Source organism: Hyalella azteca, unplaced genomic scaffold (assembly GCF_000764305.2).
Source record: "Hyalella azteca isolate HAZT.00-mixed unplaced genomic scaffold, Hazt_2.0.2 contig9603, whole genome shotgun sequence".
Classification (NCBI taxonomy): Eukaryota; Metazoa; Arthropoda; class Malacostraca; order Amphipoda; family Hyalellidae; genus Hyalella; species Hyalella azteca.
This window is the reverse complement of record NW_025939671.1, coordinates 134-144,312: the sequence shown is the minus strand read 5'-3', so window position 1 is coordinate 144,312 and position 144,179 is coordinate 134. Positions and strand designations below refer to the sequence as shown.

The window sequence follows — 144,179 nt, the reverse complement described above, 5'->3', positions numbered from 1 at the left end:
GCCGCGCGCACCATCACTGCTAGTATGCGCGCACCATCACGGCATGTATGCGCCACGCGCACCATCACTTGTCAGGCGCAGGCGTATTAGTGTCAGCTTACCAAGTTACCGAATCAAAACTCACGTGATTCCCATTTCGGTGCGCCAGATGTCGTTTTCTTTAAAAAAAATTGCACCACCTTAATCTTTCTTATTTTCGCCTACAATTTAGTTTATTTTTCAGTGAAAATTTGCTTTGGAAAATTATAAAAGCTCAACGTCTAGAGTCTTGACTATATTGCGAGTTTTACGAAGAAGCTATTCGTTTATGTTTTGAATTATCTGAAAATATCCTGTTTTACGACATTTCATGACAATTTATTCTAAAAGTATACAAAAACTAGCCGTGCTACAGGACAAGGTCTTGCATCTCAATTTCAGAATAGCAAGTCGATAAAAAAAACCAGCAAGGATTTTCGCCAAATTCGCGGGAATTCTTATTATAGGGCAACCGGGCTATTGTTCTTTCAGCGAATAGTTTTCAGCAACTCGATAAGATTTGAGACACACTACCCGTCCCTCGCCTCCCACGCAAGTGATGAGAAGCATGGGCGACTACTGCTATATACGAACCCTGAACTCAGCCCACACGCTGCACTTCTGATGAATAAATATAATGTGTTTATAATAAAACTTTCTCTGCCCAACATAAATATGACATCATTCTGTGCCATAAGTACGGAATCCTTGATGCTTGTTGGATGTGTTGTCTGAAGTCTACTTTTTTTAAAAGTCTTGAAAAAATGCTGGACTTTTTATTAGACGAAATTAAGTTTTTTTTTGTGAGCTGGTATATCATCATTCTCGTGACAACATTAAACGAATTTAGATGGTATAACTTGACACTTGTAAGACTTGCAAGAAAAAAAAACCAAACACCTATTAGTGAAGGATATAACGCTCATTTCAACTGAAGTTCTCTGGAACTAACTCCTTTAATGAGATTGTAATGAGTATTTAGTGAGCTGAAAGACATACGTCAGGGTTTAATGAAGCCATCTAATTACGCTTTAAAACAGCTTTCCAATAAGACGAGTCGGAGAAACTTAGTCTGGGAAAGCTGCCTGCGAGGCGACTTCAGTTCTTGCTTGTAATCCATTAAATTCAGAGAAACCGAAGACATGGTGGGAGTTAGCGACAATATTTGCGCGGGACTCCCATGGCCTGAAACAGTTGAGCGTCCGGAGCGCCGGTGTGAGCACTCAATCAAGTGCACACCGCTTGATTGTGATGTATTTTGTGATGAGTGATGCGTTGTGTGGACGCAATGCGCTTTGCCGCCGGCGAAACGAATGTCCGTTCAGCGTAGAGCTCTTTTCAGTTGACAACGTATAATGAAGTGCGTGGTGGAAGGGCTTTTCATGATGAATGAGGTGAAAACTGACGAGTCATTTAATCATGCGGTGATGAAATGTTAGCTGCAGGGCGTACGGCATTACTGTGCGATTATTAAAATGCACGTGGAAATAAAACCAAGAATAATTTATAGCTTTACGGACCAGGCATAAAATTATCTATGGATAGGCAAACGTTTTCCACGGAGGGCTGTGTTAAAAACACGATTGTTATCAACGGGCGGAATTTATGTTATTTGTTTACGGAATTTGAAGTTATGTAATCAGTTATAATTAACATTGCATGAAAAGATTAATGACGATAACAAGGTTCCATGATTTTTTTAAACATTCTCATCACATTTTTGAAAACTAATAAAAACAGTTGTTACTATAATAATTAGATATTATTATTTATAATTATTTTTGTTAACGTTCATTCTTAACTGTAGTAATAAGTTCGAACTAAATTTGTATCTAGCTGACCGCAGGGTAGGTACAATAATAAAAATTTGAAGAACGTAATTGCTGAAAATTCTGGTTAATATTCTTAACTGTGGATCCAGTTGATAATAAAAAAAATTGAATTAAATATTGAGTAAATATACCAAAAAACTCACTAAGTTCAAGTGTATAATCATAAAAATAATATTCGCTCGCGGACCGTAATTTACCCACCCTGACCTAGGAGCTGTTAACTTTACTCACATGAAAAGCAGAAACACTCGATTCGCTGTGCATTTGTTTTACTTTTCTTTGTGCATTTCTTTCTCGGAACAAAAGTACAAGCTTTATAGCAATGATTTTCTAGGCGGAATATTTTGGCTATCGACATACTGCTTATACGTTGAAAACTTTTCATCCGTCTACCTCTGCCCATTTTTTGAAGTTTTAGCTTTTGTCTGAATTCCTCATAGCATATGTAATCTCCAAATTTATTGGAGATTAAAATTTATCTAGAAAGCATCTATGACCATACATGATCTCTTGCTAAAATAATAAGATTTCCTTAAGCTCCAATCAGTGGCCATGCATTCTGAGTATCTTTTGATGTCGCGGCTAGTTGCTGGAGTCGCAGGGTTGGTTGGTGGCACTGAGCCTGCATCACAAGCAGGTATGCTTGGCTGCACAATGCAGGTCGCAGCCTCTCATGCCCAGCGCCCGGTCGCATGACGTCACCTCTTGCGTGCCCATCTCGTGCGGGGTCGAGTGGTCGATACGAGCGCCTACAGCATCATGCTTCATGCTGCAGCTGCCTCGAGCCGCTGTCGGCAGTAGCTGCCTCATGCTGGTGTCATGCTGCAGCTGCCTCGAGCCGCTGCCTGCAGTAGCTGCCTCATGCTGGCTTCATGCTGCAGCTGCCTCGAGCCGCTGACGGCAGTAGCTGCCTCATGCTGGCTTCATGCTGCAGCTGCCTCGAGCCGCTGCCTGCAGTAGCTGCCTCATGCTGGCTTCATGCTGCAGCTGCCTCGAGCCGCTGACGGCAGTAGCTGCCTCATGCTGGCTTCATGCTGCAGCTGCCTCGAGCCGCTGTCGGCAGTAGCTGCCTCATGCTGGTGTCATGCTGCAGCTGCCTCGAGCCGCTGTCAGCAGTAGCTGCCTCATACTGCCTCGAGTTACATTAATCTGTTTTATGCTGTTCCCCTGTTAGAGCTGCCTCATGCTGCATCCTATTATGGCTTTCGTATGCTGAGTTAAGAAACAGCTGTCTCATGCTGCAACGAGCTACAGCATCGTCATGCTGCCTTGTGCTACTGTTGCTTCACGCTACCACTGCCTTGATATTAGTAATAATATCACTCGTTTGCTTGAATCGCAAATTCACTAAAAACTTAATAGCAAAGAAAACTCCACAAAAATTCATAGTATCTTTAAAGAAAATGTTTCGGAGTCCAGCTCCATCGTCAGTTCGAAAATTCTAGAACATAGAAACGTTTTCTTTAAGGATACTATGAATTTTTGTGGAGTTTTCTTTGCTATTAAGTTTTTAGTGCCTTGATATTGCATCGTGCTACACTGCTACAGCAGTCAGCTGTTACTGGACCATCGGTAACTACTGCTACGCGCTTATTCCAAATTCATGTTGCTTGCCGAGAACAAGAGCGTATATGTCACATAAAAACCGACCAATTTTAACTTCTTCGGCGATCATAGTAACATGTAATGACGTAATTTTTGCCCGTTTTTGTTGATTACGAGAGGTCCTCTGCACATGTGATTTGCGGTTTTCTCACTTTAGTTATGGGCAAGACCGAACTTATTGAGGTCACTTGCTGGTACTGTACGCTACTGTGGCTGCGGGGCATAATTACTAGACGTGCCCTTAGGTGGTGGCACTTCTAACCACCCCAACACCCCCGTCTCGTGTGGTGTCATTGTCGGTGTAATGTAACCATACTCGTGGCACCAATCATTATCGATGATGGATTGGCGTCGATTTTCAACCTCTTTGAACGCAAGTGGTGCGATCAGGAAGCTTTATCCACTATTTGGCTTCCTGAAGAAAAACACGATTATACGTACGCTGTTTCAAAAAATTATGCTATGATTAATTGAATCAAGCATTTCGTAAAAATTAATCCAGAAATATTTGTTGATGATCGGACGTTCCGATCCGTTAAGAAATTAAGTCAAAGATCACATTTTTAATTGAACAGTTCTCATTTATACCTGAAAAAATTTCAATATCCTAACCCATGTTTTATTATTTTAAATATCTTCCCTGCATGGACTTCCTTTTACAAATACACTCGAGTTTTAAAATATGTCGGCTTCAAAATAACACGTGTTAGGTGGCAAGTTTGGCAGGCTATGCGGTTGCTTTATGTTTTGTGGTTGCCGTCCTGACTCCCTGCTACTCGTCATGAAGATCAGCTATTTTGCGAGAATTCGTATCCCAAAGATACAAGCTGCATGCCTTTGATATTAATAAAAAATTTCCTTCTGAAAACCGCAGAAGTGGTTTCGCAATTTGTCCGCACGCGCGAAGTCTGTCTTGAATGGCCGTTCTCATGATTGTGAAGAAAAGAGGAACATTGAATAATGACGTTCAGATATAAAAATTGCTTGAATAATTGTCACGCTGCTATCAAAACCTAAAGTTATCGCCCTGTTCTTCCATTGTAAAATTAAATTATACATTCAGGATGTAATGAATGAAAAACTTTAGTTTCATGGATTACTTAGAGGCGCTTGCAAAAAAATTTTGACGACCCATTCCATCAGTACACTTGTTGAGGTTTTTGTGCGACAAAATAGTGATCGCCTGCCTCCAAGATCTGATATTTAACCATGATCGTATTCAGTCGAGTCTCGATGTTGTCAGTATAAAGTTTGTACTGTTCGATGAAGTGTTCGGTGTTTTGAAGTTCTTAGCGTTAATGTGACAGGAGGCCGCCAGGGTCGCGCCGACATCGTCAATCTTCGCCGACCATCGCCATGTGGGGAGCCTCAGCTGGGCCTTTCTTATCTCATGCTTCTCTTAATGAGCGCCTGCGGTGCCAACCATTTTTTTGATTAACGCAGTTGTTTTTTTAACAAATAGCCTGCTACTAATACTCTTGATTACCTGGGACCTTATTCGGCGCATGCTATCTGATCGAGGCTATATCGCATCGATGTCTCTTTTACACGAGATGCTGCATGGCTCCATTCATCTGCGATGAAAGCACTGCCAACGCTTGTCCTAAAATTTTATTCAAGATTGAACTTGAATACTCGATTGCAAATTTGCAAACCTAGCTTGAATTTTAAAGTGCACTCTAATAATGCACCGAGCTTTTACTTTTTATTTTTTTGTTAAATCATAAAATAGAATTTGTCTTTCGTAAAGTCTATGATTATGTCAAGCGCTATATGTGGGTGATGAGCTCATAGGTTTCCTGAGACTGGCTTTCTCTGGATCTAGGTACGTTCTCAAAAGAAGGGCATGGTGCTCGAGTCGATCACCTCTTATTCTTATCATTTTATTATTTTTGAAAGATAAATGAACCAGTTTCTTGATTTATAATAAATTCCTGTGAAGGATTTTGATGATTTCAATCTTATTAAGTGTTTTGTTTCTGCTATTTTTATCCTAAAAATGGTGAGTAGTACTTTGTCACCCATGCGGGGAAGATTTGTAAAGGAAAAAATAAAAATTTACCTCTGTGATAAAAACTTGAAATATCCTGCTAAAATCGCAATGTTTTGTCTCGTATGCATTCAAGTTCCTTATGATCTGAGTCATGTCTGACTTGGAATACAACCAACGTGTACTCGAGCGGTTTCCATCCACACTTAAACGGCAATGACTCTTGCCAAGATCTCCATCTCGCAGTTTATGGCAAATGAACGACTTATATCCCCATGAGTTCGTTCATTGCAGAGATTCGACGAATGTTTAAGCCCGACTCTTTGCATGTCGTTCCCGCAATACCATCTGTTTCGGGTCACTAGTCCGGTTCCGAAGAAGATTTCTTTATCGCTTGCGCAACGCGCTCCGTGGCGCAACTCTGCAAAGGTTGCTGCGCAGATTCTTCCGTGGGATCGATCTCTGATTAGAAGCCTTGCAAGAATGTCACCGCCTTGCATAGCAGCTATGCATAATTGATGATCTTGTTGAAAACAAATGTTGCTTCGAGCACTCGACATCAAGAGATTACAATTGCAAAAACTTGAAAAAATGACGTCCCGTTTTCAAATTAAAAGATGCAGCTGCTACGTTAAAATCGTAAAAACGGAACATTACTGCGTGAATTTGGCTCAATTTTTAAAACAAATTTTAACCCGATTTTGATTCCTAAAAGATTATGTTGAGGATGAATGGCTGCTTATTGACACGTTTTATGGCAGTGCCTATCTGCATTACCAGACACGGACGGTTGGTGGGTTGCCTGCTTGTCGTTCGTGCGTGATGACCGCTAGATAGCCAGAACGCATGCCACTTCGCAATGTAACCCTTTTGTATTGAGAAGCGCTAGAAATTGTTTGATCATCATTTAGTTGTACAGAAATGTTTACATTTTGTTTCTAGAATACTGATATAATCAAATAAAGACCACAGACTTATTTCGAAGACATACCGTAGGGATATGGAATTGATAAAATGAAATGGTTGTACAATTTTTTTAAACAACATTTCTTGCCACTGGTGGTTCAATCAAAGCTCAGATTTGAAATTTTTCACATGTCTCGCAGAGTTGAGATCGAGGTTAATGTAGTTTTGTATTCCTAAAAATGACCTGAATAGTAGCTCGCTTCTATCATTGTGTGACATCGAGTATCCCGACCAAACAATTGAGCTCGAGGCCTATTTTGTTGCCCAGTGTTCAGTGGCGCGTATCCGCTGCCCAGCTTCACGGAACAGCTGGTACATCGATCTCAATGTCGTACCTTCACCGAACGCAGCTGGCCTCTAGCTTAATTGCACCAAAATTTATCATTTTCGTTTCATCGCCGCCCTTTGTAATCAGTGCAGCCTCCCTCTTAAATGCCTGGTGTTTGTGCGAGTCCAAGGCCGACTGTCCGTGATACCCGTGTTTCTGACAGAGAATTTTTTGCTTTTTATTTCCGGTGTCGATGACATTTCCGATGGAGTTGATACGTCTTTGTTCGTCGGCAATAAATCAGATATGACGATTAAACGTACCGTACGGGCTTTATGGCTTTTAAAATTTGTTAGATAAAAGCAGCAATGAAAGACTGTCACTTTCAACATTATTACAACATATATTCCACCACAGCTGTTTCTTGGCGTGTTCAGGTTTAGGTCAGGTGAGATAATTTACTGATTGGGAGTGTGTTGTTGAAGTTTGAGTTGCTTGCAGATTTTTTTGGTAATTCGATCGAGTTAATGCCTGTTTTCAAATAGAATTCATGCAAGAAATTAAACCTTTTTCTCACTTAACAACTCGACCTATTTTTGCTGATCGAAAGTTGATCTATTAAATCCTCAGTCGTGAGGAATCCATATGTAAATTGGGGGTTTAAAATTTGTATTTATTTTAAAGAAGTTTTTCATGTTTCACATGATTTTCAATGTCATGGATTAAATTGAGTATAATGTACTGGCGTGTAGCGTTCATCTCTATTTAATTAAGCCTCGACGTATTTTACATTTCAAACGCTGGAACATGTATAATTTTATTAGTTTTAAAGACTTTCATATTATTTATGAACGGTGCCTGGTGTAATGATATAGTTTAATTATGTTACTGATTTGATACTTATTAGATGTGAGAACTATGCCCAAGTTTGATTCGCCAGACCCTTATTTAAATCCTACAATATAAAAAGAAAACCTAAGTGTAATCATAGTATAATTTGTATGATTTAAATGTATACTACTTGTATTTATACTATTTATAATTGACAAGTAACCAGCAGCCGGCTCTGACCTCTTATAGGAGGTCAATGGCCATTGTTCTCTCGATGAGTTTTGCACCTTCATGATAAGTTGAGGTGCTTTAAAAGTGAATTATTATAAACCAGGTCGAGGATTTAATATTTTTCCCAATTTACAAGTCGCCGAAAAATAAACGACAACCGAGTTCCAATTACACTATTACTCGCATTTATTGGATGACACTCAATTACTCCTGGCCTTTAAATCCTACGCACATTTAAAGCCGTGGGACGAAGTTCATTTTTGTGCATCAGTGAAAGGGCGACTGGCGTTAAGGCCAGCCTGCCTTGATGTGCTCTTGCAAAACTGGCCCTCAAATCCCGGCCACGCGCCCCCTTTTTCCTCAACTTCGGGCTTTTCTCATCTCGGGTGAGAATTACTTCTTCTTTATCACAACCTCGCTCAGACTTCACATAGTCACGACCAAAATATGTTTATATAAAATAGACGTTAAAAGTCATATGTAAATGCTTGAACACAAACGAGACGCTGGAATATTCCTATTTCATGAATGGATAATTCATCACCCATCCTACCTCGAGGTTTAAAAAATCAAATGGATATCGTTCTGTGGTATGTGTACTCCCTTATTGAGGGATGAATGTCCTTGGTATTGTTAAATAATGCATGCTTTTAACTTATAATTTTATAATTTCCTAAAAACGCGATTAGATACTCTTCGTTCTTCTGTTATTAAAAAATGGATTACTTGTTTGTCACTGCTACACCATTCTCATGAAAGGATATGTAAATAAACTTTTAGAGGGACGTCTTCTTCGTTTCCATTTTTGTTTTATTTTGAAAACTTATAAAACTATTAAGAATCTCAAGCAAATACACAAGTGTCAAAAAATCACTCGACGTGCCTTTAACCCTCGCACTTCACTGGATGGCAGACGGCAAGGCAACGACCGCCCGGGCCTCCTACGCCTAAGCTACCCACACTCTTGTCCCGGTGTATTGTGTCCTGTTAGTTCCTCGCACTCCATGACAAATTTCTGGTACAAATTATCGAAAATTTACATAATACTTTAATTCAATTCAATTAATTTTGAAATTATAGATTTGTATAACGTGTAGGTTTTCAAATTCGTTTCATTTGATGGCGACTGTACAAGTGTAAATAGATGAAATAATCAAGTCACTTAGTTGCGGTCATTCAGTTACAATGATACGGAAATATTTAATTACCGCTTTTAGAATGATTGGCAAGCCACATGGCGGTCTGGAATATTCTCAAAATATACCATCCACATATGATTAATGCACTCTTATTAAATATGAAGGATTACATTCTTCGAAATGAAGTAGAAAAATCTGAACCGCTGCTGAAGTTTCTGCCTCCGATATGATAACAAAATCAAAATATAAAATTGGAGCAGCCAGGCTATGAAAGTTCCTCAGCAAATGCAGGGATCTCAGTAAGTGTTATCAGGACTTCGCGGGTGTCGACGTAGGCGGTTAGTGGCTTCTATTACGCGTGGGAGTGTAGCTTGCAGTACGTGGGCCGCGCTACGTGTAGGCACGGAGTAAAGTAAAGCGAAGTGATCTGTCAGTCGACGTTGAGCAGTGACACCGACTGAAAGTGTGGAAATCTTGTCTGAAAAACTGGAGTACCTTAAGAGTTAATAATGAACACTTGAGAGCAGGTGTGTAAATTAAATTCAATGGTTGAACATTTGTAAAAGTGTCGCATTTTTCAACATGTAATGCGTGTGCCACTCGTTTAGCCTTCAGAAATACGTTATATCATTAGAAAAATTTTGAAGTTTTACCCCAACTTTTGAGGTAGAGATAAAGATTATACGTCAATTATTTTTTCGTAAATTACTTAATTTGATATGCTTAATATTCCCTTACGCTCACTTAAGTTTGAATTGCAATAGTTTTGGCTGTATACACGCGCATGTAGGTTGCCCATGTGCATTTGTGCAACGCACAGACACGGTCTAAACGCGACCCACTCTCGCTCCCAAGCCTAGGCATGAAATCTTGGAGACGACCTTGAGCGCATGTAAGCAATGTTTGCATCAGCGACCACCTGGCCGTTCCAGGCCCCATGTGACACGCAAAACATCAGCGTCGCTAATATCTTGATACTGCATGGCCCCTCACAATGTAATGCTCATGTTGCCTTTTTTTTAAACAACTGAACAGCCGTCGATGTCAGCAGGTGCGATGACGTGCAGCCGAGTCGCCATAAAAAGCAGTGGTGCTGCAGTACGTCCGCCTCGTCGAGAGGAAAACACACCTGCAAACGTGCGTCTCGCTACGGCCTGCCACTCGTCTCTTTTTGCTCCCTCCGCCACAATTAAGGGCAGCCGCCGATCCTTTGGTCAACTACTCAAAATTTTCTAGCCGTATTTTTCGTAACAGAAACCGGTTCCAACCTGCAAGCAACAGGGTATAAATTCGTTAAAATAGATGCAATTGGCTTATTCGATTATCGTGATTATTTTGCAAGATTTTCATAAGATTTGTTGTGCCGCATCAGGCTTCAACAACCGTGTTGAGGAATTTGTTTTTATGCGATTTTCGTCACTTAACCAGATTTTACATAGCGATTCTGCCGCTGCCTAGCCTAAGATTTGACAGCAGTTGGAACTTCAGTTGCTGCTGCAAACCCAAATAAAGCTGACTCAAAACGGTAGCATTCTGCCCTGTTATTTCAACTTGTTATGTTCTAAACACTTATTCATTTGAAATAATATAAAACATAGTAGTGGTTGCTGGAATTTCGAAAATTCGTAAAAGTTGCTTTGCTGTATTTGTTAGAATGGTTACATTTCAGGTTAGCTGTTCAAAGATGTTTAGTTAGCTGGCGCGTACTAATTACTGATTAATTCGTAGTAGGCGGAAATTAATTCGTTATATTTCGTAGGTATTAACTGTGCAGATGACTGGAATGGCTTTGATGTCCCCTTACAATGTTTAGAAGAACAAGAATTTAAGGAGACGTTTCTAAAAAAGTAACTAGGCTTAATGATTAACATGAGGCGTAGCATCTAATGCTGGAGTTCAAAAGTTTCTCTTTCAGCGATTAATTTCCAGTGTAAAGTAGAAAGTCTTCCTTCCAAAGGTGTCCTGTCATTCATTCCTCGCCGCTAAGGTGCACCCATTCATAAACTTTTTCCGCCCGTTTTGAACACGCTGAATGGTTTCGCAACAAATATATTTTGTTAACAAATCATCTAGACAAGACAAGTGTCTTGAGGAAGCGACCAAGCCCAGCATCTTTATTGACCAGTGACGGTTTTTGAAAAGAGGCGATGATGCGGTCCATTAAATATGAAGCTTGCGTATCTTCAGCAGGCATCGGCGGCACGAGGCGGTCGTCTTTTCTTGCCCAGGGCACCGTTACTCGCTCACGATCCTGGCTCAGTCCAGGAGAAAGCGTCCACCCCTCACTGCTCTGCAATCCCATGGTCTCGCTTCAGCAATTCATCTTGCCTCTTTAGCCTGTAACTTAAACAGCGTTTCCGACATGGACCACTGCTGATAGAAAATCCTGATGCTTTTGACTTGTATGGAAAACCCTAAATGTTTCAGTCGAACTTGGGGATTTATATTCGGGACTATCAATTTTGGGAATGGTGACGTTGATGGCGTAAAGTTAAGGTTTAATTTAGTAAAGACGTAGTTTTTGTGAGTAATCATGTGTCCATACTGCTTTTAGTTTCATTTTCATGTAAATGAAGTATTCCTGCACGTTCACTCAATCAAATTTTTGCATTAAGGATTCAACTAAGTTGATTAACGATTAAATCAGAGATCAAAACGTGAAGATGCAATGCGTTGAATAATTAGTTAAGCTCTGTTTGTCTCACTGCAACTGCGTCAATTGTTTCAACGCAACCATTTTGAAACGAGTCGCCAACAACATAACGTATCATGTGTTTAATATAATATAATAGTAACAAATTTAAATGATTTTTATACTCTTTAAAATCGAAGTTGTATCATACACTGTGTTTCATTAGTGAGATTAGAGAACTTTCCCTGAAAGAAAATCCTTCACAAATTGGCATTGGCCTGTAATGTTTTCCCGCTGCGTTTGAGGTATGTTTATCCGCTAGTTATGACAATATCAGCTGAATTACACATATAATGCGAAAACAATGAAGCGTTTTAATGTAGTTAGCGTAAAGCCAAGAGTGTATTATCTGAGAAAGTGATAGTTGTAATCGAGAGTTGTAATGTTGTGTGTTAATCACTGTGTGGGTACCTCGGTAATCGTCTGCTCAGCACGCCGTGCCAATTTGAGGTATGGTAGCGATAACTCCAACGACTTCCTTTTGTACCGAGGATGGAACGAAACAACTCCCAGTGGCCGAATTACTTCCTATACTTTCACTTCAAGCTAAACCGTGTTCTTCTTCCTACACACTAATTGCCGTTTCTGTAGGGTTGAATATTAACGCAGAGAAAAGTTAATGACCGTATAAAGGAATACATGCTGCTTAAAGGAATATAAATATGGATAAGCAATTTGTAATTAGCGAGTTCAACCTGCTTGGTGCTTGTTTATTCTCTAGTTTGTCGGTCGCATTGCCAATTATTTTTACTTTAGAGACTGCAACGCATTTCGAATACCAATCTTTAGCCCCTGCCTTTTAATAATGGAGTATTTACTGCAAAGTTGTTTGGTAATTCAGGCAACTTGTAAGGTATAATCCACTGAAAGTACTCCGATTAAATTTGGTTGCTGCAAAATTTCCTTTCTTCATGTCCAAGTTTTGTTTAAAAATTCGAAAGTGTCTCACGTATTTAAAAGTGTCTCGCGCAATGTTTTCTCTAGTTTTGTTTGAAACGACGCGCTGCCAATTCAAACGTTGAATTTTCCATCGCTTTTGACATGTAAACAATGGAATTTACATAATGCTTAATACATTGCTCTGTAACTTCGTTGTTACGGCATTTTACAGTACCTTTATATGATTTCAAGCCATCTTCTATAAAGTTTTAGGTTAGGTGCATCTCTAATATAAGCCAATGCTTTCGAATGGAAGCGTTCACATGGTTGAGATGATTGTTTTGATGCTATTGTTGGCCTGCGAACACGATTCCATCAACGGAGCGAATTGTATTGCATGAAGTTTGTATTTAATTCATGTCACACCTCTACTGGAGGCTCAAGTTGTTATAGCTGACCGTTGTTAGGGAGTCACCTTCTGCCGCCTGCTGCTCGTCTGCACGCTCTGATGGCTCTACAAAAGCACACTCCACCCCTGCAAAAACTTTTCATCCATGAGCCATTATGACTCCGTGCTCGCTCCTTACAAGAGACTCACGACATGTCGCTTTAGTGAACACGTTTGTCGTTTTAGAGCGTGGAGCTGGAAATTTCTTTCTTGCTTACTTGCATGAGCAATTCGTTTGCATTATTTCGAGTGAAAAGTTTTGTTCACCTGATGAAGTTCTCCAGCGTACTTGCGATTCTAATTTCTTTTCGCTACTGGTCGTTATTTATTTCAGAGAGGCAGTCTTGCAGAGATTGAGAGACAATTGGGAATTATCCAATTTATCGCTTTGATGTTTAACATAAACGGACCGTCTATCAAACTGCGTAGTTGAAGCCCACAGGAAATTGGGATCTCTTCACACATTCCTGGAGCCCTGGTGCGAATAATTCGATTTTTGTAGACGAAAGAAAAGAAAACCGTTGCACACTTAACTGCCTCTTAATTAGCAGAGCGTTCTTTCAAATTAATGTTGTTTTTCCCATTATTTTAACATCAAAAACGTAACATTTCTAGTCCTCCGGCCAACTAAACTTGAAACAATTTTCATAATGTTACTTCCATGGAAAAACGAAACTGAATGAAAGGAGAGAATGTTTTTTCCTAGTAAAGAAACACTCATGCGCTTGTTTCTTAATTCAAGCTGAAAATACGCAAATCTTAAAAAACATGGGTTCATGTTCAAGTCTACGTTATGATGGAAAGATGAAGTTAAAAACTTCACAATTAATGAAATATTATAATAATGGGGATAAAATGCTGCAATATTGGCGTAGTGGGAGCCTCAAGCAGAGAGCTGGCCGAGACCACTTAAAATTAGAAGCGGTCGACCTTGACGGCAGCAAGTCAAGTGACGTTGCAACTCAGCGTCTTCCAGAAGATCACATCATGCATCTGGGCATGATTAGTGCGATATTAGAACCCACAATAATTGACCGTTTTAATGTTGCAATATTTTGTTTTTATCTTTGATTTGTGATGATCAATTTATTTGTAAAATTTGTTATTAACGAGTGATGCGAGTAGGTAAAAGCGATGGATGCTGTGCGATACAAGCGAGGCCCGACCGAGCAGCTGTGCGATGCATGGTTGGTGTGGGTGCAGCGGTGCTCGCTGCACCTTCTTATCTCTTGCGACATTACTGACTAGCACAAGTATTCAAAGTTTTACACGCTCAAATATTGATTTAAGTTACTCCTTGAAACTCTCATTGAACAAGTCAAGGGACGAATGTAGCTAGTCTTGGAATCAATTCCATCTTATCATGTCTAAATCTATCATTGATTTATTGTTTGGCTTTATTTAACAACCTAATTTTAAAACTCATTGCGTTGGGCGTTGGTCGATTGTTACAGTATTCTTTGGAATAAAAGTTATGTAGGATGTATAGCTAGTCCTCGAAGTTATTTTGGTAACTGCACCAGAAAATTATTGATTAATTTATATCAGGGTTCACTTGTTTGCTTCAGAATGGTGCTTACTGATTTTCGGCGATCATTCGATTGTCTTGCTTGCATGCCGTGTATGCAGTTTTGCTTCAGCTCTGTTCCAAGAGCTGAACAGTTCTAAATTATCGAGGTGATTATAATCGAGGTTTTGCGATGGTCTTGAGTTAGTGTTCGACGTTTGCTGTTACCTACATTAGTTTGAAACAGTAACTGGTCGTTAGCTGATAAATATTTCTACTTATGGTAAATTTTAGTGTTTGACCGGAGATTGGGTATATGAGACAAGTGCTGTTCTGTTTTATACCTTGATCCTGACTCACTTGGCACCTCGGGAAATGTTATGCGTTTTACACGCAGTCATTCCAGGAAGCGCAGGCAGCTGACGCAAGCATGAAGTTAGCGTGACACTCGGGACCTTCATTGTTACTGTAATTGCGTGGGGGTATTCTGTATACGGTGTTCATGTTGCTCTCGTGCCTTACCAACTCAATTGTTCTCAAATCAAGTTCCGGAATGTATCGAGAATAAAGCGATTCTTTTAGTCATTGAAATATAAAAATTTATTCGTAAACTTGCTTTTTGTTAAGAAATATTGCAGTTTTCAGTTATGAATCTCTTAGGCTTTGTCATGGGCAGTATATTATCTTCGGTCGTGCATTTGTACGTCTTGCATTTTTGCCTCCAGCACATCGTATGGAGCAACTCCTTATTCAAACATTCATTTTGCTGTTTTGCATAACAATGCACTGTTCTGAAAGAATTTCTTAATCACAGTTTATGTATACCTGGTTTAGCATGCTCCTCACGCACACACATCGCCGTCGGATATCAGCACAGAGATAAATTAATGAGACTTCGTCCGAATAGTGATTCATTTTTCTCTTGTGTGGGTCATTTCGACCAAGTTTGGCCAGCTAAAGAGCGTATCCGTGCTACATACAGAAAGTGTCACTACTTAGACAACATGAGCCAGTCATTTTTCTTAGTGAACGCTCAGTGCGCGTAAAGTGCGCGCCTCGCAGGCTCGTTAATTTCGTCCCATGCACGTACGCCTTCCTCATCGCGTTCACGTGGATCTTGAATGGATTTACTGCCAGTCTTGCTTCGTTACTTAATTTTTGCAAAATATAATATTGTGTAGAACTTTAATATATCTATTCAAACGCATTGAATGCATATAACTTTATGGCAAGTTAGATATCCTAAAATCTCCATAATGTTTGTATGTGGTTACAACTTTTTTTTAACTTTTTAAAGATTTGTGAACCCAAATAAAAATGAATGATATAAAATTAATAAAAAGTACTAGTGCGTATATTTTTTCTCAAGAATCGTAGCAGATTTATCTGGTTTCTATATATGTAAACATGTATAAGAAGGTTCTCAAATTAACTAAATTAATTTAAACTTGAAATTTCAGTTATCTGTGTGTATTTGCTGAAGAGCTTTCTTAGCTTTAATCACCATTTGTAGATGCTACTATCACCCAAGCTTCAAATCTCGTGTACAAGGAAAAAGCGTTGAAGTAAACCTGCAGCATAGAACATTATTTGCAGATGTTGAGTAACTAGGCCCAATATCTCGGTAAAAAGCAATTCCGACCGAGCAATCGCGTAGCGGGACCTTTAGTGGGACGGCCTCAGGAGTAGAACACTCGTCACGTGCCTCGAGTCTTCTCACGCCGATCTCACGATTAAATGTTCAGTTTTGCACAGTGCACATTCTACGGTGTCGATTTAATATAGTTAACGGTCGTGTTCCTCGTCGGTGATTCAAGAGCAACTGTTAGGGTCGTCTTCGGAGTTTGAATTCCCGCCCTGCTCGTCTTGTGAGAATCCTAACGAATATTAGGGGAACTGCTATTTGGTCATATTATTCTGAAATAATTTATGGACCTTCATTATTGTGGAAACAAAATAGTTTCACTTGTAACAAATGAGTTTTAATTTTGTTTGCTGTTGTGCTTTGACGTATATCTCGGCCGGATATCTGTGTATAGTGTGTAAGTGTATAGAGGCTGGAGGAAGTGCAATACTCACTTAACTTGAGTCATCTTCGACTCTCAACTAGCTCCCGCTTCTTTCCTACTATTAACTAAATAATTCATTATACTTAAATCAATCGTGAATAATTTTCGGTCTAATAAGTTTACTTATCCGCTGCATCTTATGCATAGATTTATCTCGATATGTTTTTAAAATGAATTTAAAAGCAAAGAAAACACCAAGCAAATTCACCATATCGATATTGAATGTTTTTAGATTTGGACTTATTCGCAAATGTGCATTCGTAAACAAAATAAAAAACGAGTTAATTCATACGATATAACTGATTCGTTATTTGTTATCCCACCATCTGCTTCAAGTAATTTTTTGCGAGGTTATATTGTGATGGAGGTCACTAAGTGGTGCCAGACGAGCGAGAAGTGACAACATCCCCTCGTTTGTAATTGCGATCGGACTTCCGAAGTGGAGACTGGGCAAGACGCCCAGATGTTCTTCCGGGACCCCGCGGGAGATTGAGCTGGGCACTCGCTTGTAACTTCCTTGTTTTCATCGGCTTCCGTTTTCAACTCGCGAAACAAACTTTTTATTTGATATAAAATATATTTCGATTTTGTACAGTTGATCAAATTAAATGTCATATTTCTTTTGTGTTGACATTATATTTGCCAACAAAATCTCTATTTATTAAATTGAATGCACTCATTATTTTCATCCGTATTTTTCATTTTATTTTTCCCAGATATGAATATAAAGTGTTTCGAGTTTGTCTCCAAAACATTCATATAAATTTTGAACTTCATCAACTTTAGGTTTGGACTAAAAACATCTTGTTTTACTTTTGAACGTTTACTCTATTCTGTTTTGGGCTCAGTCGCTTACCGTCCAAATGTGTCGTCTATATTGTATGCTGCCAAAATTAATATGGCTGAGGCTAATTCTAAAAAATTGATGTTCCATTCGATTATGATAGCCTGTTTTTGTCTTCAGCCAAACCTGGACGCAAGTTTCTTATCGTGAACTTGATCTCTAGGACGGACCTGCTCTTCTCTAACCTCTTTCTGACCTCTTCCAATCTAGCGTCTTCTAAAATGCATCTAGATTAGAAGGCGCGAGAGAAAGCTCCTAAAATCGAAAAAAGACGCTCCCCAAGAATCATTTAAGCTTCAGGTGCCCTGGAGGGGTATAGAGCGTTTCTTTAACCTCTTGACCGCACTGTTTTTTTTTCTCGTTAGTATAGCACAAAAAAACGCTCTTGCTTGAAAGGTCGGTGCCCGGAAACTTTTTGAAACAAAATATAGAGGCACCCTTTCCATTCCATAAAATAATGCATAAGCTCACCAAAGCTGCGAAGAGCTATAAGTTTTCTTTGTTATTTATATCCGAATTTTCATCGGGATACGATGTGGCGATCTAGAGGCATGCAAATTTCGAGGAAGAACAACACATATGAAATACTATGCAATAAAAATAAAAAGAATGGAAAAATTAGCTATGAATTTTTCGACTTTTTAATATTTAAAATAGTAAATTTGCTCAATTTTATTCGCACATAAGCAGCTTCTGATAAGCAATATTTTCCATCGTTAAATGACGTGACCGAGTAAGAAACTTTTCGTTAGATTTACTTGCATCAGCACATGAATACAAACGTGTTCATTGTAAAGTTAAGTTGACATTGGGAGCAAGGTTGCAGTACAGAAATATTTTAAAATATTAGGACTTAGATATTAATGTAAATACCTTATGTTTATGTTATTTTATTGGATAAATATTCATGTACCTGTTTGAATTGAGTTCAAACAATAGTACTTACACCCGCAGTTGACGGCCTCACAGTTGCAAGACCTTGAATTTAAGTTTCTGTACGTCCTGCTATATGACTAATACATGTACAAATGCCGTGTAAAAGAACACAAATTAAGATCGGATTCCATCCTTACATGGATACATTTATGCGTCGTCTTTGCGTGGACCTTATCTGCTAACTCGAAAATGTACCGGCCGGTTAATGACTATTACTACAAGGAATTCTTTACTCAGTTGAGTTGACTAATACATATGTACGAAAAAGAATGGCCACTATGCGTATGTTCACTCGAATATTTATTTGCAGGAGGAGCGACCAAGTAGCTTTGTGGGTGGAATTAGCATATCCACGTGAGCTGCAGTTATTTATGTTCTGCTATGCAGAATACAAAATAGATTCTTAAAAGAATAGAATGTTGCGGTTAGGGTGGCACAAAGCTCCAACGCTGTAATTATTGAGATGATAAGCAGCTCATTTACTTATTTTTAAACTCTTCGGCTAGATTTATTTGTTTAAAAATGCTTTAGATGTCTTTTATGTATCGTACTGAGAAATAATTTAAAACAATTGTCGGGCATAGAAAAAAACATCGTTTTATATTTCTGGTCACTCTCCTAATAAATTTTTCTCTTCCATGCAGGTCCTGTGGTGCCACTGAGAGTCTTGCTAAAGTGAGCCAACTGCACACCTTATCGTGCATCACGTGTAAGTTTTCAACGAATAGTCTTAAAATTTTTTACGTCTACTCAGTATTTTTGATTCCAGCGAAACCAAATTGAAAATTAGCCCTATTTATGCAAATCCTATACTTCATTAGTTCATTGATTCTCAAACACAAACAAAATTTTGTTGGTACAATTTTTTATTTTACCCAACACCTGCCAATTGCAGTTTTGAGTCACAGGGCGAAACTAAACTTTGCCTTGTCGTATTCCTCCCGGAACTTATCCGTGTCTTAACTTATCAGCAAACATGTGTGTGTACGAATTTTAAAAGCGTTTGATTATAGCACGGATGTCCGGTTTTGTTTCCGTCATTGACGGATGTTTTCTGTCCAGATTGTGAACATCTGTTGCGCGCTAAATGTCAAGGACTCGATGAACTTGGATCCCAAGTGAACGTTGGCAAGCATCTTAAGGCGATGCGCTGACATAGATACTCACTCGGTTTCTTTAGACCATTTTTGGAGGGTCACCATTCCAAATTAATTTTATAGACACCAAATAAATGTCATTCAATTTCCGTTAAATTTTATGCCTTTAACTTTTAGAGGGAAAAATATTCTATTCATACGACTTGTTACAAGTAAATCTAAAAACACAGATTTGTTATTCTCTTGAAATAAATTTTATTTATTGTCAACTATTAAGTTTTGTAGTCATTGTTTGTGAATGTTTGAACTGTTAAAAATTTTTGGCAGAAATTCTCTGGTGATAATGATAAGGCACTAGCGCCTAAAATGTTTGCCATGTCAGTTCCATTTCTATCTCAGGAGATTATTACAATTGCAGTGGCTTTCATTTTTTCTGCCTACCGAACATTAATTTGTAATCTCAAGTTCGATGTATGGTTGCGTTACTTTTTTGAGTATATTTAATTTTCACATCTGTTGAGGTTAACACTAAACAGCCGCAGGTTTGATTACATTCTGTGGAGCCAACGTTCTATGGCATTCCTGAGAACGCCAGCGCCCGGCGTCGGCCTCGAGGCTGTGTACGTGTGTGTTTTTTGTCTTTGCGGTTGCCGCGCGAGCGGCCTTACCAAGAACGCCATTCATGGACCACGCAAAGTTCAGCGGTTCGATAACCTCGATCGATCACCCGGGCCTCAGCTAGATCATTTTTTATAAAGTGTTTGGGAGTTTTTCTCTGTCAATCATCTATGTTGCAGGAAGTTAAATATTGAAATATTTGTGAAACTTCGTTACTGTTGCCATGATAGAAATTATATGTATGATATTTATCGAATTTACAATTGTTTTCATACGATGGAACATCTATTTTTCATTGAAAATATTAACTAAATAACTATAATAGTTGCATTTTTCTCCACGCTATTACAACTTCAATGCCTGTGAACACTTTACTTCGTGCCGAGTTCCTGGAAGGGGAGCGAGCGCTTCCATGGGAGCTAACACACATGGTGCCATCCATCTGAGTCAAGCTATTGCCATTTTCCCTTGACTTTTACAAAAGAAGAAAAACACACAACCTTCCGTTCCAAAAATTGCGGTTCGTCGATGCCCACTAACCTGAATTCGGAGCAATTCACGTAGAAGTGAAAGGGAGTGCGTAGCCGAGGTTTGAATTTTCCAATAGATATTGTGGCAAACTCTATAATTTTGTCAACCTTATTTCTTTGCGACTCATCGCCTGAAGGTCGGAATCATTTCGTGACTCGGTCTGATTGTCTTCTCAATAAATGTCGTCAGTTTTACTTTTAAAAACTCGAATCGAAATTAATGCTTTTTCGGCTTCGTAACTATATTATCTCAGAAATTTTAATTTATTTGTTCATTCATAACAAATCATTAATAATTTATTCATAACATTATCTTAATAATAGAAACTACGTTCGCCTTTGGGTAGGATAAAGCTCTAATATATATTAATTCATCTTTATTAATTAATTTAATATTACAAGTTCAATTGAACTCGGAACCAATTTGGGCAGAACAATGGTTAAATATCCATTCTCAGCTACAAAGATTTTTCCAACGTCCTATGGTATTTTAACACGAATTTAGGTATTAACTAGTGAAAAGGGGCATAATATTTATACGGCGCCGCCAGTTTACTCTCCCTACATACAAGTCATTGAAGCCGGAAAGCTCTAAACTGTGTGCTGCTGAAATAAAATACAATTTTTTTGTTTTAAATTGAATTTGCTGGATGTGAAGCTATGACTTTAATTAGTGTATAAGTATTGACCTGCGCGTCTTGCAATCGACAGTGTACGGTGTTCCATTCGTTCGGGTCTCTTGGATCATCATTGCGGTCTTGAACTATGACGCCTTCATACTGTCAGTAATCGCGTCAAGTTGGCCAAGGCCAAAACAGACACGTGAACACATTTAGGAGCAAAATTGGCGTTATTGCAGCGTTATTGGGATGCTGTCATTGTTACATCGTACCGTTGTTATAGCGTTACTGTTATAGCGGTGTACCGTTGTTATAGCGTTCCTGTGGTGTTGCCAAGTTGTTACAGCGTTACTGCGGTTTTGCCGTTGTTACAGCGTTACTGCGGTTTTGCCGTTGTTACAGCGTTACTGCGGTTTTGCCGTTGTTACAGCGTTACTGCAGTGTTGCCGTTGTTACAGCGTTACTGCAGTGTTGCCGTTGTTACAGCGTTACTGCAGTGTTGCCGTTGTTACAGTGCGTTACTGCGGTTTTGCCGTTGTTACAGCGTTACTGCGGTTTTGCCGTTGTTACAGCGTTACTGCAGTGTTGCCGTTGTTACAGCGTTACTGCAGTGTTGCCGTTGTTACAGCGTTACTGCAGTGTTGCCGTTGTTACAGTGTTACTGCGGTTTTGCCGTTGTTACCGCGGTGTTGCTGTTGTTACAGCGTTACCGCGGTGTTGCCGTTGTTACAGCGTTACTGCGGTGTTGCCGTTGTTACAGCGTTACTGCGGTGTTGCCGTTGTTACAGCGTTACTGCAGTGTTGCCGTTGTTACAGCTTAACCCATGAAGCTACGGCGTAGTCATGAGGTGATTGTGATCTGTATGTTACCATTGCGGCAGGAAGGTTAAATTTCAAGTCAAATATTGATGAGATCATGACGCATCTTGGGCTCATATCTGGTGGTAGCAACTGATTGATCGTAGGTTAATGCAAGGTTCTTAATTCTCATTTTTTCGTATTTTTATTAAGAAATTTTGAAAGTGGCAAATTATTAATGAGTTCACTGTTGATTAGTTAAATCTAACTACCAGGAAATCTTTGGTCTTCCCAGTGAAAGCAATTATATGCTTTCACGCACAAGAGTTCTTGAAAAAATTATACTGGCATCGTGCACATCAGAACATTAACATAAAGTCCAAAATCTACGAAACTCGTTTTTTTCTCAAGGATTTGTATGACAATCGCTTTTTCTAGTTGAAAGATCCCAACTTTTTGATGCTTTTCCACTTTGGTTTGAGTTGATAAAGTGAATGCTTTAACCTATTGATTGTATTGGTATATTAATTTTATGAGCATGGGCTTTAATTAAATTGGTTGTAGGGCTAAAGAGCTGGATGAGAAGAAAAAATATTATTTTGAAAATTTATGCAAAATTCACTATTATGTGATTCATGATTTTGAATGTTTGTATAAAGAAAGTAAAAAATTAAAGGCATTCTCTCAAGCAGCGTGTAGCAGAGCCAAGAGCGAGGCGGAAGTGAGCTTTCAGATGAAATCAATATGATGAACGATGACGTAAAGATGACTGGGTAATATTGCTGGTAATTGTACAGCAGTTGATCAGACTGCCACGATTATGCCTAGAAATGCTCCGCGTCCTTTGGGAAATTGAGCGCAATTGAAAGAAACATTTTGATGCTTGATCTCCTCGCGCTCCATGACAGCATCGGTTAATTTAACTTGAGTATTAGTTATGTCTAAACTAATTATTGATTTGACGCTTATGAAGTGAGATCTTTAAATCCATTCTCCTCAGAGCGCATCTCTAGAAGCTGTCCTGCGCACCATCTGAACTCGCGCCCTGCACCTGCTGGCAACCATCTGATCTGCATGTCTCGCGCCCTGCGCCTGCTGGCAACCATCTGATCTGCATGTCTCGCGCCCTGCGCCTGCTGGCAACCNGATCTGCTTGTCATATGCGCCCTGCCTAAACTAAGTGTATATATTTCGGGTCCGATGACGTGGAGAGGGCTTCATGTTTCACCTTAACTTTGCCATGTGGCGTTGCAAACATGTGGTGAATGCTTCTAATGCGACTTCGCTGTATCAGCTCCCTAAATATCATTTGTGAAAGCAATATGTCTTAATTGCCAGCAATATATGTTGGATAGCTACAATCAATAGGCAGCATCTGTTCGAAAAAACAGCTTCGCTCAAGCGTGAGACGAACGCAGCTGCTGAAGCGTAGAGGACAACCACGTCACTTTCATTGAATGCCAGTGAGAGTGAAAATGCGTTTTTAAATTAACAAAGCATGGTTCTGTTTGCTGTATAACGGCTTAGTTTCTCGTCGTAATTGTGGAATGTGACAGTGCATTGTATGTCTGCTATTCTTGCGTCTTATGCCTGTAAATTAACAAAGTTGGAAAAGAGAATTGTAAAAGCGACAAAGCTCTGCTACAAGGCTGCAATATATAGCAGCTATTGCTGTGTTGATTTTTTTATTGTATTAAAAAGCCGTATTTGTAGATAAATTAATTAGAAATTCTTTGCGTTTCATGAGTTGAGTGCGCGGGTCGTATCAAGGCAATTCTCATTATGAAGAAGTAATGAACAATTTGTAACACGAGATTTTACTGAATTTGCCGTTCCGAAAACGTTATAGTGGATCATTTATTGTCTAACGTTTAAAAATATATTTTTTTTATGGACCTGCATGTTGATGAATTTTTCATGTTACAGACGCAATCAATCTTACTCGGCGTAAGACCTCCCGTATTGACGCGTTTTCCCAACAGAAAGCAAAATGTGCATTCACGTCTGCAGCGAATGCGAGTGCCTCTCGCTTTCGCGGCCGCTCTTACGTCGTTTTTCGCCCAGATGCCGCACACTGGAGCGCTGGGACGGACGCGCTTGCTTGAGCGTGACAAGATCGCGTCTACAGCGCCGCGCAGATGGCGATCGCTCTACCATCCAATCGCGCCATGAATTTTGTTTCGCGCCATTGGCGATTGGCAAGAGAATTATTCCACCTAAGGCTATCAATGGCGTCTGGCTTGACAAGAGATGGCAGAATACAAGAGGCTATCATTGGCGTATAGCTTGATGAGAGATGTCAAAATACAGGAGGCTATCCATGACGTCTAGGTTGACAAGAGTTGTCAGAAAACAGGGGGCCATTAATGACGGCTTATTTGACAATAAATGTCAAAAAACGGAAGGATATCAATGACGTCTAGATTTATCAGAGAAATCAAAATAAAGTATCAACGACATTTAGACCATTTTACCGGTTTATAACAATGAGTGAGAGACTGAGACTCCTATTCAAAATTCAACCCTCTTCATTGAAATTTTAATTGTTACGAAATTGAGAGTGCTAGCGTTTAATCATTCTTTACTGAAATCTTCACGGCTGCATAATGCTCGCGTGGAAAACTCAGGTGGCGTCAAACATAATCATATATCACCTCAATATATACTAAAATCAATGGAAATGATACGACAGTGACCATACTATACAGCTACGTTAATTAATACGTTGGCATGGTGGTAAAATCAACGCGCAACGAACCTACATAAATTTAATAGTCGTTCCATTTTTTTCAGGCAAACAAATGCACTACTCCGTAGTACATAGAAACTAATCAAATTAATGCGTATCGACTCTTCACTAACTGCGTATTGACACTTCACTAACTGCGCATCGATAACTCAGTGACTGCGTATCGACAATACGGTGACTGCGTATCAACAACACAGTTACTCCGTATCGATACTTCACTAAATTCGCACCAACAATTCAGCAAGTGAGCATCGACAAATCAGCGACTGCGTACGCGCGTGATTCATGTCATACTTTTTATTGAAGAACACAGACTTGCCGTCCAATTGACGATTTTAATTGCCTTTTTTGTTGGCTGGTTTCCTTCTGGCGTTCTTCACGTGCTGAGCTTCCGTTGCGAATGGTAGACTATTTTGTCCTCGTTTACATCTACTTATTTGCTCTCAGCTCTTGTGTGAAGTTATTTGTAGGTTTTCTCTTTATTCATCTGACGGTTAGCAACATATTTTATTCTTACGGTTGACTATGTGAATGTGCTGGAGTTCTCAATTTTTTTATGTCAGATTTCAGTTGTTTTCACACTATTGGCTGCTTTCATAAAGAAAATTATACAATTATAATATAAAATCTGAATGAGTGTTCTATTTCGTGTCAAATTGAGATGCGGTTTGATTGTGGTAGAGTTGCGCGTAAACAAAGAAGTTTTACTCATATTAGGACCAGAATTAAAAAAAATGCAAATAAACTTTCTAAATTGTCAGCGTTGTTATATTCCTAGAACTTCACTCTTTTCACTCTCATGATGCCTTTTTGGCTTTCGTTTGGGGACATTTCTTAACACGTCGGCATATCTAAACAGCTTACTTCTAGCTGGCTGGTTCAAATTACCGACCTGCGGGCATAAGCAGTACATATGAGGCAGCAGCGCCATCTGGCGACGAAGATTAAATGATTCTGCAAGTGTCTTACACGTTGGACTGGGCTCATCGGAATTCTTCCGTCGAATACTTGGCGTTAAATACACCTGTAGGAACTTTTTATCTGCTGCAACACTGAAACAAGCTAAGATCCGAGTGGGGATGTGGTCGAGATCCTAAAACTCTTGCCTACTTAGCATGTTTCATTTTTTCATTCTATGCTGAACTTGCGATGAACGCGGAAGTGAAGCGCCTCCGTTCGATCTCTTGGAATATTTCTATCGTAATTGAAGGCTTGAAACAACGCTGGAATGCCCTCCAGTTGGACACCGAATGCATGATGCCAGGAGCCCGGCATGCGAAAGGCGAAATGAGCGATCATCCCTCGTTAAAAAAAATTAGAATATCAAATTACATAAAGAGTGCCTAGTTTTCCTTATATTTTTCATTAACTGAGTGTGAGGTGAGTTAATTAGATACCATTATGAATTTTTCATATCACATGCTGGTTTGGTTAGGCCGAGGCTGCAGTTCAATGGAGTTGCTACACTTAACATTCAGCCCTATATTTGAAGCTAAGCACGTTGTTCGCATTACGATAGAAGCAAATGGTGACTCTTCTAATTGAGCAAGTAATCGATCGTGATGTGGTGTACGCGCAATGTAAGTGGGAAGTCCGACATGTAATTTTTTGCGATTTCTATTTAGCCATATTCAAAATTAAACTGCTTAAACTTCACGAATTAAACTGCTCCAGGTTTGAAATTTGTTCTACGAAGATTGGAACGAATTCTGCGCGCACTAAGGATCGTGGTTGAGCACATCTGCCCCACGGCAGTTGCAGCCAATTACCTATTCAAGTGCGCTGAGCCCCTGCTCTGTAATCATTGTCATTAAAGTAACCTCCTTCAGCTCGTGATATCACATTTTTTTCGAGATTGTTTCTCGATTTCGTGCCCCAGACGCTCCGTCGCGCAAGACGTATTCGAATATTACATATCTTCTCTGTAGGAATTCATACATTCAACTCGTGCTGAATTTCATATTTTTGAGGAATAATTCACGCTGATGAATCTTTTCTTTTTAAATTTATATATAATCTTATGATTTTGTATAGATATTGAATAATAACTTTTTATAATATTTTTTTTACGCGCGTTGACCTTTGTAATGGCGCCGAAGTTGCGTTAATGCGTTATAGATAAATTATCACTCGTATTTGAATCATTTAGTTTCAGAATAAAGTTTGCATATCATAATATATTCTCGTACAGCTAACCTCACAAAACGAATCTCCCTGTTAAACCCATTCCTAGTTGCACTTTCCCCCTACCTCAGGAATGTTTGATTGATATCAAAGGGATAGCTTCAAGAACGCTGCATAGCGTTTCGCGTTCTTGATCACAAGCGCGATTGTGACGCAAGAGGTGAAACCAACTAGCGCAGTTAGTCGCTTGTCCGCGACAAGCTCGCCTTGTACGAGGATGCCACTTTTTGCCCTATCTGGCAGTAAGAATTTACTGCCGCCTACATTTTTGTGGAACTTGAATTATGCCTACATCCTTGATAGTCATAAAAATATTAATAGTGGTAAATATAATAATAATAGATTAGTAGTATTGAGATGAATCAGAACTAGTGCTCGTATTATTGTCAGATGCAAGTCGCATATTGAAATTTGTAAACTTGGTCTAGTTAATAATTGCATTTTTAATTCCAACGAACAAACTTCAATGTCCATTACTTGACATTGATGTAGCTGACGTCGGCTCGCTCATCCATGCATGCATGATGCTTCCAATATCGAATTCGGTTCGCCGATGATGGAGCGCTAGCATATATTTGAATCTCTTTACAATTGTTTATTCCCTTAGGAACAATGGTTATCGAAATAATCGACTTTGAATAAAAGTTATAGCGTGCTTTAGATCTGTAATAAATTCATAAGAGTCATGAACTGTACAATCAAGTGTAGTTTTCGTTCCGCTAGGATACATGTGATGCAGATTTACAATTGTACATTTATACGTACCGTGAACTCTCGGTGATGTTACGACTTACGAGAATTCAAACCATTCTTAGGTACTATATACAATTGTTTTATTCGTGAACGTGCTAGTTCTCATCATAGTCACAATTTATTTTCATGGGGTTCAATGAATTTTTTTCTTGAACGTTGTAATATGTAATTTGATTTTCGTTTATCACGTTCCAGAGAGAGACTTTCGAGTTGGATCAGCCACTCCGGACGGGCTGTAGAAATGCATGGCCCCGTAGTGAATCGATGATGATTGCATATCCGTGCTTTGCACTTGCTATTGGCATTGTTAGCGCACAAACCGTTCGTGATTGCTTGGTGGATTAACGATAAAGCAATTGTTTATGTGAATTCGACTATAGTTCTCCAGACGCACGCTTTAATTAAAGCACGCTTATAGCTTCCCATTCTTTTGTCACTCCAGCTCGACTATTCAATTAGTGGTGGAACCGCACGGTCTCTGCAACACGATTACATCAAGAGCTGGCACGCGCGAACTCTATTGGCGTCTTGTGTACGTTTTCAAGTCATTTTTTTCGTATTGCAATATCCAGATAATGAAAGTGATCATTATTATTTTACGACTAATAATTCCTATTACTCTTTCTCGCGATTGATCATTACTAGTAACGATCGTTACTATTTTTCGAATGCCATAAAACAGGTACCTATAAGAGTTAAATTGCCAAGTGCAAATCGAATCTCGCATTAAATGCGATTGCAAAATAATTCGGCTATGCATATGCATTATGCATGACCAAATCAAGAACGATAAAAAGATTCACGTTCGAAAAAAATTAATTGCCCGGTGAGTTATTATTGGCGAGCTTCTTTAATTCATATTTCACAATTTAAACTCCTTCCACGAATATTTCTTCATTGATTGCCATTTTCACAACTAAATAATGAATACTTTTCTTGGATCCCTGTGGTGAAATGAATAAAAATTTTATTTCGTCTTGACTCTATTTTTGGCAGATCGCGTGAAAAACCGTCATCACTTTTCTCTGGCGGTCTTTCGCTTTCACCGCTTCTTTTTTAGCTGGTGGAATGGCCGTGTACATGTAGCGAGACATTCATTTTTCAGACCTACGTGCACGTTTAGCCAGACGTTAGATTTCTTTCTACTTCTTTCTCTTTCTTCTACTACATTATATTTCAATCTACTTACCATCTACGCACTCCATAAAATTTTCAGGATTTTTGAAGCGTCCTCGATTGTCACAGGTTTCTTTTAAAAAATTTGCCGCCTTTCAATTACAAGTGAAGCCGGCTATCAATTTACCTTGTAAAGTACGCTGGGCTAAGCCAGCGTGTTGATGCAACACATTTTTTCCTTCACTTTCTCTGGATGTTTCTTGTATTAGTTTTGTAGGGGTATATTTCCCGGAACGAACAGATATTTATAGCTGGTAAATTTTTTAGATGCATCTTGCTGTTGTATTATTTACACGACGAGCTCATCAAATTCTAGATTATTTTAAATCACAATGAATGCTTCTAATCCTGCACAGCGAAGATAATCCCTGTTATTTGCGCCGAACGTCTGCTTGCAATTTCTCATGCCTTATCTCCCAGCATCTCAATGTTGATTTGTACTCCTGCTCTTCTGCTCCCACGCTGAATTTGTATTGTTGTCTCGAGAGATACGATGTCGATAAAGCAGCAGTGTTCGAGCTATTTTAATTAATATTACTCATGATATGTCCCCAATACTTGCGCAAAATGCGCTGTTGCAGTTATTTATCATTCTTATTCGATATGAAGCAATTGATCAAAACTAGTTAAGAGATCAAAAGCTCAGAGTTACTCCTATTTAAGATCTGGGCCTCGGCAGATGAGTGACATCATCGCCTGCTGAGGTCATCTGAAGAAGAGAATCAATCTTTAATTCTGGCTACCGGAGCTTCTTCGAGTTATTTAATCGGAACCCGCTTTCTAACATTACTAAATGTCGGCAATTTCGAAGTTGGTGTGAAGTTCAGAACTAGAGTGATATTTACGTCGATTTTTCGCCTTTGCTCTCGCATAAAAGCAGGCTTATTTTTCTACTTGGGGCAGCACACATTTCCCGAAGTTGATGAGTATATTTCTGTGCCAAATTTAAATTTAAAGTAACACGCAGTTGGTGAACCAAATGAATGAGAAGAAGCAATGCGCCGGAGATTTGAAAAATTCAAATGGAGGAGGTGAAACTCTAGAAGCAATACAATCTCCTCCGTCTGCCGCTATCTCGACATTTTTAGCAACGGTTATGAGCCCTTTTCGATCTGTGCTTCCACTGTTGTGTAGAACAGGTTTTCCTGACTACAACGGTTACTATCTGATACAAATAACTTGCCTAAATAAGGAAGGCGTTCTTAAGGATCATGTGAGCTGTATATTTAGATGCGTCGAACTTGCTAAAAGACGCCTCGTGTCCAGTTACAGGCTCTGCTACGCCACGGCCGGCAGCGTTGAATCTTACATGGAAGGCGATCCGTTACTTATGAAAGGTCTGCTTGCTCGCTTCAGCCGCATGGAATAAGACCCCATGTTTTCACCTGTAAAACTTAGCTCTCCTCTTCATTATGTAAATTGACGGAACTCTTCAAAGACGCTCAGTGCCGTTTTCTAGAGCCTGCCAGGCTGCGCACGGTTCCTTGTTAGCTCGATCCTTCCTATTGGAGGAACGGATAACTTTTCTACACATGCTCTATGATATGAGGGCTCAGCTCGTCAGTCTTTCATTATAAGTGGTTCAGAAAAACCACGAACTAAAATGACCACTATTGTGAGCACGGAAATTTCTATGTGGTGCAATCTGCGCTTAAATGTGTAATATTTTTTCTTCGACGCTGAGAAAACATTTAAATAAAGATCCACAAGAATTCTTCACGTGGTGTAAGAGGCTTCGAACTTAAGATACATTATGCAACATCACTATAAGAATAGGGAACTTCGACGCTTTAAAGACAGTAAAAATTCCTATAATGTACGACAGAAATTGTAGATCGTTTAAGACAGCATGAATTGGTGATATTGGTCGATGTTTTTACATGCAAAACGACCGCTGTTGCCAAGGAGATTTCTTCACGCTGGGTAAACTACCGAGAATGCCCCATTGTTTCGGGCTTCGTTGGACGGATGCTGAAACTCCCCAGGGAACAAATTCTTGGAGAACCTGACGTCCCTTGGAGTTGAGCGTCTCGAACATTTTTTTTATTGCAGTAAAAAGCCTGTTTGATTCTGCGTCACGTTTCGTATCCTGAGAACTCTTGCTCATCACGGAGTCCAAATCAATTATGATAAATGCTTTGTGGAAAATTGCTTAATTGTTGCCTGCTTGTAAAACCTATAATTTTTCCTATTCGAATAAAAGTTTTGTGGCTGAAGGCAATGCTGCATAGCTACACTGGAAGGTAAGCATTAGCCACTGATAAAACTTACCTCGACCCGAGGTACTGCATTGCAGCATGCATGTGTTAGTCCAACACCAGTTAGATTTTACATCCTATAACACTGAATTTTGGCAGTAAAGAAGTCGCTGAACTGCCGGTAACTTTTCTCTTGAGACAAACCTGTATCATTCAGAAATTTCGTGATTTGCGTTCTCCGAAACGTAGGCACAACAACAAATTTTTTTTTCAGTAGGCGCAAGGTTTCAAGATTCCATTGCTCAGGTTCATCGAGATTCAATGACCGTTAAGCACTGAATTAATCAAGATTATTTCCCAGAACTTCAAAAAATAATGAAGAAGTGATGAATATTTAAAATAAATCTAGTCTTCAAAATTTTTTACCATCTGCGCCTAGAGTGAATTAAATGAAATGTTCTTGCAGTAATTGCGCTTCACCACCATCATCATTCTATGACTTCGTAATTCACTACTGACGTGGTACGTTGGTCTCCTGAGAGGCTTTTAGGACCCTAGATATTGCTTATCATGTTGCTGTGTAGTTGCTGGTGGAGGTGCAGGTCCGATAACCTTGGCGAAACTGCATTGATATGTCCCTGCAATGGTGACTGCCCAGTGAAACTGCTATTACTTTGGGTACATGACAGGAAAAATAATATTGGTTAAACAGAAGTAATTCCAATAATAATGAAATATTTTTATAGACCTTCAATATTGTCAATGGTACAGAAAGTTATCAAGCTTTTCTAAAATACTGTGAGGTGTCTAGCTCGGATTCATGATCAGCATTGTAGGAACGATCGTCGTTCATCCAATGAATGTAACCCACTTCCCAGCTATAGCCCATCAGACGTCAAGACTCCAACCGGTATTGATAGTATTTCAAGCATCCGTTGTGCATGATGGAGTAAAAGTTTAAATATACACGAGGATATTTTGATTATTAATCAAAATAAGTTTGAAATTTTTCAGTTACCTCGCCTATCACACGTGTCCAGTGTACACCTAAGGATGCGGATTGAGCGTAAGGCTTTAATAACTGATGATTTTTGTTGGCATGAATCTTGTGAGTAGCCAAAGTTCGTCAGAAGCTCAGCACGAACTTCACCTGTTTTCGGAATTTCTTTTAAAATGCATCAAATATGATGCTAAATTCGACACAAATTATCATAATTCTAATGATCATAATTACATGTCACTCACGTCAGACGCAAAGCTCAGTCTTTCCCAAAAAACATATGTGAAATACGACTTTAAATGCGACACAAATGATCGCAATTTAATAATAATGACCTCATCTCACTCACGTCAGATGCCCAGTCCAGTCTGTACCCGTCATACCCTTGTAAGGAGCCAGCGCTCACCGCCCGTACCAGGCATTTCCTTGAGACGCGTCGGTGACCGTTAAATTCAAGAGCCCGCCCTCTCCCGCATGACGACCGCATATGCCTTGAAGCCAACAAAAATTCATTGATTTTTGAGCTTCAGCCATTCAATATATTTTGCATGTGGAATCTTGTAGTGGGATGCTCAGCAGCTTGCATAATCAAAGACTGGAAAATTTTTATTAGGCTATTTTCGTGCTACAAAATTTGTTACTAACGTTAATAATTATTTTTGTTCCAATGAACTCCAATGTTCACAAAGCTTCAAAATGATGAAGTTACAAAAAGTTAAAAAAAATTCAGCACATTTTATTGATGGGGAAGAAACAAAAATTTAATAAGGCTTATCCAATCTTTTTCTGTCATCACTATACACTTCATTTAAGAAAGCTCTCAGTTCTCGTGCCTTAGTCGTGGATGTACATCAGTTCCTCCTACAGAAGTTGCTCGCACTGTGTGGGGTGTGCGCCCTGAGGTCATCTGTCCGAATAACAGGATTTTCCGGTCCTCTTCTCGCTCGCCCAACGACGTAATGCAAGCAACCAATGGCTATGAATCATAACACAATATCTTCTCAAAATGTAGCTTTCTCTATTGTTCCAATGCAGGCTAGCTTTGTTCCTGAAGGGAAACAGGTTGGGTTGAGAAAGCTTTTCCACACTCATCATAAATAACTAGAACATATTTCACATAAATTCCGCGCTTTTCCCCGAAACCACGCTTCTTAGTTTCTTGCTTATCCTACAGTTAGATGCCAAACTCTTCAATTCGGTCACACCAATTCTACAAAAAATTATTACTCAATCTAGATTCGCATGGATTTAATTTTCTATCGTGCAATATTTGTGAAATGTTTAATCTATTTTGTCTAATAATAATTTAACCTTCCGATCTAATTTTCATTGCGGCTGATCTGTGGCATTGGCCAGATACAATTATTTACAATTAGCTGACCACTAGACTTCCATGGCGAGCTAATGCCTGGTAAACTGCAGTGCCTGCTAGTGCCGCTACACGCTCCTCTGCACTGCCTGCTAGTGCCGCTACATGCTCCTCTGCAGTGCCTGCTAGTGCCGCTACACGCTCCTCTGCACTGCCTGCTAGTGCCGCTACACGCTCCTCTGCACTGCCTGCTAGTGCCGCTACACGCTCCTCTGCAGTGCCTGCTAGTGCCGCTACACGCTCCTCTGCAGTGCCTGCTCGTGCCACTACACGCTCCTCTGCAGTTGCCGCTACACGCTCCTCTGCAGTGCGAGCTCAACGGAAATCTAAGATTTTTTTGTTCGTGTAAATTTTTCGTAAAAAATGATTGAAACGTGAAATTCTTAGAAAACAGCAAAAAATGGGGAAAACGTGATATATACTCAAATTAAGAAATTCTTGTCTAAGCAATATGCTGAGATTGTTCCCGAGCGAAACGATAGGAATGGTGTTTATTGTGATCATGTCGCATACTTTACACCATCCCACACCATATCGCATAATTTGGAACTCTCGCTGTCATATTTTTGTCAGCATTTCTAAGATTTTAGCGTAGGGATTTGTTTGTATAACCGTTGATAGTACATGTATATTGGCGTTCGAGCGTGCTGTCAAGTTATTATTACCATTTCTAGGCTTTCGTTTAGAATAACCGCTATGAGGAATTATATAGCGGTTAGAATAACTGCCATATGATTTTAGAATAACCATTTCCATGTAGATTGTTTGCTGCTCTGAACTCTCACGAACATCATGATTACATTTGAACCTATTATTTTCAGAACTATCCAAACGGAAAAATAAAATTAATAATAATAATATCCTCTGGCAGACATATCCGGAATCAGCATTTTTACTCTGATGATCAAAGGAATATAGGTAATTAATGTAGAAGATTTTAATTTGTTCAATGCAATTCAATACTTGCCATGAAAGCTGCAAGAATTTCGTTGCCCGCATGAACAGGCAGAATTGCAGACGCGAGCGTCACGCTCCGGTGGCCGCCCCTGCGGGCGTAATTCTCGGTGCATGCAGTGTGGCTGTCCGGCAAGCTGTCTCCTCATCGAAATTTAAATTAATTTCTTCAAGTTTTTAATATCAAAACGCTGTTGAGCTTATTCCAGGGATACAACGTTTCTTTCCGAGATACTGCAGCATCGCCAAACAATGTTTTTCAAATACATTCTTGTCTTTTCCAACAATAAAGACAGTAATCACGAGGATGTTGCGGACGTCCGATAATTGCTATAGGCGCTTGCGCCCGCGTTGTGTTGCTTTGCACTGGACTGCACGAGAAGTTTTGCTTAAATGCCCCTGGCAATTCATTGCGTTTGCGGGTCAAAGGACCGACTTGTCATGTATGAACTGTGAGAAGCTCTTAAATTATTTTGCGTGGTAAAGAGACCAAGCGACCTTTCGTCTGAAATTGTTTCATATAAATGATAGTCACGTTTTGCTGTGAAATGATATTCCAGAGAATGAAATTGATCTCTGCAGTTATTTTCTTGCGAAAAAGCCGTTATTGCTCGCGGATTTTGTGAAGAAAATCGCTATTTTTCTCACTATATCTCGCTAACCAATCAGGGAAAAGTATCTCAAGGGGGAAGAAAATCCATTGAAAATAAAGATAATCCATTGCATATGAAAAAAAATATACTTAAGAGGAAGCAGGCGCATTGTCTGGCAGGTGTGGCCAGACAACAGCCATGTAAGGCATCGCGGGTTCTGTATGTGTTAGGTGGAGTGACGGACGATAAGTTGCCCCCACGTGCATACAGCGCACTGTTGTTACAGCAAAATGATTCGAATATGAACATAGGTTTAAAAATACTTAAATTACTAGTTTATGAGTGAAGCAAACCCACGTTCTCAGTCTCTTACTTAAAATGTTTGTTGACGTTGGAAAACCTAGAGGTAATGTTGCCAATGGTTCTACAGGAGTGCACTCTGCAAAATCCTCGTTTTTGTACGTTTTTCATGACTTGATCCGAAATGAATGACTTTAATTTTGAGAAATCGTACCTAAATTCTCAATGAAATTTATCCATGTGCAAGACGCTTGAGTTGCAGTGACAACTTTTGTTTTGAGTACCGTATTGTCCTTGTTTTCGTTAAATTTTGACTCCTCATGTATGCAAATGTAGATCTAACGGAACAGATAATGTGTTTACTGGACGTAAAAGTTTAATTCCTGATTTCGCTTGTTCTTTATGCTTAAGTTAGCTCCATTCTATAAGGTCTTGTTCCTTGTTTCCTAATTATCGCCTTATTTCAGATCGAGTGGCCGCATGGAGAGATCTCACAAGTTCAAGCTACGCAGCGAATATGTCAAATTTGCCGTAATGCAATAAAAAAGCGGCTCATCACCCGCACAAGATGCCCATTGCCTCCAGTCCTGCACCTTCGGACGGCAAGCACCTCCTCTCTGCCCCCCAGCAGCTCGATAACCGGCACTTGGCGGTTTCTAACCTCTCTCGCAACGACTCCCTGCGCTCTGAACGCTCCGATAAAAGAGTGTCGTTCAACAACGACGTAGGAATCAAACACATACCACGTGGAGCAAATAAAGCCCCTGCACCCCCAGTTCCTCAAAAGTCCCCTCCCACACCCGACGAGTGGGCTGGCTGTGCCCCTGTAAAACGTCAGCCCAATAATTTGACGCCCGAAGAACTTGAAAAAGAAGCGGCGCATTTGGTACAAATAGTAGACAGCATTAATTGCAAGGCATCGCCCTCAACGCCAAAAAAGAACAGAGAATTTAGCAGCCGTTCACTTGACCGAACACAAAACCGAAACAGAGAAGTAAACGGAATAAATTATACGCGAATTACCAATCCTATCATCAGGCATTTGAAAGCCGACGTTAATCGACGGGAGAGCCGCCGCAAAGAAGATTTTTCCGACTCGGACATTGACAAATATCGTGAAGCTCGGCACAAATCTGTCCCGAATCTACTTAGCCCAAACGCGTACGAGAAAACGTCAAGGTCTGACTACCGCTCTCCTAGCTTGGCTAAGTCTTCAGACAATTTGGTGGACACAGACGATGTGAATTTAAATACAAGAGGGCACGACCGCAGGCCTCCGCATATTTCTCATCTATCAGCCGACAATTTGCTTGACGTAGAGCCCAAGCACACGACCTTGAACGATTATAAATCTCTAGGGAATATCCAATACTGTGATTCTGATTCAACTGATTTGTCTCACACGTACAGGCCAAAGGTGAATCAGATTATCGGTAGGTTAAACGGGAATCCAGTACCTGCCCACAGGTACACTAACAGCGACGTGAGCACTAGTGAACGAGAGTCGTCTCCATCTCGGCGCCCAGTGGCCCCCACCAGACGTCTTCGTCATAACAACAACAAACCCTTCAGCTACGTTCAACCCAACAACAATCCTAAGAAGTTGCCTAATCCCCGTGAAGTAGAGTCGGACGAAATGTACGCACAAGTTAATAAGCACGGTTTGCGGCAGAAGCTCAGTATGGACTCGGATTATTCTGCAAAGATAATAATCACCGAAGATCGGCCAAAGAATCCGTATGAAGGTGATGACGAAGCGTACGAAACCTATCAAGTTCAAAATAACTCTTTTCGTGACAATAGATACTCTGACTATGGAGTAAATCTAACCAGATATGATATTGACGGGAAGAATAACACGTTGAACAACAACATCAATATGTCATCAGTTGCGGTGCAAACTGACATGTCAAAATCTCTCAACAAAGAAAGACGCCCTTTGAAAGGCATGGCGCCAGCTCCACCTACGAAAGAGGCTCATTCTGAGCCATATCGACATGATAGAAATTTGAAATCTGACTTGCCTTCGGCTGATCTGGTGCGTCAAATCAATCACGGATTTGGTAGATTCGATAGATCTCCTTCTCCTCCCCAACGACGGGCCTTTAGCAAGTCGAACACTCGGCACGTAGTGCCCCTTCTGTCCGACACTTCTGACTCGGAGCCCGAGTACCGCAGGCGATCGGACCCTCTCAAGAAAATACGTACCCAGGTTCTTAAAGAAGGACACTTGCAAGAAGATGAAGCGGAAGAATGGGAGGAGCGCGAGATGTTGAGGGAGCAGAGAGATAAGAGAATATTGGATTTCAATCCAAATGGCATGCGGCCTCTAACAATTGATGAGGTGGATGCAATGAGCTTGGAACTGGATCCACATGGCAGTCGAAGACTCGTAGTATCGCAAAAATCGAATGACGTGCGCTCTTCTAGCCTACAAACCACCCACCGAAACGACTTTTTCCAGTCTCAAGGAGAACGAGCTTACAGTGAGGAAAGAGCGAAAGCAAGTAGACCGCTGCGCGAGCGCAGTCTTTCTAGTAGAGATGTTTCGTCCCCTAGGGATAAAACTCTTGAACGTAACCAAAAGAATAATCTTGAAAAAGAAAAACTTGCGCAGGAAAAAGCGGCCAAATTGATCGAAAATGAAAATGAAAAGAAGTTAAAAGACACACTTAAGTTTAAAAACAAAGACAAGAAAGGCAAGGAACAAAAGGAAAAGAAGAAGAAAAAGATCAAAATTAAGTTTTTTTACGATCCAAGACCTCAAGATAAGCAAGAAGATCCTCTTACTAATTTTTCTGAATACAAAGGTAGTGACAGGAATGAAAACGGGAAAGTCACACTTTCTAAAACTCGATCACGGTCATATGATTCGCGTTCTCCATCCCGTGAACGTAAAACCGGCCCATCAACATCATCGAATCGTCGCTACATCGATGACTCTTCCAAAGATCGATCAGAGTCTCGTCCTGGAAGAGGACGTAATCCAATGACTTCAAACAATCGACACAGCGAATCTGGCAATGACAGATCGTCTCATGAAGACTTCCACGACGATCGGAGACGCGTTAAGAGTAGCGACTCGCTTGCTAGGAAAGACCGTTATGGAAGTCCCGACAGGGAAGGCCGCTGGAACAGATACGAGTACGAACGTCAGGATAATGGAAATCGCAGTGGTAACAATAGGAGCGATAATGTGTACGATAGGGAGCCAGAAAAACGAGATAACTATGATTACTACGAAGATTACAATGGACGTGAAGGCTACAGAAACGTTTTCTTACAGCGCCGTGAAACTTATGAACAGCTCGAAAACAGAAATGAACGCAAAGTGTTAAGTGATACACGGCGAGAAAGATCTCCGGAGCGTCAGAATGCTACACTCAAGAGGGACTCCAATGGTCCTCGTGATGAAGAAAACACGAAGCGATATGACGAAAAAAATGTTTCGAGTCCGGTGAGTGTCTCAATAGTTATCTATTTCTTTCGTAAGTCCTTCATACTAAAAAAAATGTATTTCTTGTTCTCATACAGTAATCTTTTAATATTTAATATTGATCTGTTTTGAGCTTACAATGGATTACTTTGATTTTAGTTTCTCACAAGATGATAAATAATACATTTTGTATGATCACAAAAGATACCTTTTCGTCAACAGGATGAGGACGGCAAACAAGAGCGCGTAATGCGCCAAAGGAAGAAGTTCCTCTCAGCTCTGATGGTAGACGGCAGGGCAAAGAGCAGCAACCCTCCTTCCTCGAACATCAAAACCATTCCTTCAAATGACTACAAGACCTCGAATCTGAAGAGGTCGCAGTCATCCGTGCATGACGCCATTGACAGACAATATGAAACGCGCGACGTTGACCAAGAGTCGGACCCACAACCTCCACCCTCGATCGCCTCGAGCCAGCCTAAGGTATTCTGGGTGTTGCGACTTGCTAGTACGGTAATGGGTGTCAGATGTACTATTCTCAATTCATCTTTAGGGATAAGTTTTATGGGTTGTTTTATCCCGAATCTATTCTGGACGATGATAACTAGTGTTGCATCCTACCTTGATGGAGGCTAGCTAGTTTACCCTCACTGGATGTCTCGTTTCGTGCGTGCATCAGGGAGATTGTGGTCTTTTTCGGAATGTACATTTGTGGCATGTAATGTGGAAAATTCTTGGAATGTAAATAAATGTGAAACGATGACCCCAAGTGTCTGTGGAACAACGGTTCAATTAGCTTGAAAAAGGTCGGTCCATGACCCCGGAATGCATGCAAGTTCATATAACTATTACCTTTATCATGCATGTTCATTCAGCATGGACATGCTGTTATTTGGTTGGAAAAAAATTCCATTTTTACTGTTGCACTCTCTCGATCTAGAAATAGTTTCCACTCAGCTTATCATGAACGAAAGCGCGAGATTGAATTACCAACTTTTCTTCTCACAGCCGTGTAACTTTATGTTACATGACTGGCAAATCCATGCGACTTGAGGTTAAATGGATTTAATTTTACAATCATAGTAAGTAGAAGCTACGAGTACTTCCTCCGTTTTGAATCCTGTATTTTTCCTTGCCCATTAATGCAACATTTTGGCTGTCTTTCAGACTTCCCGCCCCTTTTAAGGCAATAATCGAAATAAAAATTTAAAAGAATAATTAAACTTTCCTTGGCTGTCCTCGGCATTCCCTTCCCTGACCTTGTCCCTCCCTCTCCTTCACTACCCTCACATCAGGTGCCTTCCAAGAAAACCAGTGCTCCTAAAGCTAAGAAGAAAAAGAAGTCATGGTCGTGGGGATTTTTGGGCCTTCGTTCCAATAAAAGGAAGAAAGTGTCGCGGCCATCAAGTCGAATTGGAAGTGATGCCGGCGGCTCGAACTTGAAAAGTACACCTTTGAAGCGAACAAATAACCAACACCTGCTGAGCGATCGACCGACTTCCAGAGCATCTTCACACAGGAGCTCTTCACGCCCCCTTAGGCCTTCGGTGCGGGCGTCTAAAATACGTAAAGACGTGAGTCATACAACGTCTTGGGCTCCAGCGGCCATCGGCTCCTCCTTGGTCAAGTAGATCTAAAATAAGCACTCAGCTCAGCACGGGACACAATGAAAAATATCTGCACTCTTCTGGCTTATGGCTTCTCAAACGAGTGCTGTTAGGCAATAAGAAACTCCATTGTTAAATACATCGTATATGGGCCAGAAGAAAGTAACCTGGCTTTGCACTGTCGGGTTTTATGGTGGCATAATAATAACAACGGTACTTGATGTTATTGAAAGTATTCCAATGTCAGAACAAATACTAGCATGTCGCCCTCATTAGAACATTATTTTTTTCAACTGACTTCGTTTCATTAAGTAACACTAAGATTTATACCAGATAATAATACAGTCCAGACTTTTGTAATAGAGGCGGATTGAGAAGTTCGCATCTCACCAGATGGATTACGCTTCTTGGTGTGACGTGATTTATTGATGACGAAGTGAATAATTTACAGACGTTTACCGACAAATGGATACAAATTTTTACTTGTTGACCGGTCCAAACATTGACTGTAATTTCGTGGTGAAACTGAGCATGAACTTTACTACAGACTTTACTCCAAGAACTTTACTCCGAACCTAATTTTCCTGTCTCTAATCGCACGTTTACTTCAGCTTCACTACCTCGTGCAGATCTATCTTTAGTTGTAAGACCATCCTAATGTCGCATGTTAATTAATTTTTTTTAGAAAAACTTAAGAAGTTACTTTCGTTGCAACGGGGTACGGTTGCATGCATGATTAAAATTAACATTTTACATTAATGGTACTCACATTTGAATTAGACTAGAAAGTTCGTGATGTAACGACTCCTCACAAAATTTGTCCAATATAAAAGAAACGAGCGTTTAATCTTGCTCAGATCGAGATTCTTTTAAATCAAAGTTATTAAAGGCAATCCTCGCTGATAGTTTCATATGAATGTTGAATGCCTTCAAGATGTATGTGACGACGGCGATTTTAATCTCCTTTAAAAAGGCAGATAAAATTTGTCATATAAATCATCCAAATATTCGGTTTTTCAAGGTTATTTTGAGAGTGTTTTTAATTTCAAATCATGAAAATATTGACCAATAATTCAATTTTTATAGCATAGCGTTTGTATTTTATGAATCACATTACTTAGTGCAAGCCCCATTTATAAATAATAACCCCATTCCAGTTTCGGGAAATCATCAAGGCTCACTTGCTGCCGCTAACAAACCTTAATAAATTGTACGAGAGTGGTGAAATCTCCAATATCGCGCTAACGATTAATCCGAGGGCAAAATGAGAATAACTTGTAGGCCACGAATTAATGTACAAATACACTTAGCGCAGCAGTAATGCTTCATTTCAAATGTATGGTTCAAAGCTTTTAATTCACTCACCTTTAACTTATGTCAATTAACAATAACGAGTGTCGTAATTTACAGGTCGGAAGTCGAGGCTGGACCTCGCGAACGCAGGACCAGCGCGAGACACGGCAATGGGAAAGCACAACACTGCAACGTTCAAAGGCGCGCAACCCTCCCCGGGGATCAAAGGATTACTACCAGCGACCCACAAATTCCAGAGGCCCCAGACGTATTTCTGATGGCTCATCAGGCTCTAGTGCGTCACCACGTCAGGTAAAACCCGTTCAGGTTGGTCGAAATCCGAGTTTCAAGCAACGTTATTTCGGAGAGAGCGACCGCGAGATGACTCGAGACGGTCGGTCCAGCGGTCCAGGCGACTACAGGAGTTTGCCTGCGCGCTCATCGCGCTCGCCCAACAAGAGGCCGACGCGAGGAGGTTCGGCGGGAAGTTCGCTACAGAGCAGCGAAAGTGAGAACGACAGCCACCAGGGCTCAAGAGCCTCTCATGTTTCCACTGGAAGCAACCGCTCAGTCTACTTGCACGCCACGGCCGTTGCCGACATACCTGTTCAAAGAGACGGAGAATCTGATCGCTCGGGCGTGCAGCGCCAGGCCAAGAAGGTAACTCGGTCTTTCTCACTCCTTGCTCCGTGGAAGCCGAGGCATCCTCGGGAGCCGCACCACATCGAGTATGACAGCCGAGACACGCGTCACGCTAAGCCACCGCGCCCTCCACGCAAAACAGTCGACACCGTCGGTCGGTCTCAGACTCTCACAAACAAAGATTCGAAACTCTCAGGTTGGCTTAAGAAGAAGAAGACCAAGGAAGGCAAAGGTATATAAAGTATTTTAAGTACATGATTTTCCCGTCAATATCAAGTGTTTTGCCACAGTTGCCAGATGTAACAGGAGTTCATTGCAAAGTATATAGGATGTCACTGCTGGCAGTTGTTGCAGGAACATCTAGGTAAATAATGCGTGTCTAATAATAATAAAAAAAGTTACTCACTGTAGTGAAGTTTTTTTTCTTAGTCACGCAATTAAGTTTACTGCTGATATGTCATAACCTGTATATTATCTCGATTTTTGAAGCACTAAACCACAGTAACGTTATTCAAGGTTACTGAAAGTGAGATCTTAGAGAACCAGACTTAAATCTCGATCAGTAATGTGTACATAGGGTTATACTTACAAATTTATATGATGTTCAGATGTAATAATGTTATGACTATATTAAATCTTCTACGAGCTAGAGAAGTTTACTCCGTTATTGCTTCTATGTTTTATCATGCAGCAAGCATACGTTTACCTGCAGAGTGATCACATTAATGACCAGATTCATTTCATGAACCGTTATTCAATCAATTTTGATTAAACCTATGTTCGTTCAATGGTAGAATTGATGACATTGTAAATGATCACGGTATTCAATCCGTCTTGTAAGCACTAATTAGATGGAAAAAGATACATTAGTAGTAGGTTGTGCAAGCATTGTTTTCCGTAATAGTTCTCACATTTACGAAATGAATTTATTAGAGATTTACTTATCTTGAAACGCGTAAGAAAATTGCAGTGTGCTCCCGGGAAGATATACATACAGCACTGTTACTGGGTTAGTTGAAAATTAAACAGATTGTCAAATTTTAGAGCTAGTAAACAAATTTTCTACAATACCATATGAGAGCTGTCTATGTTTTAGCTTGGATCTTGATCTATTTTACAGCCTTATTAACTTTTCAGTCATTAATATTTACTGTAAGCATTGAAAAATGTTGTAAATAAAAATTTAACAATCGAAAAAAATTGCCTATCCTAAATTACGATAATTCAAATTCGCCTCAAAATGTTACGAATCATTGAAGTAAGGTTGTTATTCCAGTACAAATAATCATGACCTTTGAATGAAAATAGAGTATACATTTTTTTAAATCCATTGCACTCGCCAATGAATAGAGCGAGCTGAGCTTCATCTAGTCTCCCTGATCTTTGAATGCGCGGCTAAATAATCCTGCGTGGTATTGACCTGAAGTATCTTTGCTGCGTCAGGAATAGAGTAGAGTAAGTACTGGAAATTTGATTTGATTGTCTTTCCTCGCGAGGGATGAATGGCGTAGCTCAATCAATTTCGCTCTAAGTGGGTCACAGTTTGGTCCATCAAAGTGGGTCACCCATGGGTTGGTCGGGAGATTAAAGATCGAAGAGTTGTAAGTAAATTTGTAGGCTACACGGAGAGGCATTTGTCGAAACAGTTCACCAAGTAAAGACGTGACGACGGTATTACCATACGGAAAATATTTCAGTTGCCCTTGATGGCATTCCCGTACGGGAAAGATTTTTACCGCTATGTAGTGGTTATAAGCAGACCGCACATGAAGTAGATCAACCATAAAATGAATTTTGCGAGGGAAAAAAGCCGCAAAAATAAATCCAATTCACACAGTAACGTGAAAAAAACAGCCAGAACAACATTGGTCATGAATGCAAAATTTAAAGAAAACTTGGATATCAAGAATTTATGTTTATTACTGGAGTCAACTAAGATACAGCAGCATAGCTTTAATGGAGATTAACATGGAAGAGAGAATGCCACGCGTAATTATAGAAATTGTCATCAAAGCCCTGGCGCTGGATCACTGAGTGAGTTATTCCACAAAGGTCTTTCTCCTCGAAGATATCTGATAAAAAATGGTGCAAATAATCTCTCTCAGATACTTTTCGCTATTTGAAGTGATCAGAAAACTTTCATATCAGTATCATTGAAAAATTATGGAAAAATTGCTATGTTAATGGACTTGTCAGAATAAATAATAGTGTAAATGCTTAGAACACTTAAACAAACAATAAACTGATCGGAAATACATCAAGTTGCTGTGCCATGCAAATAAGTACAAGTACTCAGAGTTATTCGGTACTACTTCAGGGATGAGAAACTAACTAGCACAATTTAATATACGAAAAACAATCCTCGAAATGGTACAAGCTCAATTATCTACCGAAACTAAAAACTTACTCGCTTGTTAGTCACTCGATTTACTCTCACTTACGTAAATGAATCTTTTGTTGCAGTGAATCCTTTCATTTATCACGGAAAAGAACAATATCGACTAGTCTGTCCAATGGCAATTCTGGTGAGCATTCACGGGAGAGTTCCTTAGAGTTAGACGGGAAAGAATCGGATATTAAGAACACATTTCATGCAAAAGTATCGACAAAAATTAAAGGCCCGACCTGCACATCTAGGGCACCTCACATTGGCCCAGCAGCAGGAATCATTGTCCAGCGAGAGCTAGGAACTAATTTGCACAATAAACAAAACATAACGAGAAGTGATTAGTGTGATGCAAATCAAACTGCTCCTAGAGATCAATGAAACATCGCTCAATCAAAATCATTTCCATGTAAACGAAAATACAGGGTGCGGCGCGGGAACTTACTTATTTGAATTGCGCGCCACGTGGCGGCCATTAGTCCTAGGAAGGTGGCGCCATGCGCAATATGGTGCGCGGGCTATGAAGTTTTTCGTCCACTCAGTTCAGTTGCGACCATGCAGTGGTCGAGATGTAGGCCCATGGTTTTTTGAAGAGAACGATAGGGCAGTTACAGTCACTTCTGAACGGTACATTCAGATGATTCAAGAGTTTTTCCTTCCAAAACTTGATGAACTTGGTGTAAGAAATGTGTGGTTTCAACAAGATGGGGCCACGGCTCACACAGCACGCGCTTCAATGGCTCTCTTGCGCGAACACTTTCCACAACGCGTGATCTCCTTAAGGGGCGATCTCCAGTGGCCAGCGCGCTCGCCGGACTTAGCCCCCTGCGATTATTTTTTGTGGGGATACTTGAAATCCTTAGTGTACACCAATCGTCCGAGGACCCTAGCTGAACTGAAGAACAACATTCGCGTTGCTATTGCTGACATTGGTCCAGACATGCTTGAGAAGGTGGAGCGAAACTTCCGATCTCGTCTGACAAAATGTATTGAACAGCATGGAGGTCACCTACAAGATGTAATATTCAAGAATTAAACTTGTAAGTAAACCCAACGAAACTTTAAATGTAGCTCTTTGTAAAAAAGAAAGAATTAAAACGCTATCTTTAATACTTTTTACTTTGTGATTTTTTTAAAAGAGTAAGTTCCCACGCCGCACCCTGTACTAACGTCACGAGGAAGAGTCAAGTTATTGAACAATTTGCGCAGGAGAAACATAAAATAATTATCAGGAAAATTTACCAAGGATAAAAATTAACATTTTGCCAGTAAAATATTTCGCTCACATTTCAAACCGCAAAATCTAAACTATCCAGCAGATCAGCCGAAGATTAACAAAAATCAGTAAGATCTTCCGATTTAGTATTAAACTAATTCAGTACAAAACCATCGAAATGCGTGCATCCATAAATTTTAATTCAGCTAATAATGATGCTACTACTGGCAAATACACCTAGGTAGTTGATCAACGTTGTACAAATTTGAGTAGAATGAGCCTACAAAACCATCTCACACGCATGACGTGCGCTAGGAGGACTGGGCGTACGGCCTTTGAAGAAAGACGCAGTAACAAAACAGTCAACTGAACAGTTGGAGGTGTCGCAGGAAAGCGCGGAAGGCAGGACAATTCTGCTCCGACATTTTTTGGAATATAGTGGAGCAAAAGAAGCTTATATTCGTTGAGAAAAACTACATTTTCATAAATAATGGCGTTCTGGCCACTGTATTGATACTGAGAGCTCCCCTCAGTCTTGATCTCCTGACAGCACGGAAAATATTCTTCAAAATTTCATAAGACTTGATGGAGTAAAGCTTCGTAACTGCAAAGTAAACGTTTTAGCTCCACTCTATTGCAGAGCAAGTAGTTGAATACGATAGGCCTATATATCATGAGTGGAACATAAATTAGAAAAGGAAGTGATAATAGTAGTAGATTGGCCACAAGTTTACTAGTGCTTCGGGAAAAGTTCTCTAGAATTGAAAGAAAATATACAACACCAACAAGTGGCGTAAGGTCGTAAATATCCCAAGCGCTGAGGCTTGCATGAAGGAGAAGACATTATTGCGAAAAGACTAAAAAACGAAGAAGGGCTAGGCGAATGGCAATATGAACAAACACTTTGATAGAATTCGCACGAGATTGAAAGAGAAGGAAAATATAAGGAATTCTACCTCCCTGTCTACTCACTCGCTCACGTACCTATGAATATAATTCCATAATTGAGAACTCCCAGCAAATTTTCTTAGGACACACCTAGAAATTGCTTCTAAGTCTCAATTTCATCAGCTGGGACTACATCTAAATCAAATAAACGAAATATACGTCATCAGTTTTACATAAACATTCAAGATAGTTAGCATTCATCCGTATTTATAACAAAAATGAATGAATATTATAACGTGCTGGCAAAAGCTAAGCCAAAATAAATATAACGGGTTTTACAGCTAAGATTTTTGGCGATAGCTTTCAACTTAAGGCAAGTGCATACATGGGACGGCATGATGAGAAATCAAGACAGTAGCAGCAGCGACGCAGAGCTGTCCTCGCTACAACAAGCCTATACATTTAATAAATGCTTGGATATTTTAAGGAAAACTTTCTCAAAGTCGTCATGTGATTAGAAATAGTAATTGAGTTGAGGCATAAAGCAAAATTAAGACAGAACTGACAGTAAATAAACCGATGACTAGCTTGAAATGCGAACATATGAAGATACAATGCACGGCTTGGAATGATGATTTTGAAAGTGTTATACATGTATAATAGTGATTAATCATGAAAAGGAATATTTGACAGCAATAGGCCACAATTTTTTTGAAGCATGTTGATCACGATTATAGCTCAGACCAGAGGCTCAAGCACAAGGAAATTATTTCACACTGATTCACTTTTTTTTTTTAATTCCCATGTAAGCTCAAACAAGCCACAGCCATTAAAATAAGAACGTTACGCCAAAGAAGCTGTATTACGGATTGATAATTCGACGGCACATGTACACAAGCGTTCTTAGCTTCTAATGCTGATCACAATCAACAGTGATACAACCAGTAAATTTGACAGAAGAAGCGACCACAATCCGTCGATATAAATAGAACCAGTAAGAAATACTGTTATGTTTGGTATAGTACAAGAGCTCTATAAACGAGGGGTAAATTCAGTACATTCAGAATAATAACTCTGAGATCGGTGGAACCTAACCGCACTGTTCTTTAAAATGTATTCTATTCTAATCTATTAATTTAGGATTTAAACACCAAAAATAAACCAAAAATTACTTGAATCCTTCAGAGCACTTGACATCAAAATATAAGTGACATAAAGGCCTAATTGAAGCTCATTACAAGAAAAATGTATTCAATGGTAGTTATTCAAATGAATTTGATAATACTTTACACAATGAATTTTTACAATTACAGTTAAATTAGCACAGCAACGCTTAATTTGAAAAAAAATATACAAATCAAATTATTCTCCTAGCCCGTAGACATGGAGGCAGTGAGAGATGAAGACCCAGGACTTGCAGTCATCAACTGGCAGGGCTCCTTGCACTCCGCAGGCACAGGAGCAGCGCACTGCTTGTGATGGTTGTGTTCGTCGTCAGTGCCACTGCCGCTGCTGTTGCTTTTGCACAGAGACTCGTGACATGAGGAGGGTTGCCCATGGTCATCAATCAAGTCTCCATGAGTGTCAGCTGAAGACATGACCGCGTCAGGAGAGGAGCTGATGGGCTCAACATGCGGGTGTGGGGGACAAGTGTGGTAGCGGTGGCTTGGGGGCAACAGCAGCTTCACATAGTTGCTTTGCAGAGGTTTATGCAAAGCACTAACAGCAGCCTCCACAGTAAACCACTGCCGTTGACGACCTGAAATGAGTGTAGTTCATTATTTCAATCTAGTACATGACACACATAAGTAGCGATTCTTGTGAACTGTATTCCAGACATGATCACAAATAGAAATTTGTCAGAATTGCTGCGCTGATATCTTGCAATACAATCTCACCAAATGAACGAGATTCATCCCACTCTTCTAACTCTTCAGTGACTTCCATCACAAAGACACTAGTGCGATGCCTCCTTTCCTTGTTCTGCAGGAAAATGGAAAATTAATGGGAAAAAGGTAGTGTATAGAACATGCAATAAATAAATGAATGAATAAATATGACAAAGAGCTCAAAGTTTTTACTAATGGGCAGCTAAAGGAAAGATAAAAAAATTAATTTATTAATTCAAAATGAAAATTGTAAAATCATAAGACTTGATTGATTTATGGCTTCCAAATTGCAATGGAGGCTGAGAGCATAAAAGTCATTGCTTCTGGGTGAAATTGTTTAGTGACTTTGCAAAACAATTATATGGTATTATTGGGTGTCAATACCTTGATTGGTCTTCAATTTCAGATAAATAGAAATAGTATAAAATGTAAATTACTTCAAAAACCCCCAAGCATCGGCTCAGCTTGCCACAGACACCCGCTTCCTCCTTGACTTCTCTGACTGCAGCAATGGGAGCCAACTCGTCAGGCTCTACGCCTCCTCCCGGGACAATCCATAAGCTAGGATCCTTCCGTGATGTCACCAGCAGCACCTAGTGTATAGATTGGTCAACACTTTTTAGGGAAAAGAGGTCATAATTTAAACAAAATGCTACCAGCAGAATTTGATGGAGTTTTTGTTATGTGCAACAAATACTTTTATTTTATATCTACAAAATGACATGCGCAATTTTGAAAAAGGGACTTGAAAGATTTCACTCTTTGTCTATAGTCTATTTTATCTTTGTCAAATTTTCTATCTTTGTCACTTTCACTTTCTATTTTCACACAATGAAGATAGATGTTTTGTTGACTATTTGTAGATTATTTTATTAACTTCAAATCAATGAAATAAAATTAACAGAATATATGCATCAGAGCAGAATTTGAATCCATCAAGAAAGATAATTAGTAAATTTAATGTCTAAAAATTTCTATATTTGATTTTGGCAAAGAAGTGCTAAGCTTTTTTTACATACCTTAGTTTCATCTTCATTGACACACACACAGGAAGCTCGTTTCCTGAATCCATCTTGGTCATAGGTGCGAACAACCGAAGGTTCTTTCAATTTAACAAAGCTGTTCATTTTGAGATAGAAAATTGAATTAATTCCAAAACAAATATGGGGAGGTGATGAAAAAAAGAAAAGAAAGAGACTAATAACGATCAGTTATTGGAGGGTAATAGAGAAGGTTTTATAGATGAGTAACATAAGTTCCATCTTTTAATTGACCAAGAAGAATACATTCTTGAGAAAAATGACATTTCATTTGTCTGGAAAGATATAGACAATTAAATACGCATATTAAGATAATTTATAATGGATTGAAATATTGATATTATGCATAAGCAAAATTTTTTTGCCAATTTTTTTGATCATTCAATTACAATTGAAATGAAATTCCCTACTTTATAGTCTGGCAAAAGCAGGTATATATATAGTGTTGGACTTGCACAACAACCTTTACCCTCATAGTGTTGAGTGGTCAGCACACATTATTTGGCTCTTAGCCACAACAAATTTCCAATTAACTATACCTAAACATTAGACTTTGTAGATTTTAGTTGAAAAGAGTTTGGCATTGCAATAAATTTTGATGCTATCTGCATTAAAGTGGCCGACCATAAGGTTTTGACTTAGACACATGGGCCTCTTGTACTAATCTCTATGCTTAACCAACAGCTTAATTCACTCACTCCTGTTTGGAAACAAATTAATGAATTTTAATTATAACCATGCCACATTATGTATGATGATGATCACCACAACGTCACTTGACTGAGTGCCGCCCAGGCCCACCCCCCTCCGGAGCGCCGAGCCGGTCTTGCCACACCCTGACCAGTTGGGACACTTCCACTGGCTTATTCCATAGATCTTCAGGCTGCAGGCTGGTTGGAATTTCAGCACACCCAAACAGATGTTGTGTGTTGTGGGTGTGGTTTTGACACAGAGGGCATGATGGTGTTGGGTAATTAGCCTCATCAATCTTATTGAGGTATTCTCTAATCATTGGGCATTTCCCCGCCCTTAACTGCGCCAATGTGCGCCTCATGCCTCGGTTCAAAGTCCTCTCTATTTCGTTTACTTTAGGTGCAGGTGCATTTAGAATCTTGTTGGGTGTTCTCGATTCTAGGTATCTCTCGATTGCGGTGGTATGCACATAATGTATAAAAATTTTCTTCATGTTTACAGTTTCAGCTGCTTTCTGTGAGTATTGCAACAAAGCATATTAAAAGAAGTTGAATATTGTCTTTGGTCAGTAATGAAATATAAAAGATCAACAAGATACAAGACAATGGTTTTTTGCACAGGCTTTCAAAATTTTAGAGTACCGGTACTGTTCTGTAAGGAAGCATTGAGCATTTATCTAATGAGGGATGAAAAATAAAACAATTTCAAAGCTGTATCATGCCCAAATTGCTAGTCTGATTAACTCCCAATTAATTTTTAGTGATGCACACTTAGTAACCAATTTTTTTGTGCCAGTCTGATTAACTCCCAATTAATTAGTAGTAATGTACCTATACATAGGTAGTAACCATTTTTTTTAATTTATAATCTTGTTACCAGATTGTGCACTTTTGGTAACAGATAGAAAGACAATTCACTTGGCAAGAATCTCACAACTCCAAAAATGGCAGTCAAAAAACTCTCTGGTTGCAGCTTGAAAAGTAGATTATTTTCTATGCCTGCAATACAATATGTACCTATACTTGTTTATATTTTACCAATCCACCTCCTGCATCCACACTGGCTCCCTCCAATGACACTAAAGTTGTCACTTAGCAGACACTCACACACCTTGCTTTTTATCACTGAAATCCGTATCATACTGGGCAGCCAATTTGTAATGTTTGTTTGTAATGTGGAATTTCCAGCAATCATGGGTAAAACAATTGTTTCACTTTCATATATTTTCAAAAATTACAGGAACAACTAGGCCCATAGTGCAATTCTATAGGTTATATAAGAGAACATAGTATTTTGAATTTTTGAGATCATGGATCAATCAATGCTCCTTCACAGACTGCCCAACAGCACGCAAGCACCACTTCTCACAAGACGCAACCACGTACTAAGTAAACAAAAGACAGCGTTGGCCAGCAGCACAACAGTTCAATGGAAAAAATTGAATTAGTTTAAAATAAAAGGCCCTAATGAAATCAGGTATGGTCAATAAGTTACTATAAAATAATAAAAATCAATGTTTCTGCATAAATTTCAATGCTGTTAACATTGAGAAACTTCAAAGTATCTCTTTCATCGTATATACTTGTTGAACAAATTATAATTTGGCTATATATGTAGCTCAAAATTTCTTTGAGACCAATTGGTCCATTTGGTCCAATCAAATGTATGGTTTACAAAGGTTACTTGGCATTGATTGCTAGTGTAAATGACTAGATATATGTTTATGCTATATCCCCATATTTCCATTCCATGCTTCATCACAGTGCAAACCAGAGATTTTTTAGAATCAGTTCATTTTAAATTTCCTAATTCACTCAAGATTTTAACCAATTTATTAAATATGATAATGCTGGTATCCATGATACTTTCTGGTCTACTTATAGGACTCAAAAATGAACTTGAGGGAGAGTCTAAAAAAAATTCTGCTTTGCCACTATGTGCTTCATTACAAGTGAAATTAATCACCTGCAATGAAAATATTGAATTAAAATGTGAAAACTCATGTCATGAATTCTCGCATTACTAGTCTGTAACTAAGTCTATTGATGAAAAATTTTAAGCAAGTTACAGGCTTACAGCCATAAAAGAAACTTCATATCAAATAAAATTACTGTGCCACAATTTTATGTATTGGATAATAAGTAATAATTATCATATTTCATTATCTTTAATTGGAAATGAAGCATATTTTAAGTTTACAATGGCCCATGCAACATTTCTATAAATGTTATTTTTACTTAAATTTAAAAACCATCAAATGGGGTAATAAGGGATGGTTTTGAGCATTTTTGTTAACAACTTCTCCCATGAAACATTACAGAAAGAAGTTTGGGCTCATTTTTATTATCTTGCAAGGGCTATCATATGGCACCTCCAAAAATTCCACATACTATTTGTAAGGTACAAGATGCAAAATAAAAGCATCCCGAATTACCCCCGGGAACATGGTAATCCGAGACACTTGAAATAAAACTTAATTTTAAAACGTTTACAGCATGCAGGGTGTATTTCTTCATTACTAACAGTACTCTGAAGTTCTCTTACTTTGTAGATGATGTAGATGTACAATAAATGACATTTTCTGTGATTTTTACTTGTTTTTCCTTTATTGGTCTGAAATTACCATATCCATACATTACCATATTATTAATGTGATACTACCCTATCCATGAACATGCCATAGAGCATTTACAACAACCTTGTCCACTGCAAGCTTCACATCAGCAGGCATATAGCATTTCTGTAAGCTTTCAGGACAGCTTGTTATTTCACACCATTTAAATTGGTGTCAAAGTAAATTCACTTTAAGGGGACCGCCCTAGCTAAAATTTGAAAATTTTGAGTTTTTCTGTTTCTTATCTCATCTTAAAGGTTGTTTTCTTGCGCATCGAACGGTATAAGTATCGTCCCTGTACGTCGAAAAATGACTTTGTGACAGCTCCTCAAAGGGAGGTGGGTTTTAGGTCCCTTAACAAAACTCTACGAGGATAAATGACGCGCTTTTTTACATTTTACGTATGAAATGTGAAGTTTCATGACAATCGGATAATAACTGTAGAAGTTTTCGTATGCTAGGGCGGTCCCCTTAACAAAAAAAAAAAAAAAGACATAAAAAACATACAGGAAACAGAAATGAATATTTAATGACAACCTTCATATTTTTTGGAGAAATAAATAATAGTTTAGGTTAATTAATTTTCATTCTATGTTGCCCAGAGCACAATTCTATATATGACATTCCATGCACAATTTTGAAATGACCAATTATTCATTAATTTTTAGTTCAAGAAAAATTTTTTTTACCAAGCAGGGTAGATGTAATCGATATTTTTTTTGGCAATTGATTTTTTTTGTTAACTGGAGCCTTTGCTAATCGAGGTTCTACTGTAAATGCATTTTCAGGAGTGTCCCTTATTACCCTGGAGGGTGTCCCTTATTACCCTGTCTTTCAGAAATTGCCAGCATTTTTTCAATGAGATACACAAATTCTGTTAATCGCGTTTTTAAGCCAACATCTGTGTGCAATTTTATGCAAGCAAAATCTTTTTATACAGCAAATGTTTTTTTTTGCTACAGCATAGCAGAGGTACTTTTCCGAAGTCTCATTTTCACTTCTTTCATGGAATTTTCAGAGGTAGTAAATGTACAATTTCTTAACTTGCTTTATGCTACATAGATAGTAAAAATGTTGAACTTTATGCTACTATTTTTAGTTTTACATTATATATATTTGATAAGTTTAGCCGAGATAATATTTCTATGAAATGTGGGATGACTCTTCCTATTTACCCTGCCCATCTCTCATTACCCCATTTGATGGTATGTGACTTATCAAATAATTTTTACAATTTTCCAACCATTTCAAGTTTATAATGATTTTTTGTTTGCTTCTTGAAAATGATACTTATTTATACATAACTCAGTAAGCTGTGAATTCAGAAGTCACAAACATGTTCTCTCCAAAATGTAAAAACTGCTTAGTAGATAGGTTGGAATTTTGTGTAAAAGCATGTAATTATACAATATATATATATATATATACATAGGATACCATTCATGAGTCATGACCCCAAATTTACACTTGTGATTGTGGTACTAACACAGTCTGTTCCAACATACCTGCAACATATTTTCCATTGTTAATTATTTATATTTGTTTATATAAGCAAATAAATTCATGGTAAAAAATTCTTACTACACACCAAACTTGTTTATGGGACATTCATCATAGCAGCTTCATATATGAAGAATTTTCATTTCAGGGCCCAGCGGTTGAAGGTCTGAAGCTAGTTTTGACATTTTAGCAAAATTACTCTTTAGATCAACGTTGTTCTCCAGATAGAAATTAATCAAATAGGATAAATATAAAGGCTTATTTTCTAGGAATTCATAAGTTCTTAGCAAATTTTAGTTCTTCAGTGTAAAAAATCATTATCTAACCCCTTTATTAAAATATTCTAAAAACAGAGATGAATTGTTTACTATTTAGAATCATTCTGGTGTATCAGCAGGCATAAACTTATTCTTTTTTACATCCAGCTGTCAAATCTGAAAATAAAAAACATTATTCAACAGAAAGTTAATTATTGCTTGCAAAATTTATTGTTTTTTGACCTGAAAATAAATTTATAACAATTGATTTCTTAGTTGTATTCCTTTGGAGTAAAATTTTGGACATACAGATTGCTGGCTTGCAGTGAATGTCCCAGTTATTGTTATTTATGTTCAGCTGAGCCGAGAACTAAATCATCCTGTTGCCGGGTCTAAAATGTCTCGCGCCGCAGGTGAGATAAACCTGTTATCTGCTTCTAACTAACTGGCAACAACCCTACTCTGAATGAGGGAAAATGAAAGACTGGTTCTAATGCAAAATGAATTAAAATATGGGACAGTAAATAAACACACAACCTAATAAAATTGCAAATGAAATGGTTGTTTTAATTTGAAATTTGTAATGAAGATGTGCTAGTGAATTGAATGTAAGGATTGAATTAATTTAGAAAGTGTAATGAAAATGCACTGGTTAATTGAATGAAAGGAGCATGGACAGGTGGAGATGAGTAGATGTAACTGCAAACAAAAAGAACAGAATAAAAATGCAAATAATGAATGACTGATAACCTGATGGGATATAGAATGTAAACAAAGCAAGAACCATTAAACTCCATAAAACTAGTAAAAGCTCATCTCCATATTGTGACTTTATTTTTAAAACTAATTAGCACTCGCATGAGGATTGAATTGAAAAGAATCACAAGTGGACAGATAAATAAGGGGATGCTGCAAGATAAATTGTGAACATAAATAGCTGGAAATAATTATAATATAACCATAATGCAATATAATAAATTAACTTCTTCAAACAAAACCATATCAGTCAGAGATGAATACAACCAAAGTAAAATGCAAGGAAACACAAGAAATTAATATCAAAGAAATTAGCAAAATAACAAGGACAACTTAACCTAAATTATCAATGAATAAATGCTAGAAATTTCTATGCCACTCACCAGTGCAACTGAGTGCCCAGGCTGAGTAGAAATACTTCAAGAATGATACTTTACTTTGAGTCTGCAAATTGTACTTTAGTCATCTACACTGGAAGAATAAAAATATTGAATTTAATTTAAATAGAGTTGGATTGAGAACTAAATAAATATGATAATTAGTAAAGAAAGACATGAAGGTTGGGCTACACAGTAGCCTAATTAAACCTCCGGTAACAATCCTACTTGTGGAACATTCATTTGTTAGGAAGTAAAACAACACTGTAGACAATTTAATGAGTTATTGTTTTGAGTGATTTCAAGTTTTATGGTTATGCAAGAACAAAAGTGGTGGTGTCATACTATATGGTACAAACTTACAAATGCAATAATAGTGTGTCCTGCAGACTGCAATTCTTTGAGGAAAGGTTGTGCACGACCTTGTGTTTCTGGGCAAGATTTGGAGGTGATTGTAATAGACTGTCTTCTGAAGCCAATTGTTTGGTTCATTTTACTTGTAAATTATAGTATGTGCATAAGTATGTTTGAAGGTAATCAGGCATGAATTAAAAGTTATTTGTTATTGTTATAAGCAAGACATTATGTGATTGCATGCAGTAGGGATTAGGGAAACATAAGAAAAGAGCATAACACTTTTTCATTATATTGGTTGCAAATAGATAGAACTATGGCAGATCTAGTAGGACCCCAAGGTACCTCCAAACCCACTGTGCAGAGAGTGGATGAATATTGCAAAATCTTGATGATGAATACCGTAAAATGGGGTAACTTTGACCACTTTTTTTTCATAATGGTGCCATTTTTTTACTAGATAAGTTAAACTTAAATTGAAACATGCAAAATACAGGTCTATACTCTAGCTTTACTCACCATAAATTGCTGGCTCTTGCCTCTCATAGTTTTGATGTAATTTCAAAAAAAGTGATGGTCTTTGTTACCCCAGCTCTTGGGGTTTCTTTGACCGGGTGGTAAAATCAATTTTATTTTTTTGGTAAAATAACTCCGAATAACTCAAGGTTGTGGTGCATTGTAGTAGAACTCTTCTAGTTACATATGCAAAAGACAAATTTTAGGAAAGTGTCATAGTTTGCAAATGGGGGGCAATGGGCGAAATGTGACCACCTAATGGCAGCTGTGACGGGGTAACATTGACCGGTTTGGAAATTAAGTTAAAATTACCATATATAAGAGTCTGTAGAGTCTGAAACATAAAGAAAAAAGCATTAATAGGTGTATCAAACATAAAATATGTTATATAGGTACCTATGGCAATTTTAACTTAATTTCCAAGCCGGTCAATGTTACCCTGTCACGGCTGCCATTAGGTGGTCAAAGTTACCCCATTGGGGGGCGGCGCCCCCCATTTGTAAACTATGACACTTTTCTAAAATTTGACAAAATTTTTCTATGTCAAATAGTTTTTGAGTTTTGGGGGTTTTTGTTAAAAAAACGAAAAGTGGTCAAAGTTACCCCGCCGGTCAAAGTAACCCCATTTTACAGTATTGCAGAGAGTGGATGAATATTGCAAGATCACTTCTGTAGCAAAATTTACGCCTTCAGAAGATCTTGCCGACACATTTAGATTGAAATTCTTGCATTTAATATATTTGTAAGTCTTTGGCCTACTATTTAGAAAAAAATAAGGTTTCTGGTACGTTGGATGGATCAGGATGCAGTGAAGCTTGTCTGGAAATCAGTTGCGATGAGTTCCCGCCATAAAAATGTAAACAACAAGTTTACGATTGCGTAGTTGCGGTCACATTAGAGCGGTAAAACTGCATTATCACATGTTCAGTTGACACTTGCTGTACAATCGGACTGTTTTTATGGTAAAATTAGTTATAAGGGGTAACACGTGCATGCAACCTTGTAAATAGTTTTTCATTACTCAGCGTAAATGGCTTTTCATTAGAAAAAGCTTTTTAAAATATCAGCCAAATCATAAACTTGTGAAAAATATGATGGATAATTGACAATAATGTTTTCAAAAACCTATATGAACGTTGTGCAATCGAATCATAAGAATCTTAGTAGTTGGAATGTAGCCTGAAATAGTGAGTGGGTACAAAAAAGAAAAAGTATTAAATAAAGGGAGTTATCCTGTTCCAATATGTTGAAAATCATTTTTTCGGTATTGGTATGGATTATAGCAGTAGAAAAATAAGTATGTCATTCAAAAGTTGCCTAAGCTCACACAGAAACAGAATGGCACTGTAAAAAGCAAGATAAACAGTGATACGGATTCCGAGTACTAGTGGGCTTGCAATTGATAGTTACTTTTCTAGCTTTTCGTCTCACTTTAGCACCAACTAACTTCCCTTTTTTTGCAATTATGTTAAAGCAAGACTCAGATCAGTAGCTCGTCATGGCATGAAGTTTAGATCCTCAGCTTCAAATACTTCAGAGCTGGAATGCCAACATTTAAAATCATTGTGATCTGGTTATAGAAACATTTCTTCATGTGTCTGACCTATTACCAGTGAAAATACATTCAGTAATCTTCAACGACTTCAGCAATTCACATCAATTTTTACTAACTATAGAACTGATCACCAAGCACCCAGGCATTTGCTACAGTTTTCGCCAATAACTTGAACAGTTGTTGGTACCACTTCATGCTTTGCTTAGAGCAGTTTTGTAAGAAATCATCTAAATGAATTATAAACTTCCCATTTAGCAGCATTTTACCCCAGAATGATTTGTAGTTTGATTATTGCAGTCACAATCCAATTTCATTTGCACAGAAAATGTTTTTTTCAAGTGTTAGTACCCGTGTGATGCAAATTTTTTATTGTAGTTGAATAATAAATGCCAACTGCTGTGTACTGCATATGGCGCATGTTGCCTAGAAAGATGAAAGTTTCCATCCCAGGCGACATGCACCAATAGAGGCTCATGGTTTTTATGTCAGAAGCTTGTAGAACTCGCTCAGACAAGAGCAGCGCACTAGCCCTGATCTCGCTGCCTTGTCTGTAACCTTAGTTATTCAAGTTTGAATGAGTCGCACCACTGGAATACATGCTATTATGCGAGTCGCAGTCAAAGTGTTAAAAATTACCTGGCGACACATCTTGAAAATGGTTGGCGATGCTTTGGGCTTAAAAACCCATATATTGGCAACCATAGTGGCAAAGCAGAGAGTTTTTTTAGACTCTCCCTCAAGTTCATTTTCGAGTACTATAGTATAAGTAGACCAGTAAAGTAATTGGTTCAAGTCTTGAGTAAATAAAGAAATTAAAAATGAACCGATTCTAAAAAATCTCTGGTTTGTCACTATGTTGGCGACGCTGCATCCACCCTCTGCACCCTGGCTCCAAACTTAGAATTCCACCACGACTAGGCCCTTTTTATTACTTTTTAGTTTTTACTAAATAAATTAGGAAAATGCCACAGAAATAGTAGAATGCAATGGATTTCTATTCAAGCTTTTGCCCAATTTTTTAGTTAGGCAGGCCAGCAGTTCAGAACTTAGTGAGAACTATGGTACAATTTGAAATTATTTTTAGGATTCAACATCTATATAATAAGTAGGTACATAGAATTTTTTATTGCACTAGAAGTAGAAGAAAGATGCGGTTCAGTTTTGCTTATGAAGTTATGATATAGATTGTTTCTACTGAAGGCTAGTACCTACCTAGCCTAATTTGATGTGGTGTGGTTACATGGTCCCACTCCCATTATTGGCGTTGACAGAATACATCCTGATCCTATCTCCAACTTGAACTTATAAAAATGGGAAATTTTTGAACATACCTAAATCCTACTTTAAGCAAGTTCCAGTCAAATTTATACATATTAAATATACCAAATACAAATATAACATTCATATAATTCAGTTCTGATAGTATTAGTAGTTTCTTCATACTCAAGTTCATAGCTTGACGAATTTTAAATCTCAAGAAGAAACAATGGTATTATTGCAGATTAACTACATCCAAAAAAAAGGGTGGTTTTTTTTTTAATTATATGTTTTTTGGGGTGTAGATTACGAATCTGAAATCCATTTTTGGCGGTCGGCATCGGAAAACCGATTTTTTGCAATAATACCGATCACACGTAGCGCACGACATCTTGAATGAAACTTACCCGTTGCACTGCATCGGATAAAGAAGACGAAAATGTTACCCGTTGCACTGCAACGGGTAACATTTTCGTCTTCTTTGTCGTAACCCCCATGTTAGTAAGTCGCGAAAAAAATCGGTTTTCCGATGCCGACCGCCAAAAATGGATTTCAGATTCGTAATCTACACCCCAAAAAAAATATAATTAAAAAAAAAAACACCCTTTTTTTTGGATGTAGTTAATCTGCAATAATACCGAAACAATGTAGGCTAAACCCACTAAATTAAAAGTAAGTCAGTAAGGAAGTTTTTTTTTCAGTTCGGCAGTTTCCAGGACCAGGGGCAGGAGCCAGGAGGCCTTGGTCCTTGGACTTTCTAGGTAATTAAACCTCATTAAGCTTTGAATAGAAGTGTCGGCGTTGAAGAAATAGGCCCATGGCCTGTTGCAATTATTGTCTGCAAAAATGATTTCATAAATAAGTCGTTCATTTGTTAGAGAGATTTTACATTTACACCTTACTACGGAACAGATTTATTACAAAGTTACAAATTAATCTCACAGAATTCTATCGAGAACTGTGCTGCCTTATCGCAATCGCATGACTAATTCAGTAATTGAGGATTTTCCGGATACGCGGAAGTAGGACATTTGAACATTGAAAGTGGTAAACGCCAGAACCATGGTGCAAGTTCTGAATTTGAAATACCCCTAAATTATTTATATAATAGCCTTTACAGAGCTTAAATCTATAAAGTTATTTGATTCATAATAAATATGTGTCCAAAGTGTGAATGTGATATGCGAGTCGGATAAACAGCAGTGAGACTTTTGGAAGAAGCAGGGCTTTTAAAAGCAGCAGGGCCAAAGGTTTTATCACCTATATAGCGCGTGCTTTTTCTCTTACATATTTTGCTCATTAGGCAGAATACAATCAAATAAAATAGTGAAGCAAAAATTTTTCGCAGATGGCGACCCGCAAAAAAACAGAACCTTTTGATTCCAAGAACAACCATCGAAACCAACACTAAGACTCTAAGACATAAAATATAGAAGCTGCGATGAACTTACGTATCGTTGGTAATCGATTACACGAGTTCTTCAATAACAAAAATCGAAATATTGAACTGTAGATCATTGAGTTGAGAAGTTTCCTGACACAACACATTTTAAATGCTAGCATGAAAAAAAATTGTGACTTCGTTTGTACGATTGATCGGGTTTTAAATTAAGTTCGCTCTCTATCTTTGGACTCGCTCTCGCTGGACTTTGGACATTTCTCGATAGAATTCTGTGAGCTGTATGTTTACTGTGCAACGTGATTCTCAAGTATATGAAGTATATAAAAATAGAGAGCGAACGTCATTTAAAACCCGATCAATCGTACAAACGAAGTCACAAGTTTTTTTCTGATACCAGCTGCAGTTCATTTACATTTTCTGCCCGAACACTTTCTTTACTTTGCACTGACCCCCTTACTATAGAGGAATTGAGAAACATAGCATGGAAAAACCCAGTACGCTTCCGGCATTGCCCCTCAATGGAGAACCCATGTATTATTTCACGGAACTAAGAGCAATCAATAATAGCGCTCTGCTATGGGCCACGGCGCTCAGCGGTCTCCAGTCGGACGCCTGCAGTGTGAGTCGTAACAGAAACAGGTCCTGGGACATCATTACGGCTGTCACGAGGTCGGTTAGCGCGTAAGCAGAAGAAGAAAAACCTTTTGCTCGAAGTAAATATTTAGCGTAGGGATTTGCTCTCAATGTATGAGTGACAAATTTATAGTTCATAAATATGAATTACGTACATTTAGATAATTTAGATAGATTGCATTTAGATACATAGATTACAGAAATAAATTTAGTCAAGCCACGCATGAAAATAATAAATAAAAATACCCGAAAGCAATCAATTAAACCATCCATTACTATCATTATTATCAAATTCATTGTTTGTATTGTATTATATTGTGCTATCATTATTAAATTTATTTTATTGTTCTGAATTGTATTATATCATTATTAAATTGTTTCATTGTTTAAGTATACAAAATTTTAAGACACCTAATTTTACATTCATTGCTAAATAATGATCTAAATACATCAAGAAATTGGTTTGTGAAATCAAATTAAACATCATTTGCTTATGTTGCATGCTCATGTAAATTTAACGAAATAAAACACCGCATTCTGAAAATAAAATCCACATTAAGTGGCAAATAAACTAAGTATGCCAAAACCTCGATGTCAAAGTATCTACTATCGATAGCGTGCATATACATAGCCAAGTTTTTTTTTTCAATAGTGGGCGACCAGTTGACAGGCTTATACCATCGTTCGTCGATTCCGTGCTAAGAAGTTTGCTGAGGAGGAGGCAAGCTTCCACGCTCAACATACTGTATTAGCCAATAATCAATGTGCACTTAAAAAAATATTGCACTCCAATAAAACTTCTAAGCACGTGTCATATTCATAATTATTTTGGTCTCAATTTCAAGATGAGTTTCGTGTTGTATCTCAATAATATTGTAATAGAATTGTTATAGGAAATAGTACTGGGAGAATTTTCACCAGAAAAAACTGTTGAAATAAAAGTTGGTTTTCTGTTAATGAAAGCACTGGCTTTATAATTAGTGAAATGATATTAAAAATACTCAGACTATAACGGTAGCATATGCAACACATAGGTTAAACATAATCAGTGGTAATCTGTAAGCTTGGAATCTATGTTTTGCTTGACATCATTTAGATATTTTTTGAAACATATGCACAATTTAGGCAGTAGAATTTCTTTCACTGAAGCAGAATTTATTTATCGACAGCAAGACCATGCAGGATGTTGGTGAAGCAAGAGCGTTGTAGCTTGACCTTTAGATAGTAGTAATAAACTATTCCCTTATTGCCTCTCATGCCCTCGTGACAAATGTCATCAGTTCACGTTACAACGATTTCTCATCATGCAATAGTGCATCTGAAAATACAATCGAAGAAGCAATCTCTCACCATCTGTTCATAAATTGCAAATACGTGAAACACTGCGCACACAACGTAAAATTTAAAAATATTATAATCATTGAGCCATTCAAATACAAGGTAACTCTATTTGAAAATATTGAGAGTATTCACGTATCGTGCTTCTGAAGAACGTATTGTACCATTAAAACTGTCAAGAAACGAACAAGCTTTCAATGGCCGTTGTCAATACCAGAGAATAGATTGATTATTGATGCTGTCATCTTGAAGCTATCGAGAAAAAGCTACCACGGAAGCCTGAAAAGTTCACGATTCTCGTCTTCAAACGAGCATTGAATTCAGCTAGCTTCAATCGTCGATTGAACTATTGATGTTGAACCAGTACTGAGTAAGTAAATGCCGTTACATCTTGTAAGACATGCCAGCATGCCTTTAAAAAATTTGCCTAGACCGTATAACTAACAAAAACGAATGATTTAAACTGCAATGAAAATTTATTAAACTCATACAACTATGAACTATTTAAGATTAATTAGCTAATTCAATCAGATTCAAGCACAAATTTAATTTCATTCAGTGTAAGACGGAACACTTGAGGATGGCTGTATTTATAACAGACATTTTTTATTTGAATTAATTGTGAAGATTTTTTTACATATAAAGTTAAATGGTATCAGCTGCATTAGAGAGTACACACGCATATGTTCTACACGTTCTACAGTAACACGCATGTTCTTTGCTCGACAAGCATTAGATCTTAGTTTTTGGCTCAAAATAAAAAAAGAAAAAGGAGGTACAGCACCAATGTAGAAATGGATGAATTTTGTACTGCTTCCTAGTGTCATACCTGCTGAAGTAGTAATTGCATTAACATTGAAACTTAATCTTAGGTAACATTACACGTAACCTAAGAATAAACTGCAACTGTAAATAAAACTAACTGAAATTAACTGTATCTAGAAGTTTAAAATATTAATGCGTCGGTTGACATCACACGTGCTTAGCTCTTGTGAAAAGTTGATCTCATTGCGAATGCGTGCTCGTTTGTGGAGCTCAATAGAGCTGTTACCCCGCCATGAACAGAGTCCGTATTACATATTCCGGTACCTGACCGTTATATTCAGTCCTATTATATACAGAAAATAGTCAGTCATATATGGCTGAATACACGTTATATTTAATTTAATCGACGTTACGATTAAGTACAAATTGGGAAAGCACGACTACCCCTATGTAAATGTTTGACTTCGTCAATAAAAATCAGCCCATATAGAATTCTTTGCAAAGAATATATTTAATAAATATCAATTAACTTCTTTTATGTAAAGAATAAGCCAGCCTAAAAAGAAAGGAATGGGAGGTTACAGTAAATATTTATTTGATGTGTGAGACTTTTCTTCTTGCAAGTGCTCTAAGTTTTCTAAAGTGTCCGCTAAGACTTTCATCCTCACTCTTCTGACAGCACAAGCGCTGCGAGTTTTGTACAGCGAGTGCCCGCTGGAGTGCTGCAAGCGAGCTAAGACCATCATTCTTCCTACTCACGCGTCTGGCGGCGAAACATGGCTTCGATGATGCTGTTCGTCTTCTTGACGGGTGCGCATGTCTATCGATTATTATAATTTTCTCATCATTCATCTCGTAAAATGAAGGATAGTTGTGATATATTGGCTTTTCTAGCGTGTCTATATATTTCAATTGTAATAAAGGAATTAGGATATTTCAAGTGGGGAGAATAGTAATCGCTTTTATCTACACCGCAGCAGGCATAAAGGCAAATTAAAAAGCTTTAACAGCTTCAAAATTATCAATAAAAACGCAAGTAATGTCATAAGTGCTATTTTTTTTCTTTCGACTATTGTCATGACCGTATCAGTTGGCAGCCTCGTGAAATGGAGAAACGAGTTTACTTCACTGTATGGGCACTTCATTAATTTTTAAATCAGATAATTCAATAATTTAACCCCTACTACGAGCGGTATTTTATGCAGGAATCAATCAAAATGAACTTGACCTGATTAACTTGGCTCGTGCAATGCTCAATCTACTAACTTTCAGGTTTCATCACCAACATGCTTGTTGCGAGTGAGCTGTACACAACATACGCACCTCCCTCGGATCCTTCAACGCCGTTTTTCAGAGGGAACGTGACCTCAAGCACTGAGGATCGGTCCTTGCCTAATCCCCGGGGCATCACCGCGTGTGCACACTTCAGATTGCACTACTACAGAGTTCCTCTCACTGTCTTCATGCAGATATTTGATAGGAACACTTCAACTCACATCACTGTAGGTGGGTTCAATTTATCATTTGAAATAATGCATTGCATCTGAATTTGCTAAACATTATCGCTTTGACGAATTTTTCAAGTGGGGAAATTTCAACTCTTTTGGGATGAGGCCTTCTTGAAGTGTGAGTACTATTCACGGTTCTCTGGTCAAAATTTGTTCAAAAATACACCTTGCGTATTTTCTTTCTTCAGGTGTAACACCGCGCGGACAAGTTCTTGTTAGAGACGAAAACTTTACATTCAGGACGCAGGTGCCCGAATTGAATGTGGGTGTTTTGAATTGGACGCACGTGTGCTTGGTTGTAGCTTCAAACTTTTCACATGTCGTGGTTGGTGGCGTTGTTGCGCAAGAAAAGAACATTACTAGGAATTTATTGGACAATTTCATCATCAATATTGGCGCGGAGAGTGCGCGAAGAGGTGAAAATATCGAAACCAATGGCAGGTTTGTGGGAGACATTTCAATTCCTGAAGTGTGGCACGAAGTTCTAACGCATCAAGATATAAAAATTTTAATGTCTTGTCGCTCACTAAACATTCAACCCAAAAGGGTACACTGGGATCATCATGGGGAAATTTCAAAATCGCTGAGCCAAGATAGAAGCTTTCCATGTACCAGTACAAATTCTGAAATCATTGTAGTCGAGGTTGCCTTTACATTTTCGGAAGCTTATTCTTTCTGCGCATCACTAGATATTGATATGGTTGATATTCTTAATGAAAGAAACCTAGAATCAGTGAGAACTTGTTTAGCCGATTATTCAGGCCAGTGTTTTGAGAACGGACGAGGAAGCTGGATTGTCCAGCGGACTGATCAGACCAGCGCCTCAGCAGGAGCTTGCTATGCCATCACTGCAGCACTAGAGCGTTCAGTCTTTCCTTGCGCCTCACAGCATTGCGCCCTATGTAGTTTGAGGAAGACAAGGACGGTCTTCTACATGCGATGGGCCTACCTTGGAGATGAAACAGAGTTGGCTTTCATTGCTGCAGCCTCTGATAATAATTATTTTTATTTCCAAGGTGTCGAAGGGCACGTAATAGAACATAAAAAAGATAAATGGATTTTGAAAAGTTCTTTTAGAGGAACAACTTTGGCTGAACTGCAAAACAAGAAAATAATTGGGTCGAGAATGTGGACTGTCAAAGAAAATTGGGATGAAAAAGGTAAAGAAGTTGAACTATTAATATCATTTAACAGCTGCAGCAATACTCAGACGTGGTGCGCTTCAGGATCTTGCATTTTACCTGAAAAAATATGTGACCAAGTCAGAGACTGCGACGATGGCAGCGACGAAATATCTTGTACAACACATCAAATCACGGCTGCTCAGAAATCCTCTCAACCAACTGAAAAAATAAATTCGATAAATTCAAAACCTGCCGAAGTGGACTTTGATGTTGAAGTGCTGCGATTGATCAAAAAATCAGACGAACCATTGCAAGCTGTGATCAAGCTGAGCATGACATGGACCAACACTGAAACTGAGTTCCCCAGCATCAAGCATGGGCATTCCTCAAGGCTACCGGACTCTTTCGCTGCGTGGAAACCTTCGATCATTCCAGAGGGGCTTCCTCCTAAAGCAGATTCTTGCATAGGACAGGAGTGCGACAATCCTTCCTTGCTCACGGTCGTCACCTCACAGACAGCTTCATTCAGCGGAGTCGACTTATCAGGAGGTAATTTGGACATGTTTCTTAGTTGAAGTTCACCTTTCCAATTGCCTATCAAAATTTTTAATGGAACACAATTACACAATGAGGGTTTAGCATGAGTTTAGCTTTTGTCGATCAAGGCTTATCCAGGAAGTCTTATTATATTAATTCTTATTCATTTAGGAATTTCAAAAAATGAGATGAGTAATTCCGCGTTTATTAGATATTTTTCAAGTAATATCATTAATTATCCGAAATAAATTATAAGATATTGATTGCGATAAATTTTCATTTTCAGGTATTCTGGAAACCATTTTGCATGTATTTTCAAATACAAAAAGAGATTATATTGATATATTGTCAATTTACTCGTGTTCAGTAATCCATTTTTTTATGAATTTTCAAATAACAAGAAAAGTGACTGCAATAAATTTTAATTTTCTTGTGTTCAGGCAACCCTTTTGCATGCAGCTTCACTAGTAACGTTAATTGCTTTCATTAAAACAAATTTACGGGCCTTCCTTCACAGATAAACTTCTCAGGAACGTGACACTTCGTTTGACCAGACTGTCTGTTCACTCGTTGGACTGCGGCGGCGAGTATATGACATTCTTCCCGTTTGAGCAACACGTATGCGAAATAAACTTCAAGACGAAGTATGAAAATTATTCCCTTAAGTCACTTTCAGCAGCTCCGCCTCCTGGGTTCATTCCCCACTTCATTGTTCTTAAAGTGCTGATAAAAGGGTGGGGAAGCCAACAAGATTCCATTGGCTTCTCACAAGCAGTGTTAAAGATTCACGTCAAACGGCTTACCGGGTTCTACGTAGTCGTTGTCTTCATTCCCTCGTTTCTTTTACTTATGCTGAACAGCATCTTATTGTGGGTGAAAGATCCCCATGAATACCGTCTCTTATCGAGCACATTCACTGTTATATCCTTTTTAATCATGTGGATGATAATTGTTTCCAATAGCCCCAATAGCAGCTCCATCCGTGCCATCGATGTGTGGATGTGCTTCTGCCTCACACACTCGATCCTACACGTGATCGTGAACACAATCATCAGGGCGTTGCTGGTTGGCGACGACGAAACGCGTTCTCGGCGCTTGTCCACTTTGAGCTCGAGGCCATTATCCAGACTACGGCAAGTGAAGCCGCTTGAACTTAACAGTCTCTATGATGTGCTTCTCGCCAAGATGGCCATGGAAGAGAACGAAAACAAGTGGACTCATGCGTACTGGGTCATGTTCTGTGCTCGGATTGTGTCTCCCGTATTGACACTACTTTTTATGATATCATTTTGGCCTTTTGTTGTGTACTTCTCACAGGAAAATTTGTAAACTGCCTTTATTTAAATTTCACTGTGATAATGACAGTTCGGGAGCGCAGCCGTGCACCACCAATTTTGTACACCAATAAGCCCTGAATCGAACGCCTTGGATCTCTCCGGACCTACACCAATCAGCCGTGCACCACTCGGCTTTGTCCTCTTCCGGCCTTGACCACCACCTGCCGTGCACCACAAGGCCGCGGATCGAATATGACTTCCAGGCATCGTTAAATTACGTAATTTTTCGTTCACCGCATATGTGGTTAGGTTTCAGATAGCATAGTTCTATTCCAAAGTTTATCGTCCTTCGACAAGTGCCTGTTCGACCGAGGGCTGGTTTGACCCACGGCCTAGATACGGACGGCTTGAAGTGTTGAAGGCTACGTTCCGGAAGGCAGGAATCATGATGGTCCATTACATCCAGGGCAGTGCTTGTGTAATTGAATTTCTCAATTTGATGGCTGGCGTCGTAGAAAAGGGAAAATTTATTTTGACTTTTAAGTTCTATGGCTATGCAGCCAATCAATCAAGATGACCAGTCGAGACTCTAGCCATACAACCCCATTTTGAATGAAAGATAAATGCCCTAAAGTATTCGAAACTTACCTGATAATTTGGCTCCAGATGAGATGGTTCCTTGGCGAAACTACTTTAAAACGACTATATTGAATATATCTAATGTGATGTATTTTAAGCACTACACTCCGCGGCATCCTCTTTTTCCACACAAATGTTGCCAGATGATATAGGTTTGGCAATTAGCCCAAAACTATGTAGAGCTCTTAGAAAACCGGCAAAAAAGTTTTGAGCAGAATAAATTTGCGCGAACTTTCAGCAGAACTGTAGAACTATCAGCAGGACGCAGTATAAATGCATATATGACATTTGAACGCATTATTTGTCCTACCTCATATCTGGTGATGTTCCGTTCAAAGAAGGAACAAGGTTCTGCTTCTGGCAATCGGATTCTTATGATTTTCGCTAATTTATGAAGTATTTAAATGGCTTTAGCATTGAGGAAACTCAATTCGACTACCGTGATTTGCACCAAATTATTCTCTTTTCATCAGATTCAGAAATGTAAGAGTACCTGTGCAGAAGCTTTATCAGTCGCATCGATTACATACGCCAACTCGCAGATTAGGTTAAAGAGAGCATAGTTATTTTTTAATGCTACAAAATACTGAAACTTTACCTGACTAGGACCCAACCTACGAGGTGTACGTGAAGTTGGGTTTTCCGTATTAATAAAAACTAATTGATGTAAAAATCATAAATAAATACCTCCACAGCGCATTGATAATATCTACTTATTTTTTAAATTTGAATGAAATCCGTTCAGTATTGATGGATTTATGGCTGGGGGACATGAACATAAAGTTAGGTTTTCCGTATTAATAAAAAACTAATTAATATAAAAATCTGAAATAAATACTTCCACAGCGCATTGATAATATCTAGTTATTTTTCAAATTTGAATGAAATCCTTTCAGTATTGATGGATTTGTGGCTGGGCGAGTTTTATTGATGGATTTATGGCTGGAATAGTTGAAAATGAAGTTAGGTTTTCCGTATTAATAAAAAAGTAATTGATGTAAAAATCTGAAAGAAATCCGTCCACAAACTATTGATAATATCTACTTAATTTTCAAATTTGAATGAAATCCGTTCGGCATTTACGGATTTATGGCTGGAAGAGTTGAAAATGAAGTTAGGTTTTCCGTATTAATAAAAAAGTAACTGATGTAAAAATCTGAAATAAATCCGTCCACAAATGATTGATAATATCTACTTAATGTTCATATATGAATAAAATCCGTTCATTAATTATTGATGGATTTGTGACTGAAAGAGTTGAAAATGAAGTTAGGTTTACCGTATTAATAAAAAAGTAATTGATGGAAAAATCTGAAATAAATCCGTCCACAAATTATTGATAATATCTACTTAATTTAAAAATTTGAATGAAATCCGTTCGTTATTGATGGATTTATGGCTGGAAGAGTTGAAGAGTTAAACGTCAAGTTAGGTTTTGCATTCGAGTGCGCAGGCCAGTTCGCAGAAGTGTCTATATTCGGTTGGAGATGTTTAGGTAGCCGAATCGTATTTCATGTGTGGAGAGAATTTGTCTTATTTTCGTAGCATTGCTGTGACAAATAGCACAACGAACATCCGAGTTGAATATTATGAATCGCTAACAACTTTTAAAATTTAAAACAAAAAATTAGCCAAGGCAGTAAAAAAACGCGGGTTTTTAGTTGCTTATATATTGCTGGTAATAATATGTAACAAAATGATTGAATACAAAGTAATCAATAAAACTATACACAAGTTTGCATTTCGATTCCATTTGGCCTTTCAGATACGTATGCTATGGACAATCGTGCACAATATGTAATAGATAATATTCGAGCTATAAATTGTGCGTATTATTTATAAAAAAATATTTTCATGCTTATGTTTTCGAGTTCAAGACCAACTTGTCGAAGCCTCAAATTGCAGTCAATTTTTGCCGTGAGATAGGTCAGAGGTTTTATCGTCTGTATTCTTGACAGGATAATTATACAAGACGAGATTATACATGAAGCTACAGGCTACAAGAGCGATAGAATGCAATACATTAGCATGTAACTGTTTACTCTTCACCTTGACCACTGATATAGTGCAAGTCTAGAGACCGACGGTGGGCTGTAGGAGTGAAGTTACTAAATTATCTAAAACGCAGCCCAAATTCAGGCGCGGTAAATTGACTTGCAAGCACATTTGACGAATGAGATCAGATAAGGAAGAAAGCAAGGCGCGGAATTTGAAGCCCCTCTCACGTAATTTATCTCAATCCTTTAAATTAGCAGGTATCATTCAAATTTCATTTTTGCAACTCCAGACAAGGAAAAAATGTGCTCTTCGAGCAGCTTCGAAGGCCGAAGCTCATCAAACTATTTCATCGATACGAAGAGTTGATGTAAATTTCTCACAATATTTTATCAGATTTCTGATGCCTTTTTTCTTTAAATTATTAAATTATTTATTTTTAAATGCACATATTCACATAAATGATGTTTCCTCCCATCAAGTACGGCAAACTTAATCGTAATGACACATTAAGCCAGTTACGGCTCCGTGCTCCCAACCACTGCTCCAGGTACACAAGCGCTGACACACAAATGATGAATTATGAACAACAGGGAATGATCATTGCGATGAGTGAGTGATGATCATCTCACGCTCAAGATCAGAATAGTTAAGCAAAATATATATGACCTTCGAGTGAGACCTTAATTTCCCTTCTTGACGACACCGATTATGTACACTTCAAACACAAAAAAAGAGACTCTGTCAATTAGAGACGAAAGAAAACAAGCAGTTTTTCACTAGGTATAATATTTATACAAACAACAATGTTTACGGCCGCATGACTGAGTCTTGTTTATTCTTCAGCCTCTTCGACCAGCAGAAAAAGGCTAAGCTTTAAGTAATCCAATGGCGGTAAAAAAACAGAAAAATTAAACCAGACTGGGACATCATTGCAGGTCGTTCCTAGTCGCTGCAGGGGCGATTGCTTCACTTCAAGGTACCGTTTGTGGCCAAGTTGGTTATTTTCTGGATCATGTCGTTAAAAAACTCAGTGGCTTGGGTGTCTGTCATTTTATTGCCGCAGTAATCGATAGAGACGTATAAACGTTTTCTAAATGTGTGGCAGGTGTAGGTGAAAAGGTGACCAGCCTGCTCGCCGTTGACGGATCTATAAATGTCGCTAATATGTACTGGATCTTTGGCATCAGAAGTTCCCACTAATTCTGTCACATCGCCCATATTGGTTGTGATGTAGTGGCTGTCAGTGATGTTGCAGGCTCGCTTGCGGTTGCGGTAAATGTTGAAGGGGAAGATTATGGTAGCCCACTTAATTATTGGGATAACTTTGAGGCAAGTTTTCTGGGCGATGTCTTGATGAAGTTTTTCTTTAATTGTCTTAGCCGTCCCCCAAAAGTCCACCATTTTTGCTGCTGACACAGTCGCCTTTTGTTCGTACATCGTGATGTGACACCCGATGTGTTCTTTTTCTTGCTGAGGGTAGAAACGTCGAAGGTTGATGCAATCAGTATAGTACATGTTGACTTCCTCGACATTCTCTTTGGTCCTCTGCCGTGCCACGTCGTAGTAGGCAACGTTGGCAACAGTCACTAAGAAGGAATGTACTGTAACGCTGTTTTCTTTGCACTTTTTAATGAGGTTGCTTGTGACGTCTTCGGGGAACACGTGCTTTTTCACTCGCGTCTCTACTGCATAATTCTTGGGAAGCGGAACGAGACCCTTGAACGTCGTCTTTTTGTTGAAGTCAAAGACGATGACTTTGAAAAAGCGCTTCCAGAAGTACGCTAGTAGGTAGCTTTTCGTGGAGTCTACCAAGGGCTCCGCGTGAGGGGCGCTCAATGTATAGGACGGGGATGAAATGGGACGATTTTGCAGCAAGTCGTTGATGATATTGACAAGCTCCTTGCAGATGATGAGGTTTGTTGTGGCATCAGTGATGACGTGTAGAATCCCGAAAGCAATCATTGTCTGGTTTTCGTCGACCACTCCACGTGGACTTTCTTCGTCGGGACGCATGCGCACCATTCTTACTTTCCAAAGAGGTCCAGTGCTGAGGTTGTAAGAGGAAGCCTGGACATCGAAAAGAACTTTCGCGGTGTCTTCGTCACAAACTTCGAAGTCGATGACAGTTTGTGCCATCCGCTTGTACCAGAAGCGAGTGCCTCGACGGTCGATGCACGTGCTCAATACGGGGATGCGTCTGGGAGAAAATGATGACGTTTTAGTTAGGAAAATGGTTAATTGTTAAAGAACAAGGACTTATTCCAAGAAATTTCCACCATTGTGGCAAGATTACGCGTTAGACCAACAATTGCATCTTAAACATCCTTCAGCTCGTCAAATTGTCGTGATGTCATCAAGAATGGTTCGTTTTGATAGGATTATAATAAAAAACCCAGGATGACAGAAGTAGAAAAAAACGCATTAGTATGAACGAAAAGATATTCAATTGACCATGATGTTAATTCATTTTTAAGCAAAATCATACAATTCAGGTTTCAAAAGGCGAAAGCTTGTATAAGCTAAGAAAAATTCGGTGCGCTCTAACAAGCTTCAAGGCTCACAGGATAAAACTTTACACTTCACGCTACACCATTCAAACCCTACAACGAATACTATTATCACTATTAGAAACTCACAGCACCAGAAGATCAAGAGCCTGACGAACAAGCTGCCGTGTCAAGGGCTTCTCGGAGGTGACGTAGACAGCCTGGACGGTGTTGAGGCTTCTCAGCCACCCACCGATGGCGAACATCATCTCGACGCCTCCCAACGGCCTCATCCAGTCTCCCGGGCCCCATTGCTGCATTTTACCTGCACACACAAGAAAAATTCACGTATAATAAACGTATCACGCAATTAAAATCTCAGGTGAAAATACGTATCAGCTCGAGCAGCAACAGAAGGTCTCCTGCTCCCACTGTAGCATGTATTTAAGTTAATGACATTAAAATTATGCCCTTTAACTGGTATAGCTCAAATGATAAATTATAAATGCAATTTGAATACATTTTTGTTCATTTTTTTACATGGCAAAACTTGATAAATGTGTGATGAATACAAGCGTCTTATTCGGACAGCAAACGGAAGTGTAGTGTACATACAAAAGATTCACGACCGACCAGAACTCGGTTCATGTTGGTTGAAGTAGCCTCAAATGATATTTCGGACCCGTTAACGTATGTAGGATATGTGGTGTAATGCCATAAATTGAAGATAGTTCGAGCAAATGAAGATAGTTTGTGTAACTTGCATATAGTGGACTCATTCAGTAAATCATATAGTGGACTCAACATTTTCTCTATATCAAAACTTTTGAGCTAGCTGGTTCAACAACCAAACCTAAAATGCGATGGTTTATTAATCGTTATGTGAGATCAATGTTTTTTTTATCATTATTCAGTCATTTACTCAAACCAGCAAACAATGTATACAATTACAATTTTGACAATATTATCTTTTGATAACCAAAGCTAATTCTTTACTGAAAGAATCATCTTGTGGTTGATCGATCCAGGTCATAATCAGCGGTGGAGATAGCCATGGATTCAGCCGGGTAGAAGAATGAAGTGCTTTTAAATAATAATAGTATGACGATTTTAACAACGTTGTTTGGCTCCAAGCGCTGCCAGATTAGGTTTCCAAGTACTACGTCTACAGGCTGACATCATTGACATCGAGGCTATACACTGTACAGTTAGAAGCGTCTGTTGATCCACTTGCTGAGATACAGAGCGTTGGTCGACCGGACCCCGACCTAAATAAGATAACGTGGGTGCATATCAACGATCCAGAGCTCGCAGGTCACCACTTAGCCCTCAGTCGCCAAAAGGTCAGGCTGCGTGGCTGCCGCAATGCCCGAGCCGACGCTACTTTCGAACAGACCTGAGCCCAACCTTACGGCGAGGAGTACCTGCGAAAAGCTGGATCTCTTGTGTTATTAAATGTGATAGGAAATTGAAGAGAAAAGATGAAGTTCAATTTTATATAGGCATATTTATGACACAGAAATGTGATAGCAAGAAGTTGCATGGAAGATTATTGCCTCCTATTATTCAATTAAGAAAACCCGTCATGTTTTTAGACTCGCTTCTATGCACCCAAGTTGATACCTCGTGTCAAATTAATAGAATGAAAACTACGTACATGATATTAGTATTCTTTAATTGCATTCCCAAACTTTACCGTCATTTTCCCCTGAGATGAGGAAGTTGACGGGAGTAACAGGCGGCATCCCCTCGAGTTTGTTGGCAGGGTTGGGGGCGATGCGCCGACACTCCACTGCGGTCACCATCGCCTGTAGGTAAGGGCTCTTCAGCTAATATCCCAGAGAGTGGCTTTAAAACTGCATTATGGTTAAAGAATGTAAACTTTTCGAATAAAATAATTTGTCAACTTATGCATTGAATAGTTTCATCCGCAAAAATGATTGCCTATCTATATATAATTTATGTCTGCAGTTATTTCTGCTCAACAATTTTATAATTTTGCAAAGTATTTCCCGCGCTCAATGTTGCATAAAGTTGCATAGTACATTAGACAATACAGACTTGACATTACGAGGATAAACTAATTTTAAAACATAAATAAAAAATACCGAGACGTTTCAAGCTTTGCTGTTCGACGTAGAAGAAAAAAATCAAATTAACTCTCAATCTAAAAAAAACGTATGAATGCGAACGTGTGACTTACGAGTATTGCAATTTTGCCGATAACTACTGAAATGTAGAGTAGAACCAACACCCAAATGACAGTCTTGACAACGTGTAGCCAATGGAAGCTTCGTTCATCAGTAGTTGGGTTCTCTGAGGGCCTTTTCCAGTCAATGGAAGAGGGCTCAGATGTTGCGTTTAATAACTTTAGTTGCGAGGTGCTCGAATTACTCGAATATTCCGTGAGAGGTCTACGACCAAGAAAATCTGGGCTCCTGCCAGAGGAGTTGGTCGCTACGATAGCAGTGAGGATGTAGGTGATGGGAAGTGATGTCCAGATTGACTGGTTCCGTGGGACGCCCGCTGAAGTGTCGAAGTTGTGCTCAGGGGAGCGAAGTCCCGACGAGTTGTGGAGGACAGTTGGGGCGGGGCAACACGCAGGCTCAACCTGGAGGAAATATAATAAAAAACATGAATAAGCCTTAAAGAACACGCATGTTTTTGAATGAAAAATTACTGGAGCCTAACCCGCATGCATTATTTACATGTGGTGCGTTCAACGGATAAAACGTGCGACAGCTGATCGAGTCAAATGCTATCTCATGTAACAAAAAAAAAAGAAAAAAATGTAATTCACAATTCTTACAAGGTAAGCACGGCCTTTTTAACAAAATATTCAAGCGAGACAACAACATGGGATAGCAGATAGCTACCGCGTTTCATTGTAGTATTCCAAATAATGTAGAGCATCAAGTAGCACGCCCAATTAATGATACAGCTCTAGCTCCCTGTCAAGGTTTCTAACGAGAGAAGATGACCTTGTTGATCGCGATGGAACCCATACTAGGCTTTAGTTTAATCAGACTGTCTACAATGTTCATTGTTAAGTCAATGGCCTTGGCCTTCAGTCGGCGGTAACCACAGGCAAGAAAAGCGCCACGCTACGAGCGTTAATTTTTGGTCCAGCGTTCGCGACGTTCGGCATACCACAGCATAGAGAGTCCAGGAAACAGATTGAGAACAAAACATGAAGCAACAAAAAATTATACGAATTTTAAAATAAGGAAAATTAGGCAAGAGAAACGATAAAATTGAAAACCAGAGATGATCGCTGAACAAAAAGTTCTTGAAATGTTAGTAAAGACTTACAGAGATATGGTGCGCGTTAAAGTAGAATTTTTTCTTGGTTTCCTTTTTTTCTAATTAATTGGTTTGGAGCAGAACTGCAGTCCAGCACATAGATCACATTTTCTTAGTAACGCGTTTTGATGGAATATCTGGGAAATTGATAGTCATAGACAGAAGGGTATTAAAACTTTAGCAAGGGATTTAGCCCTATGTCAATTGAATGTTTATTGACATCAAACGGTAGGAAAATTAAACAAAACGTAATTTTTCGTTGAACTATGAAAAAACTTGCAACGAAGCTGACTTTTCTAGGACTTTGAAGCCAAAATTTGAATTTATATAATAAATATGTAAAAAAAATATGCAGACAAAGATTTCGTAAACGTACAAGAATTTCAAAGAACAATTATCGGGATTAAACAACTGCATTTCTCTCAATATAAAATATAATTAATTTATAAATCTCGAAACTCAAAGCCGTGAAACGAAAAGAAATCCGGAAGGCCATTATGCTTTGGCATTAAAGGCGACTTCTAAGGAGCGCTTAAAGCGAGCATGTTTAAAGCGGGCGCGTATACGATGAACACTTAAGAAGGCGGGTGCGTATATGGCGGGTGCGTATATGGCGAGCGCGTATACGGCGGATGCGTATATGGCGAGCGCGTATACGGCGGATGCGTATACGGCGGATGCGTATATGGCGAGCGCGTATACGGCGGGTGCGTATATGGCGAGCGCGTATACGGCGGGTGCGTATATGGCGAGCGCGTATACGGCGGATGCGTATATGGCGAACGCGTATACGGCGGGTGCGTATATGGCGAGCGCGTATACGGCGGGTGCGTATATAGCGGGTGCGTATATGGCGGATGCGTGTATAGCCCGAGCCTCTATAGAGCGCGTTTACATTAGCGGGAATATATTGCATACGTGTTGTACATGTGGTCATTGGTCTGTGTCCTTCTGTGTACACATTGTTTGGGTATCTAAAGTATATGTTATATGGTTTTGTTTATCCGCTTGATCCCATCCATCAATTGGAATGCTGTGCCACCTTATTTCAACGGTAAATAATAACACTTACTTGAGTTAAATACATATCTAAGATCATGAATTCACGAATTGATAATTTGAACATGCCTCAAAACTGAATATATGTTAGGATAGGTCAATTTAGTAAAATGAACAAATATGCATAACTGAGCAGCTAGTATTCCAATGAACTTTAGTTGTAAAGTTATAGCGTATATAAATAAATGAGTCACAGCTAATTACGACCCGTCATCCCACGCAGTCTTTGTCCCAACACGAATCAGAAACAATACAAGTAGTAATGATCGAGCCATTAATACGGTGAGCGGACCACTGTACTAATAGTATAAGAATTGGACTTCGTATATCAATATAAAACGCGGTACTCACGACGTGAATGTAATTTCCAGGAACTTTTCCTCACTCACTTCCACTTTTTTTCCTCACTCACTTCCGGTCTTCATGGTACGTTGGATGCAGTAACGTAAACTGAGGGTCAAACCAAATTGCTATAAGCGATTTCCGTTCGATATGAGTTACATGTCAATGATATCAGAAGCCGCCTATCTTACGCGGTCTTAGCGACTCGAGGCACGTTCTTAGTCTCAAGAGTGAATCAATAATGCATGCGGCAGATGCATGTATAATGCCCAAATTCATGTATAATACCCAAAGTCGGAAACAGTTCGAGCGATTGTTCAATGCGTGTACATTTGATCAACTGCTGAATCTAAACTTCTGCTCTACTAGTGTTCAAGTATTTGTTTACGAGTGTAAAAGCTTGTAAATGCTCGTACAGGCTTGTAATCGCTTGTAAACGCACAAGTGGCGGGCGCGGAGCGAAGTAAATATCTAGGCATATGCTATACTAGTGCAGAGCTCAGCATTGCCTTCTAAATATGGTTGCCTTCTAGAATGATTTAGATCGCCATCTAGACATCTGCTCTACTACTGCAAAGTTCAGAGTCGCCGTGTAGAAATTGGCTCTACTAGTACAAGTTCGGAGTCGCTATCTAGACATGTGCTAAGAGTCGCCATCTGTTCAAAACAGTTCCGAGTTGAATGGTGCGCTATATGAATGTTTCTACGTTGGACTGAAGAGTGATTAGTGACATCAATTTCATGAATTATTCTCTCTTGATAATTTTCTAACGCTCTACATTAAAATTTTGTTAGAAACTTGCATACGGTGCTATCCAGTATATATAAAAAAGCGAAAAGACCGTTCTTTTAACCAAACGATTGTCTTGACGTAGCGAAGTGACACCGAGTACCGGTAATTAGGATGAAAATTTGTCACCCGACATCGGTAATTAGGATGAAAATTTGTCACCCGTCATTGTGACAAGCAAGCGTCAACAAGGAACTGCCCGCCGCCGCTGCAGCAGCCCGGAGCGTTATTGCGGTTACAGAGAATTCAGGGAAAGTTGTTCAGTGGATTAGAAACCCAACGCAGACTATAACTGATTGAGTGGCTGGCCTTTTATATATTAGTACATGATTACCATCAGTGCGTCAAATCAATCTGGTACTGATTCATTATTCAAGGTCTTCCCATAATTCACTCATGATTGAACGTAATTGACTTAACAAATGCTCACCGTAGCTCATTTTAACAACTGGATACTGATGACTAATTTAGAGGCAAGTATAATATAAACGCAGCTCTCGTCAAAATTCTATCAGCTCTTAACATTTGAATTTTTAAACGTAACAACAGAAACAATGAAGTATCAAGTATATACAAGAAGAGAATTTTCTACCATCGACGATCATCGATCGGATCTCACGTAAATATAAATATAGATTCCTGAATTTCCGACACTAACTAAAGCTTCTATTTATGTAAGGTGTATTTAAAAGGAGAACATCGCTCAACCCCAATAAATTAGAAAAATCAATAGTATGGTAAGCTGCACGTTTGCTGCGTTGTTCGGCCTGACATTTTTGGATATTATGGTTATTACAGTACAGTAGTCGATTCAAGGGGTGGCAGAAAATGGGACACAGGCAGAAAGACTTAGCTGTCGCCAACAGTTAATTTAAATGTTTTCATTGTTGATCGAAAGAATTTCTTGAGCTTGACTCAACGATTGAACAAAATTAATGGTGTGCTAATACCACCGACAGATATGAACAAAGCCCGTAGACACTTCATATCCATGTGATATACACGCACGTAAGTTGCAAGGACACCAACTTCCTCCTGCGGTTTGTCAGGCTTCCGCTCGCGGTTTGCAGAAGCCTTTGAATAATTGAAGGAATTTACAAGCGAGTCCTAATCACGCCACGGGGACGGGAACACTGCTATATATTAAATCGAACAAAAATTCTAAAAATTGTCCTTGCCATCCTTCCTGAAGATTAATTAAGAGTTAATTAGTAATACCAAGAGCGCAGAATCACGACCAAGATTGCCTGCAATATTTTTAAGTCTTTTATATGGACCGTTAGGCCACGGATTGATCGACGGGTCTGCTAAACCCGATAAGTAAAGTATGACTCGTCAGATTTCCGGTTGAAACTAAAATTAGCTGTAGGGTATAACACGCTCAACCAATCACCAGCGTCGAGATAGCATTCGGAAACAGGGTCAACCAGTAATAAACTTCAGAACAATCTAAAGTTTCTTCAGAACGAGAAACTTCTGGGAATCGAAGGCCAAATACTTAATAATGGACAAGTTTTCGCATTATCGAAAGTATACCTAAGTACACGTAGCCACAAATTTAACTGTGATTGGTGGGCTTTGCATGAAAATCCGTCTGTTATTGACTGACAGAGATACGAACATGTAACCATTTTTGGAGCACGGCCCCTCAGATTAGGATGTTGAAATTAGTTAGTTTAAATAAGTATTTAAAACAAAACGTACGTATTCACGGATACTTTCCCCATCTGAATTAATCGATCTACATACTATATGCTCAACAGCTATATAACAACTTCAATGATCAAAAACAAAGCTATTAGATTCATGACACATACCTATGAAATCACATACCTAGATTTCATGACCTAATTTCACTTTAAACCTCTCCATTTAAACACTTAATCTTCCTGAGCAAAAGTCAAATATCGAACTAGTGCAGAACAAGGCTCTCATACTGAGCTTGAAGGCTAGGTACGCTAACTTGGCAAACTACAGCAAATCTCACTTCACGAACCTCCAACATCGCACTAGATCCAAACAGCAGTATTGACGCAGGTAAAAATTATGCACCCAGCACTGTCATACATTTAAAGTTCCTATTTTTCAGGACATTAGTGCCACATCTACCTTTTGCTCATATTAGTTTTAGGTAGCACGGCACCTGGGCACCATCACCCGCTTTCAAGGTCACTACCGAGAGATTCCTTTCAGATTCAGTGACCTAATCGAGGACTGGAGCAAGTTTATGACCTACCCCCTTCAATGGCTTACCAAGTAGTCGATGATGGCTTGTCAATAAGTCACTCTGTATACGGGTTTCCACTTTCCCAAGTGTTTTATTTTTCTGCAGTTATTGAATATTTTTGCACGTATCTCTGATGGAACTTTTCTTGATATTTGTACAATGTCACGCAAGCAATCAACATGACTAAATGGCCACCGCACCTCCTCCGAGCCAGGCACGTCCACAATGGCCGGAAAAAACGGATCACCGAAACGTGAATTGTCTGCAGTTTGTAATAAGTTTCTTGATTGCAAGCGTCAACTCACACAAATTTAATTTTTTCCATTGATTTTTAAAGTTGAGCTTTATTTGCGCTGCATGATCATACATTTTTCATTCTTTATGTGAGAGCGACTGTTAACAAATTATACATTGGATATTAGAATTTCTATATTCAGGAGACAAATAATAGTTTTTTCTTTAATAGATTTTCTTATAATTTTTAAAATTATTGGCCATTTAAAATAAGTAAGAATTTCGCTGAAAAAAGTTCGCAATACAATATAATATAAAAAAAAGTACCGTGCTTTGAGATCGCCAGGTTTAGGAGCGCAATGAGCGCGGCTTGTGTCCACTCGCCCAGTTGCGGTTGCTTGCGTTCTTTGCACCAATGAACTGGAGGCAATTTCACTTTAGCCTGACTGGTTCCTGGTTCGTCTCTCATGACAGTAGAGCGGTTTTTGCTCCTCGGTCGAATCTGAGTTCAAGTCTTGGCTAGCCGGTCGACATTTTTTTTAGTGATTTCGGTTAAAAGTCGAAGTTTAGAGGCTTATTGAGCAACAGCTGACGCAACGACAACCGAGCTTCACAGCTGCAGAACGAGACCGCTTACGCGTCGGTTGCAGTGAACTCTCCAAGAAAAATGTCTCACTTAGTTATTATCCAGACTCTATAACTATTTGAAGTGAAATCTTTTAATAAATTTAAAAGGGTTTGTTATTTTTGTTACAAACGCACGTAAAACATTGCAAACTTTTCGCCTCATGAAATAAAAAAATTCAATAATATACATGCATAGAATGTGTCAAAATGGCTTGAAATAAGTGACCACGTTTTACTCATGCTCAAACTAAGGCTGTTTCCAAGTTCCACGAATGTCGTAAAAACGCTCTTTGAAGGAAGCAAAGATGGTAATAAAGTGATTGGTTACCTTCTTTATGCAGGCGCGTCGAAGGTCGCTTGTATGGTCTCAGTCGCAAAAAACGAGCGGCGACTTAACATAAGAGGGACGAACGACCTACGTGACCAAGGAACCCTGGGCTCAACTCGACGGCCTTCACAACCTCGAAGGGATGCAGCCAAGGACGAGCAAGAATTCTGAAAATTAGTGATTATTTTCGCGAATTATAAATCCAAACTACGACAATATATTTATTAAATAAACCCTTCGATCATAATCGAATACGAACATGATCATCACTTACTTACTTACGAGCGACGTTATAATGTCTCATGAACAAAGTCTCGCATGGTGTAAGATGCTAAAATGTTTCGTTCGGTATTGTTTGATCTGGCACGCCTTTTTGCATATTTCTTTTGTAAATGACAGAATACTTGGTTTAAAAAGCCTCCAAGAAACTATGTCCAACAACTTCGCTCGGTAAATTTTGCTTCCATTTTATGCTCATTGTCAACCTCAGGCTTCCTGAATTGCCACATGACGATAATTTTGTGAGCGATAAATTCTAAAATTTCATCATCATAAATGTAAATTTTCAGAATCGAGATCTTGCCAAATGAAGACCAAGGAGTGTCTGGAAACTTTAAAGTCTAAGTTGCTGAGGACAAACTCATTGATCGGAGGATCTTCGGGGACATTTTTCTTCTATAAACGCTGGACTAGTGTGTGTCGGCACATAGGGTGAGGCTAGCTATAGGGCGTTGTAGGCACCCTACATGAGCGTGCCGAGTTCTTGTAGAGCTCGCTTGAAAGTTAAGCCAGCCCTGGCGACTGCGTCAGGTCACTGCACCTTAGCCATCTCGACTGATCAAATGAGGTCAGTTATGTAACACCCTCGGAGCATAACACCAAGTAACCGCGGTCAACTAGATTCAAGGCGGTTACCTTAGTACCTTTAATTAGTAGGTCTAATAGAACGTACTTGTAGGCGCAAATACAAAAATACGTAAGTTTTCCAATAAAGTTTGGTAGAAGCCATTAAGATGCAGCAATACAACGAGAGACTTGGACACAATATTACTCTGATGTGTCAGGATTCTATATAGTGCAAGATTCGTAAATTGAATCAAGATAGAGGCGTTCCTTATGAATGTAAAACGAATATAAACCGTTGTGCATTTATGCGCCAGTTGACACAAAATGAATTTGAGTAAGAGTGGCACGAATTGAGCGCATTAATTATCATTGAACGTGTACGGTAAACTTGATGAGAATTATGAACATTACATTGCGGCTAGTTTCACTTTTAAAAAAGATTCGGTGACTCACTCAAATGTTTATAAATTAAGTCACACATGACCTGAATGGCCTATTTAGTGCTGAAAGATTTGAAACGTTCCATAATAATGAACAATGAATCTGTTGTGCGAATTTTGATTTCTGTTTAGGACATTTCGAAACCTTGTCGAATTCATTATGTCTTATTTATTTATCTTATTGTTGTTTTGAAAAGACTCTAAAAAGGCAGTGACTGGAGATAATATTTCGCTTCAGAAGTTAATTGAAACGGGAAAGTTAAATTTATAGTACTCCTAAATGCAACACACTGCGGGGCATTTAAAATGTCTACTAAATAGTATACGAGATCAACAGTGTTGCGGGAGCGAGATTTCAAGAATTTTTGGACAAAGGATTAGAAGTGAACTGAAAAATATTGGCCTTACCTTCCACGAACCGTAGCCATACGGGCGAGAAATTTTACGACTCGGTCGACATACCAAGAAAACATAGGCCGTATTTTGCTTGAACTGCTGCGCTACGGGCGTAAATTTCTAAGAATATGTAGACGTAATATTAGCAGTGAACTGGAAAATATCAGCGGAACCTAGCACTAACCAGATGAAGGCATATGCGTAGTCGAGGCCAAGAGGAGGCAGGTGGACTTGGGCCGGCATTACAACAGCGCAGCGATTGCGTTCCAACTTAGGATCTTCCGCTCACTTTCACTGCCACTAACAGCGCACTGTTTTTTTGATCACTAAAAAAGCTGAGTAATGTGATAGTGCGCTTGTTGTACTCGGACAACGCCGCAGCTCGTAGTGGCATTCGTCATGGTATTAGGTGCAGGCTGTTAGAAGTAGGGATGAAATTTATCTAAATAAATTGAAACATTTTTTGCGTCAAAGACTTGAAATATGTGATTAATTTATCGAATATTTGATTAAAGTCATTAGTATTTCATCGTATGTGAACAAAGACGAGAATTTTGAGAAATGACCAAAATTAAATTTTAACTGTCGCACAGTGAAATAACATAATGAGGGGAGCATAATTTTTGGAACACCATCGAGAGTTTTCGAGTTTTACAAACAGATTTACTGATGATATTCAATCGTAATTTTTGCCTTCATTGCCCATGGGTCTCCTACGATCCAATTTCGCTTTATACTTAATTGAAATGTATCAGTTCAGCAACTGATAGCCGCGCTTGTAATCGCTGATTCAAAGACTGGGATGTTCTAGTTCTTCGTAGTCAAATAAAACATGTATAGATTGGTTAGGTGATGAAATACAAGACATACAGGCTAAGGAAAAAAAAGACACGATCTATACATCAATAAAATTCAATGATTGGACTTGCGGTGGAAAGACATATTGTCCGGTATTGAGGGGCAGTAAATGAAGAGCTATGAAAGAAATTGTATTAAAAAATATAATGGCTGGTCAGTGATAGAAAAAACAGTAAAACAGGACTCGCCATTGACAAAAAACATGTACTGAATGCTCGATATGAAGAAAATAATGATTGACAGGTAATTCATTAGCAATAATTGATTATTTCAAAAAATATATATACATAACAAGAATGTGGAAAAAGCTCATGAAGGGAGTTAACGGAAACTCGTGTTATCTTTGGCAGTAATAGAAAGAAACATTTAATGATTACCAGGGAAAGCTTGACAATAACTAGTCCATGAAAATTAGCATTTGGTATCTTCAATAATCACGGCAATTATATTTTAAATACTAGAATACCCTTTCACATAAAAATCTGCGCTTATGTAATTTTCACTCAATACGTGAGGTACACTTTCACTCATTCACTGATCCAGGGTGCAAGCTTTCCCTAGAGTGAGAATTTCACTCATCCCCGTGTTGCACCCATATGAAATTTCTGCTTATGTCCATCCAGAGCACTTGCTTTGCTATGAAAATGTACAATTTGTTTCAGTTAAGGATGTTTCTCTCATCAAGGGCACATAATTTTTATTCTCCAAGGTATACACTTATTTTCATCCAGAGTATATAATTTACCCAATCCCGGCCCGGGTACACTATCACCCTATCCAGAGTAACTCATTTCATTCTTCCAGATTGTCCACTATACATTCTAGAAGAGTACACATCTCCCCCTTTCCCCAGAACGTCCCATTTCACCGGTATGTGGCGCCCATTTTGTAGACGGGTTGCCAATTTTAAATCACCTGAGATAACAAGCTTCCCTTTTTGTGAGGTGACACCTTTCTCCCTTTTTCACTTGACGGAGAAATATTATTTCGGCGACTGTAAGTTATACTTTACGATGGCTGCAAACCTTTTTACCCGTCTAACAGGTAGTTTAAAGGTACAGTTCTTCATCCGAAGTTCACAGGTTCAAGCCAAATTCCGGAATTGTCAGCCTATATTTCAAGTTTGGAGTTGGCAGGTTCATCTGCGCAGGTGCAAACGATAACTTTATAACCAAGTCTGGAATTTATAGATTTGATTAAACTTCGGGAATTGATGTTTCAATTCCGCGTCTGGACTCCGTAGGTTCAGCACTTCGTCAGGAGTCGGCAGGCTCGACTCCAGGTTCAGCTCCACGTCAGGAGTCGGCAGGTTTAGTTCAGAGTCTGGAGTCAAGAGGTTCCGTTCCTGCAGGTTCGCTCGGTTCTTGGGCGCTGCACCAAATATGTTGCAATAATCGTCCGCTCCCTCATTACTAGGATTTTTGAAATTTGTATAGATGATCGTTCGAGCTGAAATAGCCCTTCCTTGAGGTCGTAAAACTTCAATTTACAAGATAAATTTAATACTTGAATTAATGGCGTCAATATAACCGATACAATGATGCGAACGCATGTTTAGTGAATGTAATTTCTGTGCTGATCGTCCATGATGATTCTCATGTAGCCGTAGTTTCAAAATGAGCGTACGTTCGAGCTACACAACAATTCCCAGCCGTCTTTGGTATTAGCAAAAATTGTTTGAAAATTTCAACGGTCTGGAGCAATATTGTCGTTTAATCAAATCACAATTTATCTGAAGACTCTGCGAAGCCTGACTATACTGAGAACGCGAAAGGTGAAGAAGTTTCCGCGAAAGGAGCTGGTTTTGTCAGTAATTTAATGAATAAATAGCACTCAAGCTGCTCAGTTACGAATTTTATTTGCAATAAACTGTTAGCAAACATTTTCGAGGTACAGATTATGCAGAGAAACGCATGAAGACGGCAAACACTTCACAGGCGCCAGAGTACTTAAAAAAGAGGAAGTTAAATACTCAACTTTAATCCTGGTAAAAAACATCATACATCAAAAAACAGGTCAAGAATACAGAAGCACGCTTGAAAGTTACTTTGGTGCATAGTGAAGGATTGTGGCTATAAGTGAATATAACTAATTCGAGGAAGATATCCTTTTGAAGGCCAATATGCAGAAATTAACCTAATCAAGGACGGCGGTTAATGCGCCTTCGCGTTTAGTCTTCGGCCACTAATAATTCAGCCTATTATTCAGAATAAATAATGTGAGGAGACAGCTAGTCTTCCTGCCATGCGACCCACACGAGCCTCACAAGTGCCGCCTTTCACCTCGAGTGCGAATCATGATTTGCAACAACGCCGACCGCACAAAAAATTTCCTCATCATATTTGATCAACGTTCCACGACACAAGCAATCAAATTGTTTGTCATTGTGATGTTAATGACGATTAATGGCTGAATATACGTACTCTTAAATATCAGCGATTTGTGTTACATAAAGAGCCCATAAGGTCTACAATAAAACGAATCTCCAATCAAAGAAGTTGGAAGATTTCACTGATTAGTCTGCTACCGTGCGTCCATCGTCTGCGACTGCGCGGCCATCGTCTGCAGCTGCGCGCCCATCGTCGGCTATTGCGTGCCCATCGTCTACGACTGCGCGGCCACAGTCTGCTGCTGCGCGCCCATCGTCTGCTAATGCGCGCCCATCGCCGGAAACTACGCGACCATCGTCGGCTACTGCGCGCCCATCGTCTGCTCCTGCGCGCCCATTGTCGGCTACTTTGCGCCCATCGTCTGCTACTGCGCGCCCATCGTCTGCGACTGCGCGGCCATAGTCTGCTGCTGCGCGCCCATCGTCAGCTACTGTGCGCCCATTGTCGGCTACCTTGCGCCCATCGTCTGCTACTGCGCGCCCATCGCCGGAAACTACGCGACCATCGTCGGCTACTGCGCACTCATCGTCAGCAACTGCGCGCCCGTCGTCGGCTACTGTGCGCCCATGGCTCCGTTCCCAATATTCGAGGATTCGATAAGGTAATCACAATGGGTTACGTCAACCCATGGTAAAGGCAAGGCTGGACTCAATAGCCCCCACTCTACCGCTTCCTACGGTACTCGGCCTGCAGTTCCTTTCACCGTCGTACGAAATGTGTTTCCTTCATATCCGATTGTTCCGTGGTCGAATATAGGCTTAGAGCTCAGGTCGCGCGACACTAAAAAGCTCAACTAGATTACAAAAGGTTGTTCTTTGTTGTCTCTTCGTAGTGGCATGTGTCTAGCTGAAACAGGTATACCTTACCTGAAATCCTTAGTAGAGGTATGTGTCTAGCTATCGGGCACGCATTCGCTTGGAAGGCTTAATTGGCGTATGTTTATTGTCATTTGGGCTCGTTTTTTGGTGAGTGTGCAGCATGAAGAAGTGAATGAAATATATTTACAATCGGAATATGTACAATTTAAGCATAATAGAAGAGTTAGCTAAATTGCCAACCAATCGTAAACGATTATATGAGCATAAGGAAATATATTTTCTATTTTAACTTATTTAAAGTTGCAACGGACACATATCCCGATTTAAGGCTCGTTATGTATCTTCTAAAGAATATTCGAATTTAAATAAGCTACGTAACTCATCATGAAGTGCATCCAGAGATCTCGCCACGCGCGTCGCCTGCAAACGCGGTGTCAAAGAGGGACGCTCGAAGGGCAAAGGCGCCTCACGTTTGATCCTTCCATGGATGGATGCTAAATAGCAAAGCTCAATGCGATGCACGCACTTTTGTCCTTCAATGCGCATTGCACTTTAATGTAAGGTTTGCTTGAAGAAATCCTAATAACTTTACATTTATATATCCAGTTACCAAAACGCTCTTCGTACTGTTTGGTCACTTTACAAAGTTGCAGCAGCATTACACCAAAATTGTTGCATATATGATGAATACGAGAAATATGATATTTTTGACATTTTTGACATTTTCACGGCACGCTTATCATCGGACATTATTAATGTTTCCCGCAAGGACAAAAAATATAAAATTCGGACTTTAATACAGGATGCGGGTGCTGCTGAAAGGAAGCTGACAACATTTTATCAGTCCACATTCCTAGTGATAACTGTAACGAGTCCGAGCGGGGTCCCGAAGCAAGTCTAAGTTTAACTTGTTATCATACCTGAATTCCATTAAGACTAACCCAAAAACGTTCATGCTATATTCAATGGGTATATAGACAAACCAGCAAAATTTCAGTGATTGAAATACAGAGCAATCATGCAAATTTGAATTATATTCGTTTTGGTACACGAGAAAAATCTAGCCAACGAATGAGAAAAAGTGAAGAAAATTGTTTTTTGGATAAACCAGGTTCGGACACACTTAAGTGCAAAAACGTTCTCAGAACTCAGCACTCGTGTCAGCAACCTCAAGTTGCAAGTTTATCTATTCTGAGCAGCTCAGATATGCCCTTGCTCCGACCTACGCCACTCCTTCATGCAGGGTTAAAGAACTCAATTAACAACCAGTTTCAAGTCTTTATCTACTTCTCCTTCAAGAGGGGTTGAAAAACTCAAGCAACCTCCCGCATCATATTTTTTCTTACAGGCTACACTACAACTCCATGTTGGATGCTGAACTTAAGTAATCCCCCGCATCATGTCTATTCCTCCACTACACCTCCATGTTGGATGTTGAACTTAAGTAATCCCCCGCATCATGTCTATTCCTACACTACACCTCCATGTTGGATGTTGAACTCAAGTAACCTCTCGGCCTGCATCATGTCTAACTTTGTGTTTTCAGGTTAGGACAAAAAATTGGTAGCTTTCCAAGCGTGATTATGATGGCACTTTTCATGCGTCATGATGATGATGCTTTTCTACATACGTGTTAGTACATCCTGAGTGATGATTGTGCTGGTGTGTAATGGTGCTTTGCATGCGCGATGGTGAGCCGGCCGGACCCGCATCCTTGGCACGTCCAGCCGACTTTCGGCGGACCAATCACGACCATCGATGCGAATCCGTAATTTTTGGCTCATATTTTTCCCGGCCAATGAGAATGCAAACCCTCGCCCTTTTCCTGCATCCTTGAGTCTGCAGCGTTTTTTAATTTTTTCAGTCACCTGCTGTCGATATTTTTGATTAATGCAAATCATCAATAGGATAAATATAAATTTCTGGTGTACGGAACGTGCAATGTTAATAGGACTTCATATTGCGGGATGGGGTTACCGAAAATTTACGCTCTTCCTGTCAATAGAATGGCCGCGCAAGTATACTATACATTCGTTACGTGGAGCTGTGAAGGATGAGTAGTGTGAATAATGTAGAATGTGAAAGTGGAAAATTTACGAGCTTGTTATTTAATGATTAGAATACACTGTCTAATAAAATCTATACAATTGCGATTCTCCTGCTATGTTATTATTCGTATTTTTAGGGAATCCTCAATTCTCAAGCCGGAAGTGTTCCAACCAAACGGAAGTTTTGCATCGGTAACACTAAACTAGTGAGAAATTTTGTCTATTCTAGGAAATCTTGGGTATGTGAGACTGTGGATTGAAAATATATAGTTAGACTCTGTATATCCTTGAAAAGCATGGAGACTCGGATGAGCATGGAGACTCGGGTCAAACAATTTCACGATGTCAAGACAACGCTGACCGCTCACGGTCAGTCAGCGGAGCTGGAAGACAAGTAAGAAGTCATGTCCATAGAACCAGGCCTGTAAATAATGTAAGAAATAAACGCATGTAGGCCATGGGCCTATTTCTTCAGCGCCGACACTTCTATTCTATTCTATTCTATATCCAGCAGCCTGACATGAATCTGATAGAGTGCTTGTGTGAAGCTATCACCCGAGGTGTGAGCAAACAGCAACTGACGCAAGCTCACCTCTACAAAAATATACATAAGAAAACTGCGGACATGTATTAGTCTGAGCACGCGCAATGCAACTTAATTCAGAAAAAAATATCGGTTTTAATGTGTTAAACATCAGCATCGTGCGTCATGCGGAGAGATTAAATAAAGTTGGTGTGGGGTGAGATGTTCTTAATTGTCAGCAAGAGCTACAGCTTTTCGGATAAATAAAACTCTCAGAATATGTATGATGACGAGCTATGTAATCATCAAGGCTTCGAAACGTAAAATTAAAAATTTTCTTAATTCAAATGAGGATTTCGTGAGGAAGAAATTCAAAGTAGAAATTATCAAGCGTTTCGGAATAATCACGCTATAGAGTGGTTCATGGTCGGTGCAGATGTACCAGTAGCTTTCAATAAAGTATTTCAAGTAAAAATCATGATACAAGAGAAAGCGTGAATATTAGGATGCGCTGAGCAAGCCCTTGAACTGTCCAGATGAACGGATGATGTTTATTGTGGGTGCGTACAGAACATGTGGTCGCTTCCATCAGTGACCTCGGATCTAAAATTTTGTCGATCAAAATATTCTAAGAATTTCCGTGCAAATGGAACGTTAACACAGAAATATCATCACGTAGTGTTTATTCAATTCAATATATGTTATGGAACGGTGAAATTATTTCGCTATGTACAGTATAACTCGTTTTCTGCGGCACGGCATTCTAAGGAAAATAATTCAATTCACAATAGCAACATCTTGGAAACTCTCGACTAAGTTTAAATTTTTATGATTATGAAGTGCCATGCATGGAGACGGGCGTTTTTCGATTCACGGTTCAGTGACCCGGGCAATGGCGTGCATTCTTTAAGTCAGAGATCAGCAAATGAGAGCTACGACCAATTTCAATTTATCAACGAGATCCTCTCATACGATTTCTCGGTCCGTCAGGGAGGCAGTAGGCTGGACGCTTAACCTTGACCATCAAACTTACGGAAATTTGCACATCCACGCTAGCCATGACAATAGTGCAGAGCATTGGACCTCTCTAAACGAAAACACCTTTATAAGGCAAGCATTGGACCTCTCTGAACGAAAACACTTTTATTGGACCTCTCTGAACGAAAACACCTTTGGAAGGCAAGCTGAAGATTAACGCTATGGGGCTTCACAAGTCATTTCTGTTGAAGGTTTCGGCGCCCTTGCGAGTGTGACGGAGAGATACGCGCCCTTACAAGGGCTCGGGAGTTTTCTCTTTTTATCGACTTGCAGCCTCGGCATACGAGTATGAATGACTTGACTAACAATGATCTTGCGTACTTGAACATAGAAGATAGTATGAAGTTGAATACCGAGTTGATCCAATTTGTACTTATTTAAAAGCCAAAAATGAACTCTGAAAGGGTCATCAGAGAGTGATTTATACGTAGAAAATCGATCTTTCCACCTTAAAAGGTTTGCTCAGCAGGAACCCAAAATGGAACATTTCATCAGAGCCAACAAAAATGGTTTTCTTTAAACTGGTCGATTACTGAAAATTTCGGGCATTAGTATTATTAGGAAACATGGTTGAAATCTCCTGCTCTGTTAAATTTAAACTTTTTGCTCCGACAAGACGAGTGTGAACCTTTAGTGCTCACTCACTTTGAACTTCTCCACTTTCCATGTGAAAGTTGCTGGAAGCCTTGACGACAGGAGAAATTCGGGCCGCACAGTGGCAGCATTTCGTCCGATTAAATTTGTAACCGCTGGTGGCCATGTAATTGATGGCCCGCAGATACTCAGTGGCAGCAGCGGCCAGCAGATATTCAGTGGCAGCAGCGGCCAGCAGATACTCAGTGGCAGCAGCGGCCAGCAAATATTCAGTGGCAGCAGCGGCCAGCAGATACTCAGTGGCCAGCGATGGCCAGCAGATACTCAGTGGCCAGCGATTGCCCGCAGATACTCAGTGGCCAGCGATAATCGTAGATACTATTTCCAAATGAGTCGCGTACAGCGTGCCTCACGATATCTATAGAATTAAGCCTTCCCAGTGTGTTATTATTCGGTTAGAAAAATGAGGTGCTAATGCATCTGAGCAAGAAAAACCTACACTTGATAATTCAGTTTTATGTTTCTTGACGAGGTATACTTGAAACCATGGCATTTGGAGTGAAATCACCTAACTCCACTATATCGCCTCCTATGACATTTAACGAAGCGGTCTATTTATATATAAAAATGCGCAAAAATGTGTAAAAAAACATATTCTCAGCCCCTCTCTCGTAAAAAATGGCCAGAAATTTTTCGTGTTTCAGCTAAATCTTGATCCAACTCGCAAAAACTGTGCGCCGATTTTTCGTTTAACAAATGTAGTACCTCAGCCAAACAAACAATGTGATAACATACAAGATCACTTGCAATCGCCACCATCGTGATCCTAATGACAGCTCTAACATTAGTACCGTTTTATTGTAAAGTTATTGCATCATTTTATCGTCTCAGATATGACATTGTCATGGCGCTAATTAGCGTTAGATCGACGTGTGAGCGTATGCAGTTTCGGGAAGATTTTGCAGGTACCGAGAACAAAAAGACCGTCGCAACGTCGAACCGAATTAAGTTTTTTGGACTCATAATATTTTATATATTTATTAACGCTCTAAAAGTTTCTGGTCAATGAGGAATGGAACCTCCCTACCTTAAATGTTGAACAGTTGAGGGCAAAATATCAAACTATTCGTGCAGCAAAAACTGAAGCTCTGATATAAGTGTTTCCATGACTGTTTCCGTGTCCTCTAAGGGCTTCAAGGACAAAACCTTTACTACTGTTTCCCACGTCGCGGCTTCCTGCTGCTTACAATGGCTGCCCTCAAGGCGAATGAAGGGCGTTTTTACGGCCTAAAAACTTCGATGCTGAATGAGCACCTGGAGTGCTTATAACCATGCCGGATTGCTTCCGTACTTATTTGTGAGTAGCACTTTCCGATAAGAATTCTCAATCATGTTTAAAATGCTAAAATTATAACCGCAAACTGTGCCTGCGCATTAAAAAAATTTCCTTAAAAAGAACATTGCAATAGTAGAAACGTGAAGAAAAAGTGAATTAAGCTGCTTTTATTATTATTATTTCTTTATTCTGGAGAGTCCATTACTTTTATGCATTATAATTGTGAGCTTAGAAATCGAACAAGTCTGTCGCGTATTATGTAAATTTATTTAAGCTTATTCGGAGGACTTTTATTTGTCATCCAGGCGTCCTTATACAACTGATACGTATACAGGATACACGCATGAGCATCAAACATTCATCGTAAGGGAAGTTCGTTCTCGTCACGTCATCTCTGGCAATACTAAAGGAAGACTCTGCATTATAGCGAGCAACGACGAGCGATTCTATAACAGATTTGGCGGGCGGTCCGCCGATATTATTAAGTATAAGGTACGGAGAGCGGGAATAAACTCCATCGCTAATCTCTGCTTTAGAAGGGATCTTATTTATAGTCTTTGTTTCCGTTCCGCCAAAGCCGAGTACACGAGTACGGACGAATTTCCAAAATACTGTCGGAAATTCTTCCTGCAATCTACATTCAACTTTCAACGTTCTTCTTGATTTCCGTCAAGAGACTGCATGTTACTTAAAACTATCGTAACAATAATTCAAAATTGAATTTCAGCGTGACCTTTTATTTTGATAGATTTAACAAATTAGTTGATTAATATTCCTGATTTATTTAATTATTTGCAAATTTATTGAATTATTTGAATTTTTCCTCACAAACCGCTTTACTGATTATCGGTGATAACTTACCGCGTGGTCGCACGGGTGTTCACGCTAAATACATATAACCTGGCATTGTTTCATTTCAGAAAAAAAAAACGGGAAAAAGCCACTTATTTCAAGCTGAAGTAAGGAATCTTAGGCAATCGACTTCTTCGGCGATGCCACGTTTCGAAAGAGCGATGCAATGAGCCTTTACGAAATCCTAGTGAAGAATACAAGCATGAACAATGACGGCTTATAGCATGCGTGCATTTTAAGAAAAAAAATCTTTAGCTAGAGATTTCATTTCATAGGTTAACTTGCTAGCTGTATATTTATAGCATGACAACATGACATGAATTACCCTAGTTAAGGTAGGGAATTTCAGAAAATCAAGCCAAGGTTAAATGCTATGTAAACTAATGATATATTGAGAGATTAGGAATTAAAAAAAATATAAGGTTAGAAGAGATAGTGGAAACACAAGAAGAATTCAGTTTCAAAACAATACTCCAGGCCAAATATATTTCACGGGAAAAATTTAAATTTAATAAAAAGAAAAAAAGATCAGCGCAGGTCACGGTGAAACGCTTTTCTCGTGCATACATCGGAGGTCATAGAAGAAGCTTGGCAGCGTGTTATCGATAGCGGTATCCGGTTAATAATTTACTCAATTTCTCGGATGATTCTCGGGTAGAAAAGGTAACTTTATTTTCAACCACAAATTATCATTTCAAGCATGAATATTATACCACGATTGAGAATCTTCTGGACTAATATGAGTCTTACGAAAGAAATTAATTCGCGGTACTGGCCACGTTACTCGACTCGTGACCTCGCTGCGCAGTCCGCGCTCTCACTTCTACCTGCTGCGCAGCCTCCTTTGAAAGACCAGCCAATTGAAGTCAACAGAAAAATTATTAATATTTAAATAATTACCGCGAGGTAATTATTCTGAAGCATATGCACAATTTGATGACACGAGTGTTTTTGCGTATCTTACGTACCTAATGGACATCACAGGTAACTTGATCAACTAAATTTAACACTTTAAAAGCGGCTATATATGTCGTATTCAGGGCGTATTTCATACCGGCGGCACGTCCCACCGGTGGGCGAAATTTGTTGTTATTCATTTAAATTCATTGAAGAAAACCGCATGGATAATTAGTAACGATATTCTGTTGACTCTGCGTACTATTCAAGTGTGAATCAAACTAGCATCAAGTTATTTGAAATCAGCAATAGCCGTCCGGCTCAAACACGTCTAATGTACATACTAAACCGCAGTAGCACCAAATTTGTAGGAATACCGTAATTTAAATTAAGTAAAATACCAACGCATTCAAGGCGTCCGCGCACGTAATTAGCCCTGTGTACTACTTAAGCTTATTGTACGTGAAATGCGTCGTAGGCGAATAAACCTAATGGCGAATAATTAATCCTCAGCGCAGTCAACGTCATGGACGTGTGACCGCAGGCTGAGGGAAAGCGGCAAGTTCTTAGCAGGGTTGTTCCCAGTTAATATTTGCATTGTTGTGGATGATATTTCCCCCACTTCACAGCAATAGTAAAAACACCCAATCTGTTAAATATTAAATAGATTATGAAGGATAATAAAAGTGGGTTGATAAAAAAGGTTCTACAGGAACTTTGAACCAATAACTTATTCAATTATTACGGTTAAAATACGTATCGTAAATTAATTTCAAGCCGGCAGCCATTCTAGTAAAGACTAGTTAGATAGGAATTTATATCTAGGTGAACTGCCATCAAGAGAGATGCTCCGTTGAGACTGTTAATTCTACAGCACAAGCACTAAGGACCATCAAGCAATTACTGCAACAATCAAGTTGCTCCATTAGCGGGGAAATGAAGCTAACCGTAAACGGCGGCAAACATTTCGCAAGCGAGGTCGAGAATACAGCTGAGTCACAAGCTTCTGTGCAAGCAATCATCAAGATCAACCATCACCTGGCGAAGGATGAGAAGCAGCACAGGCGCTGCGTCCTTTGAGGGTTCAACGAAAGTTCCAGCGGTGAGGCGGAAAAGACAGTGTGAGGTTCCTAATTGCAGTGCGAAGCTCAAAATTGCAGCTATAGGCACCTGAAAAGGTTCTATAGCAGTCCTAGGCTCGTAGTTGCAGTACTAGGATCTCACATGCAATGCTAAGTTTCCAAAAATGCAGTGCTAGGTACTCAATAGCAGAGCTAAGATCATAATAGACGTGTATAAAACCTTAAAACCAGTTCTTAATGTAAGATACTTTTCCAGAGCTTCCTAGTATTCAATATTTTCAACTAACGAATTCATTTCCTCCTATTAACGAATTCATTCCTTTTGATTTGAAGTTGACGGAAGCATGCGGGTCATTACATCGAAAAATAATCCGTCAATAATACATCAAAATATTTAAATCCGTCGAAGTGTCAACACATTTTCTGTGCACCAACTTGACGCCGTGATACCCAGTTAACAGCGATTATAGTAATAGTGGTTTCAGCCATTAGACCTGTCGCCGATTCCCAATATCCCAGAACATTCACAGTTTGTTGCGGTCTCAAACACGCAACTTACTGCTGCAATTTTGTTGTGCATAACCGTTCGGCTTTCTCGCCGACTTCGACCAGGAAATGTCGTATCAAACGCGCATCTCTCTGATCCAATCCTGGAACACTGAACTGTAACCACTGGGCCAGTAGTCAACCCTTTATCTACTATTAACCATTTTATCAAAATATTTTGACCATCATCAATGCTGTTCTTAAATAAATGTGTGCTGACGAGACTCACAATAGTTGCACAGAATCACCCGGCGCATGCCATAATTTTGACTAGGGTTGTATTTTTTAGGAAACCTCAATATTTATGGTAAATGCGCGAAAAAAATGCGACAGTCACAACTGAATTCAAATAGGAATGTAAGATATCAGGTTCATCTCATACAACATAACTGGGAGGATGCAGTGGCAGGGACTATATAGTACCGCATAATTCAATCTCTAGTTTCTGTCAACAAAATAATCATTAAATTTTGAGCATTAGATTAACAAACAGATATTTTTGATGCTCACCCATTTGTTACTGTTACGACAAATAAGAATCGTGGTATATAGTAGGACAGTCAAGCGTGTTCAGAGGAGTGCAACAAGGATAATTCCAGGCTCAAAGGGCAAGTCTCATGAAGAAAGATTAACGATTATGCAGCGTTCTTAGTTATCAACGTTTGCGTGGCGACCTCATTGATGTATACAAGTATACTCATGGTTTTTGCAAGACCATAGAAGGATTGCTAGAAAACGAATCGAGAACCAACAGAGTGGACACGGTGATAAACTAAAAAATTACGGCGCAACTCATCTATGCGGCAACACTTCGATCTTCTCGCTTGGAGTCACTGCCATATAAAAAGTAGAGCTAGGAGTAAAAATAGATTCAAGGACAGACAAGATAAAGATATGCGGAGGTACATATATGTTTCGTCTAGAAGTGCCTCCCACCTCACAAACTGATGGATTATCGCAGCTACTTGTATTTATCTTCAGCGTCAGTTCTGGCCAGGATAGATCTGGCCAAAAGGTCAGTTCTCAGTCTCCAGGAGACGACAAATCAGGAACATTACAGTACTGGGCGACGCTGAAAACTTGCCTATGATACGGACAGGTCGTGAGACGTTGAGACTCAAATGAGCTCATTTGAGATAAGAATTTATTTTAGAAAACAGTTCTCATAACATCAGATATGAAGATATTTTCAATCGTTCAAATGTCTTGCGTGTGTTATCTCAACAAGTGCTGAATGAAATAAAACGTATATTGTAATGCAGCATGATTTTTTGTACTTTTGTACTAACAGATCGCTGAAGGTACTTCTTGATAGTTTTAGCTTTTTTAATGTATAGCAAGTTACGGAGAAAATTTATGAAATCTCATGTGTATACTAGAGAAATAAATGGACACTGCATAAGAGTAAGACATGCATATGTTTACGGGGAAATAATTATAAGACTCGTTTATGTGAATAAGATCTCGTATGGGATTAATAGGAAATAAGGAGTGACCTGGGTCCCTTACACAAGCCTGCAGCGGTGATGGTTCTTATAAGAACATCTCCCATACCCCAGGAGTTAGCCCCCCCCCCCCAAATCCCTTGTTTCAGACCGACGCCGTATCGTGATAGTTATGTAACGGAATTTAAGCTCATTTAGCAGGCTAATCAATGAACATCTATTGCCGACTAGAATTTTTCAAATAGTAAGTCTCAAATTTAACCATTTATACCATGGTCAATACGTTATTGCCGACCTTATGGATCTAGTAAATATAAGTATGAAAACAAAAGAGGTTCATCAAGTGCCAAATGTTTCCATTGCAATTTACAAGAAATTTTACTTAGTGATATTTTGCTGAGGCCAGAGAAAAACAATATTTTCTCTGCTTGACACAGGCAAAGCAACTAATGAGGTATATAGCTTTGGTATGAGGAGGTAAAATCTACAAATCCATATTTAACATCCGCAAATAAAAATTTGTTAGCAGTTTTAGTACCGGAAATGTAGCTTTCTTCAGAGAAATTTTACACCAATAATAAGTTTGATGAGAATTTCACTATATTCTACGACCTAACGTCTGGATAGTGTTCCCATGATCTAGTCTTCAACTGATCAAGCTTAGGGCCGCGGGCCGGGAACAAAAATTAGCAAGAATTATTACTAAACTACTAAAATTTCAAATGTAATCGTAAATGATTCCTAGAAGATAAATGTTCAATATAAAAAAAAATTCTCAATAAATGATGAAGCCTTGATGTTGAACAGCGCGTGACGAGTCGGAAATGGTCTTAGTACTGGACAACATTCAATAGAGGTCTTGATTAATGTGTGACGGCCTTGTCGCTTTCCTGGCAAAATAACGTGACCATTGAATCTTGAATTGTTATGCAGAATCTACCCGACCTCAGTGCGCAATCCCGGTGTTCGCAACGAGTACCTACAGATTTTTCGCTTGATCTGACTCTATAAGATCTCGATGAAATAACTATTCAGTTGTCAAGGATACTAAACCGATTTACACTAATTATTTCCTTTATTGCGTCAATCTTTTCAAGAACCCCGAAAGTTGACCTTTTTTCACATTATTTTTATCAATTTATTAATTATTTTTCCATCTTTTGCCATTTTTTACCATCGTGAAAATCTGTTCTGAATCGCAAGAAGAGCTACTGGCGGTATACTAGCTACGAAAACACATTGGGCAAATAAATTTAGAGCTTACTAGGAAATTTTGATTGAACAAAACCCACACAAAATAGATCCTGCAGCTCCAAAATTGATAGTTTACGAAATCTTACAGCGAGAGTTGGCTGTTTTCTACAGTTAGCAAGAAACATAATAATGTTTAGGCTCACCTCATGTCCCACAGACGACGCAGGAAGTATTCAGCAGTAGTGAGCAGAGGCAGCTTCCAAATCGCTGGCCTAAAGACACACTTTCAAAGGTCAAACATAGGCAACTTTCTAGCGTCTGTACCGAGAAATGAAACTGGGACAAGAGGGGAAGCATTAAATTCTTTCATACTAAATGAGCAAAATGTTACCTTATAAACAGAGTCTATTAGTGTATGTTTTCTAATATGTAAATTGTATGAAACTTTAATAATATGTCTCTTTTTTCATGAGAATTAGACTTGAACGAAACTAGCAGAAGATTCTTTTCGCTGCCAGAGACGCGGCAAGGCCGATTGAGGGAGAGCTGTGTTGCACCCTCCCTCTCTCGGCAGCAGCCGGCGACTCAATAACCTCACTGCGACACTGCCTGTATCAGGAGGCAGCCCACATGCAAGCGGTCTTGCTTTAACTTTGGGAAGGTGAGGATCTACTATGCATTATTACATTACGATTTTTATTCCGCTCGTGGTAAGGCTCCTAACAGTTTAAGCTCACAGTGCTCCAGATTGAGTACAACGCGATAAGGCAATATTAATTCGATTAATTTCTGTTATATTTTTAATCTTGGTATTCTGAAAGCGATAAATAATGTCGGTTTGTCGAACTCTGATCGGGCAATACAAAATTTTATTATGTGATTATATTATAGGGCAACCTGATTCATCAACGGTGTTTCAAACAAACTCAAAGTAATCCGTAATCAGCAATCACGCTTATAAGCCGCACACTAATATTTCCTCCATCACATTGGAATTCTCGTTACTTCTCAAACTTACCTTCACTTCTAATGTAAGCCTTATGTGAGTGTGGAAGAATGTGTGAAAGATTATTTAATGCCTATTGATCGATATATTTCAATTGAAGTTGTTGAAATTAAAAATCACTACCATGGCAAACTGAAAAATCGAAGCTGTAATTGTTTCGAAACAAAATCATGCAGACCCCAAGCGAATTTACAATCGTATTAAATGATGTAATTTTAAATCAAGTGAGACATACTTAACATCAAAGCAATGTTTAAGTAAAAATAGCAGCGAAACCGTTTATCCCTCGATTATGCCGTATATGATAATTAATTTATTTCCAAATTTTAAACTAATTGCACTTCACGACGTCATTTCATGGGTTGAACTGAAGAAAAAATACGCAATATCGACTTTCACAAAAAGCCCACCCGTAAACTTTATGGGTACCGGGTTGCATACAGGGCAGCCCGGTACGAAAACCGAGTAAAATTTCAGAGTGCGAAAACCGAGAAGATTCGATGACGATTCTAAGTAAAAAAATATAACTCAGTACTCACTGCAGTGAGTGACAGAGAACGCATTTTCTCAGAATCGACGAAACAGTCACGGACAGACGGACGGACATGACGAGCACAGTAGGGCATTTTTTCCATAAATTAAAAAATATAACTCAGTACTCACTGCAGTGAGTGACAAAGAGCGCATTTTCTCGTCGACGAAAACTTGAGGTCACGGACAGACGGACAGACAGACAGACAGACGGACAGACGGACATGGCGAGCACAATAGTGCATTTATTCCATAAATGAGAAAATGCTCTAAAAATGCGCTAATAGATGATAACAACGGGGCGCACAAACAGCTTTGAGGAGTCCATGATCCTCACCGGGTTGTAGCATCAAGGCAATTTGGTAAGAAAAAAGCTATGAAAAAAATTAAAGCAAATTATTCCAAAGAATTGAAGTTTTTGAGTAATTTTAATCAAGTAGCGCTTAAAAATTTCATAATATCGATAAAACTCCACTGAATTTTTTAGAGCTCACACACAATTGCTACACAAATTTTAAAGTGCATATCAGGTTTCAGGGCCCAAAACCCTATGAAACTTGTTCGAAAAGCGAAGAGGAGTAAAAATGTTTTGTGAGCCTCGCGTTGCAGGAATTTGCATAAGTAGGAATGAAACAATAATGAATTTTATATTCTAAAGAAGCTCCAATATAAGGCAACGACTAAGACGAAAATTTATTGGAAGTATATCGATATGTCTTATCCAGGACACTGACCTAGCTGCACTATACGTGGATGTTATTTTACGAAATATGACGACGAAGTGATCAGTTCTCAGAGCCTCTCTTGAAAAATTTAGGTCCAGTAATAATGTGTCAATAGTTTCATTTGATTTTCAATTGATTCTCCACTAATATTCGGAAACAAGTAAACAACTTACTGGTGTTGTGCTATGATTATTATGTTAAAAGACGGTCGGTAATATTTAACGCGGAATAAACGAAGCCACCGTTCAACACGAAATATAAGAAGAAAGTTTTTGGGCAAATGCTTACCTGTATTAATGACGACATCTTTTATGTTTCTTTGATCATAGAAAATAGATAATATTAAATTTCATAATATTGATATTATTTTCCGAACCAATGTCTAAGCAAACTGACAACCATTAGTCACTAGCGATGAACTAATAAGCAGACAAAGAACGATTCATCACTGAACTGCTCGAATCACTAGGGATGAACTAAATTTACATCAGCCTTCTAGACAAACTAAAGTTTAATTCGGCTCTTTCGGCTTCACGTGAGCGATTGAGACCTTTGGTTCTCGAGACCAAAAGACCTGCAGATGCCCACACATCGGACCGACGGTTCCCAAGTTGGTACGTGACGGCGATCATACACTGGACGTCCTCAGCAAAAAATATCAAGGATGAAGCTATAGAGGCTTACGTGACACACCGGCGTAGCATCGATGAAGCGTGAGCCCGAAAAGAAATCAATTTTAAATCACCATTATTCCAGAGAAACTTATATATGCGCTATTTATTCAAATATAACGTAAAATGTTGCGATTTTACTGCTATAATATCTAATTTCATTTTTCATGGATGGAAAAAGGATCGCGAATATCCTTGTAAATAACAAAATGCTAGTAGCAACAAGACTCTTTTGCTCATACAGCGCGCCTGTGGCGATTGGGTGAGTTTTTGTCAGGGGTGTGTTCGGCAACTTCGGCAGACGCACGTGATATGAGCTGCCTCCTTAATAACAACATGCATGGCAGGCTGCAGGAAAAAAAATATTTTTGCCTGGATTTATGGAAGTCTTGCCTACAAGCCGAGTTTCGATGCCCTTGTTCAGAGCAGTGAGACGTCGGACTTACTGTGCCGGATCCTATGTTATTCCAGAACGAACACCAGGGATCACGGATATAAACTAAAACAACTACGGGGCAACTCATCAATGCAACAACATTTCTTTTCGATGCGAGTCTTCGACATGCAGGATAGACTCCCTGCTGATATCGTTGAGCCTCCTAGTATGAACGCGTTCAATAAGAGACTAGACAAAGCTATGCAGAAGCATGTTCGGACTTGAAATGCCTAGTACCTTACTAACCTAATAATAGGTCCAATAGCTATTTCAAACCAACGGCAGTGTTGAAAAGATCTGGTCAAATGGCCAGTTTTTAGATTTTTGAACAAGGCACAAAGAGTAGAAGGATAGGCAACCTGACATGGGCCTATTTCTTAAGCGCCGACACCTCTACTCTATTCTAAGCTGGTGTAGTTTGGCAGAAATTGTTCTTTATTAAAGGTTTCATTGGGGTCGCCTGCCGAAGACCACAACTGCCCTGGATGTAATGGACCATCATGATTCATTGATTCCTGCCTTCCAGAACGTAGCCTTCAACACTTCAAGCCATTCGTATCTAGGCCGTGGGTCGAACCAGCCCTCGGTCGAACGGCAACTTGTCGAAGGACGATAAATTTTGGAACAGAACTATGCTATCTGAAACCTAACCTCAGATTCGGTGAACGTAAAATTACGTAATTTAACGATGCCCGAAAGTCAGATTCGATCCGCGGCCTGGTGGTGCACGGCAGGTGGTGGTCAAGGCCGGAGGAGGACAAAGCCGAGTGGTGCACGGCTGATTGGTGTATATCCGGAGAGATCCAAGGCGTTCGATTCATGGCTTATTGGTGCACAAAATTAATGGTGCACGACTGCGCTCCCTTTCATTGAAGACGAAATATTTCAATTTGACGCGCATTAAGTCGCATTTCAAAGAGAGCGTTTAGCTGCAAAAACAATTACTAATGCACTTCAAATTGGTCTGGCATTGAACGAGAGTTTCAGAGTGATAGGGAAAATTGTTTCAGTATCAAATCAAAAAGTTGCACCTAAGATGGCAGCAGACATTCAAACTCAAATGTCTGTCAGTCTCAAATGTGACATTGTAAGTAAATTTAAGGACTAAATTAAGGACCACAAAATTGTAAAAATGATACATATGTAAAAATAAATTGCAATATGAGAATATTCATGGTTTAATTATATGAGTTTACCTTATGGTTTAACTAGTTCATAATATACTAGTTCAACTATGTGAACACATAATTTATTCTTCGAGGTCGCAACTCGCAACCGTAATCCGCAACATTGGCTCAGCTGTTCTGTTTTTTATTGAGGAGCAACTTCAGCGTTAACTTAAACTACCTACAATTTTACTGCATAGAGCATATAGCATCCCTTATCTCTAATCAAGTAAGGAATGGTATTGAAAAAGGGCGGATCACTCGCCATCTTTTACTTATTTTTAAAACATGCAATTTGTGCATCTATTATGTCTCTAAGCCCTAAGTCTATGAGACAACTAATATAACACGGTAACACCAGAGACTAACCAGCGTGACCAGACTGACAGCAGACAGAACTGACTGACTGAGTCAGACACCACTTTTGCATCTAGTTATAGTCTAGTACGGTAGTACCTATTAGTCTATTACCTAAGTCTACTATGTCCCTATGTCTGTCTATCATAATGAGACAAGTTCAGGCAAGAGGCAACTAATATGTAACACAAGTTACAGCACTTCCCTCTTATCTCTTAAACTTATGAATTTCATGGAATTCAGAATATTGAATTCAATCTTTATGTTATCCATGGTCAGGAAGGTGCAGCATGTATGCCGGAGGTTCGTTTTCGGATGTATGCCAGGGAAGAAAGTTGCCAATATGCTTGCTAAAAACGGAAGTGTAACCCTCGTCCCTCGCCAATGCTGCATGATCGACACAGGCTGACAGGCACACATACTTTACGATTGATGCCTGGCGATTGTCACAAACACACGTGCTTTACGACATAGTGGCAAACATAGTGGCAAAGCAGAGAGTTTTTTAGACTCTCCCTCAAGTTCATTTTTGACTCCCATAAGTAGACCAGTAAAGTATCCTGGATACCAGCCTTATCATACATAAGAAATTTGTTTAAATCTTGGGTAAATGAGGAAGTTAAAAATGAACTGATTCTAAAAAATCTCTGGTTTGTCAGTCTATGGTGGCAAAGCAGAGAGTTTTTTAGACTCTCCCTCAAGTTCATTTCTGAGTCCCATAGTGGCAAAGCAGAGAGTTTTTTAGACTCTTCCTCAAGTTCATTTTTGAGTCCTATAAGTAGACCAGTAAAGTATCTTGGATACCAAAATTTTCATACATAAGAAATCTGTTAAAATCTGGAGTAAATGAGGAAATTAAAAATGAGCTGATTCTAAAAAATCACTGGTTTGCCACTATGCTGAGCATAGTGACAAACCAGAGATTTTTTAGAATCAGTTCATTTTAATTTCCTCATTTACTCAAGATTTTAACCAATTTCTCAAGTATGATAATGCTGGTATCCATGATACTTTACTGGTCTACTTATAGGACTCAAAAATGAACTTGAGACAAAGTCTAAAAAACTCTCTGCTTTGCCACTATGATGCTGAGTCCTATAAGTAGACCAGTAAAGTATCCTGAATACCAGCATTATCATACTTAAAAAATTGGTTTAAATCTTGAATAAATGAGGAAATTAAAAATGAACTGATTCTAAAAAAGCTCTTGTTTGCCACTATGCTTTACGACCTATATAGCTGATGCCCAATGATCAACACTGATGCGCATGGTGCAATTCTATAGGTTATTGATTATTCAAAAGAACCTGGTCTTATGTCATTTTGAACCGATCAATGCTTCTTTACAGACTGATCATGTAACACAACCTTCCCCGGCAAAAGCTTTCTTACTTCTGAACTTCTGAAGAAAGGGGCGGTTCGCTGCGTCAGCTGACACTGGCCATGGGCGGGCCTTATTTGAATTTGAACACATGCATCCATTTGAAATCCTATACACATAGTATACAAGTCAAAGAGCCTAAATTTTTAATATCTATATAAAAAATGTACGTTTCTGCATGGATTATAATGCTGTTAACATTAACAAACTTTGAATTATCTCTAATGCAAGATTGCAGCAAGAAATACTCAGAGCTGGGCAGCGCTACTTGGAAATGTAGTGGCGCTACCGCTACCGCTACATGCTCTAAATGTAGCGGGCGCTACCGCTACCGCTACATGCTCTAAATGTAGCGGGCGCTACCGCTACCGCTACATGCTCTAAATGTAGCGGGCGCTACCGCTACCGCTACACCCACTAGATTGTAACGGGCGCTACCGCTACAGTAAAATGTAGCGCGCTACATTAGCCGCTACAATGGCCAAAATTATTGGTGGCCAAAATTATTGGAAATCTCTAAATATTTATTGTTCTGCCATTGGGATTTTCTCATTAACTTGAATGATAATAAAACATTTTTAAAACATATCAATGCAACTTTATTGCAATTAACCTAACCGAACTAGTATGGGTTACCCCAGGGTTAGATACAGTAAATAGAAGTTATAGTTATTTTTATGTTTTACCTTCCCTACATGGATGTGAACTTTAATCTACCAATCTAATAAATTATCCACATATACATATAAAAATCAGTCTTTTTTGTATATAGGTATATGTGGATTATTTTTGAGATTGGTAGATTGAAGTAGACATCCATATAGGGAAGGTGAAACATAAAAATAACTGTGTAAAAATAACTGTAAGCAAACTGAGAGATGAAAAAACCTGTAAGTGGTAACTGGTAACAACTTAACAAGTAACAACTAACATGTTGACACTAGTAACAGGCTGAGGTTGACAACATTACAACGAAATCTTTCGTACAGTTTTATTCTGTAATTTATATTATGTATGTATCATGCTGGTTTTTAAATAATATTTAATACTATTAAGGGGACCGGCTACCCTAAAAATCGGAAATTTTGGCTTTACCGTTTTCTTCACTCATTTTGTAGCTGCTGAAAAGGCGCGTCTAACACAGTTTACCGCATGTCTGTGCGTGCTATAATTTTTGCGTAAGACAATTTTAAAAATATATATATATATATGAAAATTTTTAACAATATTTACAGAGATTTATTTGAATTAAATCTGTATATATAGATTATTGCTCTCGTTAATTACAAAGTGTTTGCACTCGTTTGAAAGCTACAAACGAGATGCGTTCAACAAAGCTACTACCAAGAGGTACATGCAATATTTTTTTGTGTAATGCAGTCTTGAACTTTTATAAAATGATCATTTTATATCATTATTTACAAATAAATGGTATTTATGTCATTATTTAGGTTAATTGCAGTGTTTGCACTCGTTTGAAAGCTACAAACAAGACGCGTTCAACAAAGGTACTACCATGAATGTTCATGCAATAGTCTTTGCGTAATGCAGTTGTAAAGTTATGTAAAATGAATATTTTATATATATATATGTATTTATATATAAAAAGTCCCATTTATAGCCTATTATTCACGTTAAATTGAACATAAATAGGTCTAAAGACGCGTGCTGGTACCTTGAATGCAAATAATTGGCAATGGGAAAGCTTGGGCTGCAATATCAAGACTTTTTGGGGCATATTCTTCTGTTTTCAATGAATTTTACTTTATTTGGCTCCGCTGAACAATTTAACAATCCAAAAAACGCCATCTTAAAAAAATTATAACTCCAACAGTTTGGGGGGGGGGGGATAAAAATGTGAAAAAAATGGGTAGAACGCGAAAAAAAGCGATGGGAAAAATAAAAAATCAGGGCTCTACAGTCGCTAGATATTGCTGTTATAAATCGAATGATAATGTGTCTCGACATTGTAGCATGTGATTTGCAAAAGTTATAAACTTTTTTAGAGTACCCCTTATTTGCCGTTTTCTATTAATTCCACGTTTTCTTTCATTTTTTTTATATTTACATGAACAAAAAGGTCTTAGATTTCTGTTTTACATATGTGTACCAAGTTTCAAATGATCCGTTTGTAAACAAAAAAGTTTTGTTGGAGGGTAGCTGGTCCCCTTAAGTAAAATCTAAAGGCTTTATCTATAAATGTAGCGGTAGGGCTGTAGCGGCAAAACCTCGTATCGCTACTTAAATATGTAGCGGGCACTACCGCTACCGCTACATTGCCTTAAATGTAGAGCCGCTACCGCTACTGAAAATGTAGTGGCCGCTACATGTAGCGCGCTACTGCCCACCTCTGGAAATACTTGCTTAAACAATTTTATTTTCAATATAAGCGACTGGATGCAAAAATTGGTTCGCAAGAACCAACATAGGCTGGAACAACAGTAATTTCAATTGATGTTAATTTCTAAATTAAAATGTATTTAGCCAGTATTACTTGCATCAGAGATAGTTTCAAGTATTTAAATGCTAACAGCATCAAAATCCACGCAGAAACGTAAACTTTTAATAGGTTTTAGACTAAAATTTACGCTCCTAGTCCAAAGAACTGAAAGCGATTTGAAATAAAAAATGACAAATGAATCGATTGCGCTTTCTGGCACCTTCTGTCACAGCTGTTTGCAGTTTCAGTGCATTTTTTTAGCATAAGTTGCCAATACGTATTTAATGTAGTCTTCCCTTGTTACAAAACTTACAAAATAACCTTGAATTATTGATTGCTAATTTCTTGCCTTAGGTAAATGTTTATGATTCAAATTGATCATAGAAGTTGTACCCATAGAAGTAAAATTACCCATAGAAGCTTCAGATGCCAGTGCTAGCAGCGGTAATCAAATGAACTACTTTATTGTTAGTATCTTCACTAATAATATAATAATATTGTATTCTGTTTGGGTCCAGTCTCTTGAAGTGTTCCAGCAACATATTTTCCATTACTAATTATTTAAATGTATTAACTTGTGGTTTAGTGAGATATTGAATTGTTCAAATTCTAAACAAAGGTGGCATGCCCGCATTCAGATGCCAGCGCTAGCAGCGACAATCAAATGAACTACCTTTATTGTTAGTAGCTTCACTAATAATAGAATATTGTATTCTGCTTAGGCACAGTCTCTCAAAATGTTCCAGCAACATATTTTCCATAACTAATTATTTACATTTATTTATTTGTGGTGCAGCAAAAATGCGAAATATTGCATTGTTTGATGTCTTGTTGTGTGACGTGTTCTTGTGTTGTTGTGTGATGTCACCGCAGGGCCGCCCTGCAAGCCGTATGTAAACAAAGGCCCACAGCGACAGCAGTGATCCCAGTGAATATGGAAAGTGGAAACAGTTCAGCATTGCGATCGATGTTATTTGTGAATAAATAATATTTTCGATTGTGATATTATAACATATTTCTGATTGTGAAATAATTTTGATTGTGATATTGACACTTGACAGTAGTGTCAACATTTGAACATCGAAGTTCCAACATCATGAGTTACGAGGTAAATGGTAAAAGTGAAAGGACTGAGTAGAGCTGGAAACATGGCTGAGGCTTAACCGATGTCATTATCATTTTATATGTCATTGATATCATTCTGGAACCAAAATAATTAACTAAGGAATTTCCCAGCTCAAGTATTTATTGATTTATTTATATCAATTTCAAAACTCCACATATTTCTAGAGGGAGTTGTGATGAGACCATGGGGTCGAACTGTTGATTTTAGACCATTGCAACTTGCAAGAGGGGCCCAAGGGCCAAGGGCATGGCGCCTTGCAAAGGGTTAAGACCGCCGCACGGCGGTGGACCGCCATAAGTACCTCTCTTCATAGAATTCCGCTATGCTGATGCGCGCTCTTTGCGATCAAAGTGGCCGATGTCTAATGATCGACACAAGCGCACGCGATTTACGATCGTTTTAGCCGATGCCCAATGATCAATACGTACTGATGCGCGCTCTTTGCGATCAAAGTGGAAGATGCCTAATGATCGACACAAGCGCACGCGATTTACGATTGGCTTAGCCGATGCCCAATGATCAACACAGAAGCGCGCTCTCTGCGATCAAAGTGGCCGATGCCTAATGATCGACACAAGCGCACACGATTTACGATCGGTTTAGCCGATGCCAATGATCAACACTGATGCGTGCTCTTTGCAATCTAAGTGGCCGATGCCTAATGATCGACACAAGCGCACGGGATTTACGGTCGGTTTAGCTGATGCCCAATGATCAACACTTATGAGCGCTCTCTGCGATCAAAGTGCCCGATGCTTAATGATCGATACAAGCGAATAACACAAAATATGGTAACACTAACAATATGGTATTAACAACACAACACATTGCAACACAAAATATCACTGCACAACAGCACTGCACTCATCACAACATATCACTATACAACACATTATAACACACCCTAACATGACATTACATTATAACATAACATATTATAACAAACAATATCATAGCACAACATATTACAACACAACATAATGTCACAACATTACATAACTCATTGCCCTGTAACACAACATAACATAAATAACATAGCATGACACATTGTAATGACATGACACAATACATTATAACATAACTAATCATGATATAACACTATACATCTCGCACTAGATCGTAATAGAACGCACTAGATCGCATTAGAAGGCCCTAAATCGCCTTAAAACGCATTAGTATGCACTAAAATGCTCAAAACCAGATGAGGACGTACGTCGGGACAAGCCAGATCACCCAGATGCGGACGTACGCCAACACAAGCCAGATGCGGACGTACGGTACGCCGGGACAAGCCAGATCACCCAGATGCAGACGTACGCCGAGACAAGCCAGATGCGGACGTACGCCAAGACAAGCCAGATGCGGACGTACAGTACGTCAGGACAAGCCAGATCACCCAGATGCAGACGTATGTCGAGACAAGCCAGATGCGGATGTACGCCGGGCGTGTGCGCCAATAACGTTATTTTAGCTCTTTGTACGCCGCATTGTACGCCAGTAGAAGGGCTTGGAGCCTTGTTTACGCCGGAGTAATCCGCGGAAAATGGCACCATCCTGGGTATGGTAATGTTATCAATATCAGTAGCATTAAGCATATCCCATTAAAAATGATAACTTAGTCATTAACCTTTGTCATATATTGCTTATTTTGTTATTGTAGGTTTTTATAATAATATATTATAGATTGCTTTAGAATGCAATAGATTGCATTGGAATGCAATAGATTGTGTTAGAATTCAGTAAATAGCGCTTTAATGCAATAGGCTGCGTTGGAACGCAATAGATAGCATTGGAACGCAATAGATAGCGTTGGAACGCAATAGATTGCGTTGAAACGCAATAGATTGCGTTGAAACGCAATAGATTGCGTTGGAACGCAATAGATTGCGTTGAAACGCAATAGATTGCGTTGAAACGCAATTGATTGTGTTAGAATGCAATAGATTGCGTCAGAATGCAATAAATAGCGTTGGAATGCAATAAATTGCATTGGAATGCAATAGATTGCATTGGAATGCAATAGATTGCATTGGAATGCAATAGATCACGCTGGAATGCAATAGATTGCGTTGGAATGCATTGGATTGCATTGGAATGCAATAGATCACAAAGGAATGCAATAGATCACGTTGGAATGCATTAGATTGCATTGGAATGCAATAGATCATGTTGGAATGCAATAGATCACGTTGGAATGCAATAGATTGCCTTAGAACACAATAAGTACAATCTGTACATATATAGATCATTATTCTCAGTAATTGCCAAGTGTTTGCACTCATTTGAAAGCTACAAACAAGACTCGTTCAACAAAGCTAATACGTAACATAGATGTGTTTGTAATAGTTTTTGTGCAAGGCTGTTTTGAATTTTTATAAAATGACCATTTTATAACTATTTATAAATTTACAATTAAAAATGGTATTTATGGATCATTATTCTTGTTAATTGCAAAGTGTTTGCACTCGTTTAAAAGCTACAAACAAGATGCATTCAACACAGCTGATGCCATGGATGTACATGCAATAATTTTTGCATAAGGACATTTGGAACATGTATGAAACGAACATTTTCTATATAAATATATATATATATAAATATCACATTTATAGCTTATTATTTTTGCTAAACTGGACAAGATTAAGTCCAAAGATGCGTGCTGGTACCTTGAGGGGACCGGCTACCCTCCGGAAAAACTTCTACAGTTAGTATCCTATCATCATGAAACTTTACATACATATGTAAAATGTAAAAACAATAACATTTTGCTCCTATGAATTTTACAAAAAAATTTATAGAAAACATGAAATTCATAGAAAACGGCTAAAAAAGGGTAACTTAGACCACTTTTTTTTTTATAAATGATGCCATTTTTTTACTAGCTAAATTAAACTTGAATTGAAACATGCAAAATACAGGTCTATACTCTAGCTTCACTCACCATAAATTGCTGGCTCCTGCCTCTGATAGTCTTTATGTAATTTCAAAAAAAGTGATGGTCTTTGTTACCCCAGCTCTTGGGATATCTTAGACTGGGTGGTAAAATCAATTATATTTTTTTGGTAAAATCACACCAAATAACTCCAGGTTTTGGTGCATTGTAGTAGAACTCTTCTAGTTGCAAATGACAAACTTGAGGAAAGTGTCATAGTTTGCAAATGGGGGGCACTTCCCCCATTAATGGGGGAAATGTGACTACCTAATGGCAGCCCTGATGGGGTAAATATTGACTGGCTTGGAAATTAAGTTAAAATTACCATATATAAGACTCTGTAGAGGCTGAAACATAAAGAAAAAACATAAATAGGCTGTCAAACATAAAATATGTTATATATGGTAATTTTATATGAACTTTCAAGCCGGTCTATGTTACCCCGTCAGGGCTGACATTAGGTGGTCTAAGTTCCCCCATTTGGAGGTGGTGCCCCCCATTTGCAAACTATGACACTTTCCTAAAATTTGTCATTTGCATATGTAACTAGAAGAGTTCTACTACAATGCATCAAAACCTGGAGTTATTTAACCAAAAAATAAAAAAATTAGAGGGGTAATCTGACAGGCTAGGCTTTAAATAATAGCTTTTTTTCATGGGTTACATTTTTAATTTTTTAACCTATTAGATATGCAAACTTTTTAAATCTTTCTATTGTGTTATGTAGCCTCAGTATTAGGCCTTTAATGCCCATTGACAACATTGTTCTATGTCAAATAGTTTTTGAGTTTTGGGGGTTTTTGTTAAAAAAACGAAAAGTGGTCTAAGTTACCCCGCTGGTCTAAGTTACCCTATTTTACGGTACTTTAGAAAATCTATCTCCTCCTACAAATATCATCCTACAACATCGAGACATGTATCATTCGATTTGTAAAGACCATACCTATCAACTCTATGATCATTTTTCTCATTTTCCTCATAGTTTTTTTATGCACGTTTTTTCCCATTTTTCTCATTTTTTCTCATTTTTCCCCCCTTAAGTTCTCATTAAGCTGGTCCCCTTAAGTACAATGGCAATGGGGAAAACTTGGGCTAAAATATCATGCAATTTTTGGCATAATCTCCTTTTTTAAAATAAATTTTACTTATTTGGCTTCCCTGAACAAATAAAATTTCCAAAATGCACCATCTTGAAAATCTATCTCCTCCTATTATTTTTCAAGCTACTACAGCATTGAGAGATATACCATTCAATTTATAAAAAAGATTTAAAGAATGGTTGTAGCTCTTTTGTAATTTTTTTATAGTTTGGACTACGCATATTTTGTAAAAAAGGGGGTAATAGGAAAATTGACTAAAAATCCACCCCCCCACCCACCAAAATGAGAATTTAAAAAAACTACAACCAATCCCTAGATATGTTCTTTTATATGTTCTTTCACATTTTCTTCCATTTTTCTGAAAAATTTATAGGAACTAAGAAGTTTTAGATTTCTGTTTTACACATGTGTGCCAAGTTTCTAAGTGATCAGTCCATAAATAAAAAAAAGTTGGTTTTAATCAGAAAAAAATTAGATGCTCCCCTTAAACTCAGCCAGACCAACCCCTGTCTGCCAAACCAAGGTCATGAAAAAATGTAAGATAGCAACTTGCATATCAGCTTAACAAAATAAAAAACTTGAAATTTTATTTACAAATTTTTTTTTAAATACCCATAGAAGAATTTTGTCCTAAGAGCAAACAATCTCAGACCAGCATTTTTAGGTCACCAAAAATTTTTTTTTTTGGTCTAACTAATCAATCAAAACTAAGGCCTTATTAGGTTCTCATAATCAGGAAGGTAGATTGGTAAGGACCTGGGTTTTGGCCACCACCAAGCTTTTTTTAGGAGTCTTGGCTTATGTTGGCTATGAACCAAAATGCGAGTTGGCAATTAAGTTGCCAAGATCAGGTTTTTAGATCCAAAATGTTGCCAGTTTCCAGGGAAATAATAAGATAAAAGCTAGAATTTTAATTGGAAGAAGAATAATAAATTTTTCTTTGTTTTGCAATTGGAAGAAAATGAAATATGAAACATGAAATTGAATAGTTTTTCCTTTATCAGTAGGTATTATTTTCTTATTGATGGGATTTGATTTATGAGATTTTTGATTGCAAATTGCCTGAATTATTGATCTATGGTCATGCTGGGCTAACCAGGTTACTCAAGGGCTGATCAGGCACTGCAGCACATTTCTTCAAGACTTATGATAGTATTAAGATATTACCATGACCTGAAATTTTATTGGTAAATGTAGAATAGAAAGGCATTGCAAAACTTGGTGGGAAAGCATTTGATCAAAAATTGAAATTTAAATTTAAATGGTTGAAAATGAATTATAACATAAAATTTCTGATGTTTTTTTCTATTATTTTGAAATAGATTTTAATTGGAGTTCTATGTAAAGAGTGAGTTTGAAAAAGTATTTTTTTAAATCATATAACATGCATGAAATTGATTAATTTTGGTATTCTGGATAACAGTTTTTGAAAATTATTAAGCCCAGGCAATGCTGGGCTAAATTCTTATTGTTCCAAATTGTTCTCCAATGGCTTGGTAGCAGCAAATTTTGTGGCTCTGGAAATAAACTTGTGACTAGAAAATAGGATCAATTTGCTAATAGTTGAAGCACCTTCTTTCTATATTATTTGAACAAGTTCTGATTGGAGCTTGTATGCAAAATTAACACAGAAATTGTGATTTTAGAAATATATATTCATAACTTTCTGTACATCCAGGAGTATATATACGAGTGTGTTTATATACATGCAATTAATGACCAGAGAATTTAAAATGCTCTTAGAACCATTCTTCAGATGATGTTGGTAGATCAAAAGGCATATTTCAGAAAGTTTATTAACAATGTTTTGAATGCAACAAACATTCAGTTTCATTTTCAAGTTACAAGAAGCATTAAATAATAAAATTTTGGTTGAGAAGACAGCCATTGAATAGCCGTTTTGCCTGGCGCCTGAGACAAGCTCACAATCAGATCAGGTCTCAAAGTATTACAATTAACTCCATCTCAAGATCATCCATGAGTTCAACAGGTTTTGTGACACCTACGACAATAACGTCAAACCCCCAGAATATATGCAGCATTGGCCCTGGAGATAAAGCAAGAGTTCTTCAAGAGACTGGTGTATTCTATAAATTTTACTTCAAAGGTTTTAAACGTCTTCATGTTTTAGATTGCATTGGAGTTCTTTGAGTAAAAACTGTGACACTGAACAGCCATTTCTCCTACCTACCACCTGAGATAAGCTCATAATCAGACCAGGTTTCAAAGCATTACAAACAAGCAATTTCATCTCAAGAATGTTGATTTCAACAGGCTTCATGACACCCTTGACAACAACTTCAAACTCCTAACTAAATGCAATAATAGCCCCTGCAAAAATGTGGGTGTTATTGAAGAGGCTGATTTAGTCTATAAATTTTGCTTCAAAGAAGGTGGTAGACTTCCTCATGATTTAGACTGCATCAGAAAAATTAAACTAACAACCAGGACACTGAGCTGGAGAGCAAGGACACTGAGCTCATTAGCAAACTGGAGAGCAAGTGAACCACATGAGACAAGCTCACAGATAGACCATCACTGGCATTGTGCTGGAAGAACTCTCCAGCATCATCATCAAGCAGTGGCCCCATATCAGCCATTCAACAATAGCTGAACCCCTCATCTCGTCAAATTGGACTCCGGCTATCTATTCCCTAACTACCAGATTTGTCTGGAATTTGAGATCGTTTTCAGAGTGATTTTTCTGGTTCAAAATTTTGCTGTTGGATCCTATTAAGTTATATCATGTACTTATCTCCACCAAAAATTCAATATTTAATGCTTCTTGTAACTTAAAAATGATTGTTCATTGCATTTGAAACATCGCTAATAAACTAAAACTTCTTCCTGAGACATGTCTTTTGATCTGCCAATGTCGTCTAAAGAATTGTTTGACTCTCTCATGATTTAATCCAACAAATTCTAAATTTACTAAATATGCTATGCAATAAATTTCTTACTTGCAAATTTTCAAATGGTTTATATTGCCTCAATGTAAACCTCTATATGACCTGAATCATTAATTTCTTATATTGTAATGCAGTTAAAAATGCATTTTTTGCAGGTATGGATCCTGAGTCTCATGGTGTTGATGAAGATGATGATAGCTTATCAGGGAATGCTGATCTTTTATCATGTTCTGCTCCACAATGTTCTTCCCTCCACTCATCTGGAAAGCGTTCTCTGAGCTTGGATGCTTCACTTGGCTCTTCTATTCAAAGTCTTGAGTCTGCTCATGTAGAAGATTTACCAAAATATGATGATGTCCTTCATACTAATACCCCATGTGATCCTCGTCCTTTTCCCAATCTACCCTCTGGTACCGCTAGTGCCAGCGCTTCACCGAAGAGTCTTTTTTCTCGGCTGAGCAAAACCTTGGAAGACAGAATAGGTAAAATCAGATCTGAGAGGGGGAGAAATACAAACCTTTCTTCTCATGAAAGTGACTTGGCTCACATTGGCCTTTTGGAGGATGAATGCATATCATTTTCTCACTTGGCCTCAGAGTCTAAAAATGATGAGCTTTACTCAAAGGTCTCAGATGATTCTCCATCCGATTGTTTCAAGCCACTGCCTCCAACAAAGCTTCAAGTTAATGAGGCAAATTCTACTAATGATTCTCAACATCGATTGACTGCAGAAAAGAAGCACACATCTCCCAGTGTATTTGATATTCGGTTCAGAAATCGGAAAGATGGCCGAGGCATTAAAGGAATATCATTGAGCTCCAGCCTCAGTAACAGGGCACTGGCACTGGATTTTGCTTCTCCACCCAAGATACCAAGTTCTCCTGTGTTGGATGTCTCCATAGAAGATGCAGTTGAAGCTGAAGAAGACCCATCTCTTTCTATATTGGATGAAAAATCTGTGCATTTTTCCAATATCCATGAGAAAAATTTCCAAGGCAAAAATAGAATATCAACATTCAATTCTTCAGTTATTGATAACTTGAACTTGACAGGGAAGTTGAGCCAGTCTGATGTTGATGATGATGATGATTTAGGGATTATGAACCTTACAACATATCTCCCTGTTAAATTACGCTATTACTGGAAAATGATCATTGTATCTACTATTTTCATAACATGTTTTGTTTTACCAATGCCAAGATTTTTGGCTGGTTTGATTTTTGGTCTCAGTATCTCTATCAGTTCCTTATACGTTCTAGCAACCAAGTTCCTCTTACCTCAATCTGCCAAAGCAGTTTCTGAGGACAAGTGTGTGCAGCAAGAGCAGATAACTTTAACATCACCTTCTGAAGAAGATAATTTGTGCTTCAAGGTACGTGCTTGGCTATTGGAATTTAGAGCTGTTTTAGGTAATTTGAACAGTGAATCAAGACTACAACACAATGCAATCACGCTTTAACTTGCTCGATTATCCCAGTTAGCTAAACCTCATTTCCCATAGATTAAGGGTCTCATATATACCTAGTATTGATGTCTGTAAAATATCTTGTATTATAATATTCTGAGGAATTAAATAGTTGCATTCAACATGAGTTTGTTTTCTCTACTCACACTGATCTGTTCCGTCAGGGATGGCTCAACAAATTAGATGGTGAATACCACCCAGAAGAACATCATGTTTCGAAAATTCACTGCATTTTCGTGCGCCTGCATGGCACCCTGCTGATGGTCGATCATCCCCGCAAGAAGGTGCACAAGCACGCTCACTTCGAGGAAAAGTTGGACAGCGGGGGCTTCGTGCATCACCGCGATTACGACTTGAGTGGCGCTAGCGTGACGCTCGAGCCTGACTACCTGCCGCGACGGTGGCTGTGGAGTCGCAAGTATCCAGTGTGTGTACGTCTCAGGAGGACAGCTCGGCTCATCACTTCAAGTATTCCAGCTGACCTTCTTGCTCCACTTCCTGATGGTACTTCAACATTTATTATATTCATTATTCCTTACATTCTCATCTATGTATAGAATTCACATTTGTATGATGGAGTTTTTTTAATATTTCATTTGTAAAACCAAATCAATAAGTTTGAATATTGGTTCATAGTGAATATTTTTTTATTTTTCTTCAAAGACGAAGAGAATGAGAAAAAGTCAACAATTTCTGAAGAAGATGAGAGCGCGGGAGGCATCGATGCCACTTTGGGCGCGGCAGAGCTGGACTCGTTCGAGCATGTGACTGAAGATATGTGCTTTGAGGAACAGCTCTATTTCTTCGCCAGATCTGACAGGGATAAGGAAATCTGGTACATTTCCTCTCTATTCTAGACAAATTGCCATGTTTGAAATATTTAAAAAATTAAACTTGATGTTAATTAGTTACATAGGTCATTAAATTTTAATTAAATCATGATGAATAACCATGTTAATTACTTACAAGGGTCAATAAATACTCTGGGATCGAGTTATTATATTTAAAGTTGCGTTGTCACTTAGCAACATATCTGACCAGCCATTTGTTGCATAGAAGGTCCCTTCATGTGGCACCTACTGTTACTTTTAAGAATGCACTGAACTAGTCATTGACATAATTTTTTAATGAATGAGATTCTGTATTTTCCGTCCAGGTTCCGTCGCTTCGTCGCAGCAGCGCAACTGAAGGGCGAGTCAACATGGGAGAGTGACGCCGTCTTCAGATGCTACATGGACCGCTTGCTGCACCCGTGGCAGCCTGTCACGCCTGAGGTCTCTTGGATCAACATCCTGGCCGGCAGACTCTTGTATGACTTCCTGCACAATCCTTACTGGGCTAATAAAGTGAGTGTTGCTTTTAATATCGATGAGGACATATTTTGTTTCTTCTAGCAACTTAAAATGTGTCTAAGGTGATCATGATGGCTGTAACGGTCAATAGTCAGTTGATAGATAATTTTTATTTCATAGGTAATGAACATTAATGTTATGTCAGTTGATAGCGAAAGCAGTAAAGCTATAATCGCATGGATTATTTTTTGGCTTGTAGATACAAGAGCGCATCCAACGTAAGCTGAGCAAAGTGCACCTGCCGCCGCTGGTTGGGGAGCTCGTGGTGTGCGGGGTGACTGCAGGCAAGGCCATCCCTCAGCTGCATTCTGTGGACCCGCCCGTGCAAGATAACTGTGGATTGTGGTGCGATTTGTCTGTACAATACGACGGAAATTTTACCATGACCATCGAGACTAAGATCGACCTCATGAAATTGAAACGAGGGGACAGTGTGCAGGGAGGGTTAGGTAATTCCTCAGGCCCCGTGCAAGAAGCTGGGGCGCGGGTGAAGCGATCATCTGCACGCTTCGCTCCTCACGGCGCTCAGTTCCGTGAACTTCACTTCGACACTGACACGGACGACAGCGTCGAGTCGAGCAGCGATGACGAGGACGTCACGAGTAGTGAAGTGACGAGCCAATCCTCTGAAGGTGTGTCACCCCCTGGGGGAGGACGACGTCTTATGAAACTCGTGGACACGCTTACTGGCTCACGCTATTTCCAGCAAGCCACTGACTGGGGCATCCTCCGCAAAGCAATGAAGGGAGTTAGTAATACTAGAATAGTTCTGTCAGTGAGGGTAGAGAAGCTCTGTGGAGTGCTGGCTGTGAACATTCCACCCCAGCCGTCAGACCGCATCTGGTACGGTTTCAGGACGCGACCAAAGCTCGTCATGAAAGCTGAACCAAAGCTTGGGGATCAGCCGCTGTCTTTACCTTTCCTCTCCAACTTCATTGAGCGACAGCTGCGTAAAGTCTTCGAGAAAATATTCGTGCTGCCCAACATGGACGATCTGGTAGTGCCCATAATGTCGCCGCTGCTGCCTGGACAAGCTTCTTTGCCCAAGCCGCCCTGGGAGATCGCCGAGTCACCGACAGCCCCTCTGCTCCCTTCACCAGGATTTGAAGCCACCACCACCCCATTTTGAGGAGCTGGGGAAGCCTTTGTTGGGTCATCCAGCAGCTCCTTTTGCTTTGATGTAATTGGTCTTCCTTTGAGTTGTTTTTGTTGGGTTTCGTTTATTAGTTGATCCGACTTTCTAGTTGTATGTTTTTTTGCTTTATGATTTGTGCTTAAGATTTTGTCAGTTGTGCCCATAATTTCACCACGTGTAATTGTGGTATCTATGATTGTTGTCATTAAATTCAATGTTTAAAAAATCTTTTGGCAAATATTCAATTTTCTAAATTTATCTGTCTAGTTTTAGTTAGATTTGATCAATTTTTGTTTAGTTTGCACTTGCAAACACACCCTAGAGCTGCACAATTTTCTTGGCCATTTTGCCACACTTCGGTACCATGCAGTATTCTTTTATAAGTATTTTCTTTTTCCTTCAATCCTTTCAAACATTCCTTGTTTCCTATCGTGTTGTGTAGTTTGAATTATGATCTGCTGAAACGTTGTGCTATTATTAATAGTGATATTACAGTAATTCTGAGAACAGTATACTCTTCATCATCGCAGCATATTATATTGTTCGTGTTGAAGAACGTCGCAAATTTACTGACATCTTCAATAACAAATGTAAGTAAATTATAGTTTGTGAGAAAACCTGACGTGAAGCTCTCTCCTAAAAGCTATTTGCGAGTCACTAAACTTACGTGTATTATGGTAGTTTCTGCACTTCTTTTTCATCGAAGCTGTAAATTCCTTTCTATTGAATATAAGAGTTGATCGATATCATGTACTCTCGAACCAGTGAGTCATGATCTCTTTCTTGCTCTTGTAGATTTTTAGCTTTAGCAACGAATAAAATAAATAATTTATTTTAATATAAATAGTTGTACTGCAAAGCCTGGAGAATGCACTCTGACTATCGCCTTCCATTCCGTTTCTACCAATATTTTTCTGTTAATTTTAAACCTTGTCTTCCTTCGTCACTTTACTTTGCAAAGTTGGAATCTTTTTAGGTATTCCGAGGAGCTTGTTTCGCGTCGGCATTACTGTGAAAATGTTAATCAAATCCGTAAAACTAATTCACACAAGAATATAATTTTCTGTTGTCTTTCTGGTAGCGAGAAAATTTCATTCTATACACATACTGGAATTTTCATGAAAAATTTTCCACTACATACAATTTTTTATTTGACAGGAAAGTGTCGTTTTCCTCGACAATAATTTTCTCAGTAATATTTATCAGGATTATCTAGCCTAGAAGATGAATGCAGCGTTTTTTCAGTACGCGTAATTTTTCTGGGCATCTAGATTGAAATCTATTTTTTTATTACCTAGCTGGAGAGTTCTAGAGAATACGTGCTCGCTCAGTATCATTAGCAGTGTCCTCAAGTCTTTCAGGTGGTTCTCATTGTACTGAAATTTTGATCTCGTGAACAATACATTTTATTTTACTCCAAGTCACACAGAAATGATCGCTCATGAAGTTTCGTATCTTGCTAAAATACGTCATTTAGCGGGATATAAATGTAGGAGCATTTGTTCCGAAGAATGCTACTGATGAAATCCCAATCTAAATAAATTAATACCTAGTTTTATAGCCAATGGTGTTAGCTATTAATTGTAGGCTTCTAAGTTGATTTAAATACCTTACTTGTTCTGCTGTTGAACTGCGCTTCAAATTATATGGGAAAGTACGAATGTGTTCGTGATGTATGTTTCAAATTATAAGTTGCGTGAAGGGACTGATTGTACCCTTCTGATGTGACGCTAGAGTATATACCTTTTCATTTTTTAATGTAACTGTGAAGTTACAAACAAGCATTTATAAGGCATTTATTAATGGCTCGTTGGACTCGGTAGCCATGTGTCCAGACGATGGTTGGAAGTTGTTGTCTAGATTTAGAATTGCGGCTCTCGGCATCATTCCTGAGCACGCTTAGGTATTCGTTCTAGTCTATGTGCGGAGTATTGAATACAAACGCTGAAGCATCTTTCAGGAGTATTTTAATTAAAAATTTCTGCGAGTGATTTTTCCACATCCGCTGGTATTCGGATTTAAGTTTCCTTTGCAGGCCTAATGATGAATGTGTGACTGGCGAATCATTAGAAGTTCACAAAATGCCCGTTTGGCCAGACGTGAATCTGTAGGAGTTGCACTCCATGCAAAGATTCTACATCGTACACCGTTGTTTAGTTCAGTCAGTCGAATTTTTAGTATTGTTTCTATATAACATTTTGATTAACATATGTTTTGAATTGCTGATTTCGGCACTTTTGTACCATGCAAATGAGTAGTAAAATGTTAGCAATTATTTTGAAATCTCAAATGAAATTTTTGTACCAAGATGTACCATAAGCCTAAGATAAGTATCTCAACGTTAGTACTTTCGTGAAATTTATCAGAAAAATTGAGTTTGAAAATTATTAATTCAACTTGCCGTACCATTACCTTTCTCATTTACAAATAATCTACAATTTATATCAAAATAGTTATTTATAAATTAGTTCAATGCTGTCAATAAAGGATTTTTAGCCTTGCAAGCTTCCCTGAGCGTGGTAAGTTTTTATACGTTGGCCGACTCCTTGAATATGGCCAGTTTTTATGATATAAGTTAGCTCACAAAATGTTGGATGAATTTATTGAGCAGATGAAACCCATTTGTAATGTTCAAGTAAATTCTTTTCTATGGAATAGGCGATTGAATGAAGATGTATGAATATTCAATCAATATTAGGCTGAATTTTTATTGCGTTATTTATTATATAAATATGAATGACTGCAACCTTTAATTGAAAATTATCGATTTTACAAAGAGATGTGTACCTAAAAGAATTATTCCATAATCGAATTATAATACAACTATAGAAATTAGGACTTCTAAAAATTAGTATATTTATGAAGATGTTCCCATCTCTTCACTTTGGTAACCACAGAAAGATGCGTTATCAATTTCACATGAATTAATTGTCCTCGAGTATATATATATATATATATTGCAGCGACCAAGCAAGAGTCCTTATTTATAAAGCAGTTATAATTTTGAAATGAAATATATGTCGGTGTTTGCCTTTGCCTTTAAAGTCCTTACATCATTATTGGATAGAGAAAGATGAATTATGAAGACTAGAAACTATAAAGTTGAAAAAGATAAATACACAAAAACATATTTTAAATAGTTATGTTTCTAATTTATGCTAAAGACGTTATTTGCTAGCGCAGAGTGATCCAAAACATGGAATAGATAAAACTAATTTCTGATTAATCACAGATGATAGGCACTGCCTCAGAGTTCGACCAGCTTGGCGGTGCTGTCGCTCTTCTTGTTCTTGTCCGCCTGGACCTCCTTGACCATGATGAAGTGGTTGTACAGGGAACGCGTGTAGTCCATCATGAGGTCAGGCGTGGCTTCAGGGAGGTCGGCAACGTGGTAAGCTGGAGACCCCGACATGATTGCAAAGGGCGGCACTACAGTCTCCGGGGGCAGCACGGTGTTGTCAGCAATGTGGCAGCAGTCCTTCAGAACGCAGCGTCTCCCCTGTTAAATAATATCATGCTTTACTTCTATGCCTGGCTAAAGGCACAAAGTGTAAACAACAGTCTAAAGCTCAGAAATTTAAATTGTAGGTGGCAAATATATCACGCTCTGTGATCAATATTAAGACGATTATCTAATATAAAAATTTTATTAAACTGGATAATAATATAACCCTCCTGTGTAGTAAATGCTTTAAGATGAAAAATTTTAAATTTGGATGCAGGATTTACATAGGAAAACTCACTATGACGCAGTTCTTGCCTATGTGTACGTAAGATCCGATGGCAGCAGCATTCACAACAGAGCCCTCACCAATGTAGACATGGTCACCGATGTGAAGTGGGAAGAATGCCACCCTATTTTAGAAAAGTTACCAAGATCTTTGAGGTTTGGGGCCACTAAAAAGTATCATAATTATGAAATGAAAAAAGCATATTCTGTTAAAATCTGTTATCATGTTTGTACTACTATTGATTGTAGATAAAATTTCACTCACCCTTTACTAAATTTCTTGAATGGCGGTCTGATGACAGCTTTGGTCGCAATGAAACAGTGACGACCAACACGCACGTTAGCCAAGTCTCCCCTGATGATGGCTCCAGACAAGACGATCACCTTACCGCTCAGAACGATGTGTTGGGAGCCACACAAGATACTTGCGCGGCTCACGCGATTGCCTGTGGCCTGTAATATTTTGCTTGATCACAAAAAAATCCATTGCATTGGACTATATTATGCATGCATGAGAAAATGTTATTGGCAATAACTGTATAAAGATTTTGTATGTTTTCATTCTCTGAAAATATCCATATGATTGCCTTCATCAGGAATGAAGTCAGGAAACCAATACAATGATTTAATTTGAGGCTCTTATATATTGCACATCAATTTCAGTGATAGTTTGCTATGCTGGAGCAGAGTAGACAAAAAAAAATGAAAAAAAATGAAATATATGGGGAGACAACAGAAGACTTTTCAGCTCAACACAATTAAAGATGACAGGAATATCAACAATAAATAGGTACGTACATTTGATACATGAATCTATGGTGAGTTAAGTCAAAGTTTCCAAATAAATGAGCAACCCCTCAATAGAAATAAGGTTTTAAGTGAGAACTTAGCTACATTTTACTTACAGTTTCAATATATTGGGCTTTGGGATACAGAATATCTTGCACCTCCATTTTGCATCAAATAACTTTTGGAAAAATAGGAATCATGAATTGAGAAAACAGAGCTGAATACTTTAGAAGTATTTGATAAGCTTGAATAATATTTAATTGCATTTGGTCAGATCATACTATGTGTATTAGTTTATGTAATCATTTAATGAAAAACTTGGTTAAAATTTTTAAAGACAATTAATCTCTGTAAAAATAGAAATGAATAGATTATGTTGGAATGGACAACCCTTCAACTTAATTGATAATTCCATAGTAATAACTCAATGAAAAGCCTCTTCATAGTTATCAGTTGAAAGCAACTAGCATGTGCATTTATATTTATTCAAAAAATAAAGCTACCACCACAATGACTCCCATGCCAAAAAATTAAACCTGGAGTGTCTTGGAAAAGAGAAGCATGTTAAAAGCCAGCATTGCCCAATACCTCCATCAATTTCATTTTCTTTCCCATGCGCAAGAATGCTACAGGGTAGAGAGCCATAGCACTGTAAGTATGAATAATCTTGATGAGGGCTAGTTTTCTACCTACTTCTAGATAGCTACTTTTCTAGCTACTCTTGCCATTTTTTCTAGCTACTTCAAGGGTAAAATTAGAGATTTGATGAAATACATGTGCATGACTTGGCAAATTGGCTTGCAGTTAAGAAAATGATATGGCAGCTCAAAAATTACTTTCCACAGCCTGGAAAAAGAATTCCTGGCCTGGAAATAATGAATCACAGCCCAAATATCCAACAACTTGGCACCAGTAATCCAGTCCCCACTTGGAGAGCAGATGTTTTCAGGCTTAACATCAATGACACAGAAGTTGCCAATTAGCAATTATAGTCAGATGGGGTAAGACAGGACCAAAATCACTAACAAGCCTGTAGCATCTATACCATGAATAACTAAAAACCCTAAACCTATCACAAGGTGTAGTTATGCAATGGGCTTTTAAGCTACAACTCAGACGTTTTGCATCTAACATAGTTTTCTGTACAGATTTAAAAAAGTGAGCCAGTCCCATCTTACCCCATTGGGGTAAGATGGGACCAGGCTGGGGTAAGAAAGGACCAACAGGTAATTCTTATGTTGCAAGGTTTTCAATAAAAGTACAAACCTGATATTCAATATTGTACATCTAGAAACACATTATTTGATAAAACAATCACTTGTTACTGTTTTATGTTGTGGGAAGTCAACTCTAATATCAGTCACATTGGGTTTTTTTCACGAGAAAACTTTGTTAAGCATAGTAATAGTGGGTTGGCTTTGGTTCATTGTAGAGCACTGTTAGATGCTTCATGTATATTCCATTAGTGTCATTATCTTAAAAATTTATCAAATTGGTACTAATAAAAATAAAGTATCAGATGTCAGTAAAAAAGTGTCAGTAAAAAAGTGTCAGTAATAAAAAGTGTCAGATGTCAGTAATAAAGTGTCAGTAATAAAAAGTGTCAGATGTCATGTGTTTTCTTGCTAACTGCATTTGTGGTGCACTTCTTCAAACATAGCTCATGCCCTGTCACAGAGTTGTGATCATAATTATTTTTCATGTTTCATACAATGATATTTCCCCCAGCCAATCTTGCACATAGGTTTGCAGCTCACTAATGGGAATAGACATCCCTATTTTCTATATCCCTCTGATGCAATTTAAAATAGTGCACTAAATTTCTCTAATTAAAAAAGCTAACAAGTTTTTAGCAGAAGAGGGTTGCCACAAACACAGAAATGACAGGCAATGATTGTACTAACATATTCTTTTGTCAAATTGAATTCAGTGCAATTAGAATGCACGCCATGGGCTGGTCCTTTCTTACCCCATGAAGGCTGCGATCCTGTCTTACCCCATTTGACTATACTGCACTTACCTTACTACTTGTCACCACTCACCAGAAACCATAAAATACTAGTCAGACCTACAATTTGTAGTGTTTGATAACCACATGATGACTACAAAGCTGCTTTGATTGCACTAGAAAAATGTGGTACAATTTTATTTACCTAATAGATTGTTTCTATTGAAGGCTGGTGACTTGAAATGCTGTAGCATTGGCAATGTTATTAGCATATAGTGTACCTTTAATAAGAGTACCTATGGTAGTTTAAAAACTTACCTTACTGCAGTGTCGAAAAACTGCAGAGTAGTTTATAAAGTGAGGTTCTGTATTCTGTGTCAGCCAGGTTTCACTCAAACAAGCAACATGAGGTTTGGTTGAGTATAAGTGCAGTTTGAAGTTGCTAAGTTGGTCCCGTAAGCTATGGCAATTCCATTGTTCAATTTTTACTTCCTTTTGGGGAGGCATTTGGGACTTTCATCCTGCACTGCTGAGCCTTTACATGTTCCATCACCATCTTTGTTGGAATCAAAATCAGTTTTACCTTTACAAGAAGGTGTTGGCTCTGGTTTCTTCACAGCTTTGTGCTTGCCATGCACACCTTGACCCCCAATGATAGGGGATGGCTGCATATTCTGAGTGTTGGCATCCAGAGATGAGGCCAGGGATGCAATCTTAAAGCTGGGACTACTACCAAGATGTGAAGTTGGTTGCTTAGTTATCTTTCCACCCAGAGTAGGAGGAGGTTGTGTTTTGCTTGAATGTTTAGCTTTGTTCAGCAGGTACAGGCCACCAATGATTGGTGATGGTTCTATTTCAGTTTCCATCATTACCAGTTCTGTCTCAATGGGTTCACTTTCATGCAATGAAGCAGCATGTGGCTTTGGTGATGGTTGGACTGGAAGCTGTGCATTGTCAGTAGAGATGGTGGGCTGCTCAGGAGCTTTGAATATCTATTCTGCAATTTTAGTAGCTGTCTCAATGATATTGATGTTTGCCGTGTTGCCACAAAGGCACAAAACACTTAAGAGTAACTCAAGCAGTTAGGTAACAGATACACTGCCCATATCAGAAGAGGATTCATTGCTGCTACAGGTTTGGGCGGAAACTGATTTTGCCATGGTGTTTTGGCTTTTTGCAAACATATTATGGTTTTGAGAACTGTACTCATTGGTGGGCTGCTGTGCTACCCAGGAATATTGAGGAGGCTGGAAAGTTAGTTCCTGGTGGGTCACAGCTGATATTTCTGGCTGAGACCTCTCCAGGATGCAGAGGGTGCAAGCAGCATTGCCAAGATATGGATTTTTAGCCCAAAGCTTTGCCAGCCATTTTCAATGAATGAATGAATGTGCAAAAATTATAACTATCATATGAAAATTGTTACGTAGGTTATCAATACACGAATCGCCATAGAGTATCAACTTCAAGATTGCAGTTCTGCTACCACCCTTCATTAAATTATCCCACCTTTTTTCTAAACTTAATAATCTCACTTCCAGCAAAGTTTGCGAAATTCATTAGCTGCATAAAATACTCTCTGCTGTGGTGTTAGAGTTCTGGTTGACATGACATCCGTTTGCTTGTTTGACGCTAATTTTGTAAAGGTTGCTTCAGATAAATTAATCATTGCCATTCCCATGTTTCACCCCTAATTTAATGTAGCTAACGATATTGAATGGCATTATTCATACAAATCTGTATCTTTTAAACTTTTACTTTACATTTTAAGATCTGATGGAAGCAGCGAGCGTCCCTAACAATACGAGGATGTATATAAAAACATTAATGATCTAGAAGCAGGCTTCAAAAAAAAAAAACATTCCAACATGGCTTTAATTAAATACAGATTATTACTTGTAGTTTAATAAACACGAAGTCTCCCTATTAAAAAGTTATATTTTGTTGGTCATCAAAGATGAAAGATCAAAGTTTATATCAACTATGCGAGTCAAACTAACAATAATAAAATGTAAGACATGTCTGGGTTACTTCCGACTCTTCCGCTCGTTGGATACGGAACGTACAGTAATCGTAAACTGCGGCTATTATACATACGAAATGTAAACAAACGGTGTTCAGTGTTGCCATATGACTTTGCAGAAGATTTCTTCTAAAATAAAGTTTTAGATTTCTCATTCACCAAATTTCCGTACCGGTATCAAGAAAAATCATATATTATTGAAGGATAATTAAAGGCATACTGTTGTAGCCGGGTGGTTATTTCAGTATTTTTCATCGCAAACCAAATCTGTTATTCATTTGTTCACTCATTGTATATGTTCTAATTCAAAACAAAACATTTCTCTTTATTTTTTCAGGCAGGGGGAAAAATTCCAATTATATTATTCATGCATGTGCTTGATCAGTGACATTGTAAAGTTCTAATAGAAGCAGGCAGATTGATGTCCAATGCTCTGACGACTGCAATTGCCTTGGTGAGTGCTTGTTAGATGGCTACATTGATGTTTGCCGTGTTACCACAGAGGCACAAAACTCTTGAGAGGAGCTCAACCAGTTTAATAACAGATACACTGCCCATAACAGAAGAGGATTCATTGCTGCCACAGGTTTGGGTGGCAACTGATTTTGTCATGATGTTCTGGCTTTTTGCAAATCCATTATGGTTTTGAGAACTGTACCCATGGGTGGGCTGCTGTGCTATCCTGGAATACTGAGGAGGCTGGAAAGTTTGTTCTCGGTAGGTCACAGCTGATCTTTCTGGCTGAGACCACTTTAACTGCATTCCTGTAAGAAATTCTTTTTTCTGTCCATGTTTTCTCAACATGGGATTCAAACTTCCATGCGTGGGCACCCTCCGTAGCTTGCTGTGTGGGGACCTCCACAGTTACAGCACTTAGGAGCTGAGTGACCAGAGGTAGGGCAATCTTTCATAATGTGGGGGCCGCTACATCCTACGCATCGAGGTGGACCTTTGCAATCCTTAGCATTATGGCCAAAATCCTGACACCGAAAACACTGCCATGGCTTGCTCACAAAGCTGGGAACCCTGGAGCGCTGATAGCCCAGATGCACATAGATTGGCAGGACGCCCAATGGAAAACTGATCTTAAACATTGAGGTTTTGATTTTATCTTTTCCCTTAAGTATCCTCTCAGCTGAGGTATCGGGATAGCCAGACCGTGCCAGCTCCTCACCTAGTGAGGATAGCTGGCTCACCTCACCAAAATCTTCACCTAGTGGTCCAATCACCCCAACAGAGCGAGTCAGATTTAGAGGAAGGCGGCACCTCACGTTCCAAGAGCCTATTTTTCTGATGGACAGAAATTCAGGCATACATGCTACAGGGCGGTCAAGAATCACAATGAGGATATTCCTGGCAATGTTCTTCCTGATTTGCTTAATACCTGCTGAGCCAAAAGGAGATGTTGCCAAGGACTTACTGAGTGAAAGGTTATTGCCAAAGAACTTTGAGGTGGGGCTTTCATCAGCTAGTGGCTCTACCAGAATTACCACATTGTCTTGACTTTCAGTAATCTGAGTTTGGCTTGAATCATAGTTTTTTTGACTTGCAACTATTTTTTGTCCAGAAACAATTTCAAACTCGCATCTGAGACCTCCTCTAAGGAGAGCTTGGTTTGGGAGATCTAAGGAGATCTTGGCTAAGTTGGTTTGATTGAAATCCTTCAAAGTTAGTCCATGTTTTTCCTTTTAACTGTCTACCTGAATCAATAGCAACATTGCCCGATATGCCTTCAATCTCAGGAGAACATCCCCCACTTCTCCAGCCTGGTGCTGTGCTGCTGGCATAGGAGGCAGAGAAAGTATACTATCTACCAATCCACAAATAAGTCCATCTTTATAAGTCTCAGAAGTGGAAGCTGAAAGTTTTGAATTACTGACTGGCGATAGGGCAGAGTGCGATCGTTTGATTCGTTGTTTTGGTGGTGGTGGGGCTGATGCATTTTCAGATTCAACATCTGATGAGCTTAGAGACCACGCACCTGTCGGAGGGTCTTTCTTCTTTCGCTTACCTAATGATCGTTTCATGAGGATGGTTGTTGTTTAGCAGTCACCGTAAGCACTGGAATCAAAGATCGCGGAAAAGAAAAAGTATAAATTCACTATTGAGGTCACACTAGAGCTAACTTCCTTACGTCCGTCGCACACCGCAGCTCAAACCGCTTTAGTACAGTTGAAACTCACTTCAAGCGCTTAATGAGCCGTTTCATAAGTGAAAACTTTTTCAGTTAGTCAATAAATTGATTACTATCACTTTCTCATTTTGGTTCTTCTAATATATCCCAAACGCTAGGTATATCACATAATATCCAACTCTTGGTTAATTAAATATATCGCCGCAGGGTTAGTGAGCGCGGTGTACCCTCCTGACCAGCTCGTCAACGAGGCCGTCAAATTGGGAGAGAAAATTGCTTCCAAGTCTAAAGTAGCTGTCCAGTTATGCAAAGAAGCCATCAACAAATGTGAGTTTCGCACACGTGCCTTGCTTTATGCTTGAATTATTGACAAACATGTTGAATACGTTCCATATTGATGTTGAACTAATGGCGAGTCGTTGCCAAATTTTATTAGTGAGAAATTATTGATGTCATTTTATCAGTGAAGCTTGGCAACCAGCGCCGCAGATAGGAGATTTTTAGCCAATATACAGTATATTGCCATAACGATGGGGGTTTGGGGTTTTGTGCTTCTGTGTGGTCTATATATATGCTGATGTAGTTTATGTATGGTCTGAGCTGCTGTGTATATGTCTATATCTCAAGCAGCTGAGCTTCTTTGTTCCAATTTTGTCTGGATTCGATTTACTCGATTATGGGCGTCATTGTTGAAGCATAAAGGTAATAGTTTTGTAGTGCAGATTATTTATTGCTAACATCGGAAAATTTAATGTTTCTCAGACTTATTTGACTATGAATTCAATGTGTAAACAAGATTTTTATAAACCGTATAAGCTGAACGTGAACGCTGCAAAACTGCCTGCATTGTCTTTACGCAGTGTATTTATTTTTTGTTACATTTGAAGACATCACGACTGAACAGTTATCAGTATCAGAATATTCATTCATTTGAGAGAACGTGGCTATTTCACATATAAATGTATATGATATTTGCTTCAAATTTGACGGCCGTACTGAAATACATGGATTTTTTTGTTGCAGCGTACGATCTGTCGTTGACTGAAGGCCTGAGAGTCGAGAAGCAACTTTTCTACTCCACCTTCGCTACCATGAGTATTCAAGACGTGGCTGAATGTGAAACTATGATTTCGTTACTTGTAATAGAGGACCTTTAGGAAAGTTACAGCCACATTTCGTTGTAGGACATGACATGTGATGTTTATGCTCAAATTTCACCAGGAAAATCAGGCACATTTTTAACATCTACAATGATTGAATGATTGGATTGCGTCCAAGAATATTAAATGCCTAAAAAACATAAGAAATGCATTCATGTTTTAGGTAACTACCGTATTTTTTGTCTGATTCATGTCTTTTGAGTATATCGTAACATATTATTGTTGCCAGTGACTGCTGTTCCTACCAGTGAATTATATTCATTATTGTAAATGTGCCTCGTTGAGAATCTGCGATTGTCATTTTATAGAGGGATTCGAGAGAGCTTTAGACTTGGGTCATTATTCAATGTTGGCATTTATTTGAATTCTATTTTTTTACGCAGATATTTTACTGGAAGAACCGTTAAACTGATTTAAGTATTTATTGCGCTACTTCTACACTAGATCAGGTGTGATTTTACTTTATCAGTAATAAATACATTGCCTTTATTACAGTTTTAAACCTTGTTAAAAACCGTGATGATGAACATATTTTAGTAGGTCAAAGGCAGACCAATGCTAGAATGCATTTTATACAATTGAATCAAATCTAAATTGATGGCCTACCTACTCTCGCCAAGTCACCCGAGGTAAGGCAACTAAGATTTATGCTATAATCCTCTCCACTTGTCATGATTAGAAAATATTATCTAATCGTTTGAGGCAAAATTCTCTCTCACATTTCGCTAAGTTCTGATTTATTGTTATGCCGCCGCAGAACGACGTTCAGGAGGGAATGACAGCGTTCGTGGAGAAGCGGGAGCCGCGGTTCACGGACAGCTAAACCTCTTCTGGTCTTGGCTATTTGTGAAGTAATTCTTTGTGTACGTCTGCGATCTTCCATCTAGAAAAACTGTCGGGAATTTTGTTTTGAATTTTTGTAGTATCGCACCACCTGTGATACAGGATCGCGGTTCTATTGAGAATTCATTATTATATTTTGACTTTTATATCGCGCTGTTTTCTATATTGTATCACTGCAAGTCATATCTTTTCATAGTTGTTTTCATATGTAATTGTCTTCTGCTGATATTTTTTCGAAATTTGTTCTTTTTTACTTGGTGTTTTGGCACAAATCCCAAGTTTATTAATCAATATTATCATGACTCATTATTAAAAATCTGTTTGTACGTTAAGCAAAACTTGTTAACTGTAGGCTGGTTTGTAGCCTAGTGCAGATTTTTTGTAAATGGGATGAATTATTTTGAAACAATAGATAAGCGATTATGACTTAGTGCAAAAGTTATTTCTGAACAAAATATGGAAGTTATAATATTTTCTTTGGATTCTGGTCACTTGACGGTAAACAATATGGTCACTTGACGGTAATTTTCTGCATTTTTCTTAAACTTGAATCAGCGCTATTAGTGTAGGTAATATGCATCGCTTTATTTCTTGATAGTTACATACATACATAGCTAAGCTAAATGCGCGTCCACAAATACAAGCTCTGCTTACCTGTTCGTGTAAGTCGAAATCATTGAAAAACGTTGCTCCGAGAGTTGATCGTTGTGCCCGTGTGTGACGTTGAATTGTCAGCGAAAAACATTACTTTAATATTACTTTCAAATTGGTAGCGTATTCGAAGTGTCTGTTACCGTGGGAATAGAAAATATGTATAATGACCCTGTAATGATGTAGTCGGTACTAACATATCCTTCATCGGCGAAATGCAATTAAAAAGCAGAATTTTGTTTTCTTCTTCTTGATTCATTGCATCGAATTTTTTAGTTGCACTTAGATGGTATGCTTATGTATAGAACTTACTTCTTTAACGTCGAGACTAACCTTCAAAAATTGAAAGAAATTAATTTTCATTATGGTTCACTTCAGACTTGAGGTTCATTCAGTCATCCCGCCGACGAAAGGCGCTCAGCCAGTCTGAAAACGTCAAACTTTAATGAGGGATTGCTAAGGGATATAATCATTTTCGATCATAAATGGGAGCAGTATGTGTGATCATGTTAATTAAATTATATCTTATTTCATTGTGACTCCGATTATGGCAATATTTGTTAATAAATGCTTCCTGTAACTTTTTTTTGCCCTTTTCTATAACTTTTTCGGGTTGCATGGTAATGTGGTCGATCTTTCGTCATTCTCGGCCTCGGCACTCCAGGTTCTTCGTAGATTCTGCTGAAGCCTCATCCACAACCCCTTGCGGCTCAGTCTATCGTGCCCAAGTACGAAAGACTGAGCCGCCTTTCGCGCGGGTTCTCCTGCGTACGCACTGGGGCCCCAACGGTTCCCTTCCGCAGTCGGATGGTAACTGCCAGGTTAACGGCAGGTTAGGTATATGACAGCAGGATATTTTAATGAATGCTGAGACAATTCTAAAAAAATTATAATCCACAAAAATTGTGTTCCGTCACACTCGCTACTCATTTATATAGGTGGCGAAAGTTTGTCAACTATTTATCGTTTGTTTTTTTCCGTATGGTATATTTACGTTCATATTGTACGTTCTCGATGAACGTAAAATAGTCATTGTATGAAGAAATAATTGAAGCAATAATCTATACTTATTCGGTCATGTCGACAGTACCAGACATCAATTCTGTTTTAAATTCTCTTTTTCAATAGCACTTCATAGGGCTTTGGAAAGTTGAAGACCATCTGCGAGGGATCAGTCTCCGTCGAGAGCGTGACGCCTTTTGGTGGCTCTATTGTGAAGCGCTGCAAGATGGCCGTCGAGAAGAGGTAGAGCTCCATGCGAGCCAGAGACTCCCCGAGACACTGGCGACGTCCTGAGACAAGAAACAAACATAGTAAATCAAAGAACAAACTATGGTATATACGTATATAGTAACTATAGTAACAAACACGAAACTATGAAGCACATGATTGTGGATAACTTTTACTTCACATGAGCGTGAATAATTAAATTGGATATTTGTTCTGATCATTGGTAATTAAGTATTCGGAAAATTTGACATAAGTAGCTTCCTACGTATCATTTACCGAGAGAGAAAGGTAGAAATCCTTCTTTTTTCCCATCAAGTTTCCCTTCGTCGTCGAGGAAGTGTTCCGGATAGAACTTGTCAGGATGCTTCCAATAAACCGGATCACGATGACACATTTCGGCACACGCGAGAACCGAAGTGCCCTGGGAAAAGAATTAGTGTTACAACGGAAACGAACTTCGTTTTTCTGTGAACATTAAGCTTCTAAGATTGCGGCAATGGTGTAACAAAACCATCTGCTGGTGTCGAAGAAAATTAGAAAAGAAAACAAACAATTGTATTGGGTTTACTTTCGGTATGTCAAAGCCCTCGAAGGTGACTTCAGCGGTGGTTGAGTGCATCAAACCGATGGGCGCGAGGGAGCTCAGCCTCATGACCTCCAGCAACATGGCGTCAACGTACTGCAGTCTGTGGAAATATTCAATTATTTTAGACCTGTACCTTCTCCTTTTCTCCGTCGAATTATTATATCAGAGTTGTAAAGGCCCGTTCACACTAAGGGCAGCACACGGGCGTCAAGCGCCTCACCGCCCCTCTACGTGCGCTTCTTGTGGGCAACGAAGCGATTGACGAGCTAGCGATTCACAGGCGCCCTGCCTCATGCAACACAAGCGCTGCACTCAGTGGACGGCTGTCCGTGGTTGAGCGAGGTTACTGTTTACGTTGGTCCTTCACTACAGCAACTAACGCCACACTTGTTTGGACTCGCGCTCTAGTAGAGAGGCTAATTGATCTTTGTAGAGAGCTTGGATGGCTGTAGAGAGCTCAGTCAAAGGAGTATAAAAGTCGAAATGCAAAAGAACAAGCTCAGGTGAAAATAGTTTAAGTTTTAAAAAACTTTTGTGTACAAGTCACCATTGACGAGTTTCGCAAGAAAATTCATACGTTGCATTCGCAATTCCATCGTGTTAATGAATTTTATTGCAAATGAATTCCATTGCATGTAATTTCACATCAATTCCAACATCCTGCTTCTGGATGAGTGGCATTATTTTCTTTAGAAGACTGTCAAACAAGTCCACTGGCAGTCTAGTATGATTTTGAAAGTGTGATGCATTCGCAACTGATAATTATTTGAAAATGTAATTGTGTAAATCTTGTTTGTGTAAATCTTAACAGCAGCACACCCGAGAACAATGGCCCAGAGCTCAAATTCAGTTATGTCCATCTCCACTGACGTCTTATTAACTGGCAACTAATCTTCAAAGCGCGCGGTCTGGAGCTACCGCGTACAAAAATAAGTGTGAACGGTTGTGCTCGGTGAGGCGCTGCAGCAAGCGCCTCACCGCCCATGTCGTTGCCCCTAGTGTAAACGGGCCTTAAGAATTACAAATAAGATAGTTTGGGGCCTAACTGGATATAAAAAATAACTCATCTAAACTGAATATAACAATTAACTCACCTAACTGAATATAACAATTTAATTATTGATCATGCTCATGATGGTAAATCTCAGCAGTTCATCTCCACTCACTGATTTCTGTCGGTGAGTGATGGCAGACGATCAGTGGGAACCACGGCGTCCAAATGTTCATGAACTTTGGCTTGGATCTGTGAAAAATAAAGAATAACTTTATCCATAAAAAGGAAAATCTAACGATTGCCAAGAACTCATATATATCGTTTATTTTGTTCTACACGCTTCGAAGATAGTTTGTTAATATGTTAAATGCTACGCATGAAATCTTTTCTTTGTTCTATCATATTATATGACGTAGGAATAATCATAACGATATTCAACGTACAATGGTGAGCAGACGATTTCATACTAAAGAAGGCTGTAATAAAAATGGGAACATAGAAGAAGCACAAAAGCTCTTTTTTTTGCCCCACCTCGAACAACGGAGCTCAGAAGTGAGGTTAATATAAGCTCTTATCAACTAGAATTACTAGATTAACTAGTTATCACATGCCATAAAACCTTTATCGCTTTCACTACGCGGGTTAAACCCATTCTATATAATTATATGTGTTAATCCAACGGGACTTGATAACATTTTATATATTTTGGGTCAACGTTTAATTACAGAAAATACATAACAGGAGCAGCTTGAAACAATCCAGTGAAGGTTTCAATAATGGAGTTTATATAGGGGAACCACCCTAAAAATTGTAGGAATTCCACTGAAATCAACCAAGCAGATCGCAGAAGCTAATCAAGCTATGGCAGCTAGGCACAGGTATTAACTTCTGCTTCAAACTTAATATCAGGAATGTTCACCTCAGGATTGATGGCCATGTAAAGTATCATCCAACGCAGAGTTGATGAGGTGGTCTCAGAGCCAGCAACGAACATGTCGCCCATTATGCTCGTGAAGTCTAGTTCTGCGTGCAGACAGAAAACAGGTACATCAACGACTTCAAATCGCTGTATTGAACGGAAACTTGAGTGTGCATCAGAATTTATTTTTTTTCATTATTATATATACTTCTTCAAACTACTCTCACTTTGGCAACAAAAAAAATTCGCAAATAAAATTCCTGTATAATTCTGCCAGAAATGATATCAATAGATTCAGGCTTTGCACAAATTCCTTAGATCATATAAACTCAGTGCAATTATCGATGGACAAGCTAGTACCTAATAAGCACATAAATTTCTATTCACTCTCCGTCCTATTGAGTTAACAAACATATATTCAATTTATGATCGTCCGAAGCATTAACGTAGTTATCATCTTGAAATCGTTACTAATTTCGCAAATAACTATTATTATTACAGTCTTCATTAGATAAAAATTACACCCGTTACCATCTTCAGGAGTGAGGTAGTCAGAGGCGCCTCTATGGGCGCGCTCCAGCAGTAGCTGGTCGATGACGTCACGAGGGTTGTTAGGGTCAAGGGTCGCCATGTGATCGTCAATAACTTCCTATAACAAAAGTTAAATCACACGAGCCGATCGTATAGGGAATAAGAGCAAGTATACGTATATGGTTGATACGTTAACGAATGCTCAGTCGTTCGGTATAGATTCACGCAGCATAAAAGAAGAACTCGTAAAATTTCTTATCGAGATATGTTTATATCGTTTTAACTTTTACATGTTTGTTCAGTTAACTATTATACTAGTAACATAACATGATCCTAAATGTGTTTATAATAACGAGGACTCAGGAAGTATAGTATAGTCAGAATCAGATTTCACTTCCTTGGTATTTTTTCTTGTAGTCCATTTTTGAACTCGAGTTTGATTTCATGGTTAACCTAATCTGCTGGCAGATGAAAAAATACAGGTTTGAATATTTGTTTTCAACGTTTATTCTCTAAAATTCAATGCCGAAATGTCCAAGCATATTATCATATATACTAGATAAGTCACTTAAAAGTTGACGATTTCTAGGGTCACACTGCAGACACATAAGAACACACCTAAAATAGACATAAATACTAATAGAAAAATCTACACATGAAATAATTTTTTCTTTGAGTCAATCGTCATTTATTATGATAACAATCTATGTACATGGGAACAACCAAGGGAGATTAGATAAGATATGCGCCACAGACATTAACACTCACCTTGAACATCGACTGGATCTCGTCTCGATTCCTGCAGAGAACATCAACTTTGAAAAATTTATTCAGGATAAAAGAGGGCAGAATTGTGGCCAGCCAAGGGAACACGTCGATAAGAAACACACGCCCCTGCATGATGGCAATATCTTCTTCAATCATGCCACTGTACCGCAGCATCAACTTGTCATCAATGTCATATCGCTTGCCTAGAATAAAAGTCCTTGTCAGTGATACAGACACTCACAAAAAATCACCAACGTCAAATGAATAAGTCTAATACATCTCCATTCATATGTTGGAAAAAGTAAGATTTACCTTAACACATAAAAAAATCATTGAAAATAGATAATTATATTAATTTACACCGTCATGGTTTCTTGCTCGGGAATATTCTTTCCAACTGCTATTTCATCAGCTATTGCACGTATAATTTACTTCTCTTGATGAAATTATCACACAAATGAAAAATAGTCAAATTCCCCCAGCATACAAATTAGAAAAAGAGCCTCGGGTGATCATGCAATCTTCATATTATTTTGATATTTAATTTCTAGCGTCCAAACAATCGAATAATCGAAATTTCCCAAAATTCTTTTTACTCGCGAGCATTTGCCAGATGACGTTGACCACAGCACAGTTGATGAAATGATCCATGACGGCAGGCTTGCCGACGCAGGTTTTATCCAAGTGATCCACCAGCATCTCGGCCTCTTGTTGAATGGAGCCCTCGAGCGCTGTTTTGCCCATACCGAGATCACGCAAGTGGCGTAACATGAACCGTCGGTTCTCGGCCCACACTGAACCATGGCTTCTCACTATACCTGTACAGAATAATAAATGAAAAGTGCAAAAAGCCTTCAATTAAACGTAATAGTTATTGAATAACTCAACTTTAAATAATCCATTTTTTACTGAATATAAAATGTAAAGTAAACCGTAGATCAAGGCCTGTAAATAATGTAGGAAGTAACCGCATACATCAAAGTGAAAGTGGACAAAAAGTTTTAAAATGTTTTTACACGAACTCGGATTCCGTTTTGAACAAGAAAAGTGAACTGTTGGCTGTGTGAGGGCTGAAAATACGCTGAAAAGTAATTAAAAAGAATGACAAGAAATCTTATGAGTTATTTGTATTTTTTTTTTCAATTAAAAGTTTGTTCTTCGTAAAAATTACGTTTGAGTACTTATTTTTAATATCATAGTTCAACCCACGTGAAAATGTCCCCTCGCTTTTTCTTGAGGTTCGCCAAATGTTCGGTGATGGGAATTGAACGTGGCGGCAACTCCCCCAAAACTGGCCACCCGAAAGTACCTGTTGGATACACAGGCGATCATTGAGCCAATGGACTAGTCTTTGCGTTTGTAAGAAGTAATTTAAAACTTATACCACTAGAAACGTAGTTTCTTGGAATATCATTAACTTCAAATAAGTTCGGACAGATAATTATTTACATTACTCAGCATTATAAAATTTGCTTATTTAGGGTCGAATTTTCTTCAAATTCCACCTCCCTTACGTTTCTAAATTGTATTTTTAGAACTTGCGTATATTCTCAGTTTTGCCAAACCGAAATATTTATTAATTTTTCTATTGAAAAATTACTGTAAACGTGACCTTGAACTAACAATTTCATTTATTGCTCTATAATACGTACAGGAATATTGGAGAAAAATTTTTCCGATGAATTTCCAGCGGAAACGGGAAAAAACCCTTGATCTCAAGTTTGTGGTAGTAAAAAATCGTGGTGGTCGTCCATTTGAATGATCTCAGTGACATGGGACATAACTGGAGAAAAGGTTTGTATTTATCATGGGGTTTAAGGGAGAGGTACGAGTAGTATGCTTACCTGGTGGCATACGCGCAGGTTTCCTGAATGATAATGACAGTAAAGCCACAAGCGCCAGAAGAAGTATGAGCTCCACGAACATTTTGATGAATTTAAACGAAAGTCGCAGATAATTCCTGCCACTTCTATCTTAATATCGAGGTGTCTTTTGGAGAAAAAAAAAACATTAGCGTTTTGGAACTAGTCATTTTAATTATTTTACAGTCTCCAATCTCACTTCCTTTTCGGCGAGCAAGCATTGAACTATCGAAAAATTAAAATTTCAGAAACCAGTTCAAGAAAGTAAAAAGTATTATAAGAAATATTTAGTCGCATGTATTTTTAAAATTTTGCCTTTTTTAGCTTTATATCGCACTTGGAGAATTTATTAAATGCGGTCACTGCACGAAATATTTTCTTTATAATTAAAATTTGGTTAACGCAAATGAAAAGTTAATAATATTAAAAATTGAATTTAATTAAATTCAATCATGTTACATTAAATAAATAAATATATATAGATACTTTCGCTTTTAAAAAATGTGGAAAGAGCGTCAATTTCATCGCCCGATTCAAAACTTTCATTTAAATGCTCATATTATAATTTGTGGGCATGGCACGCGGTGATGCTATGAATGGAACGATGGTCAGATAATTAGTGATTGACTGAGGCATGATAAGAAAGCCTCAAACACAAGCAGGAAGCCCATGGTGGGTTTTTTGTGAGGTATTTTCAATTGATTATATATAGTAACTTGTCCGTGATAGAGAAGCGAAAGCAAATTTTTGTGTGCTTGAACAATGGAGCCTATTGCTCGTGATTGAGCCAGGAACTGAGGAAGCCAATCTATCTCCATATTGTATTCGTAATAGGAATATTATTTAAGACTAGCAACAAATTTTTCGTACTGGATGTCAAACATATAATTTTTGTTTTGGATTTCAAATTCCTTAACATGTTAGTCTTACGGACATCATCATCGCAGAACTTGAGGGGCTAAACTTATACTAGGACTTAAATCCGAAAAGGATAGGCTCGTTGCGTTCCGAAAAGAATTGCTCGAAAGCAATTAACAAAGAGTATAATACATGCGCATTAATGGAAAACGAAGCCAGGCTGATTATTATCATTAGCCGTTTAACGAATGAACACACAATAATCCCTCAATAGAAGATATTTACAATAATTATTTTAAACCATAACAATTTGAACCATGGAGTAGTTGAGGAATATGACTTACCAACTAAACCAACATTCAACGAAATCAACACAAATAAATGCTGGTGCAAGAAAACTTCACTCTGTGGTAATCGGTGGTATAGCCTCTGGCCTTCACTTGAATCAGTTGTGAAACCCGAGTCTTAATTAAATATTGATGCATAATTTATATATGACCTAATCAGCTTGGATGACGACAATAACGTCAGTAGCCCAAGAAGGCAATTTGATGAACTGCTTCGTCTTGACGCAACAGCGTTACTCGAAATTATTGTTGACAGATGTGTGAACGAAACAGCGCCATTACATTGCCTCGATATTTTAAACATCACCTGCGAGAACATATCACNGGGAACTCGTCAGCTAACATAATGTAGTGTTCGTTCGCTCTATGCCCAGGGGGCGGGGCTGCGGCAGAAAAGCTGGCGCTGCAAGCGGAGTAGAGGCAACAATATTGCTACAATTCTTGACTTGTACCAAGGATACTAAACCTGCACTGCTCTTTCACTTAGTTTGCTAATACATTATAGATCTTTTTATTGCTATCAGTACCGGAGCTGTTAATGCTCATACAGAATCAGTTATTAATGGACACCCAAGGCTGTATTCGTTATAGCTCATAACAGATAGTTTGACTTTTATTTCTTGCTCTTTCTTAATCGGTAGTTGTTAATTTTACTAGCTTATCTCTTGGTATAAATCGATGTGCAAACTGTTGATTTTGTCGGTGCAGTTGTTGCAGGGAGTTAGAATTGCTCAGTTTAGGATACAACTTCTAAATGTTATTGCGGTGTTCAGTAATTTTTCACGAGTTACGACTGACGCTCGAAACGTATCAGAAAGAGGCGTAAAAATATTCATTGCGACTTACAATGCTCGAGGAGCTTGCACAATTGCAAATTATTTGTTGTAGATTCCAGGTTCAGCGCTACCGTCTCTCCGTGTGCACGCGAGGAAAGTAAGGGGCATTTTTCTGCCTCAACTTTTAAGCGTCTTCCAGGCATCTGCTGTGCCAGTAGCCTATGGGTTGGAGGTGGAAAATATCTGGCTGATTAGTTACTGTAACACCTGTCGAAGCAGGTCTGCCTGGTTTGAAGTATTGGCACTAGTTGTTGGCACCTTCAGAAGTAGATGGTAGAGATTAGAGTGAGGCCCGGAGGGTTGCTGGATGCCATGAGGATGAAATAAATGGTAATGCAATGGGGCATGAGGCTTCTAACTCCAACAGAGATAAAAGCTTACTCCCTGGCCTTTGCAAAATTCTTGACATTACTTTCATCGTGTCGCCAGTTCCCGGGTCACACTTAAAAGCTGAAGACGCTGAAGTGCAGAACACGTGGCGAACAATGGATCGATCGAATGTGGCGGAGAATCGGGCGATTCCGTGATTTTAAAAGCTGACGCTGTAATAGAATAGTGCGGAGTGATACTATTATGACGAGATGCTTATTTCGTGGTATATTTTTTTTGTTTACTTGTACGTTCTATTAATCCTGTGCTAGGTTAGTGACTAGTCAATTGTTGGTAACATTTATTTTGTGACTGTAACAAGGATTCTCATAAAACTGTGATATTATTTTGTTAACTCAAAGGTTTAATTTATTTATGACTAAGTAATGCGTAAATAAATATTATTTCGTGTCCGTAATATGGAATCTCGTCTAGCTGTGGTGTTTGTAGGATTTAGTTAGTGTCTTAGGACGAGACAAGGTGTAGCTCCAACGTGATTGGTTGAGCTGCTCCTAACCTCGTTATAACGCGCGCTGATAGTCGTGAACGATGGAGAGTTTGGTCTCTTTGGAATTTGTTTAAGATTATCAGATTTTTAACTGTGATTAGTTTGCCAAATGATTAAAAATATGTTGACTTTATTGTATTATATTATCTATTTTTTGCACTTAGGAAGTGTTTACAGTCTGGTTTATGCATTGTAAACGAGGTGTTGAGGTAAGCTCATTTTGGCTGAGTTACCCCCTCGTTGTGTGCGTTCGGAAGTTGTGTGTGCTCAGTGTTGCTGGGTTGGGGTGACACGGTTTCGACCCGAATAAAGCAGAGCCAAATTTTGGCTTCCAAGANGTTTTGCTTTAAGCACTTGTAAGACGTGGGAATGCTAGCGGCGCGGTATTGAGTCTCTTAAGGTCTATGCCTCGTGCCAAACGTTTGGTTGTACCAAACGTCCTATGGTTCGGCTAAGGCGTGTAAGTCAGAGACCAGACTGCGCTAGTGTCTTACAATTGTGATTCGAATTGGGGCCTGGGGGAATGAAACACACAATGAATGCTCCTAATTTACTGGGTCAAGGTCCGGAGGCCAGATTAAGAACGGTATTACAGATATGCAAATGATTACGACAACTGGAGTTACTTGACGTTGTAATCCCCTAGGTCGGTGCTAATAATATGCATATGTAGCTAAATCATATTCAACAGAATATCAACTGCAGTTGCTAATTGATAATGATGCTTAAGGCAATAACATGGATAATAATGTTGAGTTAGAATTGATGGGTAACTCTGCTAGAATTCACTAGGCTAGCAACGTTCCTAGAAAATGAGTTGCGGGGGTAACTGGAGGAAATATATATACATGGCCGCTACACACTATTGACAAGTGCTGAATGTTATTGTCGAGTGCGGAGTGTTGATTTACATTGAATAAGTGATTGATTAAAGACATTTCATCACTCTGCACTCTCTGGGTTGAATATATTTA

General features: G+C 38.7%; 8 protein-coding genes across 9 annotated transcripts in view; 4 read left to right on the top strand and 4 right to left on the bottom strand.

The window, feature by feature from the left end:
- Window positions 1–43,366, top strand: part of LOC108682090 (histone-lysine N-methyltransferase, H3 lysine-79 specific) — a 50,294-nt gene extending 6,928 nt beyond the window's left edge. The window contains exons 2-6 of one of the 2 annotated variants that reach the window (XM_018171201.2): window positions 18,900–18,964; window positions 35,662–38,651; window positions 38,853–39,113; window positions 39,926–40,204; window positions 41,648–43,366. In XM_018171201.2, coding sequence (XP_018026690.1) covers window positions 35,763–38,651; window positions 38,853–39,113; window positions 39,926–40,204; window positions 41,648–42,412 — 4,194 coding nt within the window. In that variant the 5' untranslated portion in view covers window positions 18,900–18,964; window positions 35,662–35,762 and the 3' untranslated portion in view covers window positions 42,413–43,366. The remainder of the gene's footprint in view (window positions 1–18,899; window positions 18,965–35,661; window positions 38,652–38,852; window positions 39,114–39,925; window positions 40,205–41,647) is intronic. The other variant, XM_018171202.2, reaches the window with a different exon arrangement.
- A 2,345-nt stretch (window positions 43,367–45,711) lies between these two features.
- On the bottom strand, window positions 45,712–49,867 carry LOC108682095 (diphosphoinositol polyphosphate phosphohydrolase 1). Its single transcript, XM_018171207.2, has 4 exons — window positions 49,571–49,867; window positions 48,989–49,144; window positions 48,561–48,645; window positions 45,712–48,421 (listed from the first exon to the last, which is right to left on the bottom strand). Exons 1-4 carry the CDS (start codon window positions 49,676–49,678, stop codon window positions 48,033–48,035), a joined length of 738 nt encoding a protein of 245 aa, XP_018026696.1. The 5' UTR covers window positions 49,679–49,867; the 3' UTR covers window positions 45,712–48,032.
- A 15,477-nt stretch (window positions 49,868–65,344) lies between these two features.
- LOC125178409 lies at window positions 65,345–68,106 on the top strand. Its single transcript, XM_047882079.1, has 3 exons — window positions 65,345–65,849; window positions 66,327–66,789; window positions 67,295–68,106. Exons 1-3 carry the CDS (start codon window positions 65,628–65,630, stop codon window positions 68,104–68,106), a joined length of 1,497 nt encoding a protein of 498 aa, XP_047738035.1. The 5' UTR covers window positions 65,345–65,627.
- Window positions 68,107–71,120: 3,014 nt separating this feature from the next.
- LOC108682092 lies at window positions 71,121–102,099 on the bottom strand. The gene is made up of 5 exons (XM_018171203.2): window positions 101,941–102,099; window positions 75,381–75,788; window positions 74,874–74,985; window positions 73,328–73,502; window positions 71,121–72,888 (listed from the first exon to the last, which is right to left on the bottom strand). Exons 1-5 carry the CDS (start codon window positions 101,956–101,958, stop codon window positions 71,658–71,660), a joined length of 1,944 nt encoding a protein of 647 aa, XP_018026692.1. The 5' UTR covers window positions 101,959–102,099; the 3' UTR covers window positions 71,121–71,657.
- A 1,980-nt stretch (window positions 102,100–104,079) lies between these two features.
- LOC108682093 (testis-expressed protein 2) lies at window positions 104,080–120,377 on the top strand. Its single transcript, XM_018171204.2, has 6 exons — window positions 104,080–104,154; window positions 116,326–117,542; window positions 117,800–118,139; window positions 118,299–118,470; window positions 118,792–118,981; window positions 119,187–120,377. The coding sequence occupies exons 2-6, from the start codon at window positions 116,328–116,330 to the stop codon at window positions 120,114–120,116; spliced, it is 2,847 nt and encodes a 948-aa protein (XP_018026693.1). The 5' UTR covers window positions 104,080–104,154; window positions 116,326–116,327; the 3' UTR covers window positions 120,117–120,377.
- Window positions 120,378–122,073: 1,696 nt separating this feature from the next.
- LOC108682094 (dynactin subunit 5-like) lies at window positions 122,074–125,009 on the bottom strand. The gene is made up of 4 exons (XM_018171205.2): window positions 124,758–125,009; window positions 124,118–124,305; window positions 123,866–123,977; window positions 122,074–123,621 (listed from the first exon to the last, which is right to left on the bottom strand). The coding sequence occupies exons 1-4, from the start codon at window positions 124,803–124,805 to the stop codon at window positions 123,370–123,372; spliced, it is 600 nt and encodes a 199-aa protein (XP_018026694.1). The 5' UTR covers window positions 124,806–125,009; the 3' UTR covers window positions 122,074–123,369.
- A 4,941-nt stretch (window positions 125,010–129,950) lies between these two features.
- Window positions 129,951–134,264, top strand: LOC108682088 (probable enoyl-CoA hydratase, mitochondrial). The gene is made up of 4 exons (XM_047882078.1): window positions 129,951–130,061; window positions 130,902–131,070; window positions 131,767–131,834; window positions 132,661–134,264. Exons 1-4 carry the CDS (start codon window positions 129,951–129,953, stop codon window positions 132,724–132,726), a joined length of 414 nt encoding a protein of 137 aa, XP_047738034.1. The 3' UTR covers window positions 132,727–134,264.
- A 208-nt stretch (window positions 134,265–134,472) lies between these two features.
- On the bottom strand, window positions 134,473–139,317 carry LOC108682089 (cytochrome P450 2L1). The gene is made up of 8 exons (XM_018171200.2): window positions 139,022–139,317; window positions 138,426–138,628; window positions 137,658–137,775; window positions 137,127–137,230; window positions 136,380–136,456; window positions 135,196–135,313; window positions 134,904–135,048; window positions 134,473–134,689 (listed from the first exon to the last, which is right to left on the bottom strand). The coding sequence occupies exons 1-8, from the start codon at window positions 139,194–139,196 to the stop codon at window positions 134,505–134,507; spliced, it is 1,125 nt and encodes a 374-aa protein (XP_018026689.1). The 5' UTR covers window positions 139,197–139,317; the 3' UTR covers window positions 134,473–134,504.
- Window positions 139,318–144,179: the final 4,862 nt, after the last annotated feature.

What these genes read in the sequence shown, in the direction of transcription:
- LOC108682094 (XM_018171205.2), bottom strand. Translation starts at nt 124,805, where the DNA reads ATGGAGGTGCAAGATATTCTGTATCCCAAAGCCCAATATATTGAAACT. An exon ending in AAGCCCAATATATTGAAACT is followed by an intron (nt 124,306 to 124,757) that starts GTAAGTAAAATG and finishes AAAATATTACAG; the next exon opens with GCCACAGGCAATCGCGTGAG. An exon ending in TTCAAGAAATTTAGTAAAGG is followed by an intron (nt 123,978 to 124,117) that starts GTGAGTGAAATT and finishes TTTCTAAAATAG; the next exon opens with GGTGGCATTCTTCCCACTTC.
- LOC108682095 (XM_018171207.2), bottom strand. Translation starts at nt 49,678, where the DNA reads ATGAACAGCTTTGTTAAATTGAAAGAACCTTCGGTTGTTCGCACCTAT. An exon ending in TCAATGAAGATGAAACTAAG is followed by an intron (nt 49,145 to 49,570) that starts GTATGTAAAAAA and finishes TCTATACACTAG; the next exon opens with GTGCTGCTGGTGACATCACG. An exon ending in GATGCTTGGGGGTTTTTGAA is followed by an intron (nt 48,646 to 48,988) that starts GTAATTTACATT and finishes ATTTTCCTGCAG; the next exon opens with AACAAGGAAAGGAGGCATCG.
- LOC108682092 (XM_018171203.2), bottom strand. An exon ending in CATCTCAGGGGAAAATGACG is followed by an intron (nt 73,503 to 74,873) that starts GTAAAGTTTGGG and finishes TTGTGTGTGCAG; the next exon opens with GTAAAATGCAGCAATGGGGC. An exon ending in GCTCTTGATCTTCTGGTGCT is followed by an intron (nt 72,889 to 73,327) that starts GTGAGTTTCTAA and finishes ATTTTCTCCCAG; the next exon opens with ACGCATCCCCGTATTGAGCA.
- LOC108682093 (XM_018171204.2), top strand. Translation starts at nt 116,328, where the DNA reads ATGGATCCTGAGTCTCATGGTGTTGATGAAGATGATGATAGCTTATCA. An exon ending in AAGATAATTTGTGCTTCAAG is followed by an intron (nt 117,543 to 117,799) that starts GTACGTGCTTGG and finishes CTGTTCCGTCAG; the next exon opens with GGATGGCTCAACAAATTAGA. An exon ending in TCTTGCTCCACTTCCTGATG is followed by an intron (nt 118,140 to 118,298) that starts GTACTTCAACAT and finishes TTTTCTTCAAAG; the next exon opens with ACGAAGAGAATGAGAAAAAG.
- LOC108682088 (XM_047882078.1), top strand. Translation starts at nt 129,951, where the DNA reads ATGAGGATATTCCTGGCAATGTTCTTCCTGATTTGCTTAATACCTGCT. An exon ending in TATTGCCAAAGAACTTTGAG is followed by an intron (nt 130,062 to 130,901) that starts GTGGGGCTTTCA and finishes CCCAAACGCTAG; the next exon opens with GTATATCACATAATATCCAA. An exon ending in TCTACTCCACCTTCGCTACC is followed by an intron (nt 131,835 to 132,660) that starts ATGAGTATTCAA and finishes ATGCCGCCGCAG; the next exon opens with AACGACGTTCAGGAGGGAAT.
- LOC108682089 (XM_018171200.2), bottom strand. Translation starts at nt 139,196, where the DNA reads ATGTTACGCCACTTGCGTGATCTCGGTATGGGCAAAACAGCGCTCGAG. An exon ending in CTACCTCACTCCTGAAGATG is followed by an intron (nt 137,231 to 137,657) that starts GTAACGGGTGTA and finishes GTCTGCACGCAG; the next exon opens with AACTAGACTTCACGAGCATA. An exon ending in TCACTCACCGACAGAAATCA is followed by an intron (nt 135,314 to 136,379) that starts GTGAGTGGAGAT and finishes ATATTTCCACAG; the next exon opens with ACTGCAGTACGTTGACGCCA.
- LOC125178409 (XM_047882079.1), top strand. Translation starts at nt 65,628, where the DNA reads ATGTCTTGTCGCTCACTAAACATTCAACCCAAAAGGGTACACTGGGAT. An exon ending in ATGAAAGAAACCTAGAATCA is followed by an intron (nt 65,850 to 66,326) that starts GTGAGAACTTGT and finishes AGCAATACTCAG; the next exon opens with ACGTGGTGCGCTTCAGGATC. An exon ending in CGGAGTCGACTTATCAGGAG is followed by an intron (nt 66,790 to 67,294) that starts GTAATTTGGACA and finishes CTTCCTTCACAG; the next exon opens with ATAAACTTCTCAGGAACGTG.